Source organism: Pagrus pagrus (assembly GCF_965226575.1).
Source record: "Pagrus pagrus genome assembly, chromosome: 1".
NCBI lineage: Eukaryota > Metazoa > Chordata > Actinopteri > Spariformes > Sparidae > Pagrus > Pagrus pagrus.
This window is the reverse complement of record NC_140185.1, coordinates 14,693,503-14,837,681: the sequence shown is the minus strand read 5'-3', so window position 1 is coordinate 14,837,681 and position 144,179 is coordinate 14,693,503. Positions and strand designations below refer to the sequence as shown.

At 41.1% G+C, this 144,179-nt stretch overlaps 5 protein-coding genes and 2 long non-coding RNA genes across 9 annotated transcripts; 2 read left to right on the top strand and 5 right to left on the bottom strand.

The window, feature by feature from the left end:
* Positions 1-40,453: 40,453 nt before the first annotated feature.
* LOC311268409 (N-acetyllactosaminide alpha-1,3-galactosyltransferase-like) lies at positions 40,454-41,904 on the bottom strand (the record flags this gene model as incomplete). Its single annotated transcript, XM_084372054.1, is given in 4 exon segments — positions 40,454-40,485; positions 40,776-41,112; positions 41,114-41,387; positions 41,825-41,904. Coding segments are annotated over 4 exon segments (723 nt in total).
* Positions 41,905-47,487: 5,583 nt separating this feature from the next.
* Positions 47,488-50,045, top strand: LOC311262066. Its single transcript, XR_014623205.1, has 2 exons — positions 47,488-47,967; positions 48,061-50,045. It is a non-coding gene; the product is annotated as an uncharacterized lncRNA (long non-coding RNA).
* On the bottom strand, positions 48,318-101,430 carry mapk8ip1b (mitogen-activated protein kinase 8 interacting protein 1b). Of its 2 annotated transcripts, none has more exons than XM_084361188.1 (12): positions 101,286-101,430; positions 84,821-84,932; positions 71,049-71,306; positions 64,093-64,174; positions 61,210-62,349; positions 57,818-57,893; positions 56,150-56,322; positions 55,076-55,179; positions 54,503-54,619; positions 53,990-54,060; positions 53,258-53,356; positions 48,318-51,838 (listed from the first exon to the last, which is right to left on the bottom strand). In XM_084361188.1, the coding sequence occupies exons 1-12, from the start codon at positions 101,360-101,362 to the stop codon at positions 51,766-51,768; spliced, it is 2,382 nt and encodes a 793-aa protein (XP_084217314.1). In that variant the 5' UTR covers positions 101,363-101,430; the 3' UTR covers positions 48,318-51,765. The 2 variants fall into 2 exon arrangements, with proteins under 2 accessions (XP_084217314.1, XP_084217315.1); XM_084361189.1 differs by lacking the exon at positions 101,286-101,430 and adding an exon at positions 93,178-93,432.
* Positions 95,870-99,329, top strand: LOC311254350. Of its 2 annotated transcripts, none has more exons than XR_014622239.1 (4): positions 95,870-95,929; positions 97,018-97,256; positions 98,045-98,215; positions 98,766-99,329. It is a non-coding gene; the product is annotated as an uncharacterized lncRNA (long non-coding RNA). The 2 variants fall into 2 exon arrangements; XR_014622240.1 differs by having other exon boundaries at positions 95,871-95,954.
* Positions 101,431-103,020: 1,590 nt separating the features above from the next.
* LOC311256891 (malignant fibrous histiocytoma-amplified sequence 1 homolog) lies at positions 103,021-110,083 on the bottom strand. Its single transcript, XM_084352302.1, has 10 exons — positions 110,026-110,083; positions 108,198-109,062; positions 106,578-106,875; positions 106,080-106,266; positions 105,785-105,978; positions 105,141-105,646; positions 104,857-105,008; positions 104,595-104,769; positions 104,051-104,142; positions 103,021-103,797 (listed from the first exon to the last, which is right to left on the bottom strand). The coding sequence occupies exons 1-9, from the start codon at positions 110,063-110,065 to the stop codon at positions 104,067-104,069; spliced, it is 2,493 nt and encodes an 830-aa protein (XP_084208428.1). The 5' UTR covers positions 110,066-110,083; the 3' UTR covers positions 103,021-103,797; positions 104,051-104,066.
* A 2,422-nt stretch (positions 110,084-112,505) lies between these two features.
* Positions 112,506-114,847, bottom strand: LOC311268336 (guanylyl cyclase-activating protein 2-like; the record flags this gene model as incomplete). The annotated part of the gene is made up of 4 exons (XM_084371931.1): positions 112,506-112,648; positions 112,766-112,877; positions 114,316-114,465; positions 114,647-114,847. 4 exons carry the CDS (start codon positions 114,845-114,847, stop codon positions 112,506-112,508), a joined length of 606 nt encoding a protein of 201 aa, XP_084228057.1.
* Positions 114,848-121,256: 6,409 nt separating this feature from the next.
* Positions 121,257-122,805, bottom strand: LOC311271733 (guanylyl cyclase-activating protein 2-like; the record flags this gene model as incomplete). Its single annotated transcript, XM_084377528.1, has 4 exons — positions 121,257-121,384; positions 121,498-121,606; positions 122,361-122,510; positions 122,608-122,805. The coding sequence occupies 4 exons, from the start codon at positions 122,803-122,805 to the stop codon at positions 121,257-121,259; spliced, it is 585 nt and encodes a 194-aa protein (XP_084233654.1).
* Between the last annotated feature and the right edge of the window lie 21,374 nt (positions 122,806-144,179).

Sequence of the window (144,179 nt, the reverse complement as noted above, 5' to 3'; positions counted from 1 at the left end):
TATGTGCTTTTATTTAGACAGTTGTAGCCACAGTTACAGTATGGTTGGGACTTTTTTCCAGTGAGGAAGAACTAACAAAGTGCCAAACTGGGCTTGAAACGCTGTACTTAAAAGGAATCACATGGCATTGCCATGAGTCCTTTGGGAGACAGATATTGTTAGTGCTGGCTGTAACGTCAACTATCTTTTACCAAAGACAACTGATAAGAGTGACAACAAACTGCAGGGCAAGATTTTTTCTTTGGATCAAATCCTGGAATAGGCCTGTGGAGATCCATGTTACTAACAGAAGCTGAGCAAACGTACAAGGGGTGGAACAAAACCAGCAGGGGCGTCTGGTTATACAACAAAATCCCAGAAAATAATTTGACTTTGTGAAGCTTCTACTGATTCTTTTTTTTTTCTTATCTCAGAGGTGTTGATTTAAGTCTATTCTCAGCCTGTACTTTGGTGTATTGATAGGTTTGGATTACATTACATAGGAAAATGTTCCAAATGATTCTGTCCTCACTCTGTAATTGGACTGAAACGAAAGTGCTTATGAAGGAAGGATAAACAGAGAGAGATTTGCCGTGTTTACTGTGCTTGATTATCTCGCACTGTGGATGTTGTTTTTCATCAAGAGTAAAAATAGATTTTTCCGAAAGAGGGGGAAAAAACAGCCCTGATATCTGTTACTATGCCGACTCAGGAGAGGTGAACCTGAACCGTTGACACTAAGTTGAAAAAACACCAGCACTCTCCTTTAAAAAGAGTCAGCGCTTTAAGCTCAGTGATCCGTGGCATGATGTGACATGACATTCTCTCTCCCTCCCAAATAAAAGCTCCTCAGTGTTTTGTTACAGGTCAGTCCACACTTAAATAATCCACTTCCAGAGGAGATCCACCTTCTCCCTCCTTCAACCCTCCCCGTTCCTACCGAGCAAAGAAAAACTACTAACTAAGCTCAAGAGGCTCTTTGACAGCAACCGCAGCCACTTCTCTTCAAATCGAGCGTCCTAATTAGCGCCTTTAAGTGAATGCAGCTCCTTATGCACAGCGCCATATGCGGGACTGAATATTCATGTGGGCACCGAGCTGGCTGTCCCTGCTCCGGCCCAAATGCTGTGTTTCTCCTGCCCTCATTATTCTGACACGCTGACAAAGAGCAACAAGGCAAAGAACAAGGAGGAGAGAGCAAAGTCAGTCTTTGGCAAAAGTTCACTCGAAAACTTCATGACGCTGGAAAACCGAAAGGAACAGAATGGAAGGAAAGGAAGGAAATGAAACGCTTTTAGCCGGTGACATCTGATTTGCTGATGTTGAATCCCAAAATTGATGCTCTCACACTGTTTCTGTGACATGTGTCTTTGTATTCTGAAGGGCTTATTGGAGGTTTAAATCTTTCAGCTCAATATGCACTGCACAGTCGACATTGGTTGGATGGATTCCCTTTTATTTTCCCTTTCCCTTCAAGCAGTGGGAATTTGGGAAATGCAGCTTGCCATCTTTAAAATCTATTTAAGGAACACTGGAAGCTTATATAGTTAACAAAAACAAAAAAAAACCAAACAAAACAGTGACAGTGTTATTTACAGTATGTGTATGTGCTATAAATCACAAGAGTGCATCATTAACAAAAAGGAAAGGTAGAGGCAACTATGATTCATGCAGCAGTTAAGCTTACCACTCGAGCAGCCATTGATTTTAGTTATCCTCAGTATGCCATCAACTTGCAGAGACTCGCATGAGGTTGGTAATCCATCACAATGTATGTGTAGTTATGTCATCATGGTGTTTTTGTGCCAGTACAATTAGAGACTGATATTGGGTTCATTTCCAAAAGGTTTTGCAGTCACAAGCTGTGTTAACACACAATTACATGAAGAAGAAACAATGAGCAAACATACTGTTTCCTTCTTAAACACAATTGTGGATTTGGTTGTTTTCTGTTGCTGTTTGGCTGCTAGAGTCCAGTTTTTACGACTTGGATCTCATTTTTATAGTCCATTCGTATGAATTCCCATCAATTATGACATACATAATACGCACCAAGTTTATTGTTGCAATCTGGAAATGTGGTGGTATTTCTCTTTTGTGCATGTCACACAACTGTTCAGATTATATTCATTGTGCTTGTAAACACCAGACCCTATTAATCCCATGTCATGTAAACAGCTGACCTAAAATCTTGAAGTGGAATGAAGAAAAATTGTAAACATGGCTTATGTTTGACAATCTATACTGACATGGTCCTGTAATTCTGTCGCCTTTCACTGTGTTTTCTGGGTATTTGTTGCATCTTCCCTCCTGTGCTCCTCCCCTGCCTGCTTTTCCATCCACACCTGCCCTACATCAGCCTTGTTAGGCCAGCCCTGTTCCCAGCGTTTTCCCCAGCCTGTCAGCCTTCCTGTTCTCCTCTTTTTTCCTGCTCATTTCACCTCACCTGTGCCTCTCCACCTGCACCTCACCCTCTCGTCAGTTCAGTTTGTATTTAAGTCCAGTTGTCGGTTCAGTCTCAGTGTGCTCCATTTACCTGTTCCTCGTGTTAATTTTGAATAACAGTCCTGCCATTGATCCGCCTGTCTGCTGTCTCCTGCATTAGGTTCCACCTTCTATGCTCTCAGTATAACATGTACACTCTGCAGACTAGCTCTGTTCACACAGTTTTCCTTTGCAATGAGGGTTTTCAACATTTCTGGTGGGCTCACTTTGGGTTTGACCTCCAAATGACAAGAGTTTTCAATAATCTCTCTAAACTATTGTTACACGCTGCCTGATTGTTTGTGTTTCTTTTCCCATTAGACTTTGTTGAGCAATGTCGCAGGCGGCTGTAGTCCATTTGGTAGAGCGTGTCAACCACTAAAGGTCCAGTATGTAGGATTTAGGGAGATCCTTTGGCAGAAATGGAGTATAATGATCATGATTATTATTTTCAATACTGCTAAATTCTACACACTGGACCTTTACATGTAGGGTTGATGGTTCGATCTCAGCTCTTCCTGTCCCCGAGCAAGACACTGAACCTCAAATTGCTTCCCAAATCTCAGTCGCTTTGGATAAAAACGATCAGCCAAATAGATTTAATGTATTCAGAGTTCTCAGCCATTGATGTAAAAACAGTCCCTGCTGACAAACGTATCGAAGAACAATGGCGAGTAAAGAGATAAAGGTGGCTAACATTCACTGGAGTGTGCATATAAAATACAACCAAGGAGTACTGAGGTATTTTGCTGTCACACCAAAAGTTCTTCATCTCTAAGAACAAAACAACCCTGATTGCCACGCTGATAAACTATAATAACATCATCTTTATAAATGAATGCTTGTGTGTCACACCTCTCTTTATAATCGGCCAAATTCGATCCCCTCCTCCTATCTTGACACCATTATCACAAAAGAGGGCACAGTGTATGACAGGCATTTTAATTGGTGCTCAAGAAGTAAAGTGTGTTATTAAGCGAAATAGCTGTGGTTGGCACTTTCTCTCACAAACTGAGAGCGTTTGTTTTAGGAGTCAGAATGGCAGCGTCAACAGAACAGCGGTGTCACGGCAAGTCACGGAGCAGCAGCAGCAGCAGCGGTAACAAGCGGGGGTGTGTGTAACGGTGTGTGTGCATATATGTGTGGGTGAATGTAGAGTCAAAATAATTTGATGAGTGTCTCTACTGGAGGAGGAATGTGAGGTGAAGAATGAAGAGCGGAGCAGCTCTGGCGTTGTCAGTGCTGCCTGTCCTTCACCTTGCTGCTCCGCTCAGGCTTCAACACCTCCAGCAGCCTCTCGCTTGGACGAGCTCCAAGTGCCGCCAAGGTCAGGAGAGGTCATTCAACACCAGTGTCTGTGTGTGTGTGTGTGTGTGTGTGTATGTGTGTGTGTGTGTGTGATGCAGCGGAGGGGAGGGGTGAGGGCAGGGGGTACGGACATGTGTGCAAGAGCAAACACAAGCCTAGACGTGTGTGTTTGTGTATTAGTTGCTGTGGTAACTGCAACAGACAGTAACAAAGGCAACGACGCTGGAGTTTGTACAGTATTTCTCCCGGCTGTTCTTAACTGTGTGCCTGTGTGTGTGTGTGTGTGTGTGTGTGTGTGTATGTGTGTAACAGTCAAGTCTGAATATCCACCAGCTCTGACAGCCCCAGTGCAGATCTGGATCCTCAATATGTCCAACACCACCTGTGTTCTGACAAACAGCCTCCCCTCACAATTAATTTAAATAAAATAATCAGAGTCACATCAAGCATTCTGCTCTGATTTTTTTAAATTTGGAAAATAGGCTCTGTACAGTAGCACAATAAGACTTATAGTTGTGTAAAAGTTTGTGAGAAATACAGCAAGATCTCTGTAGACAACACACCACATTTGAGCTGTATAGAAAGCTACAAAGCTTTTACGAAATGTATCCTAGAAAGCCTATCCTATTTGAAACCAAAGTAAATTGAAAGTTGAAATATTAGGAGTGCAAGAATGATTTCAGTCTCTTGTGAAAAGGTTGGTAAGTAAAACAAAAAGGTTTTTATTGTCGCCTAAATTTTCTTGCAAATATAAGCCTGCAGATGACCTATACTGGGCCCAATTAGCTGGAAAACACGACAGGACCACAGCATGTAGCATTACCTACTCCAAGGTCAAATTTGATCCCAGGACGTGGCTAGCAGATTGAGATGAGGCTTTGTAGCATAAACTAAGTAAATAATTTTCCTTTTTATTGTACTGAGAAATCATTGTTATTCTAACTGGATCCAAACAAAGTCCATTGGGGAAATAGTTTCAGCCTTCTAACACCAGAAAAAAATCTACTTTAAAAAAAGTACAAGCTCAAAGGAGTATCAAGTACAGTATGTTGACAAATGGTACTGGTTGGAAGAGGGCCACAACCCTGCTGTCTATCAGTTTTATTGTCTATTTCTTCACTCAGAATAAACTGTGTGTGACTGCAGTATGCTGGTAGCTTCTTAGATTCAGATACAGAACAGTACATTCACTCAAGTACTGCACCATACACAGTTTTTATGCTTTTAGTTTATTTAAAGGGGCAACAGACAACTTGCCCCTGTGCGTTTCCAATTGGTATTACTGTTACAAAGGCAACTGGATCGCTTCCGTTCCCCTCAGAGTTGAAACAACACAGGACAAAACATGAATTTATTCAATCATTTTGGGTCTCCTGTCTATGAAATTACTAGTTGCCTACAGGCCACATGGCGGGCATAGAAGCGCCTAATTGCTTTGTCAAGCAAGAGGTCCAAGGTCGGCAACCATCTTCGGTAACTTTGTAGTTATATAGTTAAGAGTTTAATGGTGTTTTGCTTTCAAATAATGTAAGTAATATAAGTGGAATTTCTATTTTTCAATAGCTTCGGGGTCTTTCGAGCCATCGACTCAAAATCAATGCCAAAATGTCTTGTTATACTGGTAGAATGAGACACAGCAGTTTTTATTGGATTTTAGCGGAATTTGTATTTTTCATGAATATTTGAATGAAAAAACGCCATTTTTCGTGAAAACACCCGCCGATTTTTTCAATAGCTTCCAGGTCTTTCGAGCCATCGACTCAAAATCAATGCCAAAATGTCTTGTTATACTGGTAGAATGAGACACAGCAGTTTTTATTGGATTTTCATGGAATTTCTATTTTTCGTGAATATTTGAATGAAAAACCGTCATTTTTAGTGAAAACACCCGCCGATTTTTTCAATAGCTTCGGGGTCTTTCGAGCCATCGACTCAAAATCAATGCCAAAATGTCTTGTTATACTGGTAGAATGAGACACAGCAGTTTCTATTGGATTTTAGCGGAATTTGTATTTTTCGTTAATATTTGAATGAAAAACCGCCATTTTTTGCGAAAACACCCGCCATTTTTCGTGAAAACACCCGCCGATTTTTTCAATAGCTTCCAGGTCTTTCGAGCCATCGACTCAAAATCAATGCCAAAATGTCTTGTTATACTGGTAAAATGAGACACACCTGTTTCTTTTGGATTTTAGTGGAATTTGTATTTTTCATGAATATTTGAATGAAAAACCGCCATTTTTAGCGAAAACACCCACCATTTTTCGTGAAAACACCCGCCGATTTTTTCAATAGCTTCCAGGTCTTTCGAGCCATCGACTCAAAATCAATGCCAAAATGTCTTGTTAAACTAGTAGAATGAGACACACCTGTTTTATTGGATTTCAATAAAACACTGAAATACTTATATTTCAAATAGTTTGTTTACAAATTTAAGCATAAAAAAGCATCCATGATCGCAGTTTGTTGCTATTTCGTCACCATTTAGGCATGGGATATTTGTACCTGTCAAAATATTTTACTGAAATGGATGAACTGGACATTTAGGCACAAGAGAAGACAGCTTTTGTTGGATTTAGATACACTACTGAAACATCCAGACACATCATCAGTGAGTTGCCAAAAATTCGTACACACTCGATTGTCGGCTGGTACTATGATTATTGATTGCACCTGGCTGATGTGGTCTTGAATTTCTTTAAGAAATCTTGAAATTGTTTGCATTGAACTGAATCACAAGAAGCTTTCTTACGATGTAGGGCACCACTATACACTTAAATCGATGCACTGTGTTTGCATTATTTGGGGAACTAGCCTGGCCTGGGCTATCAGCTGGTAACAGGCTAAGTTGTCCCATTTGATGCTACTTTAACTATTGGACATTAGTCACAACATATGATCCATTTGATAAAATCTGATGTCATGCTAAAGGTTAAACTGCCAACAGTAGTACAGAAGTACTTCTATATTACAGTAATAGAAAAGGATCTGAGTTCTTCTATGGCTGGTATTAGAAGGCCTTAATGATAAAGGAATTTGTGTAGACTTTGTGTAGACAAGTTTGGAGCATGTATAACAAGCTTGTCATTATTTCTGCCTCATAACTATCTGCTAGCTTCACGTGGTTACCACCCTTACCCTAAAAGATGGAAAACAATATTTTGTTAACACAAAGGCCTGGGCCATTGGATTTACCCTTTGGTTAATGTATCAGTGTAGCTTTACAGGCTGAAGTGAACCATAACAAACACTGAAAACTCGAAAAAAGGAACGCGTGACTCAAATGTTTCCAGGTTTTGGGACAACATTCTGATATTTTATATCATCTGACAACAGTCCCGAAGTTCAAAGTGACGAGTTGTTTGCTGTTTGTCTACAGACCATGTAACCCTAGCACAAATCCTAACCCAGACATCAAATATTTAGTCTGTTTGCTCACAACTATTGTATCATCTGAAATGGAACACTACTCAATGGTCCAAAAAAAATGTCTGATCTATAAATTTAAATGCACTTTTAAAATGACTGAATCCAATCATAACTTTGAGTTAAACTGGAAGTCTTTCTGTTTATGAGTCGATCTGTCCCAGATAAGAAGCTTCCCACTGCCAGCTGAATGCCATGTTTCCTAACTCCGTCTCTGTTTCCGTCTCCACCATACATCGTCTGCCGTCTACAGTGAGAGTGTGCAGAGACAGTGGTTTGGCAGTGAAAAATAAAACTTCTGATGTTGGTCATCCTGCTCTCCCTTTCTCCTGTCATCACAGTGGAGGGTCTCCGGGTGAAGTTGAAGGAGTACTTGCCTCCCCTGTCCGTTCTCTTTGGATACTTCTCTCTTTCCATCTGACTTCATCACCTCTCTCTAATTGCCAATCATTCATGTCCGCTTCACTGCACTGAGTGCCACTAGCTGATCGCTTTACAAGGGACTCTGTTTAAATAGAGTGTTATCTGTATGCTGGTGTTTATTTCCTGCTTCGTAAGTGTCCTCTGAGCTTTTTATTCAGAGTGATGATGTGGATGCTGATCATCCAGCAGCCCATCACTCTTTTATTCCTCTCTCTCTCTCAAATTTCCTCTCCAATCTGCCTGCAAAGCCTGTCCAACCGCCCTCTCAGTCTTTCTCTTTCTCATTGTCTTGCTGTTTTATTCTTCCTGACCCTACAGGAAATGTCTGCCCCTGCGGTGGTTTTGACAATCTGATTGGGTAATGAGAGGAAATGAGAGTTTATCTGTTTCAGACACAGTCAAGGGAGAGAAGAGTCAAACTTCTGTAACCCCCGAACAGGAAAACAAAGAATTTTAACCATTTCTGCGGGCTGGGGAGAGATTACCACTAATGAACACATGGATTGGTCTACAATGAAGCTCTCCTTCTCCCACGCAGCAATAAAATAGAAAACTCTAATTAGTGTTGCCATCAGTCAGATAGTGAAAACAGAAAATCAGTACTTTGTGCTTTACTTTTGTTGAATACAGATCCACATGCAGGCTCTTGATCAGCATTGCATACTCACTTTACCCCCACACCCAGGTAGTCAGCCTGGTAAGACTAATTTTGGCTAATAGTCTGCACGATTAGTTGTGTTCTGGCCCAGAGTGGACCATATGTGACCCAGTTTTGGCCCATACATAGTTACCAAATCTGGCAAGATATTAAATGTTAGGACTCTGGCTGATTTGGGTGTAGAAGGAACTCATGTTAGCAGCACTAAGGGCATGTTTGGGTTGCTGTCAGATAATAAAGCTAATAAATGGGCTACCTGAGCCTAATCCAATTGCAAGAAAAATGCTAGCAATGTACATATTTGAAAAACCACTGATATGTTGCAGCTTTATCTGTCTTTAGGTTAAATTTTTTATATTATCTAGTCACATGCTGTGCTCATGCCTTGGTTAGGTTAAGGCACAGAAACACTTGGTTAGGTTCAGGAAAAGATCATGTTTTGGCTTAAAAAAAACTGTTTTGGTCACCAAAACACAGCTGGAGATGCCCAAAGGTTTTTTAAAAACACCTGGTTTTGTTGTCACAAATGCAGAGTCACAGGTATTGAAATGCCCACTCAAACTACAGTTACTGCCTTGGCAGCCTTGTCGCCTGTAACTCCCCCACCACCCCCTCTGCACATGAAAGTTCAGCTCATAAACGTTAGATCGTTGAACACAAGTCCTGTTAACTAGTGGCTAACGTTACATGCACATGCAGACTAATAGGCAGCCTGGGCACGTTAACGGTTTAACAGATCGTTTTTATTTGCAGTGTCGATTGCTTTTGCTCTCGAATCTATTCAGTTTGATTGCATAATAAAGACACGAAAATAGCTCAATGGCTGCTTGTGCCATCCACCATGACCTTTGTTTTTCAACAAAACTTTGCACCTGCCCCCCACCACACCATTTGAAATCAATCTTAGGTATCACAGTGTGGCTCAGGGAATATACATGACAAGTTCTTCATTTCATGATTGTAATGTATGACATGGAGGCCAAAAATCTTTTCTGTATTTCTGTTTTTATTTGCGCAGGGAGACACTCCCTAACCCGTAGACGTTTCAGTATTAATACTGTAAGTAGCTGTCAAGACAGGTAGCATGGTGGTAATGTGTGCTACTTAGTTTGGGATTGACTGTTTCTTTATAAGAATAGTATGAAAAAAAGAAAAGTAGAAGTACAATTATACTCCAGCAACCCAGTCACCAGGATAAAATGTTGCAATTTTATGTTCCTGCAAACCAGGGATACAAAGAAAATTGTATGTATCATATCAACATTTCTACAATTTGTTTGGAATACATGTATATGAGCTGACTTGTGGTGACCTGTTATTTTAAGGCCAAACATGATAATTTCCTAACCCCAAACAAATGTTTTTTGTGCCTAAGCTTGACCAGATCAAACTTAAAATTGAACATAAAGAAACATAAAGTTTACATTTCAAAGTTTAAACCTATCTGTGGTTTGCAGAAACGTACATTGCCAATTGTGGCGATTGGGTTGGCTCAGGGCCCGCCACCAATCTGTTCATTATATGGGCACCTTTTAATCTTAATAATCTTAATATAGTTTTTGCACTTAATATCATATTGGCTTGAGCATACACTCCCTCATGAAGTATTTAAAAGTAATTAAATAAGTAATTAAAATAATGGATAACACTAATAGAAGATATGCAGGATAAAATGTATATAATTAAAAGACTACCTAGTCCTGACTGTCACCTTTGTGTTTGAGTCATTTCTAGAGGATGTCCCCAGTCTGTAAATCAATTTCACGCTCTAAGAGTCACATATGTCACGTAAAAATCTATAATGAAGAACTGAAGTAAGGATTAAAAGGGCTTTTTAAATCTGATCCAGAAGAGTTTACATTTGCATCAATATTTATGAAAGCAGAGGTACAACCACTGACTGTGACCATTATTTACCTCCAGATATAGCTCGACTTATTTCATGTTTCGTGATTGATTCATATTTTCTCCCTGGAGTGTATTGCTTTTGTCATACGATCTTTCATGTGATCATTAAGAACTTTTCACCCGCACAGCAACCTTAAAAAACCCAGTGACCATAAACTAATTTGAACAATAATGACTAGTAACACACAAATACTTGTACAGAAATTCAGCTTTTGTCCCTTTACAAAAAGGGCCAATAAGGGACAAATGGAGGCATATCAGCACTGAATGGATGTTCAAATAATCTGCATCGGCCCCATGTGGTGGACTAATAGAATAAGTGACTCTGCTCTCATGCATAACAGGCCTAATGTCATTTCTGCTCTCACTTTGATTACACGAATAATTCAATTTATGTATTTACTTGCACAGCTAAAGCATGCTCTCTTAATATTCCCAATTTCATGCACTCTTGCATAATGTGATCATTGATTGAATGCGTACGCTTCCCCCCTAAGTGGCTACCCTCAAAGCCCCTGCTGTCATAAATTACGTATGCTAGTCCCATGATGTTTCTGTTCCCTGCCTACAACTCCCACATTATAATTCCAGAGAGGGAAACCACAAAGGCTGGATGTAAACAAAGTAATAGCTGTAGAAATTAACATCTTAGGGTTGGTTAAGCAAATGTAGTAACTTGTGAGAGCTCTCTGAGGGACAGGCTCACCGACTGCATGATGTTTAAACGTCCGAACAGTCAGTAAACGCAGCACAGTTTGCAGTGTGTTCAAATTCTAACCAGTCTGAAAATGTGGATATATATGGATTGCCCTTTTAACAATAGCCATTGTTTCAGCAAGACATTTGTTGGTGTTTCCAGGGATACAACCTGAGAAAGAGGTTAGGAAATCAATATATGAAATATGTCACAAGAGGCAGCAGGAACATGAAGCTTCAATATTGTGTTTGTATTTCCAAGATGATGACATTTCAGGACAATATGTGAATTCAATCAGTCCCTATCTCCTTCTGTTCCACTGAGTGCCGGAGTGTTCCTGCTGTCAACATGTAGAGAAATGTAATAATTAGTAGATGATATCCTGTTTTGATCACACATACTTTACCTTATTCAGTATTGAAATTTGTTTTGTGTGTTATTTAAGTTAATGTGCCTTTAACTATACAGGATGCTGCTTTTAGTACGCAAAAACTAAACGTACGTTTCCCAGCTAATGCTGCTTATTTGTTTCTTAATGTCATTCTTATGAATTTGTTTTTTGTGTATGTATGTAGTGGCACATATAGGGATCTTTAACTTTTTGCTTCAGCGAGCATGTTGCTGATACATTCAGTATGAACATTTTAAAACATGGCAGTAAGTTCATTAAAGCGTATCCTCATTACTATGAATGAAAAAGTTAATCTGGGCAGCTTTACATTTCAGTCCAATGTAGCTGCTGCAATTTAACCATATAGAACCTACATTTCTAGGATTTAATGTATTTATGTTATTTCTGACTCTGTACTCATGGCATCTATTTCACATCTGTTTGCCCTGGAAGATGGATTCCTCCTCTGTGTTTCTCTTGTGGTTTCTTGCTTTTTTCATTCCCGTTATAGGTCAGTTGGGGGAAGGTTTTTCCTCATTTGAACTAAGGATCTAAAGAAAGAGGGCGCTGTATGCTGCCAGATTGTAAAGCCTTTTGAAGCAAGTATGAGATTTATGATGTTGGCCTATATATATAAAATGGTGTCCATGTGAACTGAATGGTGTCCACTCACATATCTTTCTTGAGCATCTTTATTTACTGCACAATATATCCATTATTTCACTATACTGCAAAGAGTCTGACATTTATGTTGGGGGCCTGACACAAATATACATACAAAGGACATACATAAATGCAAAGCAGTAAAATTAGATATTAATGTGCTTGCAAATGTATTATAGATCACAGAGGAGAAAAATATCCACAGCCTCGGGACATATTCCAGCTCGCTGTCCTGTGATGACATGACACCTGTCCAGTTTCTGTCAGGTTCTGCATGCTTCACAGCTCTTTTTTCTTGTGTGTGTCTTCACCCCTTCTTCTTCTTCTTCTTCTTCTTCTTCTTCTTCTTCTTCTTCTGCCTTCCCCTCCACCCTTAATGTCATTCTTTTCCCAATTTTCAGTGTGAGAGGTAAGCCCAGTGGACTGCAGAGCAGTTCGTCACTGAATCAGCCCTAAACAACGATATCCTGTTCACTCAAAGTTCGATGCAACCCCCTGGCTGTCAACACATCATCCAGAAAGAATGAATAAATAAGTAATGGGGGGCGTGTTTGCACCGTAGGCTGAGATGTTTGCTGCCTTGACAAAGCCTTGGGGCATCAGAGCAAATCCAACCTGCTCTGGACTTTCCCTAATCAGCCGCTGTCCATCATGGCTGCCCCCGCTCTGCTGCTGCTGAGTCGGCCGATCCGTAGAGCAGGTACAGTGGCCGCCCACCCGCCTCCAAGCTGCTATCTCTAAATATACACAAATTAGCTGCGTTAGTGAGGCTTGCTTCGGGGCATCATTTAATTGGCAGACACTGAATGACATCCTCTGCTCTGTTTCTTGTCCGTATGGCAGATAGAGAGAGAGGGAGAGAAATGTACAGAGGCAGAGATGTTGGAAGTCACCTTGGCTCAAACTGACAAGCTTTAACCTCCTTGTTTCCATATCTTCCTGCATATTATTTTCATATATTTTGCATTCATACATTGCACTACATTCCCATGCTCTGTTCAGCATTTCTATTGTGTGCAACAGCCCCCGCAAGAAATGTATAATACAGAACTCTCACTCATACATTTCATGGTTCAGTGTTGGAGCTTCCTCCTGGCAATCCCTTGCTAACTTATTGATCGTCTTTGCTGTATTGTAATATTTAGCATGGCAGTGTCAGGTAGAAATCCTCAAAAGGCAGCACTAAAGACAATGCATAGACGCTCTAAGCTTGTAGTTGGCCTACTGACCGTGAGATGCTGGCTCAGAGAAAACCAAAGCCCTGGTGGCCATTAGAAAGAACCCAGGTTTGAGGCACTTCAGCAGAAAGTTCCATTCATGTTTTATTCAGTCAAAGCAAAAAAAACTAAATCAGTTAGTTGAAACCTATTCTCCAAGTATAATATATATTTTGATGAGATGTTAGTGCTTTCATTTCTCTTCCACGAAGCTTGGCATGTTACGCCTAAAAAACAAGTTTTTTTAGCATGTTTGCTTGATTGACAGGTATCCAATCCTAGTGGATAGTCAGCCACGATGTTTACCACTTTCTCTTCGTGCCTCAGGCATCAGTAACAAGCAAAAATGTCAGCATTGTGTTGAAAACCCCAAGAAATGATGATGTCACAGACACACACACACACACACACACACACACACACACACACACACACACACACATCCATGCTCTTGCTTCAGTGTATTGGTACTGTTTGACCTTTCCACTGCCTGTTTGTTGTTAATGCTTTATTGGCTGTCCAACTGTACCTTCAAAAACTGCGGTAAACTTCCAGTACTTTCATTGTAATGATACATTACAATATCAGCAATCTTGTCTCTGTAAAATAGGCAGAAATACTACTGTTACATTACTAGTTTCATCTTTAAGGGCTGAATTTAAAAGTTCTTCGGCAACTTCAAGCGACACAACAAACCAAAGAGGACAAACAATCTCTAGCCTCAAGTGAATGTGACTCATTGTCATCTGTGAGTGTTGTTTTCTTTTAAATTTCTTCACTTGAAGTTGACTCATGACATCATATGCTTCATGCTTATCCCATTTCAACAAATTATTATTGTTTTTACTGTAAGAAATGAATGTATCTGGTACACGGGTGGGCAGGACTTCTGGCTCCACTGTGAATGTGGGTGAGAAGCCTGCTGGGGATTATGTCGTTGTCACTTCACTGGCAACTCCTACTGGTTGAACAGGGCATCTGTATTTTGAGAGATATGGAACTGGATGGTATTAACTCCTGGCGAAGCTCCTCGATAGTACAGTAGGTGAGAAGAAGCAGCTGGTGAAATTGCATATCAGGGAGTTAGCACGTCTGTCAGCAGCTTTCACAGGAAAACAGTAGCAATTACAAAGGAAACAACAAAAGCCCACATAGAGTAACTGAGTGGAGAAACTGCAGATGTTCATAAAGTCCTCCAAGCTCTTTCTAAAGTCCCAGAGGGAAGCCCTGATCCTTAATTGTCACAGGAAGATGCTTATTTAATATGAGCCGGTTCCTGCTTATTACCGTCTGTGTAGGCTGGCCTGCCAACGTTTAAAGATAAGCCACTGGTATTGTGTGTGTTCTTTTGGTATATTTTTGTATCATGTATTTTTCATTATTTACCTTTGCAAGCTTTTAATTCAACTCAATGCCAAAATAAATATTGGCAATGTACAATTTTGCAAACCATGGATATGATGAAACTTCTTCTTTGGGTTAAATTTTCTATTATGGTGTGACAAAGCTGTGCTTATGGTCCAGTCAGAATAAGGCAAAACAAAAAAAAGAAACAAAAAAACTCCAGCAGCCTTGTTGCCTTCATGTAACTCCACCACAATTCCCTCCACCTATGAACATGAAAATACGTAAATAAACATGTACATTTAACGTGATGAAACACATATTGTGGAAATGTCAAAATGGTACATAAGACGCGTACAAATTTGCGTGTATGCCTTATTTGCAGAAACAACAACTGTTGACATTTTATCCTGGCTACTGAAGACTGTTGATTTTCAATAGATTGGCTTTCAAAATAACAGCCTGGGTGAAACAACTCTTAAGTAGTCATGGTTATATTTTGGCTCCAGCTCCGATCGGCAGTGATGGAAACATTACAACTGAATGCACACTTTGTCCCTTTTCCAGTGTCTGTCTCCGTTCGAGCATCATTCAGTCAGCGCAGAGTTTGAAGGAGAGACTAAAAGATGGCCTTCGTTTTGCTTTCTGCTGTTCCCCTTTCTCCGGTGCGTCTGTGACATTGAACGTAACACACCAGAGGAAGAAAAAAACTGAGAGGCAAACTCGTCTACTGTCACCACATACACACTAATTTTGGTGTAACAAAATGATAAATGGCAACTGCAATGTGGGACGACTATGGGAATTCCAGACGACGTCAGACTGTCTTCAAGCCATTGGGAAGGAAAAGGATTAAAAAAGAGAAAAACGATGAATGAAAGTGAACTGTTAACCACTTGAAAATTGCACCTGGTCCATAATGACCGTGATTCAGACTTTCTCATTCATAGACATGCCTGGACGTAAGCTGTAATTTTCTCTTGCTAAAGTGTAACCACCTGTCAAGCTTTGATGAGCTAATTAAGAGGCAGTTAGCTGATTTGTGAGGGCCGCAGAGTTGATGTGCCGCCACATCAGGGATTGTGTGCGCCCTGCTATTAGCCATTAAGGGTTCACGGTGGGCTGACTTCACACAATGTGAACGGCGATGGAGCTGTCCTTTATAAAGAGAGAGGAAACATTAATGGAGGTGGAGGATTCTCATTCGCTCTGTCCTTCCATCACTCTATCCCTCACTCATTACCCGTCTGTGGAGTCCTCTCGTTTGTTTCACATGCTCTTCATGAGAAACAATAAACTGACCCCCTTCCCCTCACCCTGAGGTGCTTCCTTTGGGGAGACAGAGGGGGCTCTGAAAGAAGGAGAGTGCAAGTGTGTGTCTCGCATTGTGTGAGAGTGTATTAGAGTGAGGGTCTGAGTAATTAAGTGTGTGATAGTGCGTGTGTGTCTGTGTGTGTGTAACGGCCTGCATGCGGGTTCACCCGTCTGTGTGCGTGATTGCACGTGTAAATGTGATCACAAGTGTGAGTGTGTGTGATCTGTTTCCAATTAGCCCTCTTGTGTCCCCGGTAGCCGGGAGGCATGACTAATGTCCTGGTGGACAGAAGCCCCAGCTGATGTAGCTGAAAGGGCCCCCATCTGCTGCGAGAACATCACAATGAGGAGCTGGGCAGTCGCAGACAGAGGAGCGCAAAAAGGGGACTAAAGGCGACGAGCATCATGGGAACGACGGCGAGGGGGGAATAAGCTATTAGGGACAAATTGCGCTTGGGGGGCCACCTTCAGATACAGGGTGAAGAATGCCATTAGCACTGTCCAGCACGCAACAGCTAGAGCACAACACACACTCACACACAAGCAGACATAAACACATATGTGCCAGTTATCATGGTTGTTCTGAATCATGTCAAGGTTTTCCTGCATTGTCAAACGAGTGAAAAAATCCATCAGAAAAATAAAGGTTTACCGTCATTCTTGCTTCATTTTACCAGGTTGTGTGTTGTTTTGTTTTTTAATTTTGACATGTTTTATGCACTGATCTGTCACAGTCACCGAACAAACAAACTCCCCTACAAATTCCTTAAACACATCCTTGTCTGATTGATTTCTTAAATCTGACTCTTCAAATGTAGATTAATTTTTTTTAGTATAACACAGTGAAAAACGTCAAACATACTTTTATAGAGCATTTTGCTTTTTTAAAATAAATTCTTTGGCATCATCTGTCAAATGTGACCTGTCAAACGCAATTAAATAAATCAATCACACCACACAGGCAGGTAGAGACACGTCTGCAAAGTAGTGGCGGCTCGGGAGAGAACACCTCCAAAAGAAATCCTGGTCGTCATGTACAATAAGTGCCGTGACATTTATCAGCAATTGCTTTGGCCTTTGAGACATCTTTAGAAAACTACCTGCAGTTAGCGCCACTTACTGTATTGGGGAAATTATCGGCTATACTTTAATTATCTATGAATAATAATTACAATTTCCAGCTCGAATCTCATTTATAGAGGAGACCTTTTTCCTCCTCTTTCCTATAATGTTCAAGAAGCATTTTTGTCTTTGCCAAGGAATGTCTTTTGTTGATTAGGTTGGAATTTTTCACCGAGGAAGACCAAAAATCCACGGCTTTTGATCCAGCTTCAAGAATCTGATGAGCTCCTGCACATACTTGTAGTTGAAATACAAATCCAAATGTCCAAATCCAGAAGCAGATGAAAAATATCTAAAAATAAGATTTGTTTTTCAGTTATTAAACTGAACTGAAGTGTGACTCAGACTTGCTCATCTTTAGGCCTGTTTATATCAAGGATTTATGCTTTTTCCTGGACGAAAACAAACAGCCTTACCTATTCATGCAGAAGAAAGACCTAGTCTGATAAAAGATTTGCAAAAGAAAACCTAATGGATAATTAAAGGCTGTACAGCAAAACGTTGTTTCCAAGCAACTATTCAACGACCGCAGAATCAAGACACTGCATTTTCTAACACCTCGTCAATGCCTGTTACTTTGGAGGATTGTGTTTGAAAAGAATGAAAAAGGTTTGCTCGGCAGAGTCTGCCTGTTTTACATGGTACATTGAGATGTACTCACTGAGTCATCTCACACACACACACACACACACACACACACACACACACACACACACACACACACACACACACACACACACACATAACCAAACAAAGACACACACACATACACATACGGTGTAATCTAATCAGTGATCTGTTATTGTGACTGTTGATGAATTACTCAGACCCTCGGGAACAGCCTCAGACACAATCTGAATGTACGGGCCGTACACGGTCAGAACCATTCAGATGGAATAAACCCCTTTGTCTTCACAGCATGATGGCAATGTGAGGTGGGGGTGGGGGAGGATGTGGGTGACCGGGGGATATCCAGGATCTGAAATGTCCATTTAAAGCCCTCTTTGGTGTGTCATCCAGAACACTGGGCGTCTGTTTTTTACACTTTCAACACAAAGTAGCAAGAACGTTCAATCTTTATGATTCTAGCTCAATACAACAAAGCTTTATTAGCTTGGTAAAAACTTGTATTAATGCCAAACCATTAGATAAAATGATTTCACAGCTTTTCACGGATTGGTTAAAGGTACACTCTAAATGGGTTTCCTAAAAAGAAAGACTGTAAAGATTCATACATTAATAATCCCTCTCAATCATCACTAATCATCTGACAAATCCTGCATAGCTTGCCTTTAACTCATATTTAAACTCAGACCTTCGTAGCCTTTAGCCTCTAATGTTTAAAAAGAATGTTACTGAAGCATGTTACTCCCGTTTGGCTCAAGGAATAGAGTGACGTATTTTTGTAGGCCAACCCAGAAGTTAGCATCGCCCTGGTTCCCTCGACAGAAAGCCTATTGGAATTTTGAATTGGATTTTGGTTTATTGCCACGAAAAATCTCTGTGACAAAAACACAAGTTTATGATACTTACAGGTTTTGTTCAGCAAGATAATCTTCAAAGATGATCACCACTTTTGGGATTTTCGAAGCGTAAATTAAGTCGCTAGAACTAAGACTACACTGTGGTCGCATGACTTAGATATTAGCGTCTAACTTCACAATTACTATACTTGTTTTCTATAAATTGATCAATCTACAAGTTGTAAAGTCAGAGTTATAATAGTTTGGAACTGAAGTCGGCCTAAGGACGGACTAATGAGTAGATGAGTCTCTGTGTTTTGTGTGATGACGTTTAATGTCCATGACGACCTCTATAGTCTCATTTAGCCACTTGTTAGCAACCGCTGTTTAACACACACAGACACATAAGCACATTATAATGAAATTGTGTGACATTCAATGATGTATTTTATGTCGTAGAACAAAATGTGTTAAAGATATTTTACATATTTTGTGGTAACCACAGACCTTATTTCAGACATTTAACCAATCCAATTAAAAAAACGAAATGACTTTGAGACGAGGGAACAGGATGTGCAAAAATGCGAACAGGTTTCCACATTTTAGAACTCATTACTACACAACTCTGTACTTACCCACAAGTCTGTGTTTTCTTCTACAACCTGTCTCTTATTTTTTAGGGTTTATTTGTCCATCATTCTAATCAGCTATAATAATATTTACTTGCCAACAATACAGGGCATTTCTGGAAGGGAGTCTTGGGTAAACATACAGGATGTTAATCGATTTAAAGTTTAATTACAACCAAACTATTTGAAAGTTGAAAGAAAAGTGAAAATTATGTTTGTATTGTGTTGTCATGTAAGTTAGAGGTGTTCGCAGCAGACAACTTGAACATCACCTTCACTTCCAAGTAAGTGTTTCTGGAGAACTGGTTTAAAATGTAGAATTGTTTACAATCTGCAATGTTGCTGCTTTCTCAGATCCCAACACTGTATGTTGATGAGTAAACAAATGTCATACCTGGAAAATAAATAAACGTAGACTATAGGCTGTAAAAAAAAAACAAACAAAAAAAACAGCGGTGTTCCTCTGAAGCAGGACTCCTGAGGACAGTCTGCTGAATCACTCCATGAACAAAGTGTGTGTGCCGTGAATCAGCGCATCTGAGGTGTGCTCGTTTTACCTGTCTGCAGTGTGTGTGTATGTGTGTGCTTTTGTCAGTGAGAAGGCTAGCAGCTCACTGACAGTGATAGATGGATGCCCTCGAAAGCTGCTGATTGTTAGTGATAAGGGATCCTTGAAAATCAACAACAAACACAGACCACACCAGACACACACACAGCAAGCATGTATGTGCATGTGCGTATTATATATTGGTATGTGTAGACCATATGGGTAAATACAAATGGATGACAAATTAAAGGAAACACAATGTAAAGTGTCTCAGTCACAGTTATTTCAGGAATGAACATCATTCTTTCTAAAAGAGATTGTGTTGTGATGGAGTTATCAATCACGTAATCAACATTACAGGTGAGAGGGCTGCTGAGCCAGCCTCTCCAGGGACTGCAGTTTGAGACTCCGCTTCAGCCTTTGTAGGTGTGAACCCACGGGATGTTTTTAAGAAGACCTTGGGAGTCGGGACATCTCCATCTGTGTTTCCAGGGTTGGGAGGGTTACTTTAAAATTGATAATTACCTGCAGTCAGTAACATAACCCAAGTATCACAATTTGAAAGTAATGTAACTTGATTACTCTCTGTTTCTCTGGGATTAGCTCTATACCAAACATATGCAAGAAAAGACTAGAGAAAAGAAATATCAATCAGATGACTTTTATTTAACCTCGATAAAGTGTATTCAGTTTCACTCTACGCCAGAGTGATGTTGTGAAGTGTTGTCATGTGGGCACACATGCATGGTTACAGGCTGGTATATCATTCTTTATTTTAAAATTGCAATCCTTTTTCACTGAATGTATGTGTAATCTAATTACACCTTTATTTCTGTAACCTTAGCGGAATACAGTTACTTTTTTTGTATCCTAATTATGTAATCCCATTACATGTTCCGTTACTTCCCAAGCCTGCATTTTTTTGGCAATGAAACCCGGTGCAGACCTCTGGACATCTCCATCTCCAAAAACATAATTTAAGCTGAAACATGATGTTTTCCTAACCCTTACCGCATTGTTTTTGTGCCTGAACCTAACCAGGGCATAAGCAAAATGTGAAAACAGAAAAATTAACCTAAAGAATTGTAAAGTTGCAACGTATTAATGTGTTGCAGAAATGTACATAACCAACATTTATTCTGGCGATTGTGTTGGTAATCTTTAGGTGTTACAGTCGCTGTGGCTTGTACACTGTGGAGGTTAAACACCTGTGACGGCTGTTGTTGACTTCTAGCTCCTTGTATCCAGGGCACAAACCCTCCCCCTGGACTGTACTGTAGGTATATGCTATTTCATGTATTATACCATGCCTTGCTGTAAATCTGAATGAACTCTGGTGAAAATCAGACTTTGTCTTCAACTTTCAACATTATTGTGTCACCAGTCATATGTATTACATAATGACTAAAATTGAGGTTTTTACCGACAAACATTTTGAGTTGTAATTTGGGCCACAACTACATTTTCAGGTACGTTTTGCAAGGCTTGTTCTTACACTGTGTGCCTGCTTGACAAAGCATTTAGTTTACTTTCAGTTGTCATTTTCAATCTGCTTTCAGAAATAATCTTCCAGGTAATGATTGGTCATAAAAACCCGTCATCACACTGGCTTTTACCTGAATTAAAAAAAACAACAACAAAAAAAACAGTCTTTCTTTTGATATAATTTTTTTATTTAGATATTAAGCAAATGTGAGACAAATCACTGTTCATATAATTAATAAATGTGTTCATTTTATTTAGTGAGCTTGGTGATGTGAAGATGCTATTGGGTGCAACAACAACACCGGGGAGTTTATCTTTCATTAAAGTGGAGGATGAAATAAAAGGAAGATGAGCAGAGGAATGATAATAGAACTGGTTGGACCCCAGAGACACCTCTGGCCTTGAAACTCTGTTCGGGAAAGAGAAACAGGAGGTGAGAAAGGTAGCCTTTGTCTTTGCCAGAGTCTTTGTGTTTGTCCTGCGACTCAGGGGGCATCGTGTCTGTCTGTGTTTGAACTTCCAACAGCTTGAATCTGCCTCCCAGGTGTCGAGCTGCAGGACAAAACTACCCATCTTCATGCTGCAACCGCCTGCCATTGCAGCACAACACCCGCTGAGCTGAGAGACACACAAAGTATTCAAGAGAAAGAGAAAACAGTCACAAAACACGGAGGGAAAACAAGCCAGAAACAGAAAGAGAGGCAGTGAAAGAGGCTGCCCAAACACTTTTAGTGATTTTTATATTCTTTGTTGGTTTGTCCTTGTGGTTCACATGGGTACGCTCCTTTTGTTTCATGTTGCTATTGTGCTTCACTGTGTGTGTGTGTGTGTGTGTGTGTGTGTGTGTGTGTGGCAAAGTTGCTTTAAAGAAGGGAGTCCTTGGGACAACACCGTTTAGTGTCCACCACTGTGACTTTGTTTAAAGTCCTCCTCAGGTTGTGCTTCCACTGATTTCTGATTTCTTTCTCATCAGTTACATACATTTCTAATTAGTTTTCACTGCATGGACACAGCAAGTTGAAAAACTTCAAAAGACCTTGAGCTATACAATGAATCCCTGTGTATTGTGTGCACACACCTAGACGTTGCTGATTCTCTTTGCTTATGCAACAAACTGTAAATTGTTGAAACCGTGCAGAGGTATGAATGGATAGTCCAGCTGTAAAAGCAGATTTATGATGTGGAAAAGGCTTGTGGACACGTCTTAGACTCTACTAAACTCGATTATGAATGGATGGAAGGCTGAAGCGAGGGTTATTCATTCTCTAGAGGACAGAAATGGGGCTCGAGTGGACAGCTTTCCCAGTCGTGATACGGTGTGCACATCCTGCTGCTGGTTGCTTGAGAACCTTAAAAAACAGCCAAGACATATGTTGTTAGGGCTTTTTGTGGAGTCTAAGTTGTCAGCAGTGAACTGTGAAACCCATTCACCTCGGTGTAGCATTACAGTTTATGCAGTGCAGCCTCAAGTGACTCAGGCTAATATTGTCAAGGTTGTCTGTGTTTATTGATTGTGCTGGCACATCTGTTTTTGCATTTTTGTTATCTTGACAACCATCCACAGGAAGAAATCGATCTTAGAAGGCAGAGAGATGAATTTTCACACAAACAGGACTCAAAATACCATGACTCATTGCAGCCAAAGCAATACAGAAGGCTATCATTCAACTCAGCAATCCCCCCCAGCTCAAGAAAGCTCAACCCAATTGCCAGAATAAATGGTGGCAATGTACATATCTGAAAAAACACTGATATGCTAACAAGTTACAAATGTATTTTTGTTACAACTCGATTTCTTTTGGTCTGATTTTATTTTGTGATAATGCTGTGCTTATGATCTGGTTATGTTTAGGCACAAATACCAGTTGGTTAGAGTTAGGAAAAGATCATGTTTTTTTTGGTTGCCAAAAACATGGCTGGAGATGTCCCAACTTCCTGTCAAAAATATTATTTTTTTGTCACAATGCACATGGTGTCATGTTTACAATGCCATGGTTCCTCTTCAAAAATATTCAGTTGTTTGACACTTAAAAATGTTGAAACGCAACTGTGGTCACTGGCTTGCCAGCTTTCTCACCTGAAGCTTCACCACCATTCCCTCCACCTTCAGACATGCAAGTTAGATTTTAAGCACGTTATTTGAACATGATTGGACACATTTTGTGGAAATTTCAATATTGTACGTAGCCTATGACACATTCAAATGTGAATGTATCAATCATATTGAGAAACTTTTAGCTGCAACATTTTATCATTGCGACTAGGCTGGGAAAGAACCATGCTGGGCTACCTCCTGATTACCAAGAAAACCCAAATTCTTACATGTGGCTTTACTGAAAAAAATCAGTATTTTAATAGAGATGCATGAATGAGATTTTCATGGCTGTCTTCCCTCAATAATCGCTACCAAATTTTGAAACTTACAATAGAAAAAAACAAGCAGCCAAACAAAGTTTGTGCAGTCTTCAGTAGCTGCAGTAATCCCGATTTATATTTTAGAGGAGGTGCACAATGGCTTTGGCATTGCCACAGTGTTCAACCTTAATCCACAACTATAAATACCCATTTATACAGAATTGGATGGTGGAACTCCACTAAAGTAATTGTTTTCTTTAGTAATAACTTTGAAATGTGTCAATCAGCATTGTGAATGTGTGTCAAAGTTTACCAAGATTGTACATGAGCAAATTTATTTGACTGCAAATCCAGTTATCATGGCAATTTCATTCATTCATTCATTTTAAACACTGGTGTAAGTGAGCCCAAACATTGAAAACATTAAGAAAGAAGAGAAGAGATAAAATTGACACAGAAAAAAGTTTATTTTTTTTTAAACAACAGCTTGTGAGTTGTGAGACACTTTCAAGAGAACTCTTGACGCAAACTGTTTAAACAAGCACAAGTTTCATCATCAGACCTCTTTGTGAATGTATGGTACTAGAGCACGCTTTGGGGCACAAATACACTTGAATACACACATAACAAATCAAAAACGTACTCAAGTACACACACTCAAATGAACAAGCATACAAACATACATTCAAAAACAAATGAGAGGATGTTACTGAGTGTGATACAAAATGATCCATCTCTATCTCAACACACACACTCACACACACCCCTCACACAGCATAATCCTCTTCCACCTACCATCCGTCGGGTTGGGCCAATTATGGAGACCCCCCACTGCTGCACCATCTTTTATTCCTCTGAGGTGTCAGGACTGACAAAAAATTAATCACCCCCATATCAGGACTATGGAGATGTGGGAATGTTGTGTTTCATTCCACTTCAGAAACTTTCGAACCTGTACTAACTTCCACCAAAACTGGAGCACTACATCAACGAGAAAATATAAGGTAAAAAAAAAAATCTGTTTAAACACAAAATATTTCTGTAACACACAACAGTACACAGAATTGTGAGTAGTTATTAAGGAACAAGTGATGATGTACCGCTTGAGGGGGACATTAAAGGGTAAGTAATGGACAGGTAATGAGGGACTATGTTGTTACTTCTCAGTATGAGGTGTCACTTTACTTGGAGTTGCACAAAAAGAGTAATTAGTAAGTAAGTAATTAGTAATGAATGAGTGGTTTCTAGTTTGTGGCGACTGATTAACCAGGAACCACCCATTAAGAGGGTTAGGGTAGTGTGTTCTCTACATATCTGATCATTATATACCACGCCTCGATTATTCATAAATTACCCATGTTAACTTTATTTAATTATTTATTTAATTTCATTAATTTATTTTTCATCAACACTGCTGTCGTTCCTGATTAGCTCCTTAGAAACTACTCACATTTTTGTGTACCGTTTTGAGAAACATTTCCAATATTTCTTCAAGTTGAGGACTTGGTTTTTTCACAGGATGTCAGACCATCTCGTGAGCGTGGCAACCAAAACAGGTATTTTAAGCCAAAACCTAAACAAAGCATAAACAGAGCTTTGTGACAAAAGAGAAATAGGAAATTCAACCAAAGTTGCAACATAGTGAAACGTCCAGTTTTAACTTGTCTGGTTTCGCAGAAACATACTTGCAAACATTTATTCAGGGTTGGTTTAATTTTGTTTACTTACATTTACATTAAGATACCTCAGTCTAGTCCAGTCTAGAAATGAGACACCAGGCAAAGGTGGTAAAGTAATAAAGGTGCATTTACAAACATAAACAAAACCTAAAGCATATTTTTAAACTTCAGATCTTTCTTCTTCTTTTTACGTATCTAGCTACTCTGATTGTGTGTTGGGCTGCCAAAACAGACGCGACTTAAAGTTAATATTGTACCTGAATGCATCATGTGTGGAAACAGATGGAGAACTGATGCTGCTGCTTTGCTACCGTGCTGCTCATGATGGCTCCTGTGTAAACGTGATGTAATTTTAAAAGATAGCACTGAAAAGCACAGAAGAGTCAACAACTATAGTGTAGATTCAGTGTATTTGCAATATTTGTTATTTTTCATCTTCTGCTCATAGGGGTATGGACAGGCCTGGCATGTTCACTTGTACGTATTGGATTAGGAAAATAACCTTGCTTTTATACCCTTTAAGACTTCATGGCATCTTACTGAAACAAATTAATATATATATATATTATGAGGAGTGAAAATACAAATCATCACATGATGCATTTATAACTCATAGTTCTGTCACGGTTCAGGGATCTTACAACCTTAAAAGGTGGTAATTATAAATAAGAACATCTGTGGTTGCTCCATGATCCAAATATGTTTGTTTTTTTTCTTTTTAACAATAATAGCTATATATTTTAAATGTGCAGTGTGAGACCGTTGAGTTTGTGAAGACTTTAAAATCTCGAACAAAATTATCAAAAAACACAACTTAATGTAGGAACGTGGGTTGACCAAATGTAGGAGTTTCATTCGAAACATTTCTTTTCTGTAACTGTGAAAATGTTATACAATGTTGGGGAGCTCTTTTTTCACTAAGTGCATTTATCCATTGCTCAACATGGCAAAGCTGACAGTGTATTGACATTAAGCACACATCCAGCTACGCTTTTAACAATAATTGCTCGTATAAGGACGCCCTGATAAAAGGTCAAGATTTTAAACTCAAATGTCAGCTGTCAAACACTCCCGACACTGATTGCACATATGGGCACTGAGGCCATAACTGCTATACGTTGCAACACTGTTTCCTGTCATCACTGTGTGTTGAACAGTGCATGAAAAGACTTAACGTTATGTCAATTTAGTACGTTTCTGTTCTTTTATGCTACAATTTAACATCAATAGGGGATCAGAAATGCACTGGTACTCCTGAGAAAGAAAGGACAGGGAAAAAAATGGCAGAATGCACAACGGAGAACAAACAGGGGGTGAAGTAGTTCTTACACTTTCCTTCCTTCTTTACAGCAGAGTTGTTTCCATGTTCTTTGTAATGTACACAGATACAGATGTGTCAGCGCTAAAGTTGTGTATATTTGTGTGTACAGTTGCCCTGGCAGCTTTGTAAACACAGATGCAGCTCTGGTAAATATGGCAGAGAAAGGTCGATGTCATAGTAAGCAGGGTTGATTCAGCGGTCCAGCTCTGCTCCACTCTGATTCACAGCGACCCACATGAAGTCTAATGCTGTATACTAACACTAACATGCATCTCTGTGATGTGCGAACAGACAAAAATTAAATCTGCAACTTTGAAGAGTTGCTGTCATTTATGAATGGAAAACCAAAAAGCAAGGAAAAATGTTTTAAGATTTAATATTAGATATTTGTTGCCAGAGTGTAACAGAACACTGGGACCACAAACAAATCTGAGAATTAAGATTTTCTCCACGTAATCCTCCTGCCTTGGTGGTTTGAGCTCTTTTCTCAGATCATGCACATCATCTTTGAGAGTATGCATGTCAGTACAGCGGAACAAAATGGGAAGCAAGGGAATAATGGGGGAACTATCTGGGAATGTACAAAACAAATTTATGATTGGGAAGAATTACGATGTACATTGTGAGCCGTGATCTAAAGATGGATCTTTTCTTGCGCAAATAATGAATTCAAATTCATTAATTTAGTAAGAAAGTAAATGTTTGTGTGTGTGTGTGTGTGTGTGTGTGTGTGTGCGTGTGTGTGCTTGCGTGTCTGTGTACGTGTGTCATGACTTGTGGCTTGTGGACTTTCCGACTGTGGCCTTCTGAAGCCCAGCTGACTCTATAAATACTGTGTGGAGCTTTACATAAGTGTGGTTGTCATTAATGTGGCAGGCTGTCTTTCCTTCCTCCTCTGCTGCTTTAACACACACTGTGTTACTCACAAATAGCTGCTTCTCAAGTTACGGCCCATAGGCTGTCGCTGCTCATTGCTCACCAGTGAGATTTTATTTAAAGACGCACAATTATAGGAAATAAAATGTTCCAGTATTTACAGACGATGAATGCACACTTGTGGCTACATTTAAAGTTTAACATTTTATAAAATCCATTGGTTTTCCGGACAGTTTCACTGCCAGTCCAATGCATCAGAGCTGGAATTGGTTCTTGATTTAATCCCTGAAGGAAAAGTTGCTGAAATCTGTCCAATCAGACTGATTTACAGCATGTTAACAAAAAAGACTTCCCTCATCACGTATAGAAAAGACTCACCTGTGTACTTTCCTTAAATCTAACAGGTGCAGGTGTAACAGAGTTTTAATGTTGACTCCACTTACATAGTGACAGCCAATCACGTTTAATTTTACTCAGGCATCACGGACGCTCACTGGTCAAGCAGGGCTCTCCTCAGCATATAAATATGGGCTGTGACGTAAGCACAGTGCCAGTATGAGAGGATTGAGCCCATGGTAGGTTTGCTACATGAAGCATAGCATTATAGCATACTGAAACTGGGTAAATACTGAAATGTGACAATGCAGTTAGCATGATATTGTGTTCAAGAAGCTGTCGACAGTAGTACATGTAGCTAAATGCTTTACAGAGGGTTTATTTTGTTTCACGTATATAACTAGCGACCTTAGCTTGAAGGCTAAGCTAATTTGTTAATTTCCCTCCATGTAGCTGTGAACGAGTGCTGTGCTTGACCGTGAGCTGACCAGGCATTTTCGTGTTGTCATTCAGGTACATGTGTTTTTGTGTATTTATTTTTAATTAACGATGTACTTAAATATGGCCAGTATGAGAGGATTGAGCCCATGCTGTGAACGAGTGCTGTGCTTGACCGTGAGCTGACCAGGCATTTTCGTGTTGTCATTCAGGCAATAAAGTTGCGGGTCTGAAGTTGCGAGAGTGTCGGTCCTTCTGTTGCAATTCCACAACACAACGCAGACAACTGCTACACAGGTGCAAGGAAAAATAGGCAAAGAGGAACTGATGAAATGTGTATGCGGTGAAAGGGAAGTCCCTCTCTCTCAATTGTCGAAAGCAACATCAGTTTCTGTGACCTGCAGCACAAGGCCAGCTTTAAAAGGAAAAAGGAAATGGGTAGCATTCACTCAGAAATATAGATCGGCCCCCAACTGATTTTGTTTCTCATCAATCTGCAAACAAAACCCCAAAATTTTCACTTTAAAATTGTGTGTATACCAGTATATACCACAAAGTCCAATGTTGTGTGCAGGTGATATGTCTACTTTCTGGCCTCACTACTTACCTCACTGGCCGACCACAATACATGCGCTTGCGGAACTGTGTGTCAGATGCAGTGGTCAGCAACACCGGGGCCGGGGTTGGATGTATCAGCAAGGGTGAGGAGGCTGAATACAGGGCTGTGGTGGACAACTTTGTCACATGGTGTGAGCTGAACCACCTGCAGCTCAACACAACAAAGACTAAAGAGCTGGTGGTGGATCTGAGGAGAACCAGGACACCAGTGCACCCAGTTTCCATCCTGGGGCATAACGTGGACATTGTTGAACACTACAAATATCTGGGGGTGTTCATAGACAATAAACTGGACTGGACTAAGAACACCGATGCCCTTTATAAGAAGGGAAAGAGCTGCCTCTATTTTCTGAGGAGGCTCCACTCCTTTAACATCTGCCGGACTATGCTGAGGATGTTCTATGAGTCTGTGGTGGCCAGTGCTATTCTGTTTGCTGTTGTGTGCTGGGGCAGCAGGCTGAGAGTAGCAGACGCCAACAGACTCAACAAGCTGATCAGGAAGGCCAGTGACGTTGTGGGGGTGCAGCTGGATTCTGATTCTGATTCTGATTCTGATTCTTTCCATTAACTTCTGTGGGGAGCAGATCCATAGTCAGGTGAGCTATGTCATCATGGTAACAAAAATAAACATGTAACGGTTGGGTTTAGGCAACAAAACTATTCAGTTAGGTTAAGGAAAAGATGCCGTTATATACAACATTACGATTGTTTATAGTCTCAGATCAGACAAACTTTAAAATAGGTCAACATTGACTTTTGTTTTCCCAAGAGACACAAACACCAGTCTCCCGTGTAAAAGTCCTGTGTTTGTTGGACCCATCCATCCACACAGCCCCTGCGTCTAGATATAATGTTAGCAGTTAATGTTTCTGCAGACCACAGATACGTCCAAAGTTGACATTTGTACCGAATGTGGCAATCACATCCACATGATATGCTTATTAGCTGATTGTCACATTGGGAGGTAGAGGGTATAGTGGTGGTATTATTACAAGCCACAAGGCCACAAAGTAGGTGACCGAAGTTCAATATTGTGGGATGTTTCCCAAATTGTATGTATTTTAAGCCATACCATGATGTTTTCCTAACCCTAACCAAGTGCATTTTGTGCCTAAACCTAAGCAGACCAAAAGCACAGCGTTGTGGCGAGAGACATAAAGTAGCAACACAAAGAAACGTTAAGTCTTAACTTATCTGAGGTTTTGAAGAAACGTACTTAGCTAACATTTATTCTGGCGATTGGGTTGATCCACCCCAACCTTAATGGAAAGGACTGGTGTATTGCTTGTATGCAAAATTGGACATTGGCGTATGTACTGCACACAGTTTGAAAGTTGTGTAATTTGTACACAGATTGAAGTGACTAGGCTTGACCAGTTGAAGATTGTAATCATATTGATATTCCTTTAGTGTACGCTTGCGCTTTTATAGCGAGCCCTAAGTCGACACAACTTCACTGAAACTGTCACATACTAAAAAATGCTGAGTTGAATTTTCACCCAACAATATGGTTGCTTGAGGTCAATTATACAGGTTTTCCTCAAACAAAATCTTGTTGATCAGTTCCAACACTATGGTCTCCAGCTAGTCACTAACTGTGTCTGTCTTTCATTTGGTGCTGGACAAGAAGTATGTAGTGTATTTATCAGAGATTTTTTGCTGAAATAACAGCTGCCTGTGGCTTCTGGAAATGGCAGTGTTGAGAGCAGTGAACCAGAACAGTAAAACTGTTGACTATAAAAACAAAACAATGAGCTCAAAAATGCTAAAAAGGCCAGTAGAGCTGTTGGGGGCTGCAGAGTTGGGTGATAATTCTCTGTGGGTTTGTCACTGTGAGGAAGCTCTTTCACAGTATACATAGTAAAATATTCATTTAAAGAAAAAATCATTTCAGCCTAAAAATCAGTGATTTATTTACAAAGGAACAGTTCACATAAAAAAAATATTTAAAGAAATCCAGAGCATTGTATATACTGCACCTCCCACACCTTATCAGCTCTGACTTGGCGTGCACACACTCACTGTATGATCCATTTTACCGTGAAAACCAGAAAGAAGAAAAATAATAGGACACTGAGCACAGCAGGCGGCACGGAGAAAAGAGGTGGAAGAGAGGAAAGAAAAAGACGAAAAAGGGAAAACATCAAACAGGACATGATGGAGCAGGCCCGGGGGAGAGGCAATCAAACACCTCTCTCTCTCACACACACACACACACACACACACACACACACACACACACACACACAGAGTCTGCATGTCACTCATATGTCAGAGAGGAGGGCAAACCCCTGCTGGAGATTAATTACGCAGTGCCTTTCACAGGGGGAATTTGGGGATTTTTCTCTCTTGTCCCATTTCACGGACACACACCTCTGCCCTGGGGACGTTTGACTCTGTGGGTGCAGCGCTCCCTAAAAAACCTGCCCGCTCTTCACAATGACTGTGGGGCAGACGCTCACTATGTTAATGTGATGAGGAGAAAATGAGTTCTCTCTCTTTCACTTTGAACTTCAGCTTACGTGACATCCATGAAGAAAACTTGTTGTTGACTTGGACAAAACATTTGACTTCTTAAAGTCATTTTTATGTTTTGATTACTTAGTTTTTTTCCCCAATGATTGTCATGATCTTGCATGTCAAATGACCAATAAGATGAGGGAGGTGACCAGACTCGCAAACTACAACTTAATAAGCAAAATATGAAATAAGTAACTGTGCAAACTTTGAACTGAGGGTTTTATATCCACATCAGATGGACACTGAAGGGAATGTCCATTTTATACAGATCCCTCTAACATAAAACACCTACTACACTACAGACTACTGCTACTTTCTGACTGCGTGGTATAAACAATACAAGCAACCAGCCTAATTAATTCTGTTGCGCTGGCAGATATTGACTATTCACAGCAGCGAAACAATTCCAGTAGCGTAAAAATCACAAAATAGATGTTGCCGTCCCCGTGTGGCTGCAGATGGTGTCTATGAAAATCCACAAGACAGAGGTTAGTGTGCTTTACCTGCCAGTGGGGAAAAACCCGCTACAAGAGAGCCTCAGTGTGTATCTACATGGAAAAGAAAGTCACCATCACCGCAGCTGCAGTGTCCAGAGGGAGGAAGTAACTTATGTACTGCTGTACTTGAGTAGAGTTTTGAGGTTTTGTTACTTAAGTATTTCATTTTTGGAATTGTTGTTGAATCTTTTCTCTTCAATATTGTCTTATTGTCTGTTGGAGTTACACTGTGTTTCCTTCTATCTGTCTTTCATTCTTCTTCTCCTCTTTTTTTCTCTCTTTTAGTGAACCTAAAAGTCAACTTCCACCTCTGACATCCACTCTGATCTTCTCGATGCTTCTGATGTGTAAAGGACGGACAGGTATGAAGACTGCACACACACACACACTAACACACTGAGCATGCTGTGTCCCCTTCAACCACAGCTCACGTGACACTAGCAACACTATATCACGGCTCATCCATCCTCCTCCTCATCTCTTCTTTCCTTATCTTTTGAAGTTCACACCTCCTCTCTGTACAGTAGGGAATCATTTACAGGTGGTATTAAAACTGTCAGCCCATAACTCTGCACAATGGAGGTGGCTCAAGGCCAAACGAGTGTGTGTGGTGTGTGTGTGTGTGTGTGTGTGTATGTGGTCACAGCTTATAGGCTAAGTAGCAGCGAGGATATGATTCAGATCCAGTTCATTACAATGGTGCTTTGTGAGCGTGTCAGACAGGAATGTGTATGATGGGAAGGATGAGCCGTGCCAGATGCTGCTCTGTGTCAGTGGACTTTACGCTCATAACTCTGTTTTTCCTCTTTCTTGTCTTCCTTGTCCCTTGCAATTTTCTCTGCTTCTCTTCTTTTTCTTCTTCCACTTTCTTTAACTCTTCTCCCTTTCCTTCTCTCCCAACACAAGGTTGAATCCATTCACACGTCCTCCACCATCATGAAGGAATGTGACCCGTGGAGAGTCAAAGTGATACTTTGAAGTATGATGTTACAGCTTTGACATATATCCTCTCACAAGGGCACGCAAGGGTGGGGGGATCTATTGTGTTTAGGGCTCTGTGAAAGCAACTTTCTTCAAAGTCAGAGATCGGTGTGAGAGTCAGGGGAGGTAAAACCTCTGCACCTCTAAAATCTGCCCTTCATTTCACAAAACAAGGCTCAACTCTTATATTGCTGATTCTTATTCGCGTTTGAAAAAGAATAAATGAGGAAGGAATTTCCACAGGAATTTCTTTTTAGATCAGTTTTGGGTTTCTGTTAACTTCTAGGAAGACTCATTTGTGTTTTGTGTACAGTTGATGAGAACAAAACCGCTAAAGGAATACAGCAGCTGTTCATGCTTTATGTCCAGAGACCTCAACAATGTATTCCCACTGTATACTGTAACATCTCAGAAAAAGACCTGCTATCGCCTGACAAGAGAACATGCTGTTGTGTGGTACCTGGGATATGCTAATGGCTTAAAAAATGTCTACTTTAGCGATCCCTCAATATTGAAACAGGACAAATTTGAGATTTTGATGTTAGGTTTATAGTATTTATTGGTTTTGCTAGATAGAAAATATCTTGCAATTGAAATACATTGTTATGCAAATGTTTTGCACAACTGTCTTTCCTCACAAAAAAACAGCCGTGCTAGCAGTTCTATAAGGCTGTGATTTGGGCTAAAGGCTAATGCCAACATGTTAGATATACTCTTTACCATGCCAAACATCTTATTATGATATAGAATATAAGTGGTTTGAGAAATTGGTTCTCCAGCACATCAAAGATAGCATCTCAGTCAGCCCAGACCCGCACTAGTACTGTATGTTTTCAGAACCAACAGATCCACAGAGTATGCCATATCCACTGCCCTCCACTCAGTCTTCACGAACCTGGAGAATATAAGAAAAGCTACACCAGAATGCTGTTTGTTCATTCCAGCTCAGCATTCAATACAACCTCACCAATGAAGCTGATTTAAAAAGTAAACACTCTGGGCTTGAGTGCAACAATCTGTAATTAAATATTGGACCATCTCACAAACAGACCCCAGAGAGGTCAGATTGACAGTCACACATCCTCTACTTTATTGCTCAACACCGGAGCCCCCCAGGACTGTGTGTTCAGCCCCCTCCTGTTCACACTGTACACCCATGACTGCACTTCCAGAGTACGGAGCAGCACCTTTCCCTCCACAAAATAGTTTGTTTTTGTTTTGTATTCATTTTCTCCTATGCAGCACAAAGGAGCTTAACTTTGTACATTATATCTTATTAGCCTGTTAGCATACTTAAGTTTGCTAAGTCGTACTAAACACAAAGTGGAGGGGGTCGCTATGTCAACACTTTCGCGAGTTCTAAGACATAAATACTTTAAATAAAGTAAATTTTGATCTTGATGGTGGCACCCAGTCAAACCATCACCAAAGTCAGTCAGCTTCCTCCTCTGAGGACCATGAATGTCTGTCCTGAGTTAAAATCCATCCAGTTATTGTTGAGATATTTTAATCAAAATCAAAGTGGCATCCTGGTGACACAATGCCATCCATTAAACCATGCTGCTAACATGGCTTCAAATAATGCTAGTAGTTTACCAAGTTCGCCCTGAACCCCAAATGAAAGCCAACTTCACCTCATTCAGTCGATTCTCTTGCAGTCTTTGGAAAGCAAAGGCAAAAGGTTTGATTCAGACCTTCATTCACGTTGTTTCTGTGTTTGAGTGGGCTGCTCAGAAGTGCTTTTAAGAATGCACCTTTTCAAGGCGGAAAGGGCACAGGGAGGCCTGGCAGATCTACAAACATAGTGTCAGACTACCAGAGACGCATGCAGGTGTACATACACTTACTACTGACTTCATGTTTGCCATGATGTTTATGTGCCTCAAGTTCACCTCCATATTTTCATAGCTGGGTTTCAACACAGTTGTCACCTCTCGTAAAACACGAGTGCAGTATGATGTCAGCATGTCCCAACCTGAAACTGCTGCTTCAAAAAACATGGCCTGTTAGAGAAATGACCAACCTTTCTGTGTAAGAACACCTGACACTATTGATTCAGTGAGGGAGTTTGATCACTGCATAGCTTAGACAAACAGGTGACAGCTTTTGGTCTGTTAACCTGTGAGTGACCTCTACATCAGATGGCTTTTTTTTTTCTTCTGCTGCTTAAAGGTATACAACTACTAGACAGTTATTAGATATTTTGTTGAGCTGTGTACTTACAGTATCCTGAATGTTTCCAACAATGTTCAACCCAGAGAAATCCACAAGTTTTCTCCAGGTATCGGTGCGTTTCCTTTGGTTGCCTGTCCTTATAACTTGAGGAAGGAGGTCACCGAACGTGACTGTGCATAACTTGAATAAAACTTAAAAACATTACCCCACCCATTAACATTTCTGCCAGAGTCACGTCAGATAGACTTTCATTGGCAATGGTGGTATTTAGCAATGAAGACAATGACCCCATGCTACTTCATGATGTCATCAAACTTCTTTTGTTTGCATATTTTGATTCATATGGTACGTATGTGAATTAACCTGTTTTGTACAGGATGTAAGTTAACTGCACCAGTAAGTTAAAATAACTGTTGACTTTTGGTTGCACATGGGATACAAACAGCGGTATTCTGGGTCCATTTCTGTCATTCTTTATAATACTTCACCCGACTTCCTCCTTTGCTGTCGTAATAATTACTAAGGCTACTAAAGGTCACTGCCTAACAAGAAATGTAAATATGGGTCGTAATAAGCTGCTAGATGGTCAACCTATATGATCATTTTTCTGACGAGGACAGGCTGTTAATTAGTTTATTAGTACCAAAAGACGGGAAGAATTAATGACTGCCTATTGCACCAGACTTACCACACAGTGTGAACACAGCTGTGTGTGTTCAGTTAGTGCCATGCATGCCCAGACTGCTGCCTCATTCAAATGGAAACAGCAGCTGTGTGTGAGACACCTGACATATCAATGGAGATGACTTGAAGGGCACCTGGACGCGAGGTGATTTGACCTGCTTTACACCTCAGGTGAAATGAAGTTGATATAGGTGAGTTTGAATTCGAAGTACAACACACACCTCCAGAGGGGGAAGAAGTACTTAAATACTTAAATACTAAACATTGACCCCAGCTGTACAAAAGGGACAATGGTGAGGTTACCTCCAAACCTTGCTCCCTACCATACCTACAGTATATGAAACTCTTTACATAAAAGTCAAGTTCATTAGAGTGTTGTCTCATTCCCAACTTGTCAAATACTTTTGGGGTTGTAGGTCGGGTCGGCCGCCATCCCAACAGCTAATTTTTTGACGAGTTGGGGAAATCCAAAAATCCACTTTCTTACACATTGTACCTTCAAAGCTCCGGCTGGTAAGATAGATGATTTTTGAGTCTCATTTCCAACTCATCAAACACTGATGCTTGCTAGGAGATCAGTATTTGACGAGTTGGGAATGAGACTCAAAACTCAACCATCTTACCAACAGGAGCTGTGATCGTATTGTCAGCAGCCATATCTATGATCTCACTTCATACTAAAAGTAACTTCTGAAACTGCAAAATAACATTTAAACCCTGCCATCAGTGAAGTTAAAAAGTACAATATTTCCATTTTATTATGCTTACTATGGTGCTTAAACCCAGAGTGCAGGACTTTTCACATTTAAAATGAACATCTGTTGCTCAATATGTTGCCAAACAAGTTCAAACAATGCTGATTAAGCCAATCACCGGCAGTTAAATCTCTCCATATTTTGCATTATACTTCACTTATTAAATCTGTGGCGAGTGTCCTGCGCTTGGAGGACAGGTACCAATGTGTTTGACGTCATCCAGCAAAGATCTGTTGCTTGACTGAAAGGGGGAGTAACCGTAGCGACAGAGCAGGCTCAGTGGCAGCTACATTGGTGGAGCCTGGAAAGTGGGCAATTAGTCTTACTGCCAGAAGGGGGAGACAAAAGTTCTGCACTGCATGTTTAATTCCAGCACTTGCATACATGCACAGCTACATACCCCCTCCTCCCTCTATCACTTCAATGGAGAGTTGTTGTCACAGAACAGCATCCAAGAATACTCTGCCTAGCTTGATATGTTGACCTCACTTCTTTTATTTTTGATTCTTGAAGAACAGACACCACATGCTGACTGTGCGCCCTCACCAGCCCCCTACTGTTTCTATTTCCACACAAATGAGGGCACAGACAAGTTGAGCTGGCAGCTGGTTGTTCTTCTTGAGCTCTACTTTGGCACAGTCACATTTCTTTCTGTCATTAAGACAGCAGATATTGAGAGCAACCATACCCAAACTTGTTTTCTTTTGTCTGCACAGCCATGGGTGCTATTAATAGAGAAAAGTCCACAGGGTATCTTTTTTTACAACCTTGTTGTGTGTGTTGAGCTTTATTTGAAACAGTTTGCACAGGCACAGCTGGTCTGGAGGCAGAGTCAGTTGTCAACAATGTTGGATTAAAACTAAGTGAAGAAGACTTAGAAAAAAGGGACTCTTTGCTGTATAGTGAGGCTCCTCTTGCTATTGCATAGTTATAGTTGAATGATGATCTTAGGATAGACACAGATTATCAGTCTGCAGACAGTTTTTTTTTTTTTGTCAGGTTGGTGTATTGTTGGTCCTCATAACCACAAGCCCAGTAGCAGACCAAACCTTTTAGAAATACTTTTTGGGAGCCATCTTGATGTTTGTAAACTGTGATTAACTGTGTTAGTTGAGCATTTTGAAGCAATGTGCTTTCTGTCATAGGACAAAGAATAAAACCAAACTTTATAAATACATCAATTGCTGTTTTATTCTTTTATTTGCAAATCTCATTCAGTTAAATCATCATACTGTTTTTTAACTTGACCCTGGTGTTTTCAAAGTATTCCTGTAATTGCATTTCCCTTTGTCTGGAAAGTACTTTGTGCTTCTTCCCTGTATAACTGTGCTGTGGGCTCAGTAAGCTATGAGCACCACCGTGTGGTGTGCGGAGAGTTTGTAAAGAGGAATATATTCCCTTTCTGATTGAAAATCTCTTTTACAAGAGAGTCCTAGCCAAGACAGCAACATAAAAAGTTTCACATAAAAGAAACAAGCGATTGACTTAATACAATCAGCAAATAACATCATGACAGTGACTTTACCAGTAGCAAGGTCACTGTTCAGTAGCAGGGCGTGCATTCAGTGCCCGAATAGCCCTTAATCCTAATGTTATAATCTTCCATACATATCAAGTAATCAAGTTAAAAGTGTCTCTGTAACTCACACCAGGATAAAGGTGCAAAAACATTCAAAGCACTTTCACTAAAGACCGTGTGGGTTCGAGGAATGACGTACATAACTTGTCAACATGAGCGAAGGTTGCAGCTGCTGATATAGCTGCTGAGTTTTAGGAGATGTACCAATGTTCCAATCTACGACTGGACAAAGCTGAACAACCAAGCTGCAGTGACGTGTATGAAAACCTGGGCCAGAGACAACTCGCAATGCGGCATGATACACTGAATCCAACATTTTCAAAGAAGATAAGCTTGCATGCATGCATAAAATGTCACCATAAACAATTACTGGTAAAAAATGTTGCTTTAATAATGTTTTTCCTTTCATTAAAAAACAAACAAACAAAAAAAACAGCATTTGTTTTTTAAACAGAAACCCAACTTCACACTTAACTTTTACAGGTTTATAGTTGGTACAGCCATACAGTGCATCTTATCAAGTCATTTATGTTTATTATTGATCCCTAAAAGTCTAATTTTCTTAAGACATTAGAAAGTCTGCCAGTGTGGTGAAATTATGTCAACATGTTTCCAACGCAAATCAACCTGTTTTAGACATTTTTGGAAGAGACTTATAGGCAGAGAGGTAGAGGAGACCACAAAGCTGCAAGCTGGTGTTGAACAAGCGACACTAGCACCCTCAAGTGGTACACGGCCAAACTGCACTTCATTATATATTTTTTTTCTTCTTTACTTGCATTAACTCTTTGATCTTTAAACTAGAAAGCAGTGCTGCACTGTGTATTTTTACTACAGATTACCTTTTCTTTCAGGAAAGTGGTGTTCTGTGGCTCAGTTTGTTCAGACAAATAATGTACACTGCCTCAGACTGGGATGTGTTGCACATAATCCAGACACAAGCTCACATTTTCTCAGAAACCTATCAAATAAAGACATATTAGGCAAATAAATAATCTAACAGACCCTTAAACTGACCTAGTTCATCATTTGGCCTGTACACTCTGGTGATATACTGCCCTTTTCTTCTACTGTATGCCTTTGACAGGGTGAGTGCTCAGGTGGCAGAGTGCGCCGATGTGCCAGATGGTGGCAGTCTATGAATAATGCATCACTGGCTTCAGTCAGACAGGTCCAAGCTGAATCTGAGGTTAGCTGAATGACACAGGTGGCTGCCGTGTGGTTCCTGCTGAGCAGTAGGGTGGGCCACCCAGGGGTGAGCTGGGCAGTCTTAAATTCTTGACAAGCAGTATGCATGTCTGTCTGTTCAGATTCTGCAGATATGAGTCCAAGGCACACACAAAATGTGTTTGTTTTTCTGCAGAAACTGAAATGAAAAGGTGGTACAGAAGGAAAAAAACCAAAAACATTTCAATTGTACATTAAAATTCTGCATTTCCTATAGTGCTCTCTGCTATACTACTACGAATACCACCCAGTATAATATTTCCTTACAACCGTAAATATCAGTATCTCTGCAACACAAACATTGTGTGCTGGTGAGCACTTAAACTTATATAAACAGACAATAAACCAAAGAATATATGTAAAATTGCACCCAACATGTGTAGCTGGCCAATTTGCAAAACCTGTTAGGTCTTACCTCGTATGACACCAGCACAGTATTCATTCATATTAACATTAGGTTACGAAAATTTGATATCATGCCTTTTTTAACCATAATCCCTCTAAAACAGGGCTGTTCAAAGTAGGGCCCATCCTGTGTGCTCATATCAATCAACAATTATTTTTCATAATTTGGCTAAGGTGGGCAGAGCAACACTTTGCTGAGGAAGTCAGTCAATTAAGGGAACCTGGGGCCATTTCTCTTAAAGCAACCTTATGTAGAAATCAACCCCCCCCCCCACACACACAGTTTCTGAGTGCAACACCACTGTCGTAAATACAAATCCCAGGTCTGTAACAATTTGTCAGAAGTAATGTAGGTGCTAACTAAAAAAAAAACTCATTATGTTATGACAATGTTTTGAGTTGAAAACTTTATTGTTGAAGTAAACATGTATGTAACGCTGTGATTTTACCCTCTAAATGAAGTTACATTGTGTAGTAACAAGTGATAGCTGAGACAGAGACACCATTCACCCTATTACAAGACACTGTACCATCAAAATGATTCTGAAGCTGTTATGTTAAGGTACAAAAAAAATCGATACAATACAATAGGTATAGTATCCCTTTATACCAAGGCGACCAAGGCGGTTCAGGTGCTGGTTTGGAGCCAGTGCCTACTCAAGGACCAGTTCTTTGCATTTCGACAGCCAAAGAACTGGCTCTCAGCCGAAAAAAACAGTTCCACCAACACCAGGCACCAACACTTTGCCGGTCTAGAACAAAGAACCACTTACGTCAGGGGCTGGGGGCGGGGTTATTGCAACCATTGCAATGAGTTAATGTCCTCACATTTGTTCCGTGTTCCACAGTTCCACAGCTGTTCCTCGCAATGCTGGAACATTAGAGATGTATACAAAATAACCCAAATGATGTAACTCTACGGTGGCTCTCATGCAAATTTTAACCAGCACTAGCACCAGGCCAGAACCAGCACTCGGTTCCCTTTGATTGAAAAGGGGTATAAGGGAAAAAGTTTTGACTCCCCTACTCTAAAAGATATACCTGACACAGGGACAAACACAACCATTTACAGTAGATTTACCCGAGTTATAGATTTACCAGAAGTTTATTCTGCCATACCACTTTTGAATGCAAAGCTTACAGTAAACATTTTTGCGTTTTTCTCCCAAATTATTCCAGTTTGTGTCTCTACTAGCCACTCTATTTAGTGCGAAGTATCTCATAATGTTTTTTTGCCCATATTAGTCGAGTGACTTTAATGTTAGTGTCACCAATACGCTCGGCCCAGCAGTACTCTGGGGAGAGAAGCCTGCTTGGCTTGTAAGACCAAAAGTACTTGTTTAGATGACTCTCATCCTGCCACAGAGGCTCCACGCCATTTTTTTTGTCCTCCATGATGTTCAAATAGCAGGTATCTGTCAAATTCTTCACATTTTCCCACAGGCCTCCAAAGATAGCAGCGTGGTAGTAGAAATCCCCGGTTTCCATGAAAGCTTTGGTTTTGGGGTGTCTGTCATAGGTGAACTTCTCCTGTGGAGATTTGTAAAAGTCAGTGTGCAGCAAAGCCACAGAATCCCCCCGAGCTTCTGAGCCAAATCTCCCCTTGAAACTCCTGATCCACATCAAAGCAGAAGACATAATTACAGTGGTGACGAATCTCTGATTCGATGGTTTCTGATATTGATTTCATGCGCATCATAGAGATGTCCTGCCAATCGGCTTGTTTTGACACATGGATGACCTTCAGGCTTCGCTGAGGAGCAAGCTGGATGTTTGGAACCATATCCGGTAGATCCGTGAACACGTAATATGTCACTGGTAACCCCAACATAAAATGTTGTTCTGCAGACGTAAGGAAAGTGTCGAGGTAGAAATCCAGGTACCTTAGGTAGAGATCATAAATCATTGTGATAATGAGAAAAACATTATAAAAATGACAATATTATTATGTTTGCATGATACATAGGTATTGCCCTCTTGTCTGTTTTAGCACTGAGGTCATTTCTTTGAGTCTGAACCAAACCTCAGTCATCTCTTAACGTGATGTTTATCACAAAGAGGTGCAGGTGTTCACCAACATTGCTAGAAAACAATGACTTTGCAGACTTCTTTATGGGCAGGAAAAAAGAGGGACTATATGTGGCTGGATGGAGCCATGTGAACTAAACTGAAGGCAGAGTGAAGTGTGTGTGGCATTGTTTAGGCTTAAGTGTTACTCAGCTGTAACTGACCTGCAGGGAGGGCATCTTGATCTACAGCAAAGATTGTAAAGTGTAGACAAATGTGTTCTCACGGTCATAATTTTAATGGAGAAACCAACCTGCCCACAGCAAACACGGTGAGGGCCACAGATGACTGGCCTTCGATGTGCTTTTGGTCGTAGAGATTGGGGTCAAACATCCCCTCCCAGATGATAGGAGCTCTCCAATATGTCTGTGTTTGAACCCCTGGTCTGGCCCTGAAATGAAGGATGAATATAAACTGCATTTGAATCAGCCAGAAAATACTTTATTATCCCCGAGGGGAAATTGTTTAAGACACCTTAAGTTGTCAGGCTGTGGTCTGCCAATTGGTAGAGACCGGTTCGACTGGTAAAGACGATATACCTTAGCTCGCAGGAAAGGTTGGAACATCATGAAATGAAAAGCATATCTGTTGACCTCTGTAACTGGATTAACCTGGTTGTGGAATTGTAAATGAAGACACAGTACCTCACTGTGTTCCCTGCATATGTAGCAGGAATCTATCAACTCATGCTGTGCCTTTGCCCTGTTTCATAGCCAAACAAAGTGACACTTGTTTTGAGACAAATGTAAAGCTAAAGCTAAGTTAAGTAAGTGGGGTTTCACAGGAATAACCGGTCAGATGCATGACAGATGTATGTAGTATAAAGTAACATTTCTCCTCCTGTGGAGAAGGTGCAGACGTCTAGTTTTCTCTCCACTTCAATTACATTATTCTGAAAGGTTATTATAGAAATGTGCACCAAAAAATGCTGTGTAAACCAGTTGTTGACTTCTAGGCATTTGCAGCCAAAGCTAAAGGTCAGATTTCTTACCCGTGTCATCATTTCTAAGCGTGTCATCTAAATTGATCTTCTGTTTTTCTTTAGTGAACACTGATCACAGGCCTGAGAAGTTTCAGTTTGGATAGGTGTTGTGTCTTGTGTGTGTTGACACAGGCACAACACACACAAGTGTTGTGACACAGGCATTTGCTAGTCAATGTTTTCATTCTACCATATTCCTACACGTCGTACATGGGGGACAGAGGAGGGTGAAAAGATGGAGATCGTAATGAAGACATGCATCTTTCAAAAGTTCCACATCAGGGATTCAAATGAATCTGAGGCACACTAATGTTGCCCTATGTGTGAATGAGAAGTACATTTTTTGCCTCATGTGAGCTTGACTGCAGAATCATTTGTGTTTATTCACATTGCTCATTCACACACGAGGCTGTGCTCAGGTATTCATTTTGATCATCTGCTGATTGTAATGCAATACACAGAAAGGAAGTCCCAACATAAACAGAGGGAGAGGACAGATATTGATATGCTATTGTCCACTGAATCACTGATTTTTTTTAAAAGAACAACACTCAAAGCCAACATGTGCACTCTGAGGTAAAGTGGTTTGAGAAGTGGGTGAGGTCAAAAAAAGGGCTTTTTTGCTTGAGCCTCGGTCCCCTCAAATATCTGTGCACGTCCCTGGTAGGGAGAGTGGCCTTGTGGCAACATAGAGTGTAACACAGATACTTACTGCTCTACCGTATACGAAATAGACTTCAAGCTTTTGACTGTTTTGGAGAGGCCAGAGAATTTTTTTTAATCAAAACTTCAGATCCAAGCAGATGGATCCAAGCTAATTTTGAGCAGAAAAGGCCAGTTTTTACACATGAGATGTATATTGCTGAATAATCGCCTGTAATAACATCATTATGCCAACAAGAATCTACCTGTTTGTGCTTACAGTGCAAAAATAATTCAGTGCGTCACTCCTTTTTAAAAAAAACAATTTTTTTGAAGACTAACAAATGCAACAATCAATTCTAGAATGAGATGACTTTTGTAATGATTCGATGCAGACGTTTGAGCAAGGCGTTTTAGCAGACAGGATCACTAAAGACATGTTGGCTCTCCTCATTGTTATCTCTCTTGTGATTGGTGGAGATCGCACTGCACCTGCACCAAGCAGGTAGGTCGTCTTTATATTATTCCTGGTCGTCAGTGTGCTGCTTGACTCCATTCCACCATTGTTGTTGTTCAGTAAACAAATATAAGTAGCTCAGCTTGAATTGCAAAGCAGTTCATGTGAACACCCATTTGCTCATCACGCTTGCCTTACTTTATGTTTGTTCTCAGTTTAACATAGATTGTAAACCGTGTATATCACTAGCTTGAACTGCTGATGTGTTCATCAGTTTTGAGTGATAGCAAATGCAGTTTTTTTTCAAGTCTCGACTGTTGCAACCTGTCACAGTATGTTGGGTGTGGCCAAAGTCATGGCAACAGTCTGTAGTTACTCCAATTTAAAACTCCAGCTTTTAACTTAGCGATTTTTGCCAAGCTCAGAACTGCCATTTAAATCAACTTCATTCATTCATTCTGAAATTGTATTCATCTAAGGTGATTTCTGTTTTTATGATCAGTAAAATCTACCAATCAACAGAAGGCAGCTGTGGACAACAAACAACTGGATTTATTTTCTATCTCTAAATAGGGCCACTGTAAACAACACAACAACTCCTGGGGAAGATAGCATGGCCTTAGTCCCACAGCTAACAGTTCGACATCTGACTTGCACGTTATTGCCTTCGTGGTAACATGTCCCGGGTTGCACCATTTGGAGTTAACAAGGACAGCAAGTCCACCACCCAACTTCTTACCGCTTTGTTTCTCCCTGTCCGCCCGAACTAGCGAGAAGCCGGCTAGTTCCATTGAACAGTTAGTTGCGAGTTGTTGTTAAGGAGTAGTCTACAGCCATAAGGAGCAGACATACGTTTTGCACTGCAGGTTAACTTTTTATGTCTTTGACAACAAGTAGAGCTGCTGTCCATGTTGTTGTCGTTATTGCTGACTTCCTGTCTGTTTTGCAGTTAGCGATCCCCTCCCTCCTCTCACCACACTTGCACTACTCTTACACTTCTGTTTTTTTCTCGACGCAACTGTCTTTGCCTCTTTCTTTTCTTCAAACACTTTTCTTCACTTGGCCTGTTCGATAGTATTCAAGCCGTCACCAAGAGCGCATGAATTGGTATACCAGGGATACAAGAATATTCCTTTTCTCTTGCATGAGCAGAGAGAGGAGAGACATGGGTTACTTGCCAAACACTCTATAACAGTGATTACTGTTGGAATTTAGAGCTATATAATACTTAACGAGAAAAGAACTCCTACAGCAGCTTTAAAGAAAGCTAATGTAATATAATTACACGCATGTCTTCACTCACATGGCCGCTCAGCTCAGGCCTTTACTTACATTTTATCTGGCAGATGCTTCTGTTCAATGCAATTACAGAGTGCATTCGAATTTAAAAGGAACCACAGTTTGATGTCAAGTGCAACCTCCCAAAATAAACTTGAACTGGAATGAACGTGTTTGAAGAAAAGGCATCTTTTTCTTTTGGATGCCTGTCACAAATGAATTCAGAAAGGCTGATTTATGGTAGGGTGCTCGACACGTTGATGAATGTCACTTGTCACCTGAAACTAAAGAGTCACGCAACCATAAATCAGGCTTTTCTTTTCTTTTTTGAGTATGACGTTGCCCACACTAAAGCAGAATTTATGGGAGGTTACAATACACTTTCAAAGAGTGTTGACCAATCGAAGGGTCATTGGTGCAATCCCTGGCCCCTGCAGTCTACATGTCCAAGTGTCCTTGAGCAAAATACTGAACCCCAAATTGCTCCCGGTGGCTCTTCCATTGGTGTGTGAAGGTGCATATTAATGGTAATCACTCCTGACGAGCAAGTGGCGCCTTGCATGGTAGCTGCTGCCACCAGTGTATCAATGTGTGGGTGAATTGCTGATTTTGAGTGGTCACTACAACTGGAAAAGCGCTATATAAGCACAGTCCTTATTACAAATCACATCACACCGATATGCCCAGGCTAGTATGGTAGTATTAAGGATAGTAACATGTTACCATGGAGACAACTGAAACCTTTCACCAAAGCATGTCGTGAATATTAAAAGTGTTGAAAATTAAAAGTGTTGAGCGCCGTACTAATGTTGTAGTACACAAGATTGCTCTTGAGGTTCTCGGTCTTGTCTTGGAATCGAGGGCATTTTTCCTCGGTCTTGTCTCGGTCTCGGACTGGGCAGACTCGTTTTTTTTGAATGAGACCGGTCAAGACCACCGTTGAAAGGCTTTTTGTCCATATCTTACTGATAAGAGTGAAAAAGAACCCTCACAAAATAAGCTAATAACTTCTAATCATTAGTAGTGTAAAGATTTCCCCCAGCAAAAAAAAAAGAAAACTCACATTTTGATGTTTTGTTATGATTTTCCTTTGATATACATGGTCTTGGTCTTGTCTCGGTCTCGACCTCCACATGTCTTGGCCTTGTCTCGGTCTCGGTACTCTCTGGTCTCGGTATCGTCTTGGTCTCGGTTGGTGCGGTCTAGACTTCATTAAGGAACAACCTGACAGTTCCACTTTCTGAAAGGAGTCCTTGAGCTGTTTCTTTGTAAACAGCCTCTGCAGTGTGATGGCGATACGGTCACCCTTGTTTTCATCTAGTGTTTTGTCTTCTTCCAGCAAAGCTGACGACCATACAGCAGAGTTAGAGCAACTATTTGACCCCGGCATCCAGCACGCTGGCCTTACAGATGGTAAGACTGCCACATACAGCAGCACTTTATTGAGGGTGCTTTTTCTAACAGGCAGTGCTTTGGATCCAAGACAAACACTGAACCAAGAACCAACTGAACCAACACTGATAATCCACAACGCCTTTTGTTCATAAGCCGAAGTCTTTGATGTACTGTACTGATGGACTAATGTTCCCACCCATCTGATGTTGTTTGTGTTGGTGCAGATTATGGTGAAAGGCCCTTTCCTCCTCCTCCTCCGCCACCCGACACTGAATATCCTTACCAACCTGACCTGGAGGATGAATACTACTAACAGAATTCACAACAGATCCTGATGTAAAACAGTTAAGGTGATATGTCAGGTGTGGTTGATCACCTCCAGCAAAAAAAACATGTTGAACAAAAACAGGAATTAACCATCTTGTTGTTTGCGTACGTTTTTTAACATCATTTTGATGAAATGCAAAGATGTGTGATCAGAATGTGATCTGACACCCAACATACTGGTGTGTGTGTTTCTTTTCTTTTTTAAAATACATTAAATTAGTAAAGGAACAAATAAATGCTAATCCATTTCCATATAAGGTATGACTTATTTTAAGTCTGAAAAGTTAGACACCCTACACACAAGCTAATTGGAACTCTAAGCCATGTTTCCATGATATCGATGAGCAACAATGTTTTGGGTGGAAATGAGAATTATGCAGATCATCATCAGTCATTTTCTTTTGTCCAAGGAAACTATTCTGAGATAATTAAAGAGATAGCAGAAATACTGAATCCTACCACACATACATTTTAATCTCGGAAGGATTTGGGGGATACAGAAACATTTTTCCTAACTATTGAAAGGCTACTGTTGGAGAAGCTAACACCAGTGTTAGTCTGTTGAAGTAGTTAATTCTGACATGAGGCTGTTGGAAAGGCTAACATTGATGCTAGCCTGCTAGCTTTGAATTTCTCAGAACACGTATTGAAGGTGCACTGTGAAGTCTGCGGAAAAACATTTTAATCAGAGGAGAAAGATCTCCCTTGATTGTTATACCTAAACAAACAAACAAACAAACAAACAAACAGTCTTTGTTTACATGACTGAATCAACTGAAAACAACTGATTTCATACTGTTTTACTTTGTTTACAGTTGGCGGACCCTGCCACCTTTCTAGCTTCAAACAGTGTTCTGGGGACCTTATTTTCCTCTGAGAACAGTTTGTTTATTGAAATAATAATAATACCTCATTGCAAATAGAGTTCTTCACCAAAACTACATAGTGCTCCTTTAATGGGTATATATTAGCACTAGCTAGTTAGCCATTGAAAATATATGTTTGACAGCTGTTGTCATGGATACAGGCATTTGCATGTACATTTTAAACACAAAGGCATGACAGGACGAATGCTAGTTTTAGAATCAAGTTCTAGTTCAGTACAGCTCATTTCACAAGTCACATCAAACATATTCCTACATCACTATTTGCATTCAAACTCTTGAACTCATCACACACTCAATGGTAATCCCTTAAAATGTTGTGATAATGTCCACTGAGGAAGGTCATAACAGTTCTAGTTAGGAGATCTTAGATAATAATTGCTTTTGTAATTGGATGACATGGTTTTTCCTGTCAGCAAAACTTAAGGTAGGTCAAGCAGTTGTGATATTCTTCTGTACTGAGGAACCACAAAAACAGCCTGCTTATGGATTTTCACACGCACACAAAACAAACAATCCTCAAGGTTGTACTACTGACTTACTATTTTAGTAACCCTACTCAGGAGCAAGTCAGCAATGACTGTACATTGTACTTACGTACTTCCCTGCTGAGATCCATGGATGCTGCATCGTCACTGGAGTTGGAGTCGGGCAGCCTCATCAGATGATCTGATGAGAATCAACACCCGGACCTCACAACTACAGTGATATAAATGTCTTTGTGTAAATGAAATGAATGTCCAAGTGATGCCAAACTTAATAACGACAGGACACAATGAGATCTGCATTAAAATTTTAAATAAAGAATAATTCACACCTAAAAAAAATTCCAAAATAAAGAAAAATTTCACATACTACATGTTCAATCAATACAGTGTCATATTTATAATTACAGATATTAAATTATTTATTTATATATGGCATATCTATACACCCTTTGTATAGCCTCCATTACTTTACATTTGCTCCTGTCTGCCTGATTGGCTCTTGAGAAGGGAACTCATATAAAAGTCAGTGTTGATCTCTTGATGCGAACACGATGGCTTTGATCAGCAACAGCAGACGACTGTTTCGTGAGAGATTTTTTTTTTTTTCTTTTCTTCTTTTCAAAGGAACAAACCATGGGGACTGGTGAGATGCCTGAATTGACAATTTCCACATCCTTATAATAATCTTTCATTTACAGACATATTATTTTCTGTTGAATATAATCACATAAAATAGTCTGTTATAAATCAGTGTTAGTGATAAATGATGTAGGAAGCACACTTTCTGTTTGTCTTTCACTGCAGAACAACTGTGTTGTACCTGTGCTGGACTCAGGATGGTTAAAAGAAAGATATGGCAATCCTGTGGTTTTGTGTAATGATCAGTGAACATATCTTGGGTTGGTTTGGGGTGATTTGTTGCACCACTTGGGGTGACTGGTGGTCCCATTAGCTTCATTTTACTAATGCAGATTCTCAGGTCCTGTTTAGAGAAAATGTGTGATAATAAGGGGATAGCACAACCCAAACTAGATAAATGTTAGCTATGAATGTTTCTGCAAACCACAGATATGATGTAACTTTACATATCTTTAATGTATCTTTAACTTCATGTTTCTGTAGGTTCAGTTTTATGTTGCCGAAATGCTGAGCTTATCGTCTGATTGGGTTTAGGCACAAAACCACTTGGTTAGGGTTAGGAAAAGATCCTGTTGTGGCTCAAAGTACCTGTTTTGGTCGCCACAAAGAGGTCTGGAAATGTACCGAGGTCTCCTGAGGTCTCATTAAAAACACCCAGTTTGGTGGCACAAACACGATTAGAAATTGTCCGATTTCTCCATAAAATTTCCAGTGCTCTCACACCGTCTAGTAACAATTGAGACAGTTGAGAAGCTTGGTAGCCGTCTCGCCTTTAAGTCCACCACCACCCCTTAAACCCTCAAGATATGACACGTTCTGTAGAAATGTCAATTTGGTACGTACCTATGACACGCACAAATGTGAATGTATCAGTGGTTTGCAGTCAAAACATTGCTGGTCAAAATGACAATTTAGTCTTGGTTGACTTTTTAAAATCTTTTAGGTATCTGAATGCTGACCAATTAAATAATAAATAATAAAATATTCAAGGCTTGTGGCTTTGCTACGGCTGTTGCCGTCTTTGTCTTAGTCCAGATGTAGCCACATGTATAAACAATATGTATGCATTCAGCACGTCACTGTTTATCAGCCAATGAAGCCTTAAAAACTACATATCAGTATGAATCGGAATTTGTCCAGTGAACGTGTAGGCCTACATTTTGAAAGATTACTGTATGTCTGCATCTGCAAGTGGGCCATTGTATTAATGAATCAATTCCACAACAGTAGAGATTTAATATTCTCTGCAATTAGATGGAAAATACTGTATGTGCCTTAATCAGTATTGGCAGTTCCAATCGGCCATAATGAGTAGGAAAATACAGACATTGTGCATCCCTGGTTTATACTCGGGTAACAGACATAAAGCTGTGCTGAAACAAGTATTGACAGCACAGGTACAGTACAGCACATTTCGCAAGTCACATCAAACATATTCCTACATCGCTATTTTCATTCAAACTCTTCAACTCAACACACACTCAATGGTAATCCCTTAAAATGTCGTGATAATGTCCACTGAGGAAGGTCACAATGATCTGATGAAAAAGAGGCACTACTAGTGAAGATATGAAGACACCAGAGTTTCACTTTAGCTCCCCTGTCAGCACCTGTACCTACTGTGTACCGAGGATCAGCCTTATTATCTTATCATTGCCACACTGAGAGCATTTTATATATTTCTGATGTGGAAACCACAAGGAGCAAGTTTCTAGAACACCACACGAAGGAGATTTTGTATGTTGGACCTCGTCTTGAACCATCAAAGAGCCAGAGCCAGATGTTTTTTTTCATTCTTCCTGGTATTAAACGTCTCAGTCACTGATTTGATACCTAGTTAGATCACACAGTAAAGAAGCGCAGTGTGTCTCACATTAGACTAGGAGTTAAGGACTAAGGGTTTGCTGGGCAAAGGGTGGAGGCTGTTTAGCTGAGCGCTACAGGACCAGTAGAAGCTGCTAAAATGTCTAAAAGTAAAAATCCACGCTTGTACACTCTCATACTGTTTTTCTGTCATGGACAAGTGATGTTGAGTGCATTCCAGGAGTTATTTGTGATTTACTGTTGACAATATTTAGCACACCGCACTTTGTCGACTCCAATTCTAGTCTACTTCCTGCTCTCATGGCTCTATGACTCTAAGGACCTCTACGCAAGACCAGTAGCAGAATTGTTTTGCATCTGCGTTAACTATTGTTTGGTAATAGGTGAGGATGCCAGACATTGCAGCTGAGACTGTCACAGCTGAGCCTGTGTACTGCACTCTGAGCCCCACCTTGAAGTGCCCACAGTTCAGACTGCAGATCATGTGTAGAGAGCTTTAGAGACACAAAAACCTGCCCTTTTTCTGTTGATGTTTCAGATGGCTTCAATATTGTCTGCTGTCAAACAGCTGATGAAATTGTCGAGAATCGACATACATCTAACAGGGACCCCAAAATGCAAAGAACATCACGTGTAGCTGTTTTAGGCTGGATTTTTTTTGTTACTGCTGAACAATGTGGATGTCACCTTCCTATCAGGTGTGCTAAAAGGGTGAAATTCACTGTTCCTATGTGGATTTGGTTTACTTGTGTACATTTTCAATGTGAGGATGTTTTTTAGTAAATATACAGTACACGTGCCTCATGATCAGACCCAAAATGTTTAAAGTCATAGCAGACTCATCATGTGTTTTCCAAATCCCAGCCACTGGTTTACTTTTGATAGGTGCAAGTACACGCTGGTGCAGTCCAGTACGGCTCCTGGGCTTTCAGTGTTGCACCTGTCGAGATGACGCTACAGGCTAACTAGCGCTGCCAAGGCTGCGGTGATACAATGTTTGTGCTTTCCACGGACAGCCTGTGAGTCCAACCGCTTCACTGACTCCATTTTGCATATTTTCTTTGCTCAAGGCGCTCCTACTTTGGCTCATTTTCATCTCTTCTTGCTGCACCACAGTTCCAGTACCTGATCCTTCTTTTCACGCTTGTCTGTCAGATGTGTTAATTTTTAAATTTTTCTTTTTTTTTTTATTATTATTTTAGATACGTCTGTCCTTCATGCAACATTATGTTATGATACAGTGTACTGTACAGGGCTGTGGTGGAAGGCAGGGCAGGGTCATTCCAGGTAGATGTCCTCTGTAGGGCACGAGACCTCCACAAACTCTTTATAGTACAACTGGAAGGCTTTCCTGTAAAAAAAAAAAAAAAAAAAAAAAGACGCATCCTTCAGTCAGTTCTTTCGCTTAATTGAGGGGTAAAGACAGTTTCATAGGTTATAGAGTAGGTATTATACACAGAGGAAGATTCAAGGTACTGTACAGAGAAGTCAATCCAACGTCAAAACAGCACAAATCAAGTTCCAGAGCTGTAAATTAACAGCTAAATTAGATAAATCTATACAGAAATTAAGTAAGATAAAATAATACAAATAAATGTAAGATAATGATGAAAATACAGCAATAATGGTGGTTGGGGCATTCCTAAGGGTTATACCCCATGTGGAGGTTAGCTTCCGTCCCACTAGCTTACAATTCTCAATGTATTTTCACATGGATGGTTTCTTTCATTTCTCTTTCTTAAAAATAAACTGAAATAAAAGCCTCTCTGTTGATGTTCTAAGAGATCAAGTTGCACTGCTTTATGCGACCGTCGAACTATACTATGCTATGCTATTATAAAGAGTGGTAGAAGGACACAGGCTCTTTATAGTTGGGGCACGATTAGGCGCTATAATGACATGGGATCTTTGTCATTCAAATAAGGAATGCTCCAATTGATTGGACGCAACTCATAATTGGCCAATAGTTTTTACAAATAACTTGAGCAGATGCTTGCATTTGTGTTTGAGAAAAATAATCGAATCAGAAAGTAAAAAACATAATTTGTTCATTGTTTTCACAACCTGATCCATCATGGTCTGCAGAGCACAGGGAGTATTAGCATTTCTACAAGCCGGCTAACTTCCAGTTTAGCGCCTCGCTAACGTGAAGGGGGATAAAACAATTTAATTGTTGGGTTATGACACTTAAAAGAATTTATCCATCATTTTACAGACGCTTCTTTCACAATGTTGTTTTCTTTTCTGTTACAACTGTTTCCGGCTCACTCGTGACGTGAAACGTGACGTCAGTGACGTACAACGTAACGATTCAGATAAAAATCACAGATGGGCTGCCTTGGCTGCGGGAAGTGGGAATAGGCATTTTTTAGCTGGTGTACCCCTGTTTAAAAACCTGTGTAGACCTGCTAATGTTGGTGGAGAAGCGTCAGGGGAGAGGTTGGTACTGGATTGGATCTTATTTATTTTGGAGGATCAAATTCAATATGCAGTATTATAATTTAGTACCTCTGCCAAGACTGCACAACTCTGCGGAAAGTGTTTTAGAAAGAATTTAGAAATCTGCAAATGGATTTATTCTGTATTAAAAGAGAAACAATCATAAGATACATGAATTTAAAAACATCTGGAAAATGGAAGTAGTTCACGAGATATTTAATAATAGCCTCCTTGTCAGAGTAATGAATCACTTATCCCAGTAATTATGAGGAGTGGGAAATGAGGAGTATAGAGTCTTACATGGGACAAAAGAAAAGAAAGTCACACTCACCCTACTGACTCTGCAAGAGGTTTTGTGGAGTTTTCAGAAACAAACACATGGCAGGCAAATCTGTGGTCTGCTGGGTGCTTTGTAATGAAACCAAAATACCTGCAGGGAACAGACAGGGGAAACAGGTAAGGCACGGTTTTTCCAAACACATACTAATTCACTGTGACATGCCTCACACTACTGACTACACCCATATCTTCACACCATTCACTTATTTTCTTATTAATTAAAGAGACTGCAGTCCAAGCTCAAACAAACCACTGCTTTTCTCTAAGATACAGCAAGATTGAACTAATATAGAACAGACATTCAAAAATTCTGGTTACTGTGTTTCTGGCTTTGTAGGGCAGAGTTGACTGTTTCACCTTCGATCAATTAGCAATTAGTCTTCCAGTCTCTGACTTAAGTCTAGTACAGTTGTTGATTTCTAGCGACACCTTGTGGTAGATTACTGTTTGGTCTCTGCATGTGTACAGAAAAGAAATGCACACCAAGGGTTCATGTGAGGTGCTGATCACTGGGAGTAGTGTTGCACACTCCGGCTCCATGTGCCTTTCTCTTTTTTATACTGATGAAGCTTCAGCACTCAGGCCTTCTTCAGTGAAACAGCTGAATGCCAGCAGAGAGGCAAACAGATGTTGAAAGTTTCCTTTCGAGTCAGAGAGTACAAAAAATGTGACATGCTACTTTAGTCAGAACAACCATTAAGTCGCGTTTTCTGCCTTTACTTACTTGCTGTTTTTGGGGTGATAGCCGCAGAAGGAGACGTTCTTTAACTGGAAGAAGTGATTGCACTCGTTACTCTGTCAACAGGACACAGGGAAGAGGCAGGATTAATCTCTATTAGCATCGAGAAGGTGCAAATGCACAATGCACACAAGTATCACAACGATTCATTACGCAAGAGTAGTTCTTGTTTGAGTGTTACGTTACTATTTTATGACTACTATAGTATACCAATGATATACTTCTGGGAAGTGTGATGAATAGCCACACATATTATCTGAACAGTGACTCATTAGAAAGATCTTTATTTGAGACATTTTGCATTGAATTTCACGTTACATTGCAATATTTTTCTCCCCATAACATATCTGCCTGCAGTCTCTATTGGCAGCCACATGGGGGCAACATGCCTCAATTGTTCAGCTTAAATGCTGATCTGTTATTTGACCAAACCTCATGCAGCTGCACTTAATTAGTTTTACATTAATTAGACAGACAAAGGGACAGCAGGAGTCTTACTCTGTCGCAGGCATAATAATCCTCCTGAACTGAGAGCTTGATGCCTTTCACGCTGATCTCCAGGAGGCAGGAGGAAGGCGGGTTGTACTTGACTGTCATCCTTCTGTTGGTGGCAATCTGGGAAACAAACATAAAAGAAGATGTCAGTTCAGAGTTTTAAATATCAACATTATAATACTGTTTATCCTATGAGATAATACATTCATTCTTTCTTTGACATGTTGCCAACTGCAAGAACCTCCTTTATCTTGTTGTGTGTTGCACCGTGAGAAAATGACACATACATGTACTTAAAGTGCTGTAAACATCTTACTGCGTTTTTAAGCGCAAAGGATTGATATATTTTGATATAATGATCACACTAATTTAGAAGTTGTTCATAAGATACAAATGGGATACATACTACGCTGCAGTTTTCTGCATCATGCTACATGTCTTCTACCAAAGTTTTCTGGGATAATAGCTCATGTACACATTTGTGGCATTTATTTCTCTGTAATGTTGCTTTAGTGCAGCAGCGAAATGCTTTACACACTCAATCGCGCACAAATGTGCACAACATGGGCCTTTTACCTTCTGCATTGCTGCACACAGAACATCGTTTCCTTTGTGGTAGGGCACCTGAACTGAGCCCAGGAACTTCAGCCGGTATCTGTCCATCCACTCACTGCTCTTCACTGCACAGGAGAGGAAGAAAAACAAATCCTCATAAATGACAAAACTGGAAGTAGATTTTTTTTATTCTTTGTTTGCAAAACGACTTTAGTTGCTGATTAATTGTCCGTCATTTTACTAATCGATTAATCAACTGTTTCAGCCCCACCTGATATCAACTTTAGACAACCAGCTTGACAGTGAGGAAGTGCTTCCTTCCCCTGTGACTTGTTGACTTGTTTCAGCATGTGGATATCTAAATACAAATGGATGAAGAAACACTCTCTTCCCTCTCCTTTTTTAAAATGTTTTCAATATAAATAACTTCTAAATCTATAAGTTGACAGCCAAAATGTATAATTATTAAACAAAAATATTGAACATTTAGTGTTCACCAATGTTTCCACTGGTTCTTTTTCAGTCAGCTAGCTTACTTTTGTAACTGTAACTCATACAGTTAATTTGACTGTAGCAGTGAATTAACACCCACAGTCCTGCCACAGATAAAACAGACTGAGATAAAACATCATTTTAATGCATAAGAATGCATAAGGAACAAATGCTAGCTTAAATGGAGTAGGAATTTAGCTAAAAAAATAGTCACTTCTGTTAGTTCTGGCTGCTAAATTGGAAAACAGTTCCTGATTGGTCGATACTGAAATACTGATAAGCTTCTGGACAAGTGGCACTGCTCTCTATTTATGTAATATTAATTAATTCTTACATAGTACTCATACTCTAGCTTGCATTGTTCACATTTCTGATGGGATTTGCCAAACTAAACGTGCAACCTTGTCGAGTCAACGTAATGCTGTTATCGTCGCTATCATGTCTGTAGTGATCAGTTCAGGACGCAGTTAGCCCAGATATTAAGCATTTTAAAATGATGTTCCTAATTCATCTCATAGACCAAGCCAGACCAAAGAAGGCATTTTAGCAACTTTATTACCACATTCACGGTCAGTTCTTCTATAATGGTGGCGGTGTCTGTACCTTTGTAGCTCTCGGGGTCCTTGGTCACCTCTATAGCGTAGTAGGCTGGGAAGATTCCACGGGCGCCAGTTCGCATGTTGTAGCCCTCGTACCAGTAATCCTCTGACTGGACCTCCACCAGCAGCGGATCATCCACCTCCAGCTCCAACTCATCGTCGTGTCGAGGGACAAACCTGTCGAGACAGACGTAGTAATGTGGACGATCGGAGGGACCTCACAGGCTTTCGATACAGTGGATGGCCAGTTCATGTCTGCAGCACAAACGTGTTTCAGGTTGTCCGTTTGCTTTGATATTTGGTTCATTTCAAAGGAATAGCCTGAGGCTGGCTGGTCAGATGTGATGCTAATGGCTACAGAGACACTAGAAAAATGCAGAATATTACACACAAGCTAGAAGACCATTAAATTAAAGGAACACTGTAACAACCTGCTGCTTTCAGCCATGCATGTATAATGTCTCGCACCATCACATGATATGTCAGTGCACAGAGATGCTGCTGTTCACATGACTGCATTCATCGCTGTTATTTTTGTCCCCCTTCCCTTTGCATCCATCCGCCTGAGGTCTTCAACAGCAGCTGTAACTGCACACTGCCAGCTGGAGTGCGACCGTTACTGCGGAAACATGAAGAAATTGAGCATGTTATGCTCCAACTAAAAAAAAAAGAAAAAGAAAAATGATTGACGGAGATAAGTAACTACATCCTCAAATTCTGCTCACGTGTGATTCAGGGGGTGAGGATAAGGGGACAAGGAAGATGCTGACTGTCTGATCGCTGCTCAGTGTGGCATGGACAGCGTCGTAGAGCTCGGAGCTAACTGAGGAGCTACCACCAGACTCTAATAGTCGGAAAGACCGTGAGTCTGGTGGAGCTTTAACAGCCACTCGAAGCACACTCGTGGCCCTTGGAGATAGTCACTGCGTGGGCGTGAGTGTTGCAGCCCGGCTAGCTGCTCTACTACAAGAGGCTCTCCAGTGTGGGTGTTTGTGGGCGAGTGCCAGTGCACAGCCCGAGACATGCTGTTTATTGTGGTTGACGTTACTGTTCGTTGGCCCTAGATATCTTTTTAAGCTCTGAATTCTGCAGTTATTGGTTGACTCATTTGTCCTTAGTTGAGGATTGAATCTCATTCATGCATGTAGTTTTTATGCCGGCGGTTGCTAATGCTAACGCAACTAGCACCTGTGCGTGAGAGGCACAAACTGGGGCTATGGTTAACCAGTAAATGTGACTTTTACCTGGTGTGGCAGCAGCTACCACAGTCAGACAGATACAAATTGGCAGAGCAGAAAAAGCTGTTTAAACACACAATATGTATTTAACTCTGATGCCAACAAGCATCTATACGATTACATATGTTTAGAGCACAAAAAAGCAGTGCATGGTTCCTCTTGGTTTTTGTTGCTTACACAGCTGTCATTACTGTATTTCCTCTGGTCATTCCTGTCAGTTATTGGTCGGGTTTGTTTACTGATTTTTCCTCCGATCCAGGAAGTTTTGACATCAGCTGTCAGATGATCAGACAGGTAAACAGTTTCACTCCACTAAATTCCGTCACAGCCAGCGACTTGGTGAAAACCTAATTATTAATATTGTGTTGATGGTGGAGTGTTTTTTCTCTGGTAGTTAAGAATCAGTGCCGTGTGGTGCCGTAGTTCTTCCTCACCTGTAGACAGCCCTGTGGCTCTGATCCTTCTCCTCTCCATTTATGATGCAAGAGTAAAGGCCAAAGGACTCTGCACCTTGAAAACCAGAGAGTAAAAGAGACAGAATGTGAGAGAGGCAGTAATAAGGTGTGAAGAGTCAGCCTGTGTATTCAGCTGGCAAGAAGATGAATGTCCATCATACACAAACAGAAACCACAATTAGGACACATCGTGTGTACTTCTAAGCACACGTGCATTCTCACGACCTGTGAATCACACTTTAATTAGGCGTGTAGCAGATGAGCATTGAGCATTTCTACCTATGTTCCCCTGAGAAATCTATCAGCCCCTCTTGCACTACTCAGATAAACTGCTGCAGTGTTTCTAATGATCCATCTGTAAAACACATGGACGGCATCCAAGAGGACAGCAGAGACTATTAGAGGAAATGACCGCACATATATTATAGACAACTCTTTCACTCTCTGTCTGTCTCTTTCATATTAATCCTTCCGTCTGTCCATTACACACCCGGTTGTGGGTCAGTGTATGACTGATGATATTTCCCAAGGTGAGAATCAGCCTAATGAAAGTTGATCCTCTATCAAAGGGCCGCCTTCTTGCTCCTCAGTCTTGTTCTTTCTTTTCCAATAGGAGACCGCAGAGATTCAGGCCGGGAAAGCAGCACATCTGAGCTTCTGTCATTAGGCCATCATCTCAAGGATTTTTGATGAAAGATTCATACCTGGCTGATGACTACTTTCCATTTTGTACACATTTTTAGACCCACAGTTGTAAGGCTTTTAGGCAATGTTCAGAGCGGCATTTACACCGCGTCCAAAAGCTCAGCCCCCTCATGAATGGCATATTTCTGCGGATTCCCAAGCAAGCGTAAAGACGGAGGATTAAATGATTTTCCCTGAGAGCTATAAAATCCCATCTCTTAGTGTTACAAACTGCTGTGCAGCATTTAGCCTCTGAACTCATTATTAAAACTGGTCTTCTTGGATCAAATTTGATCGTCTTACCTACATCTTTAACAAAGCTGCTTGCATATTTTAACAACAATTTCACGTGTGAACGCCTGTCTAGACTTAAAGGTTGAGTTTATCCAAAAATGAAACTTCATACATTATCTTCTCACCCCCATGATGATGTGAAGTTGGGTGAAGTTCCATCGTCCACAAAACATTTCTGGAGCTTCACGGCAAAAACAGTATTGCAGATTTCTCTTTAACAACTAAAGTAGATGGGGACTTGTTTTGAATCGTTAACAAACAACTGATATAAAAACATAAAATGGCTTCATTTAGCTCGTCCGGTATGATCCTAGTCTCTGAGAGCCCCGAGATCTTAAATGGATTTGAAAAGACGTTATTTATATCTCCTTTTTAAAGATGAAATCTTCACTGTAGCTCCTAAGCTAAAAATGTTAGCTCAGACCCTGTCTAAAGCTGTGCAGGAGCTCTAATGCCAATCCGAGGTGTATCTATAATTTTTCTCAACTCAACGTAGGATCTCGGGGCTACTCTGGAAGCCCCGAGGTCCCTTGGATTATGCTGGACACACTGTATGGAGTCATTGTTATTATACGTTTTAAACCAAGTCCCCATCTACTTCAGTTTTTTGAGAGAATGCTGCAACACTGTTTTTCTGCGAAGCTCCAGAAATGTTTAGTGGACTTCACTCAACTTTCCACCAGCATTAGGCTGAGTAGATAAAGATTGCATTCAGCATACAATATTCAATTCAATTCATTCAATACAGCATATGTGGAAAAAGTTGTATACAGCCTTTTGTGACTCTAGAGGGAGCTGTGCAAAATCTCTACTCTGCCTCAAATGATCCCAGCCACTACTCGTATACCATGCCTGTATTTCAGACCAAACTGTTGGTGGTTGAGTTGCATTATGGGCAATAGAGGCGCCAGGTTTTGATAAAAGGAAAGAAAATGTGTAGAATACAAAAACATTCGATCTTTGGTTCTGCTGTCTTGATTTAGATCCTTATACTTAGAAGACCACAATGCTAAATTGGTGGATTACTCTTTTAATAATGATCTTCCCAGAGTCCTGTTTGAAAAGACTTGTGTATCAAACACTGGGGGAAGCAAACACACCTTGAGTTGGTGCAAACAATGAAACGTGTTTGTCAGTTTACACTGCAGCTTTTGAGGATTCATGGGGTCACATTGTTTTATTGCAAAAGAAAAAGACAGTTAACAGTGTCGTCAAACACAACGGGGTCTGAAAATCTTCAGGATTTTAACTGGAAGCAGCCAAAACACATGAGAAAACATTGTTCCCCAGTCCTTGTAAACACCATCTCTAAGACCGCCATTGTTTGAATGCCTAAAGAAAGACTGTTTCTGAATGTGATTGGTCAGGACAACAGAGGGGAATAAAAGAATCTGGAGGCAAATCCAGGAAAACTGCAAGCTGCTTTTGGCTCAAGGTCCCTCCACCCAGCAGGCCAAGGAAATGTCCAGCTGGGTTTGTGCCCTGAACGTGCTGCTGTCAGAATGCTGCTAACGATATCAACAAAGCAGCAAAAACTGCACATTAGGATCATTTTAATGTAAATAATATGTTCCTTTATCTAAAATAATACGTTTCAGATGTGATTCAATTATTGCTTTATGTCTTTCTTACTAAATCTTTAGTCACAATCACAAAGTTAAATCTAACTCAGTCACATATTTGCAAAGAGTTACGTGTCCGGTGGATGATGATCTGTGCTGTACAGGAATATTCCAGCACCTGAATATACCTGCGGCTTTGCTTCATCAGCCATCATCGCTTTTAGCTTTTATCGCCCCGCTGCCAATTCTGCTAGACAGCATTCACTGCTGTGAAACTGTGTGACTAAAGGGAATCACACAGAACAACAGCCTGCTGTGCTGATGTGCTTCCTGGTAGTTCACACATAATTCTACGGGGTGAATGTAATGTCTTGTGTTAAGATGTATCGCTATTCTCACAAATAAAAAATCAATTCTCTTTGACAGAGAGGAGGGTGACGTGTTGCTGTGACCGATCTGGTAAATGGATGAAGATTAAAATAGTGATGTTATAAGAAGATGTGGCTTCACATTGTGACGTATTGAGAGGCTACATTCATCCTCATCCATTCATTATAATGAACAAATCGATATTCAATGCTTTTTCCTCTCTCTTTTTGTATAAAAGATATATTATGCGCACCTTCTGCCATCGGAAAAGGCTAAAGTGTGTTTTCTGATAATATACCTATAAGTTTGAATTCGGCCTTCAACAGAGCATTGACCTTTCAAATGAGATTGAGACTTCCAGCTGTTAGACACTGGGATTAGATTAAAAACCCCCAGCACACTTGATAAAATAAAAAAAAAACAAATAAATCACTACATGCACTAATCATGGCTGTGACTTACTGGAGGAGCGAGAGCGTCCATTCATGAAGACGTTGAGGAACTTCTTGGAGAAGTGCAGGTCGACCTCTGGAGTGGAGTCTTCGGACAGACAGGCGGTGGCCTCTCTCCTCACTCCTCCTATCCGAGCGCCGTCCTCGTCCTCCTCCTCCTCGTCTTCCTCCTCGTACTCCTCCCCGATGGCCGACTCGTAGGGAGAAGAGACGCAGTTGTCGTAGACGGTGGCCGAGTCGCTGTCGTCACTGTAGCCTTGGTAACACTGCCGCAGACTGACCAGCTCTAGCTGAGCGTGTTCATCCACCACTAGTGTGTATTTGACTGAGTCATATGAGAGGCCGCTGGCCTCCGAGCTCATGGAAGTCCTTGGTGGAACTCTGCTGCCACCGCCATCCCCCTTTCCTCCCCCCTTCCTCATCCTTCCATCCATTATTATCCTGTCCACATCCTCATCCTCCCCACAGTAGCTTTCATCTGTGGCGTCCACGTACTCAACCGATGACCCGGCTCTCAGCATGACCCCAGCCCCCGTACCCTCACCCTTCAGGCTAAGATCCAACGCAAGGGAAGAGCGAGCTGAGAGAGCCATGCTGGGCGGTGTTATGAGGGACTCTACACAGGAAGCATATGAAGGTGGGGGGACATAAACCTCGTCCTCCTCGTAGATGGATGGGTTTGTCCGGTCTGGGAGGGGCTGGTAAGGAGGCGGGCCCTCTGTGTCGGAGCTGATGGACATGCGGCCCTGCTCAGTCTGCTGCGAGAGGAAAGGCCGGTCCTGTACGTTTGGGGCTTCAAGGGGGTCGGCTGAACGCAGCACCGGAGTCAGGTAGATCTCCTCTGTGGGCTCTAGATGAACGTCCGTGTGGTAGCGGATCCTTTCCCGGTGGTTTCCGCCTCCATCCGCCTTCCCTGCCGGGTAAAGAGGAGCTGGTGTGTAGTTCTGCGGTGGTGGCGGGGCAGGCGGCTTCTCCTGAAGCTTAGAGCGCGTCGCAGCCGCTGTAGACGAGCCGTGCGAGTGTCCAGAGGTGTGGCTGTGTCTGCAGGGGGCGTCAGTGGAGGTCCCGCGGTCTTTGGTCTGCGCTCCCCCACCGTGCACCTTGTCCTCGTCACTCAGACAGCTGTGCTCACGTGGAGGGGTGAGCTCACCTGGAGGAAGAGCAGACGCAAGCAACAACACGCAGACAGTCGCACAAACACACATGCAGACAGACAAGGCCGCACAAAGGCCAGACGCACAGAGCAAATGATGCAGAAATGCAGACATGGCGGACAAACAGACACGAAGGCGGACATGGCAGCGAATGGACAGACAGAAAGCACAAACGGGAAGAGAGAAACGTAAAAATGGTTAGGTAACGGATGCCAGGATTACGCAGCTTAATCCCCATTACTCATCAAATTCAGAGTGCAGCAGGGAAAAGGTGATTGATGTGTTATGTCATAATCCATCGGCAGGGAATCCAACCATGATATTTATTCACTGTGGATGATGCAGCATGGCGTCTGAAAGCTCAGGACTGCAAACTACATGTGAGACAAAATTCAGCATTTACGGAGCAGGGTGGCCAATCCTGAGACTCCGCTCGAGAGGAATTAAAGTCTGTATTTTGCATCATCATCAGAGAGTCCATTCGATTCAAATTTTAATTTAGCTGAATTTTTCTCAGACAGCTCCTTAAAACCAACTCTCAACTCAAAATGAGTCTATGGTGCTTGTGGAGCCATTTGATGTCACTTACTAGTTTGCGTATGAATCGCACCAGTTGTGTCCATTTAAAAAATCTGCAGGTTTTATTACGCAATGTCTAAGAAATCTAAATGCGAGTAAAAACAATGGTACAATATCTGTATGTGACTTAAATAGTTCAGGTTTATGGCGATGGAACTGTGTATGGTTTGAACAGACTGAATGCATCAAAAATGTTTAACCTGATGGAGATCAAATGATTATAAATCCTGTTTGTGATTTACTGTCAAAGCATTTTTAATCGAATTGTTAACTTTTTCTCTGTTGTCTTATAAATGGAAAAGTTCCTTTGGGTTTGATTTTACTGAGCAACGCTGGACATCAATGCCATTCGGCTGCACGGGTCACTCCAGTGCAGCCTCCACGTCACACTGCACAGAATGTATCACGAGCGCCCAAATGGACAAGATCAGCCTCGTAGTTTCGCAATATAGAGTGGCAAAATGGCTGCAACGCCCCCATCGCTGACGGTAAAATCCCAAATCAAGTCTATAATAAATTTAGCTAAAGTCAAACATTAAGGCAAAGTCAAAATAGCCAATTTAAATTCAGCATTTGTCTTCATTTCAATTCATCTGGTGTGAACACAAGGCTAGAAACGGGGTTACCATCTCAGAGTATTGAGTGATTGCTCCCATTCTGGCTGAAGTGAAGCATGAAAGGCAGGTTGATGTATCCTGATTTTCAAAGCTTTCTCTCGAGGTGTGTTTTAAAATGATCGACATAATGAGTGCTACACTTTCCCCGACAGTGGCGACTTGTTGGCTGTGAGTTTGGTTAGTCTCGCCTCACATGCCGCCCTGAAAAGAGTTGTAGCAATGAGCAATGACAGCTCCAAGCTAACTAAGCCCTGAGCTGGCTAACACACACACACACACACACATAGTGTGTAGCACTGCCGCAGCTAGCTAGACTTAGCTCAGCATAGCTAATCCAAGCCTTTACACTGTCCCCTGAGGATCAGAGAGACACAGCCTGCCAGACTCACTGCAAATCACATGCTCATTCAGCTGCTGTGTTCGCAGCACACGGGTGAGTAATGTCAGAGACGGCATTCTGATCTGCACGCTCAAAAAGAAAGTTGAGCTTAAATACTTGAAGAGCTTCATGGTGTGAAGATCCGGTAGGAGAGAGGAGCTCACCTGTTTTCAGAGGCGATGAGGAGCCTGAAACCTTCTCCTGCCAACTGTATTTCTTCCCAAAGGAGTTGTTGTTTAACGTGTCCTGAGGAAATGCAGAAAAAGAAGAAGGAGAAAAAGAAGAAGGAAGTGGAGAGAAAGAAAAATAGATGGAGAGACCGGAGAGAGAGAGAGAGAGAGAGGGAGAGAGAGAAAGAGTTTTAGTCACCGAGTTCTGGATCCTCACACTCAATGTACACAACTTTTTGTTTCCCTGTCTCCCTCTCTCTCTCTCTCTCTCTAAACTACACTGTTAGACACTGCACTGCAAACTACACACACACTCACACACACACACACACACACACACACACACACACACACACACACACACACACACAAAGCTTTTATTCTGTTGAATGAGCAGGGATTCTTTTGTCTGTGCTCCGTGGTGTGCATTTAAAGGGACCAGACCTTTCACCACAGCCACTGGACACACACACACACACACACACACACACACACACACACACACACACACACACACACACACTGAGAGTCTTTAGGCTGGTTTGGGGAGTTGCTGATAGATGACAGCCTATGAGAGCCTTTTCTAGAAAACATGATACTTCTCAACAGCCCTTCTTTCAAATTCTGCCTCAAGGAAGAGAGACAAAAAATGCAAGTGTTTTCCAGTAAAAAGAAAATTGGCCCCATAGCAGCGTGACTGAAGAGGAATCTGTGATTAATGTTATTTAAGAGGAAATTAGCTGAAAATCCTTTTTGACCTTTGTCAGTTTAACCTTTCACTTTGCTGCAGTGATGTACAGGAGAACCATCGGGCGCGGTCAACACGCAGTGACATCACGTCACATGCTGAGTGTGGTTATCTCTGCAACTCACTACACTCCTGACCACACCCACACAGAGGTGCAGCACACTTGAAACTGTCAACCAGGAGAAGGCAGTGAAATGTATTTATTTTCTACTCGACACACTGAAATGTAAAAGGACCAACATGCTCCAAAAAGTCACACCCTGGGGGCAAGAGAAAGACAGGTGAAGACTATGGCTGGGAAACATCTGAAGTGACTCAGTACTAGTGGCGAAACGATAAATGAGTTTGTGTAATCACTTTTTTTCCACTGGCCATTTAAATGGCCCACCACCAGAGACCACCAGAGACCACCAGAGGAATTGTTGGCATCTGTGACATGTGAGAGAGAAAATGAAACGACGTTTGTTGCTGCTTCATGCCGACGTTACATCTCCATGTACCATTTATTATTTCCTCCTTTAGCCTGCCCAATTACTTACCAAAGAGGCTCAGATACATTGGTGGGATTGTGGACTCTTTTCTGTCTGCTTCTCTCAGTCATGGCGTAGTTATGTTTTTTTTTATCTAGCTTCCTCAGTATAGCTAGGCTAACTTTGTTTCAGGCTTCAGGCTGAACACAGCAAAGTTACAGACATGTGTTGAGGGGACGAGGACCCTTTAAAACCCGGCACGAGGACGTATGTGAGGACTCTGGATCTGACTCCCTTCCCTGGTGACGGGAGACGGTTTTCCCGGCTGGGCGAGGACCAATCGGAGGTTGCCGTCAGAGCGAGAGTGGGAAACAGCGGTGACTACAGTGATGAGCTAATGATCAACTCTGAGGAAACACGGTCCCTCAAATTCAGAAACGCAGAGTTACAGCCCGGCCAACAATGATGTCGGGCTGGACATGCAGTTACAGTTTTGTGTCACTCTCACTGCTCTCATAGTGCTGCTTTTGGCCACGGCAGGCAACTGTCTTCAGTTACAAAGACTAGATGGTGAACACAGTGGAGCATTTAGCAGCTAGAGGGAAGATTGTTATCAACACGACCCTAAATTAATCAAAATACTATCGGTACCAGAAGAGTGTTGAGGTTGACACCCAAAGACAAGAGAAGGAGAGACACAGAGATGGTAAAGGCAGATATTAACGGATGGAAGAGGAACTGGAAACTCCTGTGACGACGATGTGTGGTCAAAAATAACATTGCGTCCTCCTCCTCTGTCCACCCAGCACCACGCATGAGTCACTTCCCATCTACGTGTACCAGGCGGAGACAGAGCTGTTGCCCTGGTAACAGTGAATCAGCAGGTGGGAGACTGCAGTATTGATCTGAGGATTCACCGTGGTGACAAAAAGATCATCACTCAGGGAAGTAACTCTGATGTAGTGTGTATTATTAATATCGAGATGGAAGTGACTGTGATAGCGCACAACAGTCTGATGTTCAGCCGTGGGCAACGCACGCACACACACACACACACACACACACACACACACACACACACACACACACACACACACACACACACACACACCACACTGCATGTACTTAAAGAAGCAATTTAAACTGTGATGATGTTGATGAAATGGTAACTTTAACATTATTCTTATCATCATTTTTCTTCTGAATAAGTTTGGCTAACATGAGACCTTATGAGATGTCTGACTGCAAGATCAAACGTGATAAATTTAAATGATATTTCAGGGTGTTTGCAGCGATTGACAGACTGACTAAAAACTAAAAACCCCTTTCACTTATCTCAGTTTTATATATACTTTTAAAGAAATATGAAAATGTTTCTTTCTTCATCATTTCCTTGATGTTGTATTTGCCCTTGTGCGTTCCTGTATTTGAGTACAACTTAGAGTGCAGTATGTAGGTTAACCCTCTAAATCACGTACTCGTATATACACACACACACAAATACACACATCTAGCCTACTTCAACATAAGGAGGCTGTCGTACCCAGATGAGAGATTAGAGTGTGACTTGGATTAGGAAGGAGGACTCCCTCCTGAGATGGACGTCTGTCTTACTGTCTGTTGGATCATTTGACTCACTATCTGTGAAATAAAACCTTCCCCCATTTTTGCAAATACCTCCGCAAATACTGTACATGTTTGTCTACTTCATTTTTAAAGACTGCAGCTGATCTTCCCTTTGATACAAATCCCACTAGCCTTAACTCTGCCTCAAAAGTGTTTAAGGGTCTCATGATACCTTCGTAGGTTTTTTCACCTTGTAATTCTCTGGCACTAGCCAAGTTATTGGATATTAAAAATATTGCTTTTCAAAAAGCCTCAGTGCTCTGACTGTGATCAGTGTGCAGAGCTGCTCTTGTTCAACCACAGAACTCACTCGCTGCCAAACGATGCAGAGCTAAATGTATATTTTGCATTTTTACCAATCCACTGACCTGGAAACAGTCACACAGCTCGCTCTCTCTCTCTCTCTTCTTACAGTACTCTCTCTGAGAAGAAAAAAAAAAAAAAAAACTGCCCGGAGATCATCAGCACTCATCTGTCTCATCTCATTTGAGTTTCGCCTGCACCGCCTGACTAAACCTCAGCTTCCACTGTCAGCTGGAGCTGTAGAGCTGTTGCAGTGTCTCAGTTAAAGGTGTGCTGGGGAAGCAAATCCACCACAGCACTTTATCTTTATTATAAAGCCATTCTGGTGATGTGCTTTCAAGCTCAGGCTCTAAATGAAAAAAAAATTGATTCACTCATGTGTTCATTTTATATTGCCATGAGGTCTTCCAAATCTGTGCATTTTGTCTTGGTTTTTGTAACAAAGCAGGTGAAAGAATGTGACTGAAAGAAAAAAAATCACTTCCTTTGCTTAAGTGAGAAATCCATGAAAGACCGATTTCTACACCCACAGGAGCAAGACATTTACCAGAATGCAGCGCAGACGTACGGCGCAGATCTGTCATCAGCACAAATGCCTTGTCAACAGCTTTTCGTAGCGTTTTTCTTCTCATCTTTTCTTGGATCAAAAGGTTTTCTGTACTTCATCCACAGCAGAGCCATTTTATGCCCCAGCCTTTGGGCTTGTCAGAGGGCTTTCTGGGAAATGTAGGAAACTGCAAGCTGAATCACTGACTGAAGAAGTCGAGTCTAGATGAGGCGGCGCGGCTTAGAAAAAAAAACTACGCTCCTCCTAGAATGTGCTGAACGATGAATATCTTTACTGACCTACCTCACCTAATGAGATGAAAAGAGGCAAAACATGAGGAACTGTCTCTAATTAAGACCTTCCTCATTTTATATTCTAACGTACAGTACCCGACCACATTCTTTAATGTCAGCCAGTCAAGATTCCTGAATGAAATGCCAAATGTCCATACACACTTTGAAGCACAGAGCCCTGTGGAGTTCAATTAGCTCGATCGTTTGAATCTGTGAGCAGAAATTAAAGCGAATAATTAATATAAAAAGGTTGTAACAGATAGATCTAGATCATCTGCAAATATGGCCAAGCTACATTAGAGTCCAAAAGCCAAAATGACTACAAGATCTGCTGCTGATGGATGCTCGGTCTGTTGCATCATATCTTCAAAGTTCATGCAAAGGCCACTTTCAGAAAAACCCACGCTCAATTAACATTAAATTATTTTAAATATTTTTTTTGGCTGCTGTATGAAGATGGTTAACAATATCCCAGGAGACAGGAAGACTTCCCAAGTAGAGAAACGTTTCAGAGCAATTACTTGCTTTATACTTGGCTGTTCTGACAGGTCAAACACACACACACACACACACACACACACACACACACACACACACACACACACACACACACGAACAAAGGCATATCAGCGGGAACAGTAGGCATGCTTCCACCGCACAGAGACTGGGCAGAGAACAAAGCGCACACAAATATAGAGCTGCTTGGTTGATCATGTTGACAGCCTGCACTGTGGAGAGTGTGTATGTTAAAGTCAATGGCAAACTAACATACAAAATACTCTATAGGTTGCATAACATAGTGACCAGAGAGGCGTTTACATTTCTATTGAGTCTGGCAGGCATCAAAGAGTGCATGTTTTGAAAACTAAAGTGGAAGAATGAATATGAAATTTAGAATACATTTACTATTATATTATTATACTTACTATACTTTATTATTATTGCTATAAATGCATGAGTTACTAAACCATGCCCTCAAATAACTATATTCCCTCAGGTTTAAGAGAATAAACCTGACATTACAGCAGTAACAAGTGAAGTCACACATTGTTGTGGCAGCTGCAGGCTAGCAGCTTTGTTTTAAAGTCGAGTTGTCTGTAAAAATGACTACATTCATTCTCTTCAATTATTTTTTATGGTTTGAATTACAGTAATAATGAGTCAAATGGCAACATGTAATGTGAAAGGGTTCACTCAAAGTGATGAATTCTCACCAAGCTTTTTAGCCTCTTTCAGCGTACAGTTTTGGTTTAACGGCAAATTTACTGTATGGCATAAAAATCTGGTGTGTTGCTGTCACATTTCTGTCGTAAGCCAATCAAATCATTTCAATCAGCCTGAACGGAAATGACTGGACTGTCTACCTGCCTGTCCTGCTTTGCCTGTGCTCAAATTGTGCCTGACTGGAGTCTTCCACAAGTCTAAGTGAGTTAATTGCTAAAGCTAATAGCCAGTTAGTTTCACAAGAACGGCAGAGAAAGTTTATATTTGTTACTATATGGTTAAGGTTTTTGTAATGTGTGAATGGGATATGAGGTTGTTGAATATGTTCAGCAAAGACAACGATGCACTTGGGAAGAACGAATCACTGCAGCGGCTAACCCCAGTACTGTTAAAACAAAGCACGCACCCCATCAGCCGAAGAACAAGTTAGTTAGTGATCGTTATTTACTTTTGTTCATCATGTAAAAGAGTTGCTTATATGCGTATTTACTAGACTAGAAAAAGCTAAAAGAACTTGTGGAATGTAGTGAACTATCCGCTCACACATATCTCCAGAGCTACGGGGCAGTTGGTGTAGAAATCTGGATACGGCGTGGGAAGTGGAGCCCTGTTCATTCAAAGCTGCTCAGTGATGCATGGAGCCAAGAAAGCTCAACTTCCTGCGTTTAAAAATATTCCAGATCCCACACTGTTGGGCCTATAATGCATGTGCAGTAGAGACTTCAGCTGGCTGACTTCAGGGTTAATCCTCAGCTAACTTGAATGATGAAAAGACTTATCGGTGCGTCTCTTCTAGACTTTCAAAATGTTATTGGACCAAACGGATCAAATTCTGATAGTGAAACAGGTCCTTTTGCGGGGGTTGTGATGCTCTAAAATATCCACCATTCTACAGTTGCTTCTTTTACAATGTAAGCTTATGGGAAAAAGGCTTTTGGGGCCAGTTTGGCCAATATGTCGCATTGGCTTTAAAGCTCGGCGCTGTTCCTGGGGGCTTGGCTGAAGCCATTCTGCTACCAAGGCGCTCCAAGTCTGTCCTTTGAGTGAAGGAAAACAAGAGCTCTGCTTTATGAACAGAAGGTGGACGGACACACATGAGATCAACAGACATGCGTACCTACACTCACACACACGCACGCGCAAACACGCACATAGCCTCACCCAAACACACATCGTCATTTTGTATGTCTACACTTGTGAGGACCCTCATTGATACTGTATATTCTGCTGCTCCTAAACTAACCATACTTAAACCTTAAAGTAACCCTCATACAGCCCTTTAAAGACAAAATCATCCCCCTTGAGGTTCAACACTGACATTGGTCCTCACAAAGACTGAAATCCAAGAACACGCACACACAGTCACGAGCTCGAGCTGCATTCAAACACAAACAGAGACGGGCACCAAGGAGAAAAAATCTCAGTGTCTCTGTGTCTTGACAATTGAGGCTATTGTTCAGTCGAGCAAACACATCCTGTCAGAGAAACAATTGTATTAATCCAGTGGTGATGTCACGCAGGTCAACTATTTATATTTCCATTTTTAACTGTCATATCTGTGTGTGAGGAGGAACCCAGACAGGCAGACACACTGATGGACAGGAAAACAAATCTTCCTTACTGAAGCTCTACTCCTCCTGCTGATCACTGATCAATATTCTGTCATCTGCCATGAACTGTGTGTATGCGTGAGTGTGTGTGTGTGTGTGTATGTGTGTGTGTGTTCATGCAGGCTCTACCTGTGTGCGCGGCACAATCGGGAAGAGGTTAAGGGTCGTGGGTCTCTTGGGCCGGTAGGTATCCATGGTACTAGGTGCCGCGGGGTCCTTGATGACTGGCGGTGGTGCGATGGCAGACGCCTTCGAGGACTCTTTGTCACCACGGTAACCGTCAGCACCGTCGATGAGTTCCAAATGCAGCATCTCTGCCTGGAGCTGGCCGACGGCGCCCAGCTCTGCCCTCCCCGACATGCTATTGGTTCCTCGCCTCACATGGCCCTGCAGAGATTGGAGGGAACGCACTGTCAGTCAAGGCAGAGAGAGGTAGAGGGAGACAGGCGAAAGGAAGGAGAGAGAGGGTGCGTGTGGATGGGATGAGGAGACCGAGCTGGCCAATAAGAGGCTGCTCTGTCTCCAGCCTGTAACACTGTCACTGCCAACGCTGAGCTGCTTAAAGCACAGAGACAAGAGACTGAGACTATTCCCAGCATCTGCTTCTCCACATGACAGTGTTCACCTACAGTGATGAAGTGAGGGTGAAAACTCCCTCTGCTCTGCTAATCAGTGTTCAGCTTCACAGCTTGTTTTTTTCATTTCAGTCTCTAATATGAAGGTCGCTGTTAATATCCGCTTTGCTTGAGTTCTCACCTTGCCTGATGATCACACTGAACTATCATTTCATTTTCACTTCATTGTTTATTCTGACATCGTGTTCATGTCAGACATCTTTTTTGTCTGCCTTTGTGACTGACGTATCTGGCCCATTGACGTCATTTGACAGCTGCGGTAGCAGTTTGTTGCCAGGAGCAGTTATCCAGATGTTTGTCATGTTGGTAAAGAAATGTTAAAGAATTGGTTGGAGCTGTGTTTTCCTGTAAGTTAACTCATGACAATCTGCAGATCTGTGTCGATGTTAAGCAAACCTAATGACATTTTTGGGGGGGCAATTATAGCCATCTTAGCCGCATGGTTCTAGGGATGGTGATGTTGATCTGTTGGTCCGCCATTTTGACCCAGACAGAAATATCTCAACAACTATAAAAGGATTTCCATGAAATTTTGTACAGACCTTCAAATTAGATGAAGGATCCTACTAACTTTGGTGTTTTTTTTTATGTCATCATGAGGTAGATTCTCGTAACTATTAGATGATGACATTTGCGACATACAGTCACAGTCTCTTGAGGGTTATTTCAAAATAACTGATCCTCTGAGTTCTCCTCTAGGATCCCACATACTTGATGTCCCCTGACCTTTCCTCTAGTGCCACCAAACGGTTTAATTTGGTTGAAATATCTTGACAACTTAAGATTGCAGAGAAATTGATTGTACAGACATCCATGGTTCCCAAAGGATCAATTGTTTTTTATCGCGCCCCACCATCAGGTCATAATTGCAATTTGTCAAACACTTAAATGGCCAAATACCTTCAAAACTATCAAAAGTATGACATTTCCACCAGCCTCAGCTAAACTTTGAGTTCAGTACTTATTAGCAAATGTTAGCATGCTAACAAGCTAAACTACGTTACTGAACATGCTAAACACTATTCCTGCAAACATCTGCATGTACGTATTGTGATTTTGAGCATGTTGGTGTGAGCATTCAGCATAAAGCACAGCTGTACAGCCTCAATCGCTGTCTCCATTCTCAATGCTATCCAAAAGCTCTGCTTTGCTCAAACAGCCATCACAACACCAGAAAACTGAAAAAAGCAGGGTTTTAGAACTAGAACACTAGGCACCAACAATCGCCTCACAAATGTAGACCAGCCAGGTCTCAGACATAAAGAGACGATTTTTATGACAATCCTCTCAATCCTCCTCTCACATATTCCACAAGTCGACATATTGGCCAAAAATCCAAACAAATCTGAGCAGTTGTTTCATTTTGTGATGAGATTAATTTTGTCTCCTGCATCACTGCTGCAATCGAAGCCAACACAAGCGTCATCTGAGAGGCAGTAAGTCAAAGGGCACTGGGACAGTACAGTCACTTCCCATTACTATCCCTGCAGCTACACACACAGCACATGGTCAATCCTAGACGCTTTGACATGGACACCAGAGTCATTGCTAAGCCTATTACTGTCTTTATCTCTCTATTGCAATACACATGCACACATGCACAACACAAAAGACTTAAGCTCTAAATCTATTAAGAATGAAAACTGATGTAAAATTAAATAACATCTGACATAATTAGAGTCAATCTGATGCAAAAATGATCAAGTATAATCCAAATATGTCAACATTTCAAAACCTCTAACGCCGTATCTAAAACCCAGTACAATTGGGTTTCATACAATGAATAAATTACACATTAAGTATTTTCTCCATATATGCCATGTTAGTCAGTATTGAGAATGATATAGTAAACTCATGTATCTGTTTTTTAATTTTCTTTTATTGAACAAGATGTCATCTTTTCTATAATCGAATTAACCAAAAAATATGAAGAAATAATGTATCACAATAAAAAAAATAAAATTATTAATTGATAATATAAATGTTCTTGGGCCATTTCAATTCTCACACTGGGATATTGGAGCCAAATTTAGCTTGTTATCAAACATTTTGAAATGCGAACTGTGAGCCACAATTTCTAATTTCTTTTTACCATGCAACTAACAAGGAGAAATGAACAATGATGACATTGATTTATCACTCGGCACTACATATCAGTCAAATCCTAATTGGGAAACTACTCAGCCATGACGATGCTCAGCAAAAATCCCTCTGAATCAGCGATGATAAGGGATCAAACTAACGTGGACGAATGAAATCGAACAGAAAACGTTCTTTAGGAGCTGGAGGAGGATCCAGAGAGAGACCAGCATCAACAATGGAACAACTGTGTTAACACTCAGCCGCCACAATAACAACATTCACCACAGTCTGTACTATTTCAGGAAAGGTCAGTGATAGAAGAGTCGTGTGGTGAACTAACATTAACCATTGACATTAACCCACATTATTATGCAGACACTGAACATATCCTGAGCAATGATTATGCTCACAGTATTTAAACCTTCATCGACAGCATGTGTGTTTATTTTTATATGCAAACACCTCCATTCTGGCTGTATGTTGGTGAATGGCAGTATTATGAAGGTTATTATATGTGTTATCCTTTGTAAATGAGGCAGAGTGGGTGTTGACGTGTGTGTGCGCAGCTGCAGAAAGTAAGCTAACTCACAGTTGGTGAATAGAATGGAGGTTAATCCAATTCCATCGGCTAAGTGTTGCCTTCCAGCACATTTGTATGCAGAGACACACCGATCACAGATATCCAGAGGTCTCTCTCTCAAGAGAGAAAGAGGCTTGTGTGTATTTGAGAGTGGGCTGCTATAATGGTTTGCTAAAAGCCCAGAAAGCATTGAATTGGGACAACAATGGGAGGTGTTTGTGTTGCTGCATTCTTATTCAGGAACTGCATCCATTAAAGTCTGAATTTAGACTAACTACTGATGCAAACATTTTAAAAATGTGGCAGAGAGAAGCTCTCTCAAAGATAGGCAGAAGTCAGTAATTGTCAGGGCACAGGAATGATTTGGAAATTGAGTTCATAGCCACTGCTGTTTGTCTGGTTTCATCCCTATTCAGATTTGTTTTTTTCTGCTTATAGGCCTGGTTTGAGAGTCTTTGATGTTACATTGAAAGTAATATCTAAACTTGTTTCTTCAAACGGGATAATTCTAAATGACCAGGAAGGATTTACACCAAATGCCATCATTGAGCTCCAACATGATGTCTGATGTGGGAAATATCACATCCTTGTGCAAAGCATCGACATAATATCACGGTATCATGATGAAACTTGCGATTTACACCCCTACTTATTTATAAAGCAGTTGCCATCCACAGATATTGTAGGAATAATACATGTAAAGAAGAAATAACTGACAATAATTTTGGATTTTGTAAAATCATACAATAGCTATCCTCTGGTGAGGGAGTTCATAACGGGACTGCTATTAAAGTAGTTGTAATTGCTTCCCCCATCCATCCATCCATCCATCCATCCATCCATCCAATAAATACTCATCATTCACTCCCCTATCTGATGAGCTGTCATAAGATGCTCCTACCCCTCCTCCTTCACCTGTACTTTCAGTTCATTTACATCATTCGCATCACACCACTTTCTGTCTCAGCACCTGTAATCACACCATCACCACTCTCCCCCCATCGTTTATTTTTCCTTTTCCTCTCCCCTCTCTCCTCCAGTTCACCTTTTCACCTGCTGAAGATCGATACCTGCTAATGCGGCGGTCTTCTACCCCTCCTCTCATGTTTTATGACCTCAATTATGACTGGCCCCTTTAAGGAAGCTCCGGCCCCTGTTGCTAGGAGACAAGGGGCTCGCTGACGATGAGGAGGCAGACGAGATGCTGCTGCCCTGTAGATGTGATGCTCGGCTCTCGTCCAATCAGAGCAGCCTGAGCGAGGCAATCACACAGCAAACAGGTCAGATACAACAGCACAGGATTGAAAATGCAGAATCACTCAAAACCTGCTACGGAGCTCTGTTTAGTGGTAAAAATCAAACAATACAATAAAATATAGACAAATTAATGAGAAAAGTCCAAAAAGACAATAGTTAAGATCTGATTGCACAACAGATTCCTTCATCAGAGGGGCAATTATCTGAGTCATTAACACGTTAACACTTTGCAAGGATCTGAAGGTAAACATGATAAATCAAATAAATCTCACTATCATTTAAAGTTTTGGTCTTGTTCTGTTGTAAAGTAAATCATTGGACTTGTTGCTCCAGTATTATTAAATATCACAAAAATCAAGACATTAACATCTTTGCTTTTGGGGGCTAGCGGGTTAGCATGCTAACTTCAGCAGATATCTTTGCAATATTATACATAGACATCATATAGTCAGAACTGCTGACTGCTAAACTGCTGCTTTAAATATTGCCCCATTAAACATTTAGATGTATCATATTAAAAAATATATAATTTGCAGTACCAATATTCTGTAGTTTTAATAGATAAAGTCCCATTTGAACCCCTAAAAATGACCACCATTACAGCAGTTCCCCTCAGCTCTACAGAGTATTTAGCCTGTTTCAGCTCATTATTTTGGTTTCCTAAATCACAAACGCCTATCTTTACAAGATTGTATCTGGCAGCAGGTAGCTTGATGAACCTTCTGTATGCCCATCTGACATCAAAAGGTGGACAGACAAAGTTAGCTGGAGAAGACGTGAAATCTAGCTGCTATAGATCTAGATGTTTTTCTTCAGTTAGTGAAAACCAAAACAAAGCTGAAAGGAGAACAACTGTACTCAGAAACATGACATCAAATTACATCTGTACATTTGTACATTTGATTTACATTACTGATACATGTATCAGTAATATCAGTAAACAACAACACACACAGGATGCTGTAAAAAGGACCAGAGAGACAATAGACACACACTGCTCCTCTTGTTTGTGTTTGTGTTTGTGTTGATGATGCAGCTCCCTCTCAGCTGTTGTTACCATGTGTGGATGAGGTGACGTGAGCAGTATCCATGGGGGCAGTGTGTGTGTGTGTGTGCTTGCGTGTGTGAGCGTCAACACTGCATTGCATGTATTTTCAGCTCTGACATGTGCACTAGGTGAGAGAAACACTGTTGCCATGGCAATAGGTCTCCTTCTCCTCTTGTAAGTGTTTTCCTGGACCCCCTCCCTCCAACTCTCTCTGTAAATCTCCTCCTCTTTCCTCTCTGGGTTATTGAGATCCTATTTTGCTGATGAGTATTAATGGAGTGTGAGGACTTTAATTCAAATCAATCATCTTTATTGGAACTAAGGTTTTAAAACAATATTCCTAAAGCTATGAAGTCGTAATATCAATTATTCAAGTTAGATAAAAATCTAATGATTTAATATACATAAAACCCTGAATTCAATTTTTGCACCTTTTTCAGAATCAGAAAATAACAAAAAAAGAAACTGAAATGTCTTCAAATGTTTACAAAAAGGAAGAGATGCACAATAAATGTAATGGGAAATTTATATTATTGGTTACTTATTGGCTATCAGCTCGAATTATCAACTACAATGAAAAAAATGAAGCGGATAAAACAAAGCCAAATTGCTGTCATTAACTTTAAAAGTGCAGCATCTCCACACCGTGATACAATAAGTGGTGATATGCACCTTAAAGAGATATATAGGAGATATATAATGCCCGTTTTCAGGTTAAAACTTTTATTTTGGGTTCTACTAGATGAGGTTTACATGCTCCTCTATGTTCAGAAAATGCATCGGCTTGCAATCCACTAATAAACACATAGGAATAAAAGGAGATGAAGCAGAAGAAATGTGGAGGACACTGCTGTCGCGTTCATGAGATCAAACTGCAGCACCTCGGTAGAAAGGCCAACTGATGTGGACGTTGTGTTTACAGTTCCAGAGGAAGACAAGACGCATGTTACAAAAAGTCTATGAGGTAGAACACAAAAGCTCTTGTTAGAGCTGTGAAATATTAAATCATTCATCTTTGTTCACTACAGGGCCCTACACACCAAACTGACATCAAGTAACTAGATGCGACAAAGGCCGACTGTTGCATCGCCTCATGTGTCTTTTATCTCCACCAAAGCTACAGTATACTTGAACACACTGTGGAGACAAAATTGTCACACCACTCTCACTTATATAGCTGCTCCTAATTGAGAATATGTCTGATAAAAAGTTGCAAATGGCACTGGCAAAGAGGCAGAGGAGGAAAAATATGGACAAACCGCACTAAATGGGTGAAATCATGGATACTACAGTGACTCTTTTCCCATTTCTTTTTTCTGCACTGATTCGCTTACCTGAATAGCCAATCAGAGTGATTTGTGTCAATGACGAGCTGCTGCCGATTCTACATGCTGACAAAATGCCTCAGACAAGGGCTGTCCAGTGCCAATGGTGTGGGACACACTGCACTGACTAGAACCCCAGACACCCACCGACTCCCCTGACAATGCTGGTGTGTAGGGCCTTTAGCCTTTCTTACCCTCAGGTGTGCATAAACTACAGGTTATAAACTTTAAATACAGACATTTTAGATCATCAGTCATGTTGTCAGTATCGGCTGTGAGAAGCAGATTATCAGATGATAAAAGTCCATATGGTGCATCCCTAATAATAAGTATGTACTGTACCGGACACACTCATGAGACAAAGCCTGGTATGTTGGAGAAGAATTGTGTGAGGTCTTTGATTTCTGAGACCGCACTGTCGATGTAAAGTCATGCTTTTTTAAAAATGTTTAGTAAAAGTGAGAACAATAACTTACTTATGATTTGTTTAAGTGGATCAAACATGTGATTTCTTCATTGCTTTTTGTGTCTCTCTGTCTAACACAATGTGACAACAGAGGGCAGTCGAGACAGAATAACAAGCCTTGAATCTTCTGGATTTGTATGTGTAGATACAGTGTAGGGGTTACGTGTGTTTCACTACAGTCACATACTGTTATTTTCCATTCTATCTGACCCCTACGCCCTCCTCAACCTCAACACATCCGCATATGACAAAATGACTGCTAATCAAATCCACTCACCCCCGTCTGCATTCATAGCAGCACTCACACACACACACACACACACACACACACACGCACACACAGACTCACAGTCGTTGTGATAATGCATGTTGTCAGTTCATGTCTCTGAGGAACATCAAATCTCTTTATGTTTCATTCTGGACTTGAGCTGCTCCACATTAAACCTTCATAACTCCGGCCATGCGCACACTAGTTCAGACACATACACAACCAATGAGCCTGTTCAACCAGGAGCCAGACTCGGGTCATTTTAGCACGTTCATGTTTGTGTTTTCACCAAGGAGCTGCAAAGATTATGTCAATTATGCGGATACCAGATCAAAAAGCAACAGCTTTGTTTAAGAACCAAGGTTAAAGACAGTAACACATATATCCAAATAGATGTTCGACATGGGGTTTAAATAGCGAAGGAAAATGCCAAAAAGACAAGACGCATGTCTGCATAAGCGGTGCTGATCAGCTGAGTGTTTTCAGGTTATTTCACTGCTCAAATCTGTAGAACACATCCTGAACAAATGCTGTTGCATCATTGAGGATTGCGTCAGTTTGACATGTGGCAGTGTTTCCAAATGTCTGCATCAGTCCGGACACGCCCTCTGACCCTCTGAACCCCCTTCCTGTTGAGGTAGACACCACGCCCGTCTGGGGTGACTGATGCTCGATCCCGGTCCATTATTGATGAGACCTGATGCATCCTAAAACTCCCCTGGGATGATGAGCTCACTGATGAGGTCAGCACTCTGTGTGTGTACAGTGAGGGCAACCCCAACCCCCCAGCCCCCCACCCACTTGATGTCCTGCAGCTGCACCGCATCCTCATATATTTTTAAACAGACCTGGCCTCAATCAAACACTGTGCACTTTTAAACAGAAAGCAAAGACAAAGCTGTGGCTCTAAGGTCTGCGATGACAGCTGAAATATGACAGAGAAGCAGAAAAACTGTCTCAAACTCACTGGTCCTCACCTCTGTTTTACATTTCTAAATGTGACAGTTTTCATGCACAACTTGAATTTTCAAGAAAAAATCTGAAACAATGAGAAAAGAGAAGGAAACGTAAAGAAACACAGACTGAAGAACTGGCTAATTAACTCGGCGCATGTGTTAGCAAACAGCTGTCTAGCCAGCAGATATAGAGGAAGGCCGTCATTTCATTGGAGCTGTGTGTTTCTCCACCTGATGAATCATCTTTGAGCTTTGGTTTGGTCTCAATCAACTCCTGACCAAAATATCTGACTCTTAGCGGCACAAGTTCCATGGGTTAACAGTGGGTTCATCAGAGATCGTTTCTCACGTGGCAGGGTTTGACGAGAGCCAAAAGACTGAACCAACTATGAGTTAAAGAGGTGCGTACAACTGCAGAATGGGTATGGGTGAGGAGGGATTATTTGGTTGAATGTTAATATATAAAACATTGCTTAGTTTACTGGATGTTAAAGTCCACGAATGAAAAGAGCAGCATTTAAAGACTAAACACTGTGATGTAACTTGTTGTGGCTTCTGACTCTTTTTCTACAAGCTCCTCCATCTGCTGAGGATTAAACCCTAATGAAAGAAGAAGTCCCCCAGTCATTGTGAGAAGCCTGTTATGGGATTTGCTTTTAACGTAATGTTACACAGACTCAGACAACGTAGTGTACTTGCAAATTAAGTGCTAACAGCACATGTCAATTTTATTTTATTTTTTTAAGAGATGATGTAATTTATTACTGACAAGAACAACAGATTATCTGAACCTTAAATCTGTAATTACGTGTTGAAAGAAGCTCCTCTTGGCATTTGTACAATCAGCTGAAGCTGCGGCATCCACGGGAGACAGGCTGCCAACGACGGTAAAATATGGACAACTGAATTAATTTATTATACAAAAATGTAATTTCTTCTATAGAAACAACACCACTGTCAACTATCACACACACCGCTGCACAACACCACATGTGTTTTTTGGGCGATTTTCTTAAAAAAAAATGACTGCTGACGAAGAAAGCACTTAACATTGCTGGGAGAGAGAAAATGCAATGTGTAAGGAAGATATCTCATGTTAATGGACAGAGGCTAACTTGATAATGATCAAATAATAACTGTACTGTAGTGCTGCAGAGATGGCCTGCATGGTGTCACGGTCTGACCGTGGCAGTCGGGGTTGTTGTGTTTTTTATGTTCTCCCCCTGTCTGTCTGCCCCCTCCCTTTTCCCTCACCTGCTCCTTTTTGCCCGTGTGTCTGGACCTGTGGGCGTGGCAGCTGCAGAGAGGCGCACCTGCAGATCATCCACTCATCTCCCCCTGCTATATAACCCTGGTCTCATCTCCACTCCGGCGCCAGATTGTTCTGCTAGTTATGGTGATTATTATTAACGGCCTCTAACCATTGTGTTAGCTTTGTATATCTCCTAGAACTAATATTCTACGTCCCATGGACGTCCTTGTGTTTTTTTTCTCTGTGAGCCCCGTCTCATATGATTTTGTTTGTCCTCCCTCGTGGCAGAAAACTCCAGCGCCTCTTCGCCCCGGCTTCCAGAGTTCCACCTGAGCTGCCCCCAGACGACCTTGCCTGCCTGCCGGCCTGCCTGCCAACCAGCCAGACTCACTCCACTACGTCCCCCTCAAAGAACCCTCCGAGTTCTGATAAATTCTGTTACACCTCAACTACTGCCTCCGCTCTCTCTGCATTTGGGTCCAAACAGAAACTCGACAAAACACATGGCCTACAAAAACCTTCTTCTCCAGATGAAAGAACACATTCAGACCCCAACAAATGTCACATCATTATAGTTTTGATTTTTAATTTCACAGTTTTTTCAGTGAAATTAAAAATTGTAATTAAAAAATCATCATCCCCACTAACCGTAACCCTGTTAACCATATTGTGCAGCTCTAGAGAGGGCTATTAATGTAAGTAACTATACAAGGGACGGTAAGACGAGGGGTGTTCAGTTGGTTGCCATCTGCTAAATGCCTCTAAATCCTACACACTGGACCTTTTAATGTTTGTTCTTATTTCTTTCTGCCAAAGCAACTAACTGAACTAAGTTAAAGTTAAGGATTTTCATGAATTCTATTTTTCTTGTCTCTATACCAGTTTCTTTTACAGGTTGATTATCGACCCTGGCTGATTATTGGGGTGCATATTCAGCATTTTCCTATTATCGTTAAGCTTCATCGTTACCGGTGATTTTTCTGTCATATTGCGATAAAATAATAAAGGCAAAAATTTACTACTTCTACCTATTACAACTACTACTACTACTACCTCTCATATAACGTCCCACCCACAACAATATCTGATTGGTAACAAGTCACAATTAATAGCATATCAATATTGAATAATCTGAATCTGCAAAGTAACTAGTAACTAAATATAGCAAATAACTGGAGTGGAGAGGAAGTATAAAGTAGCAGATAATGGAAATACTCAAAGTACCTCAAAACTCTACTCAAGAACAATACTTGAGTAAATTGTATTTAGGTTTATTTCATCACAGGTTATTTGAAATTTGACACAAAGAGTTTCATTTTTACTGCAAATGCCGTCCCAAATATCGTTTGTCAGTCTCCTTGATTTATGATAATTGGTATTGTTAAGCCACATCGGTCGACCCCCAGCTTCTTTTTATGCTACCTTCCAAATCTTGTTTACGGTACTGTATCTCATATCCTTGGTTAAGCAACTGCTGTCTTCAACCTTTACTGGAGGTGTGGTTAGCTTGCCTGTGCACCTTCACACATACTCAGGGCAGAGGGTCTTATCCATTTCTGACAGGCAACAAAACTAACAGAGGGAGACAATCAACAAACAGGCAAAGTGACATGACACTGAGCAAACACATTATGAGAGAAACCAGCAGAGCCTGCTCTTTCCCTACAAAACAATGCTAACAAAAACCCTTCAGCTGTAACATCCCCTACCCCCAGTTAGTTTCCTGTCCTGAGAGTGACAGCGCTCGATGACACGTGTGGTTTGTTGTTGTTGTTGTTGATGTCAGAACCCTTTACCGTTTGCCAGTCAAGGAAGCCATTTTGGATTGTGATCTCTGTGAGGCCCCTGCAAGGGGATGAGTCATCACTGTCCACACATGCACACCTCCTGCAGAGAGCTCCCGCAGTCAATAATTTTGGGCTATAATTAGCTCCCTGGATAGGAAGACAAGAAAAAGCAGAAGGGGAGAAAACTGTTTTTTGTTTTTTTTTAACCTAAAAATAACCCAGGTACTCCGTAATGTCAGAGCGATTTTCTCATCTGTCAGGTCAGTGGCGCACTAAAACAATCAAATACAAAGCAAAGAAGAAAAAAAACCTCTCATCTGCTTATTTAAAATACACTGAAACAACCCCCGACCCTCCTGTTGCCTTGGTTACGGTAGCTGAATGGAGGAGGTGATGATGGTTTCACTGGGAACAGAGCTGGAGAGATCTGAGAGAATAATAAATTTACCTCTGCTTATTTTTCCCCCTCTGTACCACTCCACATTCATCTCCCTCTCACTCTCTCCCTCTAGTAGCAGTGCCTCACACCAGCTCCAGTTATCATTAATGACCCACTCATTTCTATGCCAATAAAACTTGAGAAAACCAGGGTGCTAGTGGGCCCGCGGCGGCCACAAAAAAGTCTACAACTCAGCAAAGTTTTCAGAGGAAACAGTAAACAGCTCAAAGTGAATTATTTAGACAACCAGGAAGCAGTAGGGCAATCATACGTGATCAAACTCAAGGTTTTTAAAGAGCATCTCTGTCGCCGTCTGCCAGGCCTCCCAGCCTCTGGCCTCTTTCCTCAGCTGGCAGGAAGCTGAGTGCAGCAGCTGTTCAGGACAAAATGCCACAGAGAGGAGAGTCTGACCCCTCGCTGAGCTCCGACTTCGTCAGAGTGTCACTGAGCGGTGGCAAGGCAGCCAAACACGATTAATGGAGATTGAGCAAGAATGGAGATTATGCATACAACTCATTTTCTTTTTAAATCTGGTTAATCTCATGAACTTTAAACTGCAGTGGACAGTGTCCTCCTGCTGCTAAAAACTATTGTGTTAAGGGACTTAAAATCTAAGTGAACATTTGTCAAAAGCGTAGCATTTCACTGATAAAACGAGTAAGAACATGGTGATGGGTTGAAGTTGTGCGTGAGGAATTTACATTTTAGCTTAAATATTGTGTACATTTTGTGTCATTTATATTTAAAAGCCCACCAAGAGCCATATCAAGACACAATATTATATTTTTTTTTTTCATTCATGTGGGGCAGAAGTCCGGCCGGCAGAGAAAGACACAATGTATGTTGCCAAGCCAGTGACCGCAGTTAGAGACTGCGTTTCAAGATCTGTAAGTGTGACAATGGGACATAACCAGCCGTGTTTGTGCTGACCAAAACAGGTATTTTAAACCCCAAAAAAGAGCTTTTCCAATCCCTAACTGAGTGGTTTTTGTGCCTTAAACTAACCAGAGGATAGGCACAGCATTGTCAAGGGATAACATTAAAAACTGAACCTAAAGAAATGCAAAGTTGCAACAAATAGAAATACAAAGTTGCAACATTTCTTTGGTTTGCAGAAGCATACGCCTGCCAACATTTATTCTGGCTTTGTTCTGCCATCAAACATTGTTTTCCTATGAGTAGAGTGAAGAAGCTAAACCTTTGCTCCAGTACGACTCGACACCTCTTTGACTCGAAACCTCTGATGTAACCTGAAAGCAACCCACAAAACTATACACCGCCTCAAAACCTTGCTCCAGTCTTGGCAAACTACAGCATGATTGAATGTCGGCAGTCAGTAGATTTGAGTGAATAGGCAGATTGTAAATAAACTCTGCTTGGCGCACTTTGATGACAGAAACCTGTGTTTCACCTCTGTGTTTGCACATGCAGCAAGAAGGAAACTTGAAAAGACTGACTGCCTTGTTTGATACCTTCATTGTTTAATAGATCTAAGGACACAATTCTTTCCTGATAAAGGAATACATCTGCTCTCAATGTGAAAGCTGACCATCGATGCTGTACTTGCTTGAGTGAAATCTACCGATCTAAGTAAGTAATCTAACTGACCTCTCTAGAATTGCTCCCAATCAGAGCAGCGGTGATTAATGAGAGCCGACAACTAAATTTATCCTTGAAAGAACCTTCCCAGTTACACACTCAGGTCATTAGTAAGTGTTCATGAAAGTTCTTGAAAAGTGGAAGACTTCATTGAAAGCTTATTTCATGAAATCCTGTGAGAACCAGCCCTTTGTGGAGGCAGCTTACCTTTATATCTGGGCCATTGCAGTTGAGGCTCATCCCGCACTCGTCTGTGATCTCTGTAATCTCCGACAGGTCGTCATCTTCAAACTCATCCAGGCTAATGTCATGGGTCAACCTGGGTGAAGGGAAGGATTTTGGAAAAGGAGACGTGGGAAAGATGAGGGAAAAAAAAAAATCAATGTTAATCCTTTACCGCTCATCTGTAGCCAGAGTACATCTCAAAATCTCATGTTGACCGAATTATCTATCTGAGACAGGGTCGCAGCTCAGAGCCAAAATCTGAACACAGTGACACATCACACACGGGTCACAGGCTCTAGTCATAACCAGCTGACATAAAACTGTTACTAACAAAAGTGCATTCCACATTTGTTGTGGATTTAATTAGAAATAAGGTAAAGGCAGCGTTTTTAGCCTTGTCAAAAACATTGATTTTTCAATACATATCGATTGTGAATAAGGTTTCAACACTCATTTTCAAACACATGTAACAGCTGTGCTTTCATTGTGCTCTGTTCTCTGAGACAGCAAGTTTAAACACATACATCGCAATGTTTCCATAGTGCAAGATCAGTGGTGCGCCAAGCCTGAGTGACTCTCCACCAAGTCTAAGCATCGGGGAGTACAATGTTTTTTTTTTAAAACTAAATGTGTCAGACAAGTAGCAAACTCCTTTCAGGTAAAAGTCAGTGTGGAGTGCGTAGCCGAGAGACAGAGAGAGAAAATGAGAGTGCTTGTGTGAAGGAGTATGAGGTTTAGAGTGGCGTCATAGCTGTGAATCTAACAGTGCCGTGCACAGTTTAGGCTGTTTGTCAGTGCTACAACTCCAGAAGATCCAAGCCCAGCTCCTGTGTCTTGCTTGCTACCTGCTGATTACATTGAAGATGGTTCGCCATGGAGATAGCCACAACTCCGACCCTGGCTCATTAAGGTGGACTGACCTTTTAAAGTGGACTAGTTATTCTCATCTGAGTGACAAGTCGCTCCTTCTGCTCCCTAATGTGGCCGCTGGGCCTACATGTAACTACTTTTTTTAGCAGAAACCCTGCACGTTATTTAAAAAAAACAAAAAACAAATATTTCATAAAAGTGTGATATTTAATGTTTACTACAGTCATTTTGGTGTTCTCTGCTACTAGCCAAGATAAGAAAAGTCGTACCACAAGTTACATTATTGTCTAAAATCTAAAATCTTATGCCTTCAACAATTTGTCTCTATGGAAATATCAATGTTTTTTGAAAAGGTATTGAGGTATTGTAGTCGCAGTCTGTAGAGGCCAAAATATTTCATCAGAATACAATGCATGGAATAAATCAGTAAGCATATTGTCAATTTTGCTGCTTTTGGAGATCTGCAAAATGGGCATAGGAGAGATAATGGGGTGATTAACATGAGTTGTCCATCCCATGAAGAGTTTCAATCTTTGTAGCATTCCATGTGAAATACTGAATCTCGAGGAAAAGGTGAAATTTGGCATGAATGTGCTCAGTCATTTCCAGGGCATTTCAGTATGTATTGTACAAAATTGGAAAGATGTTGACATGGTAGTGGTGCTGGACAATGGGTCATACATAAGGATTCATCATGTGGGGACCAGGACTGTCCACTGTAAATGTAATGGCGATCAGGCCTCTTGATGTTTCAGTCAACAAACCTCTGTCTAAAGCCGCTGCATCTATTTCCTACAGTGTGGTTCTGGCTGTCAAAGGAAGAAACCAGTTGTGTTTTGCAGGGAAGAACACAAGGTCTTGATGGCTCTTGCAGCAACCGTGGACATCCCTCCGGTGTCAGGCGGGGAAATGAACTGATTCAATTAGCTTCCAGTAAACAATGCTTCAGTTTTCCTCATCTGTAATTATATCCGCCTTTTATCTCTTTATCCAGCAGCCTCCCAGGGCATAACAGACAGCGGGAAAATGTTATTAGAGGTAGCAAAGAGAAGATGACAAGGATCACACAGCATGCTGTCAGAGAGACCTGGTGAATATGGAGCGGTAACATCCCTTTGCACAACGCTAGTGTCATTTCTAGCTACATCCACTCTGTAGCTGTCTCCTCTTGCACAAGTACACACAGCTGTGGCCGTCTTCAGCCGTCACGTGTCGTAGGATGGGTATGGGAGTTAAATAGCCTGGAGTAGAAGCATCTGTTTACCTCCATAATGAGGCCCTGAAGGAGCGAGAAGGGCTGAAGGATGGACAGAGAGTGAGAGAAGAAAGAGAAGAAGACAGCTAGAGAGTCTGTGAGTTCAGCGACCTATTGTTAGGGAGTAAAGGATCTCAGATGGGAATATATGAACACCTGGGTGAGACAAAGGAACAGAGGGAGACAGAGACATTTCCCAGTGGAATCATCCGTCTTTACTGAACAATTCTCCAACTAGGTGAGCTGCAGCAAAATGGTACAAAAGTGCAAATTTGTGTGGCAGCCGACGTTGCGAGGTGGAAAGTTCGGATTATGTTTTAGGACAAGCTAAGCCCGACAATATTGTATTTTTCTTATTACAGTGTTTCCCACACATTGACTTGACTTGAGTGGGCCGCCCAGGTATATTCATGGCCACCGAAGTATATTTGGTAACCCATTTTAGCAGATTTTTTAATTATTATCCGTCTGAGAGAACTATGCCGTCCGCGCTCAATTAACTAGTGGTTAATCTGCCCTTGCTCTACCCCCTAAATTTACTGAAAATCGCACATGCTCTGCAGAGAAACAGCCGGTGAGAGAGATGTTCTCAGGTATTACAACTCGTCCAACATGGCCTGAAGCTTCAAAAAATGACGCTCTACCTGCACCTTTAGTATCAGTTTTGGATGTGAATAGCTCTGTGGTTAAGTTAGCAATAATCCGTAATATGGACACCTGGTTAGACGTTAAGAATAAAGCTCTCTGACAAACAGTTCACTTATTATGACAAATTATGCTTTGGCACTGTTGTTAACGTTGTCAAACAGTCGTGATATGGTCCGGTTAAGGCACAAAAACTACCCAGTTAGGTGTAGGAAAAAAGTCATACTTTGGGTTAAAATACCTACTTTCAGTCTCGTAACTAAGTGACGTAACTCATGTCACATAACATAAGTTTATGTTTAGTTCTTAAAAACAAATCCCTCTTTACTGTTGTTCACAAATGGGATGTGAACTTCAACAAGTGACACTAGAGTGTCTACCCATAGAAAACAAGCTCACAGAAACCTACCATACCATCAACTTATGTTAAAAAAAATGTTGGGGTTGGTGAGAGCCTGAAGACTCAACCATCCAGTCCGTAGGGCTGCAAAGTTGGTTTGAATTCTCTGATTTCAATTACCTTGGAAGGCAGCTGGATTCATAAGATCATGTGATCATGTTACATATCTTTCCAGGCTTTAAATATGCACTTTAAGTCTAACTACAGTGGTCTGGACCAAGCATCCTGTGAGCAAGTAGGCCTACTGGTTCAGGTGTGACAAAAAGCGAGAGAAGCGACTTTTGTGTTGCAAACAACAAAGGCGGCCCATAAAGAGGTTAGTGCAGGTGCTGCTATAGAATCAGTTATATCAGAGTATTTCAGTGAAAGATCGCTGAAGGTATTTCTCGATATAAAAGATGTTTTTCGGTCTTCTGTCTTTGGCTTCTGCAAGAGTTTGATTCACCAACAGCCTCCGCTGGTAGCGCTCTCCAGCTATGTCACATGGTTCATTGATCTGACTGGTTGATGTTAGCCTGCGATAGATGATGATAGACAGATGGTATATCAATCACCTGTCAAGTATTTTTTTTAAGTGTCCACCCTTTTCCAAACAGTATCCAAGGACGACTATTTCAAGCCTTCAAAATATCACTTGCTGCATGTGGTACAGTTTAAATACAGTTGATTACTTTGCAATAACATAATAAATGGTGTTATCTCGACATAAATATCATTCTGAAGCATTCTCAAACGATTCATCTGGGTTATTTTTTTTAGAAAATGTACATTTTTGTGACTTCTACAGAAAATATTTGCAAAGTGAGCAGTATTTTAATGGTGAGATCCGAGATTTATACAGCAGGACAAGTGCCTCACATTGACTGAAAGCATGGTTATTGTCTCCAGCTATTCTTGTCTTCTTCCCACCGCACATGACCAGCACTGCACAACAGCACCGGACTCAAGGCGCCACCTGAACCTTTTTTTTTTTTTTTTGCCCCAAGCAAATTGCATCGTCAGTCTTTGGACTGGAGACACAGCTTTGCTTTTGAGAAACAAAAAAAAACTGTAAGCTTATCAGTTCTCTACAAATGCAATCTAGTACAATACAGACAGCTGCCTGAGAAAGGAACAAAATCAATATGCTCCTGAGTGTCCCTCTGATATCAGCATCACTTACAGGAAGGAGGAGTAAGGTGGAGGAGAGGAGAGAAAGGGAAATGAAATGAAAGGAGGAGAAATACTACAAACAAGATGCGTGAATGCCAATCAGAACCAATCTGCCATAAATATGTCATGTTATTGTTACCCTGAATTGCAGGTTTTGACCTATAATTGGGGCTTTACAAGGACAAAAAGAGGAGTGGAGTCTAATGACGAGTCAACAAGAGGCGAGAGGAAATTATGCCGTGACCGTAGATCAAACCCTGAGGAAAGCGCAAATAGAGTCGGCGGACAGTGAGAGGATGGAGAGAGTCATGGGGACAAAAATGAATGGAGGGAGGGCGGAGAAAATTAAGTGCTGGGAGATAAACCACCTGGACGGGACAGGGTGACCCCTTTGCTGCAGTGAATTGTGGGTAAGTAGGGATGCAGACAGCCGAGAAAACCAACAGAGTGTATAATAAAGAGCAAATTACGCTGTCACACATCAAGGCTCAGACTTAAAGGGCAGCATGCAGGGCGGACAATGTCGAGCACGCTCACATCAAACGGGCTAAACACTCACGTCACAGTTACAGAAGGAAAAGATCCTATTATAAACTTTGGTGATATTTTTTACTCTGTTTATATTAAGGATTACACAGTTCCTCTGTTAGTCCAATCTCTCAGGTGCAAATAAATACATCAGTAAAAAGATCCCACAAAAGTGGACACATTTCAATCCTGCCAGCATCACTGTAGAAGTAATAATAACACCTGTTAAAATATATATTGCCTGTATTTTTGATTAAAGAAATCAAGGCTGCACAATATGGTTAAAAAATCACATTGTGATTATTTTGACTGTGATATGATTCACACAGTGATTTACCGGCAATGTCGATTATAGTTCAATTAACTGTGCAGCCCTGAAAATAAAGGTGGACAGACAGAAAGAAAAACAAGTCACAAACCTTTCAGATAAACTCACACAGTCGCAAAATCGGCATGTCGAGTTGTATGAATCTGAATCATGCAAACTCAATATTGTGAACGCAGCCTTTTTTTTCACTCTGTACATCCAGCCTTCCTCCACACACTGACCAGCCAACAGTGCAGCCACAAGGACATGATCCCTCACCTGCCACCCACCCGTATCACTGCTGCTTCGGACGTGGTACAGAGATGCTTTAACGTAACGTCCATGCCTCCCTGAAAGTTCCAAACACTCAGGAAAAACCGCCTCAAGTATATTTTTCCAAAGTGCGAAGAGTTTGAGATTTTACAGCTGCAAGGTTGTCCTCCAAAAAACCTCTCACTCTTAAAGTTTGGACTAGTTTTTGGCTGTTCTGCCTTTATTTCAGATAGTACACTATAGAACTATGGACAGGAAATATGTGAGAGGAGAGAGAGGGAGGAAATCCAGCAAATGTCCATTGAAATTGTATGAAATACCTGACCCCGAGGCCATGGAAATACCCCCCCCCCCCCAAAAAAAAACATACCCGTCCAACAATTCAACAATTTCTCCTGAATGATCACGAAATGGGCCTATAGAAACCCTAAAAAGTTTAGAACCCCAAACATGCTCATCACTCTCCCCTGGGATTGTATTCCTGTGCGATGTTATACGCATCATCTCAGTCAGACACTCACTACACCCTCAGTGATCAATCCAGGCTGACTCAGCAGACTGGCCGGGCTCTCCAGGTCAGAGATCTCTGTGACACATCTACTGTGTCATCGTCACCAAAAGTGAGACGCAGCAAATCAGTCGGAGCGTAGTAACAACAGGCTGACCCCGACATCATATCTCTGTGACACCGTTACCTCCCATGACCCTAAATAGCTATCACATCAGCATCCTGATATCATTTTTGCCTCTGCCAGAGGAGTTGATTGTAGTTTATATTTTCAAGTGTTATGGTTATGGCTCGTTGAAAAGATGCCAATAATTGTGAAATCTTCTGGACTAGCTCCGTCTCCAACAAAATACATCTTTGTGCTGGCCAAATAAGAGGAATCTTGATTATGTTCAGGTTAGAGTGGATGTTTGGACACATGAAACTCAGGTTAAGGGTTAGGGTTGTAAAAATCTAAGCTCAGTGCTGAAGCCACTGCAGACGCAACATAAGGTAAAGCCTACATGTAGCTAATAGACTCTCAATACCAATTCCAAGAAATTTAAGTCCAAACGTATCTTACAGTATACATTCTTTTCCACAAGATGTCAGAGTCTCATTAGTTATTTTGACTTCTAATGTGTCTAAAGCTGTAAGTTCACCTCTCCAGTGGCAATTTTAGTATTTTAACTGTCAACTCCTCTTTGGAGAGACACCTTATGTTTTAAGGTGTTTTGTTGACTTACACTCAGCAGTTTATAGAATGCAAACAATGATGGATTAAAGGCTTAAAGAAGGTAAGATTGGGTGTTGTTTGCCTCGACTGACACGTCTTGGGTGTGTGGTCATTGTTACTTGGTCATGCCTCAGCTGCAAATTGCACAAAGTCAGATTTTCTGGGATTCACACAACTGACAAAAAAGCAGCTGGTCGATACAGTCCAGGTTTCAAAACATCCCTGAAGAATCATTAAAACCACAGACACTGTGTCCACAGTTTATGTTGTTAAAAGACATCAGAGGGCAACAGCACTGCACGATGGCTGTTTCAGTTTGCTTCACGGAGGATTTGGGATAAACTCCTGCATTATTCTGACAGCGGGGGGTGACAGGGCATCCTACTGGCCTGTTTGTGTCTCCTCAGCCTGCCTCTCTGCTTGTGTAAATGAAGGACAGCGTGACCTCACGCTCAGGCCACGACGGGCCCGGCCAGCAGCTCATTAGTCTTTATCTGAATCCAGCGATGACCCTGATGAGAACATATTTACCTACTGCTTGCTTGTAAATGTTGACTGCAGTTTTTAGTTCACAAGAAGCACGCAAGGTCAAATAGATAAGGGTCACCTTTTTTTTTTTTCTTCACTGAAGAGATGTTTTTTAAAGAATAAAATAGATTTCCACAGGCCCACATGTTGTTATGTTCCCTGCTGCAAAAACAGTTTTTTCAGTTTACAGTAGAAAAGGTAATGTTGTGGTGAGGACGGATAAAAAGAAATGCTTTCGGCATCAGAAAGTGAAGAGAAAAATTGGAAGAAATCTACATACAGTATGAGCTGCTAATAATGCACCAGAATCCCCCTTAACATAAATACAATTGTGAAAAACTAAATCTGATTTCCTCCTTAATGTTTGCAATAGCTGCTTTTGCATCAGTGGAAGCAGGAAAGTCGTGTCACCCACAAGACAACCGATGTTTTACACTTGCCCACATCTTTCCATGTTACAGTCTCACAGGACCAGCATCTGCGTTGTGCTGTTATGATTCAATCAACTCGCACTCCCATAAACATTAAGCCCAGCGTTTAGTCGTCAGAGCAGACGCATGTAGACCCTCGCCTATGTCTTTTCCCCCCTATCTCTCCCCAATAATTAACACTTTTATGCTTCCACTGAGAGATTCGACGGCTGCAGGCTGTCTGTCATCAGCTTCGTCCTCCTGCAAGGACAGGACCAGGACAAGGATCAGGACCGTCCTGTCAGATTCACCACATCCAGATAAAACACCCCCTCCCTCCATCATCTGCTGTATGAAAACAAACTCTGAAGAAATTCAGCCCCACACTGTTTTGGTAAAATCTTAAACACACAATCTCCTACATCGGCATCACTGCCGTAATGCACACACGCCAACATAAAGTGTGTTTTGTTTCTCCTCTGGTCCTATTTTTGGTCAACATAAAACAGCAACCTCTGCTGCACGCTCTACATCTCCTCTTTAGACTCGAACGTGCACACAGCCATATGCATCGGCTCTCCTTCAAGGGCATGCCTGCCCTGAGCGTTGAGGTGCAAGGAGACGATAGTAGCATGAAGAAACGGGCATGTTAGCAGTTACACACTCACAAGGTCACACACAGCCATGTTGCTGCATGCCGGTAAAAAAAAACAGAAACACAGAGAGATGAACGAGAGAGATGCCCTACCATTTCTCCCACTGGTCCTCCATCCAACCCTCTTCTCCTTCCCCTCCCGAGTCCATACTGTAAGTGAGGAGGGCATCCACAGCTGAGAGGAGAGGAGAGGAGGAGGAGAAGGAGCAAGAGGGTTAGAAAGTGAAGGAGGGAGGGTGGGCGAGAGAGGGAGGAGCGAGCAGGAAGAGAGCCGGGGGAAAGAGGGAGGAGGGGTGCAGCTCGTCCGGGTCGATGGGAGAGGCGTCCGATTCGGAGCCCGGCTGCTGCTACCGCTCAGGAGGAGAGAGAGATGGAAGGGGGAATTATTTAAAGCGGAGGAGCTGAACCTGCCACAGAGGAGTAGTGTTATATAATCTACTCCCCTCTCTCTCTTTCTCTCGGATGTTTACCCTGCTCTATGTGCATCAGATTTACTACGCCACTGCAGGAAAGTGCTGGTGTTAGCAGAACATCCGACGCCGCGGAAAGCCCAAACAGGAGAAACATCAGCACGGGAGGACACTCCTCTCTCTTTCTCTCTGGCTCTCTCTCTGCAAAACACTGTCGCGCTCAATTATTCATGAGGCCCATTGATCATTAGACTCCTAATTTTTCCTCATGTCTTTCTCTCTGTTCATCCTCTTAAAGGAAAATTCCATTTTACAAGAACATGGATCTCGTTCTTGCACTTTTGGCCATCGTCTCTATCAGTTAGGGCAGCAGTGCACTCTCCCGAGGTAATTGCTGAGGTCTGGCGGCATTGATAAAGAAAAGACAACTGACAGGGCTTAAAGCAGAAGCAGTCAGAAGACCAGACAGATTGTAAACAAGCCAGATGTTTATCCAGATTACCCAGACTCATTTTGTTTTCTCTTTATTCTATCTCCACTAAAAACTGAAAATAAGTCTATCCAGATAGTAATAATCCCTCATTATGTAGGACAATTTAAATCTCACATTGATGGAAGTGTGGTGAGCCAAGTTGAACCAGGAAGTGATGGATCAGTAATATTTTTCCTGTTGCCTCTTTTTTTTAAATACGTATTTCTTACCTAGGATTTCTTTACAACCTGCCTCTGATCCTCTGAGCTCTGCCTTGCCCTGGTGTATGTCCACTATGTGTTAGCAGATTTCAGCCATCCACTTGATGAATACAACACTATTATTGCCGCCAGAGATGGTGTCCAAACCTACAGAAATAACGTAAACGTTCAAATAAACCAGACTTATCCTTGGACATGTGCTTGTCTTTGCTTTTTTTGGCAGGTGGTTAAGCTTCCTCTCAAAATCCGTGTGTGTGTGGGATTGTGCACACACCTACGTGCAGTGAACTACAGTCCATTAGCTGTGTCAACCCTGCAGACGTTAATACCCCCTGTCAGCATCTCATAGGCCAAAGCATATTCACTGTATGTATCCAAGCACATATAGGTATATAGGAGCATAGCGTTCATTTTTCATATGTTAATAATACAAGAGCCATTGGACTTTAAAGGGTAACTCCAACTATTTTACACATTAAAGTGTGTTTGCAGGTTTACATAGGGTACTACAGCCTTTGTGAGAAAAGTAGTATAAAGCCATTTGTGGCTCCAGAGGAAGCTGCATGTAATTTAACTTAATGACAGGCTAATACATCAGCTTTTTGTCTTTTTGTTGTACTATTTCTCTGCACCCCAGTGGCCAGTAGTAAAATAATGTAGCTCTGAATGACAGCCAACGCGTTTGTCCCTGCATTCATACTTGCAACATTCATTTCAAAAAGGAAAGGTTTTGGAAATCCAAACCCCAGGCTTCGAACATTCCTTCAGAACGGTCAAAGAAAAGAAAACCCTAAGCTACCAACACACAGCCATATGGCCATACAGCACGTCCTTGGCAACTGACCAGAACCTATGGAGCTCACACACACACACACACACACACACACACACACACACACACACACACACACACACACACACACACATACACACACACACATAGCAGAAGAGCTTCCAACACCTCTTCCTACACGTGACATCGCAGTATAGAATTAAAACAGAGAATATCTCAGAGAAAAAGTGTTAAAATATGTGTGTCTTTAGCTACGGAGAGAAAGAGAGAGAGGGATCTTCCAGGTGTGTGAGTGTGTGATATTGAATCTCTGTTCAACCAGTCAGCTGAAGGCAAATTAACCCTGTGATGGCCAGAATGTTTGTAACAGAAGTGCTGAAACAATGTGTTCATTTGACATTTGTCAGAATATAACATGAAGTTGGAAGGTGACATGTGGGACACTTTGATCATTTGTTCACACATTGTGACACTCTGACATGATTTATTGGTATTTATAAGTATCTCAACCGCAGGGTGAAAGAGCTCCATATTTTTTTAACAGACTTCTTTTAGAGACAGGCCTGTATTTCTATTGGCCCCTATTCTATTTTTCAATCACATTTCAGTATGTAGTCTCCCTTTTATCTGATCTTTTTCCGTTTTCCAGCTGTTGATGCTGTTACAGTATGTGGCCAGCAGGGGCAGAGGGTTTTGTTTTCTTTCTCCCTCTCTCCTCTCTGTCTCTCCCTCCCCTAGTTTTCCTTCAGGTGCTGACAGGGTGATGAGCTGCACCTGAGAGGCCATGAAGCCACCGCCCACTGATGCAATGACTTCTGGAGTGGCCAATCCCCTGTCTGGAGGCCCAATAAAAGGAGAGCCTGGCTGAGGTGCTCATTCTCTCTCTCTCATTTTGCCCTCACACGATACAGATACTCTGGAAGAATTAGTTTTGTGGTGGCTTTTGAAGGTACGTGGTGGGAGAAAGGTGTTAGGTAAGTTGGGGTGCCCTATCCTTTTCGTCACGTAGGTTTTGTGTTTCGGATAAGAATTAGTTGGATAGTATAGGCCTTGTTTTGTTTTATTGATTTCATTGCTTTGGCACTCCACCTCCCTCCTTTCCTCCCTCACATTAGTAAACCTCGACAAGTTGTGTGTTAAGTTCACCATTGATAAATCATTTTCTTTAACCGTTTTCATTGTTTTATTTGTCGTGTTGCCGTTCCCTGTCCCCCCCGGATGTAACAAATGGACGTAACAATGCCATTTGCTGTTTGCACAGATCCAATGCTTTCCCTACAGTATGTTCACATTTTGCTGTTCATTCAGCACAAGACATTTCCACAACATTAATTTGAGTTGGTCCAGCTTTACCCATGTTTCATTTGACGGTAAGGTACTGACAATATAAGCCAATACTTCTTGTACAGATCACATTAAATGTTTTCTAGCAGTTTGTAGGGAGTAATACCTCCCTTCCCTGGTTGTCTTTTAACAGTGAAATATCTGCCAGAAGTGTGTGTGAGTGTAACTTACAGCATCAGTTTAGTGTTTTATTGGTGCAAACGATTTCAAACCTGGCTATAGTCTACAGGGCCTTCCACAACTGAGAAAAAGATTGCAATTTAGATTGTGGACCCTAATTGTAATTAAATAGATTGTGATATTATTTTTGGGCCGGATCACTCACCCCTACTGCCCATGGATCTTAAACTCTTTGTCTAAAATGTATGAGAGGGGGAGAGAGAGAAAGAGACAGGCAGACAGAGAGAGAGATGCACTGTATAAGCAGAGGGGAGCAGCCATCAGGTGAAACTTGCCATATCAGCAGAACTGAGCGACAGCAATAAATAATCAGCATGGGGGGGAACTGCAACCAGAGCAATAGCTGCCCACTCTGTCAGCTGCTTCGTTGGGTGAACTTCAAATTAGCTCAATTTAAATTCTCCCTCTCTATGTCTTTCTGTCCATCTCTCTCTCAGGATAACAGACAGGTGAAAAGCTACGAGCTCATCCGGCTGAAAAACCCTGAAATCTTTTTCTTTCTTTTTTTTCAAGAAAACATCAAAGTCCATGAAAGACGGATGCAGTGAATCGGGGAAATTGACACTTCAAAAATCCGCCTAACCTCCCTGGTCTCCCCCTCTCTCTCGCTCTCACATCCCTCTCACATCCCTCTCACATCCCATGCCCTGTGAATCCATCTGCCTGGGCAGATCTTGTCAGCAGAGTCACATCAAGTGTGGAAGCTGCAGCGAGAAGATGAAAGAAAAGAAAGGGGGTACGCCACTGAATTGGTGAGTGCAAGAGAGGGAGCAACCATGGGAACGTAATGCTTTCAGTTTGATTAATCAGTAATATGTATACTGTACATTTTAAAACATAGGCTCAAAAACTCTCATCTGTTTTCATTATCTATTTGCCATATATAATGTCATCACATGCAGAGTATGTTCAAAATAACATCTGATCCTCCCACATAAAAACTGCAGGAGAAATGAATCTTTTAAGAGGTCTTCATCAGTTTTTTTGCTAGGAGGCTGTTTAGAAAGTACTCACGGGCAATTAAATGTAGCATGAAGCATGAAGTTGTGGAAGAGTGAGAGGATCATAGAGACACACTGCTGCCTGTAGTGTTCCTGTAATGTTCATATAATATTTCTACCAACAAACCAACACAATATATCCTTCTATCACGAAGAATGGGTTACTCCAAGTGCTGCTATTGACACATTACATTTCAGTTCAAACGGCAAGCTGTGAACAACTCACATTGCACAATCACACCAACATGATGACTTAAAACACTGCAATCAAATCCCTCACAACAACAATATTACCATCCAGTCAAGGGTTTTGAAGAAAAAACATAAAAATGAATGTTCTCATAAATTCGCAAATCAACTAATTTGTTGTTGTTCATGTTTACCTGGTTATAAACACAGGCTTTCCCATAATTGTCGTTTAAAATCTGACACATATTAAATTGCATATGAGAGGGATTAGCTCTGCCTCAAGAGGGCTCTCTGGTTTCATGTCACTGATGTCATCATGAGTTCCCTTTTTCCCCCGTTGTGCATTACAGAGTGGACTGCAATCCTACACTGTCTCACTGCTCCTCACATGCTGCATTACACACAGATATAAACACTGTGCTAATGGGAAGAGTCTCCTGCGACGCCCTCTCGTGCCACAGATGATCAATGCAGTGCAGGAGAATTTAAAGGGACAGTTCACATGATATGAAATATGAAAGGTAAGTCTTCATTTGTCAAGCTCAGCTCCGATTAAATTTGCAAAAGCTCCCAAAAACACGGCTCATAGATTCTGAATTACTGAACACTTGCACAGAGAAGCAGACGGCAGGGATGTCCTTATTTGGTTGTGACCTCAATTCCTGATGAGTCCTTTAATAGTGAATATCTGCTGATACAATGTGTTTAGTAAAAAATGTGAAGCGAATCAAACCTTTCATGATTTTGTGTATATTAAGTGACATCCTGTGGTGTTTAGTTTAATATCTGTGAGGAAATGACTGTCAGTGTGGATCTGTTCTTTATCACCAGCATGAACAAAATACCGCTGTTCAATTACAGCACATCAAACGTGTGATGAACCTGAGGAACGTCATTTAAACAGTATTTTTAACTCGGCTGTTGCATTCACCGTCAATGTGAATATCATTAACTGCTGCTGTTTGTGCTGCTGTGTGATTTTAGGAGCCTCAAAATGGGGTCACGGGCTTGAAAGGCAAAAGAAACCGTGGACTGAATCTAGATTTGAACTGCTCCTGTATCTCCTCACAGGGAGCTGCACATACGGCAGCAGATCGACGGCCTGTTCTCTAACAGCAGCAGATTGGGGAGAGGTGACGGAGTCGAGTGTGTGAAGGCAGGGAGGGTGATGGAGGAAAACATGCCAACATATGGCTGCTCTGGGACTGGGCCAACCCTGAGGTTGTGGATTATCCGGCTCCTTTCTCTGGTCAACTATCACTCTGAAATATCAATCAATACAGTTCAGTGTCAGATGACATGTCATGGGGAAAAAACAAACACAGTTTTATTGTTTTAAAAGATTTTGATGGCTAAATCTGTGTTGTTTTTTTTTCAGTTTGACTCACAGCTAGCTTTACAATATGAATTACTCTGATTAAGTACTGTTTAGTTTCTCTTTTGAATTTTGGTACAACACTTTACATTCACATCAGATACTCCTTTAATTCATCACACTGCTGAAACTGCTGCTGTATTGCGTCTACTGCTCGTTGGCCCCCGACGGTTTGATATTTGTTCTGTGTAACTCTGAGGCTGTTATTGATTTTATTTATATATTTTCATGCCACACAAATCAAAGACTGCTGGAACGGCTCTGAAGTCGCTGTGATGAAAATCTGAAGAGAGATGGTTGTGGAGCCGCCTGTTCTCAGCTCAGTTAATGAGACAGGGACAGGCTGAGCCCGAGGGTGTGTGTTTCTATGGGTGTGTGTGTGTGTGACAGTCTCACTGGGGAATATTGATCACAGCCCTTCATCCACCCAGTAATGCTACTGAAAAACCACTGCTTCTCCCCATGCAACATTGCAAGGATCTCAGAGTGTGTGTATTTGTGTATGTGTGCATGCGCGCGTGTGTGTGTGTGTGTGTGTGTGTGTATAGTATAGAGTATAAAAGCCTGCCGACAGCATGCAGCTAATCCCTCACCCTGCTCAGCTCTCTACATGTTGAGCTGCTCTGCAGGTTGAAATAGCTCTGACTGATCACCTGATGAACTCTGGCCTGGGTTATCTGTAGTGCAGCCTGTCTGTGACGCTATCTTCAATAAGGACCAACCTATCAATTATGCTTTTAATGCTGCTGATTACTTATTAATTCTACACAATGAAATGCCCACCACAAGTTCTCACTGCACAAAGTGATTCTTCAGCCTGAACAACAGCCCAAGAACCAAAAGAGACCGAGCAGAAAGTACTCAACTATAATCAGCATCAGCATTAATTACTTCCCAGAAACTGACTGCAACTGATTGAAGTTAATTCTGTGACTGTAGCTCTAAATTATACATTCAAAACCAGCCATTACTTATTCAAATATGCAGTTTCTATTCAATAACAACATAAAACTATAAAACAGAAGCTAAGACAGTTTTGTTTGTCTGGTTTCCAAACCTCAGGCTTAGGTTGCTTTTTTAAAACAGAACTAAAGGAATGGCTATGATGTAGGTCTATTAAAGGTGCACTGTGTAGTTTTGGGGAAGAAGAGAAAGATCTTCAATGACTTGTTTATGTCTAAACAAACATAACAAACAAACTCTCTTCCTTTTCATAACTGAATTAGCTGAACGACACAATTTCATACTGTATTACTTTGTTTATATTTGGCGGACCCTGCCACCTCTCTAGCTTTAAAAGGTTTTATTTTCCTCTGAGAACAGCTCGTGTGTGTGTATATATATATATATATATATATATATATATATATATATATATATATATATATATATATATAGTTACATGAGAATGTCATTACCTCACAAATATTGTAAATATTAAAATTCTGAGTTTGAATTACTTCTCCAAAACTACATAGTGCCCCTTCAATAAAAATATATGTTTGTGCTTAACTTCAAAGTTTCCTGCTAAAAGGAAAAATTCAAACAACAGCCTTTATCAGAAAACAAAAAAAATATAAAAATATAACTACAGCTGTGATGATGTTGTGAGTCCTGCACACATAATGTGGGTCTATTATAGTGATAGGAGATGAATATGCTGTCAGGGTACTGTTAATAAAACCATTCATGTGCAGCACAAACACATTAAGTCACTGGTTGGACTAACTACAGGATATCACAACAGTGTTCTTGAAGCAAATCAACTTCATAATTAAGCAACCGAAGAGGAAGAGGAAAAGCATATTTCTGTTAGGAAAGAAAAAAAGCAGGCAACGAGGCCAAGATAGTCAATCCTCGAAGCTGGAACTCTGCAACACAGCTGGACAGTTATTACAGGTTTATATGGTTGGAGCAGATTAACCAAAAAAAAAGTATGCGACATATTTAAAAATGCATGATTGGAGCAGATGCAGGGAGCACGCAGCCCGTCCCGGTCCTCTGGGAGCAGACACGCCCAAACACGAAACATGCGACTCAACAACACATTGCGACTTCGATCAGCAAATGTTGATCGGATCCCGGAGGCAGCTGCAGCGGCTCCGGCATCAGCAGCCTCGGCTCTGCAGAGCCGCGCTGATCATCACTCATTCACAGCCTCCAGCAGGGCAGCACGACCCCCTCCCTCCCTCCCTCCCTCCGGCCGAGGCTCTCACCTGAAGCTGGCCGGGGACTTCACTTGGATGTTGCGGCCAGACGGCGTGCTGGCTTTCCGCTTCTCTCTGTCCGCCATGCCGCCGCGTTATATCTCCTCCATTGGCTCCGCTGTGCGGCCGCCCAGCAGACACCTGAGGTCCGCCGATGCTGCGATAGGGTGTTGCCTTCATCGACCGTGGGACAAATGAGAACTCATTTTAACTGTGCAAAAATGCTTAAATGATATTGGTAACTTTGCAGAATTTGGGAAAATGTGTTTTATTCTTAAAATTGTAATGTATTGGTCATCCCAAACAACAAAGCTAATATAATATGTTGCATTTTTTTTTTATAGCCTAGAATAAAAGAGCCCCAAAGCATTTTAATTTATTGGAAAAATATGTTAAACATGGCAAAGAAGTCATGTATGTGTATAAATGGTTCATTGGCAAGGCATTAGATTATTTACACTGATTGAGTGTGAAGACCAGCACACGTTAGTACGGAAGCCCTAAAGGGCCATGCATTCATACATGTTATATCCTCCGTTTTCCCGTGATAACGAGTTAATTTCATTTGTTTTCTCGAGATCTTGAGTTATTATCTCGAAAATAACAACTGCCGTTTTCCCGAAATAACGGGATAATTTTCTCGAGATCTCGAGATAACGAAACTTTGTTTTCCCGAGATAACGATATAATTAATTCAAGATCTTGAGAAAACAAAACGATAGTGTAGTATATTAAATCATTGCAGGAAACATCATTCAGTTTGGCAATGTCAGAGGAGCAGGAGCATATCGATTACCACGTCACATATCTGTTCAATCAAGGCCTGACACTGGCTGAAATAGCATTATGCCTTGCTATTACAGATAATATACACATCAGTGTGCGTAATCTAAAAAGACTGTTAGCAAGGCCTCAGCTATATCAGTGGCGCAATCTAAGTTAGCCTGATGTCGTTGTTAACTACATAGCTGACCAGCTATGAGGTCCCATGCGTCTCCATAATCTCAGGCCTATCATATCACAGTCATTATATCGAGATCTCGAGAAAATTATATCGTTATCTCAGGAAAACAGCAGTTGTTATTTCGAGATAATAACTCGAGATCTCGAGAAAACAAATGAAATTAACTCGTTATCACGGGAAAACGGAGGAAATAAAATGTATGAATGCATGGCCCTTTAGGGCTTCCGTAGTTAGCACATTGGCTAACACTTTTTAATAACCATCATTGATAAATAGTAAATTTCACAGGAGCAAATGGAAGTCGTCCCAGCTGTTACTGTAGTATAACATTGTTCTTACTCATTGTAACAGCTCCTGGTCAAAACGGGGCCCAACCATGTAGACATTTCTATTCTGAGCACAATCCATTGGATAGAAAATATTTTAAATATCCTTCAAACGAGAATCTCACACTTTACTGGGGCACAAATTAAATATTTTACAACACTGGACATTATGTTGACCCACCACATTTTAAGATAACTTTTGAGCTGCTCAGTTTAGTAGTGATTTCTTTCTATTAAATTAGATTTTTAGGCCAAAACAACCCAAATCCTATGGGCTGAGGGTGAAAGTTAGACTTATTTGTAGCAAACTCACATCATCTAAAAAGATTGGAAATGTTAAAGTTGAACTGAAGAAATTAAATAAAGAAATCAATATAACACATCATATTATCTCAAAAATGCATAAACACAAAACTAAAAACAAGGCTCTGTCTGTTAATTCACGATAAGCTAACATTTTGACAAAAGGTTTTTAGCTTTTACAGGACAGCAACAAATTGTAAAATAAACCATCCTCCACCATGGAAACTGCTTAGTTACTGTCTACTGTTTTTGTTTTTTCTTAACTAAAAACATTCAAAAATGCAACACATTGCAAACTTGACTTCTTCTTCCAAAACATGTAGTTTACAAGGAGACCATGAAGGCAGCAGGAGCTCACACAGAGATTAGAGGAGCTGAGAACTGAATAAAAAATACAGCTGAAATAGCCTGAGGTGGATACCAGCTGGATGTCAGTGGTGAGCATCAGACTGGACTCAGTTGAAATATCCGACCCAATATATTTAACAAATGTGTGTGACTGGTCTGCATGTAACAGGTTTATTGTCTTTATCTATCTACAAAGCCTACTTAAAGGTAGTTTATTATTCCAGAAGGAAAATCCATTATGGTATTAAAAAATACATGCAGTTAGATTTGATGTTACACTGTGAAACTAGAAAACAAACAAGCAAAACAGTTACATTAGTTACATGTTAGTTAACAAACACTGAAACCATTGAGGAGTAATGTCAGAGAGAAACCAGCAGAGGACGATACTGCGCACAGAAAGAAACACAGGAAGTCTGTGAGCAGCAGTCGGCAAGTATCACCGAAGACCTTTTTCTTCAGTTTCCTCTTTTTTCTTCCATTCCACATCCGTCATCTTTCTTCTCCTCTTTAACCATTATGTATTTGTCCTCTTTCTTCCATACTTTCTTACAGCTTCACTCCCAGACCACCAGAGCACCTAAGAGATATACCAACGATTAAAAAAAGAAACATCAAATGTTTTCCTCCATATAAATTCAGTTACATGTAAACTGTCGACCTTGATTTCTTCAGGCATCTAGGCGTGTATCACTCACCTCTATTCACACTGTGAAAGTGTCACACCTACTGTGACTGCTGCAAATGCAGCTGATGCTCACAGTGCCTCCTTCAGGCCCAGCAGTAACATGTTTGAAGACAGTTTCAGAATCTATCACTTCAAATTAACTTACATATTGACGCAGGCATTTATTTATCTTGTGGAAAAATCAGCTCAGTCCGTCGTGTATGGCCTCCATTGCAAACTAATTTCTCCTCCTTCACACTAAAAAGGCAAAAAACAAAAGACAGGGTATTAAAGGTGGGGTCACGTCATATTTGCTTGAGACGCAAATCAATCTGTGGATCTCTGTACCGCCACGATTGCAGCTCCTGTGATTTGGATACTGCACCTGGCCATATTGCAATTTTGATCATATTCCAATTAATTGTTCAGCCCTTGTATGTTTTTATATTATCATGTTTATTATTTTGTGAATCACATGGCCAGACATGTTTAAGAGGGATTCTGGAATTTCCTTCAAAACATCAGTGTTGTCAAAGTTCTGGCACTGCATTAAAAACAAGGGATATTCGGCCTCGTACATGCCTGGGGGAGGTGAAGGGCAGATGAATGAAAGCAATGAAACCTGGCCTGGCTAGAACCCTCTAACCCTGAGTTTTTGTCTTAAAAAAACAGCTACATAAAAGGGCCCAAGCCCTGACTTTAACACTTGCAGGTTGTAGAGGTCCGTGCTGTCGAGCTCCTGCCAGTCCCTCCAGGTGAAATAGTGTGAACAGCCTCTCTCTGGACAGGGTGTGTGCACCTGCTGGGTCAGTCCTGGCCACTGTCTGGACAGCACAAACAGCTTGGACATCACCGCTAAGATCAGGTCCCACAACTTCTGAAACTCTGAGGACAGAAATCATTTGTCTGTACTGTAGGTGTGCAAAACGTTTAATCTCAGTATGAAGAGCGATCATAGATCTCCACTCTTACCCTTCTCAGGTTTCCTGCAGCGTATCTCTATGAACAGATCTCCATCATTACTCTTCTGTCTCACCAGAGCCAGTCTGTTTCCACAGCAGAGGAGACACTGCTCTCTCCCCACCCAGTGAGTCGGGTACAGGGAGCAGGTCGTGATGATCACTCTGATGGTTTCATGGCAGTGTGAAACAAATTTAAGTTAAGTTCAAGTAGTTTAAACTAGGTTAATTTAACTTTCATTTATATATCTATAATTCAAGGTTTTATGCTTGTTTTGGGATTGCAAGCTATGCTACCTGTGGAAGAAGCCATGAGGAATCTCAGGAAGGAAGTACACATGAACACGGAGGTCATCCTGCTTGTCCTCACCCCACTTGTGGCAGACGGTGAGGTCGTCCTTCAGGAAGATGGGGAAGAGACAGGCTCCATCTGGATCTCTCCTGGTCTTCCTGGCCAGCGCCCACTGTTTCTCACCGGGGATGAACTCTGGTGCTTGAGGGTTCAAAGGGCTCCCGTCAAGAGTAGGGAGGCAGACCTCAAAATACTGCAGCAGGGTGAGTATTATGCCCTCCTCTTTTTTAGTTCCCACCACCTCTTCGACCAAATCGTCATCGTCATCGTCCACGACCAGCTTCTCTAACTCTCTGCGGACCAAGATGCGCATTGCCGCATTGTGCAGGATGCCTCTGCTCCTCAAGTCGTCCAACCAGGTGAACTTCTGTTTCACCAGAGCCCCCTCCCGCATGAGAAGGTCTCTGGAGACCCCCTCCAGCTGCTGCACCAGGTCATGTCTAACAATGGTCTGCATTTACAGAAAGAGTGTGGAGAGTGAGAATAAGGCTTCCAAATCATGAAAAAATTACGTGGGACATAAGAGTTTAGATGCTCTTTTGAAAGCTGACTGAGCTAATTTATGATCGAATAAAAAGCAGCTGCTGACCTTGAACATTGAGATGAGGAATGAAGGCTGGATAAACACTCTGTCACTCAGTATACTGATGTCTTCGTACCAAAGGATCACCCCGATCCGATGCAGATATCGCAGGAGGAATCTCAGGATGGAGTGGAGACTCTCTCTGCTCATTTTAACGTGGTTTAGGATTAAATCAGTCAGTTCTTCAAGTAGAATTATACCTGATATAAAAAACAAAGCAATTTCAATGAAGGTGTAAAATCAAAAAACATTTTTTCTTTATAATATTTTCAACTATCCTTGGAGTTAAATATTGGCTTACCATGCTGGGGAATTTCCTCCTGTGCAACAAGTGTATGAATGGCTTGCTCCACCGCTTCGTAACTTTTTGGTAAGATGCTCTCAGAACACAGAAGCACACGCTCTGATTGAATGCTCATCAAAATATGACTTTTGAGTTTCGCAATATCCTCGGTGCTTGTGCTGTCAATGGTTACAAGATCCAGGACCTAATAGGAAGGTAAAGGATAGCTGTGAATGGCTGTATAGACAGGGAAACTTCAACTTAAACAGCACAGTAGCACAATTCACAAAGAAGGTTACACAGTGCTTTTCTAGAAATTAAAATAGTTTTTGAATTAAAATGTAAGATCATTAGTTTACACCAGCTTAATGTACGTGTAGGAAAAGTTGTGCTACAATAAAATACATGCTTCACACAAATTATCTAAAAACATTTTTCAGAGGGAACTTGACTGGTTGAAAAAAATAGCAACCTATAAAAAACCCTCCAAAATAAAACAGTACATACAATCAGTACCTTCAAATTGTATTCCAAAAGACAATCCAGCTCGTCTAGCTGGTCCACGAACATAGAGACATCTTTGTTTTCTTCCAGATTCTTCTTTTGGTGTTGTAAAACCATCCTCCTGTTTGCCAACATGGCTTTGACCTTCTCCTCTATGTCTTTCTTCTTCTCCATCACCTCCTCCTGGCCTCTGCACTGGTCGCAGTGTGTTCCCACCAGCAAGACTACTGAGTCTGGCACACGCAGCTGTATGTTGTTTATCCAGAACCACAGTTGGTCTTTGAAAGAATCTGGATCTACAGTGCTGTATCTGGTTGAAAATCAAAATCAAAAGTAAATGTATTACGGGCTCACTCCATAATCTCGAAAAAGATAAACTTGCGTGAAAGATATTGTTTGTTACTCATGCAAGTAAAAATCTTGCAAAGAACACAGAAAAAAAACAACAATGTGATGCTGTTCAGGTCGGCACCAAGGGTCCATTTAAACTAAATGTTAACATCAGAATGCTAAAGTGCTGTAAATAGCAATGCTAACATGTTATGCTAACATTTGCTAATTAGCATGAAACACAATGTAGACATAAGGCTAATGGGGATGACATTAGATTTGCAGGTGGCAAACCAAATAAAAATGACCTGATAATGGCGCCAAATGAAAAGTTATTACAATTCATCTTGAGGGGGACATGAATGTATTCCAAAATTTAATGGCAATCCATTTAATTGTTGAGATATTTCAGTCTGGACCAAAGTAGTCCAACCATGAGACAAACCAACATCACCATCCCTCAAGCAATGCTGCTAAAATATTACTGCAACATGAGTCATACATTATTTATTCTTTTTATTCCAGTCTTTGACATGTTTGTTTGACTAAAATAACAGCTCTTTATACCCCTTTATAAATATAGAATAATGTGAGAAAGAAATAGTCTTTGGTTAAACTGCTCAAAGGCCCCTGACAAACAGGGCCTGTGGCACTGTTGCAAGCAGATATTGCTTTGCTTTAAGTCAAGAGAAGAAAAAGCCAGGTGTGGCCTGGCCCAACAGGCACAACAGGTATCCTGTGCTGACGGGATGAGCTCGTGTTAAACAGATCAGATATGATCTGTGAGGGTTCGACATGAGTTTCTCTTGGCCAAGTCATGGCAGGAATTTAGGATCCTCTGTTATGTAATTTGACATTGTTGCCATTTGAAAAGAAATAAATATCAGGTAGTCTCAGCTAGTGCTCATAGCATTAAAGGATAAGTCCGCCAAAAAATCAAAGCTCAGACATCTTGTCGGGCGTAATTCAAGTCTATGGAAGCCCCAAGATCCCAAATTGATTTGAGAAGATGTTACACCCTTTTCAAAGCTGAAATCTTTGCTGTACTGCGAAGCTAAAGGCTTGGGTGCACAAGTCTGACAGTGTGTTGAGAGTGTGAAATAATCATCTTTTTTCTTTTTTTTTTTCAAATTAAATTTTGGATTTCAGGCTTCAGGAGGCTTTGATCATATCAGACAAGCTGTAGTTAACCATTTTAGATTATGACTGAATTTTCATTTCTGGGCAAACTTATCTTTTAAGGACTCAAAAGCCAGAAACACTGAGAACCACTGTCTTAAAAGATGAATATCACTTACTCACCTGGCCAGATCAACAGTGAGGATAACCAGGGCTCGTGGGGTGATGAAGACATGGTGTGTCAGGTAGTACTCCTCCTGCCCTGCAAAGTCCCATAAAAGGAAACGGACTCCCTGAGTGTAGAGTTGACTGATCTCTATTCCCACAGTCCGGTCCTCCACTGCCACAGCCACGGGCTTCCCTTCCCTCAGACTGCGGCAGAGAGTGGACTTCCCTGCCATGGAGGAGCCCAGGAACATGGTCTTGACTGTCCAGGCACTGTGTGTGTTTGGGTTCTCCTCCATTTGACAGAAGTAGCTCTGGATGTCCACGACCCCTCCGGCACAGACCTCCTCTGGTGGGCACCTCAGCGGATTCCCTGTGGCCTTGCACACAGTCAGCTCACAGCTGCTGCTCTGGAAGAGCTCGGACGGGAGCTCGGTCAGTTGGTTCTTCCCAACGAAAAGCTCCTTCAGTTTTGGGAGGCCAACTAGTGGTTGGATGTTTTGCAGGCAGTTCTTGGAAAGGTCCAGGTAAGTGATACTGGTGCACTGGTTTATATCTGACGGAAGCTTGGTCAAGCGATTGCCACTGAGTTTTATGAACTTTAACTCCCTAAGATGTGGGAAGATTCCCTCTGGAATGGATCTGATGTTGTTCTGGTTCATGTAGAGTGTCTCTAGTGAGTGCAGTTTGTGTATTTCCTGAGAAAACTCTATGATCTTGTTCCTGGAGAGATTAAGCTCTACCAGGTGGGTGAATCTAGAGATGCCAGTCACCCTCTTCAGTTTGTTCCTCTGCAAATCCACTTTTATAGCATGTGGTTGAGGATCCAGAGGAAGGGACTTCATTTTCCGTCCTGATAGGTCCAATTCCTCCAAACTGAATCCTGTGTTATGAATGAGAAGGTTTACTGTATGATTAAGATCTTGGTAAAAGCAGGTTTACCAAGTTTTCTGGGAAACAACTATCTCTACATCAGTCCATGCTGGAGGTTTAAGGGGTCTGAGACAAGTTATCCAAAAAACTCAGTAAACCTGCTTCTTAGGAATATCCGTTGATGTGCACTTATTTTGCTTTGACAAACTGTAATATGGCAGTTGGCTTGTTCTGAATGAAACAAGATATTGTGGTACATCTGATTCAAGTTTCTGATTGCTGTCTGTTATCTGCAGACTAGCAGCGTTAGTGCTAGCTCACCCCAGAAAGAGGTACAGCTCTCTCCTCTGCTGGAGCGTTTTATACTCAGAGCATGGTTATATAACATTGAATGGTATGACACACTTAATAATATAGCTTCCTCATTTATGGAGTTCCCTGAAGGGTCAGCACTGTCAAAGCGGGCAGTTCACCACAAGATGAACGCAAAAACCTTGATGCACAGTTTTGTTGTTCTTTCATTAGTTATACACAAATAACAATGATTCCATATGAATAAAGTCATTTGGGTTTGAAATTAGTGTTGTAATAAATGCTTGGACGGCTGTCTGGACTGGACTGTATGATTTATGAAAGCCTGTAAATAAAGTCAGTGACAGCTCTCACAGAGTCGTTACACTCCATGTCCTCATTGAGTCCTTATCATGATGCAGGCTGAGTTCACCGTAACCACACTTCAATAAATAAATAGTGTTCACCTATCAAACTTCCATTTTCAAACGATATCCCAGGCTGAGGGATACCACTGATTGTAATAATTGCATAATTTGGGCAGGTGGAGCAGTCAGTCTGAAATCCGTAAAATTCAGTTACTTGTATAGTTCAGTAATTTCTTTCTGATTTAATTCAAGCATCAGGAAACACTGCCCCATTAAAAAAATGCTCGATATACTGCAGACAGATGATTACAGACCTTTGGTGATGCTCCGGTGCCGTCCATATCCAGTGGCCATTTTCTTCTGAGGGACAGTCTAGGCAGTGTTCTTGTTGAGTTCGTTAGGAAGTGTGCAGAGGATGTTACACACAGGGCTGCTATCTCATATCTGACGCAAACCACCACCCGCCACAGAAATAGGGAAGTGGAAAACAGCAAGTCTGATTTCTTCCCAACATTGTGACGGCAGCAGTGTTGCTCAACAGGTTTGACGCTGTCAGTTGTCTGGGATGGCAAGGTGCCATCCAGGGCCCCGGTATTGCGCATTTTGGCTCATTGACGTGCTGGGACATTCTAATGGTATAATGCCTTTATTTATATTGTCATGTGGCATCATTTAAAAGATAACCTATGATGAATAAAAGTTTAGTTGGCCTTTTTCACAGAAGAAACTTTGACATGGCACAGTTTGAAAAGCATATCAAATCTGATGTTGTCCCATACATACATGTAAATATATTCACTGTTGATGATTAGTTATTCTTGACACTTAAAGCTGCTGTTTGTAACATGAGATTTTTGAATTTCATTCCCAAATATAGACGCTTTCTGATGGCTGCTGACCATAAATAATAATACAGTGTCAGTATTTGATAAGTTGGGGAAGGCATCGGTATTATTATCTTACAAACAGGACCTGTAAGTACAATTACTATGAGATACTTTTGATTTTCACTCAAGAACTATTCGTATGGATGACTTTAACCTGGTATTTCTACTTTTACTATGACTTTTGGCTGCTTTTCACAACACTTTAAGGACAGTAAAAAGTCTAATCACATGGCAATTTTTTTTCCTTTAAAATATCTGAATCAGGCATTGCTGTCTACCAAACCTCCTGTCTAAACGTATATTTTTCTAATCTGTTAACTGAGGACTATAACCAAATATTTTTTCATTGGTTTCATTTTTTAAAAATTGAGATAGCGACTTATTGTTTTAAGGAATTCTTACATTACCGCTTGCCACAGTGTCATTCTTGATACTACCACCAGATGGTGCCAGAGAGCAGAATTAGGAGTCCCAGACATTGCAGCTTTTAATGTCCCTGTAGAAATTCACATTCACTTTGCCAAATATTTACTTAATCTGTCTTTTAAGTTGTGGCTCTTAACCGTCTTGTTGCTAAACCACATCCATAACTGATTTTCTATTCTGAACATGCATAGCTCAATTATGTTTGGCAGGCAAAAATTGGTTTTCATTCAACTACTAAAAATAAAAAATAAATAAAAATCAGTCCACCTATGACGTGAGGTTCCTCAGTTGAGGGTTTGATGTGAAAATAACATTGTAAATTCCCAGACAGTAAATAACTCTTAGAATGAGGACAAGAGACTTCAGTTGTATTACATTTATTAGTGGCATTAAATCCATGGTAATAGACACAGGATGTTGTGTTTGTTCAATAATTCAAGGCAAACACTATGCGAACGCCAATGCAGAGCTTAATTTAAAAAAAAAAAAATGCATCCATTTGAAATAAATCCCATCGCAAACACCATGTACCATCATATCATCATCGGATTTGCAGCAACAAAAGAAACACAATTTAATGATTGGAAACTAGTTGATTACAATTAACCAGAATCCTTTGTTTGGTATATGTCTCAGTCTTTTTGGGAAAGGAAACATTTATGTACAAACTGCATTCAAGAACATTGTGAATGTTTTGTGAAGATATGTAACATGCAAACAAGAGACACAGCTCACATTCAACAAAGTCTGAATATAGCACACAGTCTAGCATAATCGTGAATTATGTACTTATGCAAACTGTATGTTGACTAGCTTAAATCTGATAATTCAAAGGGAAACAGCACCCTTTCTTTTACCTTTTGTTTTCCTTCTCTCTTTTCACCTGATCACATTCACACAGTTACACATTCACACCTGGAAGCTGCTCAGTACAACCACATTATGATCTGCTGGCCACTGAGCAGCTCTACTGAAGCAGTTGGGGCTCTTTCCCCACTCAGATTTATCCTGCCGGTCCAGGTTTGAACCACCAACCTACCTCTGGGCCACCACTGCCCCACTTCTACACAACAGACGGTGTAGTCATGGAGGTAACACCCAGTCTATGAAATAAGTTGCGTAATTTCTTCTGTGGTTTGGGAGCAGCTTTGTCAAGTCTGGGAAAATGGCCCTGATGACGTCATCAGGGTGACATGGGCTTAGTCTTGAAGTCTGATTGCCCCTGTGAAACAGTTGTTTCTGTTTCTAGGTTCCATATGAGACATACAAATCAAACACAATAACATTTTTTTTCCAGTTCAGCCCTGAGAAGATCACATACCAGCTGTCATTTCCATTGGTATTTATAGATAAAAAAAAACAAAAAACGAACAAACAATGACATGAAGGCAAGAGGAGTCTTTTCACACACTGTTGTGTTCACAAGTTCACAATCGGGTCCCTTTCCATTTGGCAGGCTGGTCCGAATACCTCGAACTCCCTCAGGAATCTTTGGAGCTCATCAGTTTCCTATCACACATGTACTGCTGGACCCACGCGCTGGGATTGACATCAAGTCGCAGGAAGCTCTGAAGCCACGGACTCCTCTGAGCCCCCTCAACAAACTCCTCCAGTGTAATCTCACCTGCAGCACAGACAAAACAACTGTGACTTAATTATTTATGGCTAAATAGCAAGTTTACTTATTTCTTAAGGAATTTGTTTAAGGGTTTTGATGGGTTTGAGTATGCAGTCAACATACCATCACTGTTGACGTCGACCTCTCGAAAGATCCGCTCACACACTTCCTCAGAAGTGAGGTTCCCTAGTCCTGATCCATCAGATACAGAGTCTTTCTTTATCTTGTAGATTATCTGAAAGACAAATCCAGCAATTAGAACAACACGTTCTCAAACCTACACGACTGAACTCGATGAAACTCTTGAGACCATTGCCACAAGTATGACTGATGGCGAGTAACAGCAACAGACCTTCTTTGACATTTGGTTGTCAAACGGTTGCAGTTTTCTTAGGTTTAGACACAAAAACTAGTTGGTTAGGTTTTTGCAAACAAAACCAATTGGTTTAGATAAGGAAAAGATCATGGTTTGGGGTAAATTTGTCAGCTTAAAGATGCGTCACGATTGCACAGAACATGAACAGAACTCTTGAGTGAAAGTTCTGTGCTTGTTTGTCCCAGCCACCCACTTCATCCTCCTTGTGCAGACATTGTCACCCATAAACTACAACAGCTGATATCCTCCTTTGCTCTCCTTTAAACTACTATGGCCACCAGAGGTCGCCACCTACTGTAACAATGCACATAAATATGGGTTGCATTGAGTTGCTTGCACACATGACCAATACAGCCTTTTAATGGTGAGGACAGGATGAATTACATTGATTCTCATGTCGTACTGATAATGTTGTCGACGATCTGTGTGGTTTCTTAGCCAGAGTAGCATCATATTTTTTATATGTTATCATTCAGCATCCCTAAATTTTGGACTGTAGATATAATCAATATGTTGCCCAAAACCAAGATGACCATGAACAAGACAAAGTAAAGCCTGTGTTCAAAGTTTATCCTGAATGTTTGACTGCACCATTCAGCATCACTTATTGATAAAAAGATAAAGTAAACACACACACGTGCAATGTTGGTGTGAGGGTTTGTCAGTCAGTCAATCGGTTGATCGATCCACCACTTGATTCCAGACTATGCCTTCAAAACTACTGGACTGATTACCATAAAATGGTGTTTAGACAATCATGGTCCCAAGAGGACTGATAAATAAAACTTTTGATGTAGTGCCATCATCAGGTAAATATTTTAGTTTGTCCATTACATGCTAAACTTGGATGGTGAACATTAACAATATACCTGCTAGATAGCAGCACATTAGCATTGTAATTAAAAGTGAGAAACGTCTGAATTTACACTGGATTTGGACTTAATTCAGCATCAGAAAAATCTGAATATCCGACAGTTGTATGAAATATCTATCTACATGTTTTCAGTGATTATTATGAACAACTCTACGCCTCCAGGTTGCTGGAATTCAAAGAAGCGTTAAAAACACCGACATGTTCTTGAGATCAAAATGGATCTTAAAAAAAATCATCTCCTAACAATACACAAGACATGACATAACTGTGGGATTGCTACTTAAAAATACAGTTGATACAATGATGATTAACATCATAAAGCTGGTGTTCTAAAAAAAGCACATGAAAAGTTAAGCTATATCTCAAGGCGAACACTTCATGTCACACATGACATTGTGCTTTTATAAAATCAAAACTTTTTACCTTAACAATCTTCCGTAGTTCACTTCTGTCCAGACGACCGTTGTCATCGCCGTCAAACACCTTGAAAGACCACCGCAGCTTGTCTTCAAGTTTTCCACGAAGAATGAGATTAATTGCAGCTACATATTCTAAAAAATCCATTGTGTTGTCCTGAATAAAGATGGAAAGATGAATATTAAGATGGCAACAAGGAAGATACAGCATGCTTGGGTATATTAAGAGAGGAGTTTTGTGTTCACAGTTATAAAAACATTTCAAAATGTTCTCAAGGGCAGAAATCTGGTATAAAATTGGACTGAACATTTGACTTAAAAGTGGCATTTTAACTCACATGATTCATGTCAAATGCTCGGAAGATGCTGTCCATGTAGTCTGATTCAGGTGTACCATTCTGTACTCCAAACATCCTCTTAAACTCGTGCAGGTACAAAGATCCACTGGGGCACTCCATGATGAATGACTTGTAGAGGTCCTGGATGCCTTCTAACTCCAGTTCTTCTTCCTGTGACTGTATTTGCTGATTTTGACCCATACTGAAATCCAAACCCTACCACTGCAGTAAAAACTAAGATTTTCTCCTTTTATATGAGAAATAAATCAATACAGATGCCTTCAAAAAGTAATATTCTTAAGACTGCCAGGAACGAATTGTTGAGCGTCCACCTCATGGCTGCCGCTGACGGTTCCTTCAGCAGCTCAAGGGTCGTGAAGTAAGTCGAGTATAATAACTGATTCATGTGACCCCAACCCCAACTTATTTTTAGCCAAAGTCTTTGACAAGCTGAGGTTAAACAGTAATCCACACACCTGATCCCATCTTGAACCTTAAGTGACCCGAGGGCACTAGTAAACGTAACACTATATTTACATTAAAACGGCAACTTAGCAATTGGAGACCCTTTTCTTGTGTGTGGATATACTATGTACAGTATGAATTAGTGTTGTCACAATAATGGAATTTACAACTCAGATACAGTGGTTGGAAAAATATCTTTATTCAGCACTATTTTAGATACTACAGCTAAATATTGACATTGAGGGCATTACATTTTAGATTTTCAACAAAAGATAAATATAACAAGGCTTGGGTTCTCTGTGTAAAGAACAACAGCATCTAATCTAATTTACCCTGACTGAACGTATTTTCCTATCAACTGAAACTCGACTGTCAGAGATTCCTCAGTCCTAATAGCTCTGAGAGGGATTAGTTTAGCTTTAAGAATTGCAATTAGCTGTTGGGCCAACAGCAGGAAAACACACTTACCAACAGTGAGGCTGTTTATGGGGCATCTTGTTAAATGCTACAGTGATGCTGAAATGGGAGCTGTAATCAACCTCTCAAAATTCTTTATAATTTTGTTGTGTTAGCACCTTTTGTAAGAGCTGGTCTTTGGCATCGTTTGCAATTGGACATTCTTGTATCCTTTGCCTTTAGTTGTTGATTGTGGAGAATAGGCATCAGCATTAGAAGTGACAACACTGTGTAATGCCAGACCGATTCTGAAAACCACAGCCCTAACCAGTCAAACTAGTTAGGGGAGCTGAACTAGCTCCAGAAGAGACTGGAACATTTTCCCTTTAACCTAAAGAAGGAAACTTATTTTACACAAATGTCATAACAAAACGGAACGAATGAGAGAAGTGATGAGCGGACAGCTCCTTTACCAAAATCAGATGCTGAAATCCATACATGCCTTCATCACCTTATGGATAGATACTTTAATGCCCTCTCCTCTGGCCGACTTAAGATAGCAACAAAAAGTCCTCACATGAGCAAAGAAATTTGACCATTAAACACCAACACTTATATCTCTCTACATTGGTTACGGCTCACAGAAGAGCTGATTTTAAAATCCTCCTTCCTTCCCTTTTCTAGTAATGTGGGAATTGGTGGAATATGGTCTAGTTCAGTGTGCGAAATACCGATTGACCCATGAGACCCCCTGAAAGCCTAAAAAGCAAAATTTGAAGGGGGTCTCAAATTTTGACAAAAAAAAAAAAATATTATAATAAAATATAATAAAATGTCACTAATAGTCATTAAAATGTGTTTAAGCTCACAATGTCCAGTATTCAGAATTCAGAACATTTATTCACAAATATGTTGTTTTTGTTGCCAAGTGGAGCAGCCAGTCCTGCGCAAGAATGCAAATTAGCCATGTGCACCAAACAGAAAAAAGACCTAACTTTGAGAAGTCATACTGAAAATGGCTAGCAAGCGAAAGCTAAACCAGAGTGTATCACTCACACGCTTTGGGTTCACATCTAAAAAGGAGGCACTCAGAGATGAAGAGGCACCGAAAGACGATGCTGGTGCAGCTAGCACAGTGGGCCCACTCGCTACCAGAACAGAGGATCCTTGCCCACCCAGTGACTCCCCAGAAGAACAACGTGAAGTTGAGGCCGAGTGCTCCAAAAACGCAGCAGGTGCTCAGGTCACGTTAGCTGCTACTGCTGCTAGCACAAGAGACTTGCCGGCTGGTTGGAAAATGAAGCAGGTCATGTCTGCATTGTAGCTAATGCACAACTTTGCCTCTCCTTGTTATAAAACAACGTGCATCCAAACAACTTTAGCCAATGCAACCTCCTATGTCAGTGTTGCTTTACAAATACTATAGCATATCGGATTGTCAAAAATTGTTTGCGTGTATGTTGTCATGTAGGCTATAGACTAATGGTCTTGGCTTGCATCCATGAAAATTGTAATGTTATAGGCCTACTGCTTTTTGAGAAAATATAGATCGGTATTGCGCAACAATCGGGAGATGGGGACCCCTCCGAATATTGACGTCCCATCTGTTAAATTTACAATGACAGTTACATCTCATCTGCTGTCATATTGTCTCGATAGCTAGTTAGCTTTTACATTATGTTAGCTAGCTAATGTTAGCTCTCTTTTCTCTTAGTGCTATAAAATAAAATAAATGATCTGTGATATCTTGAATCGTAAGGATCACACATGTTGACCGTGGTCTTTCTGGTGAAACAGCATCCATTAACTAACTGCATAACTGGATCATTTTGATAGTAGGATTCTAAACCAATGAGCATTTCTTCTACTGGATTGTTGCAGGAAATGCTTAAACTGTAGATCACCGATATCAGCTGAACAGACAGGACACCCTGCACGTAATGGGAGAGAACTGAGCTGTCAAGGCCTAGCAGTAGCATACAAGACAGTACACGAGTCAGACTTTGAAAGTGTTACACCTGAGAGAGAGAGGGGTAGAGACCTTAAAACCAACTGTTGAGAGCAGCAGATGACCAGGCTTTAGATACAACACCTGACACAGAAGCTGTAGATGATCAAGCAATCATGGTTAACGAGAGGAAGAGGAGAGGAAGAGGCTGCATGAAGAGAAACAATGGATAATGTTAAGTTGAGATGGCCATAGAGGAGGGTGAGTCTGGGGACACTGCGAGCCTTGTTGAAACTTTAGCAGTGCCAGCTTTGTCTAATCCATGTTGGTAAAGGACCATGTACACTTGCTCTTAGATGTCCCAGAAATGCAGATGGCTGATTGTTTTAAAGGAAGTGATCTGGAAATAAGCCATGGTTGGAGTATTCACAGGATACACGCACTTTATACTGCTAAGCTGCTAAGCTAACAATTGGAAAGAAGCGCCCAATTAAAATGCATGCTGCAACAGCAAGGATACAAAAAGAGTGCTATACAAGAAGCTTTTGATGTATCAGATGTTCAAGACAAAGTGATAAGAGAAACAAAGAAACTGAGACATTTCAACCATATTACTTAACGTAACTTCGTTAACGAGTCTTCCACAGGATCAAACCAGAGCCACTTTCTTGAACTTGTGAAAATGTTTAGCAAGTTCGACATCGTACTACAGCTAGAATTAGATACGTCAAAGAGATGGAAATGGATAAGATAAGGTGCTAGGATTCACTCATGTGAAAACATGTAAAAGCCCTGCCCACATATGTGAATTATGTTAAACTAAATTGTTGGCACATAATATATGATGGTGTTATGGTGCATTGTATAATAAAATAAAATAAAATAAAATGAAATAAATAATCCAGCCCACATTTAAAGGATAACTACCGTTTTTTACAACCTGGACCTTATTTCTAGCAAAATATATGATCATTTACTCACCCAGATAACTTTGGTGTCATTTGGCGTCTTTCGGACGAAATTAGATCCAGTGTAGCGCCGCGTATATCCATATAATGCGAGTGACGGGGCACCGACACACAGCCTCTATATAACGCATTATCTGCCTCGAAACTAGTTAATTCCACATCAACATCCGGGGTCTGTAGGTTGACCTACTACCTCTGACCTGGAAGATGTCATCTCTGAGCTGCACGAGCACCCGCGACAGCCGGCTTGTTTACCTGTAGCTGCTACTGCTAGTTTGACCCCGGATGTTAATAACAGACGAGCCCGGACTCAGAGGGGAATAGCACTAGCGTATCATGACAAAATATTGGTGGAATGAACTAGTTTCGTGGCAGATAATGCGTTATATAGAGGCTGTGTGTCGGTGCCCCGTCACTCGCATTATATGGATATACGGCGCTACACTGGATCTAATTTCGTCCGAACGACTTCAAATGACACCAAAGTTATCTGGGTGAGTAAATGACCATATATTTTGCTAGAAATAAGGTCCAGGTTGTAAAAAACGGTAGTTATCCTTCAAGGGCGGTTGGCTGAGATTGCGCCCTCTCCATCAGACAAAGCATCTCCAACCCTTTTCTCTTCTGTTGTCGTTTTCATCAGTTGGTGTTTTTTTTATTTTTGAGGATGGGGGCGTGGTAGTTTAGGGAGGGGAGTTGTGGGTCCTACGGGACACTGTGTGGCCGGCCCAGACCTGGCCAGGTCTCCAGACTCGCATACTGTAGTTCTGGTTGATTTTGGTATTATTTGGAATTAAAACTCACTTCTTTATGCAAACTTGTACTTGAGTATGGCATCGTTTTAATATGTTACTGATGGTAGAGCCATCAGTAACATATTAATATATTTGTTGTTTCATGTAGACATTCATTTTCTATTATAAAGTAGAATAAGCCAATTCTATAAAAGTGGCATTGCTTACCTTCAAATAGATATTTCATAAAAGACCAGGGAAGACCAGGGAATCCTATGTATTTTTCTACTATTATGTATATCTTTATCTTAATCTGTTCATATCTCAGTGTATAAAAAACACACCTGTTGTCTCATCCTGGATCTGAGGAACAACTATCCTGTTGTCTGGATCTCCATGAGCAGGGTCTCTCTGAGCTGGATCTGTCTGTATTGGAGCTCTCTGAACTGGATGTCCCTGACTGTCTGTATCCTCTGCTTCCCAATAATCAGTGTATAAAATCACACCTATGATTAACAATCAGACAAATGTTTACTACTGATATCAAACTCAAAAGTTGGATTAACAGTGTGCAGTACTACCAGTCACAGAATACAGCTAATGATAGCAACACGTTCAAAAGCAGACAGGTTGTAAGTCCTGAGCAATAAAACAGGCTATAGATGCAGTATACCTTAGACCTCACCGAGCTGTGGCTGGAAAAAGTGCTTAATCTCTGTGTCTTTGTCTTGTGTGCTCCTGCTAGTGCTGGCTTTACTCGCATCCTAGTCGTCTGCACAAGTTTCAAGATATGTGCTACCACTGTACTGCTAACACTGTTCTACAGAGCTTACAAACAGCCTGCTTTTTGTCTAACTTTCCGTCCTCCTTAGAAAATCCAAATCTCTTCCAAACTTCTTAGATGTTAGATTTGACGGTGCATTGTAAATCTTGCAATCTCTGGTCTTGTTGGACATGTTGCTTTTGTTTTTACCTGGCAGGCAGGGGGCAGGCAACGCTACCCTAACATTACTGTGACACATGTCACGAGAGTCTCGCACTGACCTTTGAACTTTAACGAGAGTTGGAAGACGCTGTGAGGACTTAGCAGCACAGCAGTTGATTCATAACTTTAAAATCGGGCCATTGACCAGTTCACAGTATATTTAGATCGATACAGAGGTCTGCATATCGGTGTAGTCATATCTTTAACTTTAAAACTGATTTGCGATTCATATGGGTTTGTTACACCCCTAATATATTTTTTTATTTGCAGAAATTGCTTTGAATGGGTGTGGTCCTCCTGTTGCCACTGACCGAGAGCAGGTGGTTTCTGTAACACATGTAGTCCGAGGGAACCACCTCATGGTTCTGAGAACATGACAGAGTTGAGCCTGTATTTCAGATATTTGTTAGAGGAAAAGGGTAAAAGATATCAGCACACATTTGTACAGCTGGAAAGAAGGACATGACAATGACTTTTCATGTTTTTTACTGAATTGGATTCATGAGTGTTCAAACATGCCTTTAACAACAGTTAAATAATCAGATAAAACAATACTGCTTTACAGTATGTACTTAAATTCAGTATGTACAATTAGGATTTTATCCTTATTAATTGCTGAAAAAGAAAATTAAAAATAATAAAAATTGTGAAAAAAGCAAAAATAGAAAAGCAGATAATCATTTACTATTTACATATAAATAAAATAAATAAAATGACACTTTATTATAAGAAGGCTTTGACTTGAGTAAGCAAGCATGGTATTGAATTATATACATGCGCTATGCAAATTGTTACTTAATAATAGTATCCAAATATGACACATTTTTAGTTTAATCATTATTATAGTTGTGAAAAAACAGAAAAAACTAATAAGTAGTAATTATATATTTATCTGTGCTTTCATACTGTTCACTGTCAGATGTTAAGTGTTATTGTTCCTTCACCGAAAGCCAAATTATGTCCAGTTCTGAACATCTTTCAGTCTGTTAACACTGACAAAGATGTCATAATGAATCCTGATTTAGCTGTAAGTGAGCTTGTGATTTTAGCTGGATTTTCAGCCGTGGTTGTTTTCCATTTGTCCACATAGGAAAGGCATATGTGCTTTAACATTTCAGAAGTGTGCGCTCCTCCTCCTCTGCTCCATGACCCATCCAGCAGGATTCATGTCCAGCTTCACCATGCTGAGCACCCAGGGGTCCTGCTGTGCACCCCTAATGAACTCTTCCAAGTTAATATGACCTGTGGGACAGAAAATGTTCTCTGCTGATAAAAAACAATATTCCTTTCTAGCTATTTTCGCTCCACAAGCGGTTTCACTGCATTGTAAAAGTAATATGTGACTGAACACTTACCGTCTCTATCACTATCTACGGCCTGAAATATTCGATCCACAACCTCGTCTACTGTAAGTTGTGAATCAAAGTCTTCCTTCTTTGCGCTTCTCTTTAGCCGATAGATGCTCTAGATGGAAAAAAGAAAAAAGAAATATCAGGAAAAATATTTTCGTATTGACCAACGTCACACAATAATAGACCAAGACTAAAATTATGTAGCGCAGTCTTCAAAACCGCATTATGTTCACTTTGGCTTTACATCTATTAATGCTGATAAATCCAGAATTGTTTTTAACTATCCCAGTATATTACCACATCTATTTAAAAAAAAAACTAATTTTGTTTTATTTAACTGATAAAACTGTATGATTTTATAGATTGCAAACAATGTACTTGCAGTCTCACAGAGAACAGGGAAAAAAATATATATACTGTATATATATATATGGTCAAATGAGGATTTGGAATCCAGCACAGAAAGAGTGGTCACAAGGTAACAGCATTACCTTTCACACTTTCTTTGAATTTCAAAAGAATAGGGCTGAGAATAAATCAATTCAACATACATTTTGGCGTATATGATAAAATTAAAGATGGCTACAATAGATATGGTTGCCTCTGTTTAAGGGTCTTAGTATTGTGCAAGCTGGCTCGCTGTCACTGTCAAACCAAAAGTACTTTAAGCATTTTAGAGACAGACAAAGTCCACAGCATCTTCTGCACAGCCAAACAGTAGGACACAACCTATCCTAGATGAAGATGTTAAAACAATACTATTGATACACTGGGCTGCTGTATTTTCCTGCAAGGGGAATCCTCTTTTCCATTTTCAGTAGATTAGTTGCATGCAACACCCTCAAGACATTTTGTCATAGACTTACATCAATTATTGATCGTAGTTCTTTTCTGTCCACAAAGCCATTGTTGTCTTTGTCATACACCTTGAATGACCAGCGCAGTTTATGCTCCAGGTCTCCGCGGAAAACAAGATTCAGTGCTGCCACAAACTCGAGGAAATCAATTGTATTGTCCTGAAAGGTAGGTTGAATGAAAACAACTGGGTCACATTTTCACATTTTGATAAAAATAGCACAATATGCCAGGCTGCAACAGCTTTTACCCTCTCACCCCATTTGTGTCAAAGGCTCGAAACATGTTCTCCGCATAATCAGACGCTTCACCTGTCGGCTCCACTCCAAAGAAACGCTTGAACTCGTGCATAAAAAGTAGTCCACTTGGGCATTCCATGACAAACTTTTTATACATGTCCTGAAGCACTTTGACATCAATCTCTTGATTGTTCTCTGTCTGCTGTGCTTGCCCCATGGTTAGCTTGTCATTTAACAGTCCTTAGGTCTGTTGCCATGTAGGAGTATGTAATCCCCGATGGAGTCGCCAGACTTGAAATGGGATCTCATACTCTTAGGTGTTTTTTATAACCCGGTGGAATCCCAAAGCTCCAGTTTGCATATGACACAAGTGATTAGTGTGGCCTCAGGATTACTACAGTATTAGCTTGGTGGGGTTTCCTCTCTCTAAGTTAATAAGATCTGCAACTAAATGTGAGTCTAGGCCAAACTTGTGGAGGTGGCAGGCCTTATTCCTACATGCAAATGAAAGGTATCTGTATCCCAACAGTGTAGCATACGGTACAATGCCACTGCTGATGCAATGCCAGTTAGGGCAGAGTGTGAATCAAGTTGAGACTCAGATGTTATAAATGTCAACATAAATGTTCTTGAATGCAACATTAGCATTCATCTGGAGTCATGTTTCTGCACATCTGATGAATATACGTCCAAACCTGAGAAATATCTTGCTCTTTGAATTGTTATCTCTCTCAACCAACTAGCTTCAAAATTGGAATGTCTGTCGTTGAAAGCAGACCAGGAAGCTTAGGTTATCAGAGGTCCTCCTCTCAAACCGACTTTGCCTGAAATTAGCCTAATAAAAACTGGTTTTGCAGATTAGAAATCCAGGAGAATCAAAAAAGGCTAAGGCTCTGGAGAGCTGCTTATTTTCGGGGGGGGGGGGGGGTCTGTAAGAGCGAACCATTTCACATTAAATATTGTTCAAAAACGAGTGCAGCTTTAGAAGTTAGCCAGGCCATGTTCAAACATGTCATTAATATGTTAATATATCATTAATACAGGCCACGCTCCGGGTCCAGATAGGATGGTGGACCAATAAACTGAGATATAGAAACTTGAAGCCACCAGTGCACAACACTAAGAATGGACTCGTGAAATGTCAAAAAGAAATTGCGCCAAGTAGGCAATTTGTATTTGTGTCTTAATCTTTAAGTAAAGGATCTTATGTACCTGCTCTACTGAATTTATCTGCCAAATGGCTGATGTCCAAGTCTACTGCTGTCCTAATCAGCTGTAGTGTTGTTTTTCAGTGCAGAAAAAAAGAGGCTAAGAGACTTAGAAGCTCTAGGTCATGCTAATTTGGAATTGGTATCAATCTCTCTTAATTAGATTGCATTAACTCAGTGGATAGGGGAGTGAGAGAGATCCTATTGAGGGTATGGACAGTGGATCCCTGTTGGGGTTGGATTGGCACGCTATAATTTTATTGTGTTCAAACAATTCTCCCACACATTTCATGCGTGTTGGTTTAAAACTCAGTGTAGTTACAAATGATTGAAATTGAGCCTTCAAGCTTAATTTTATGAGATAGTTGAGTTGCAATACAGGTAACAGTGTTTAATTGCTGACTTCTTGCTGACAAGACCATTGAGCCCTGCCAGTCAGAATAAGCTGGTACAAAAAATCCCTTTAATAATCTCAGATCTAAAGTTTGGGATTTATTTCATACTGATGTCTCATCAGTTAGTGGGCGCTGTATAAACAGTGTGATCCACAATTAAGTCCCTGTTAGTTGATTAGAGGTGGTTAAGATTAACACTCAACAGGAGGTCTGCTAGAATGATGTATTTAACATTTTGAACAAGCTGTGATTAAATGCACCTTATTTCTGGCTTTTTGTGCACATATATTTGATATTCACAATGTAAATTCTGGATGGATGAATGGCAGGATAGGGTTGATGGTAGGTATCCATCAAAACTATTAGTGGATCATACTGTAGCAACATCCTGCGGTTCCTCCTTATACCCACTCAGAGTTCATAGTTTACTTTCATTGGTGCTGTAATCTTAAAATATTTGTTGATCTGATTATGTGGCTCCTTCAGGCTTGATCCATATTGAGATGACAATGGTAACAGGGTGCAAGGACATTTAAGGATCCTCATCTACCCAAGGGTGGCTCCTTTACACCAAAATACCCATGTCAAAACACAGTACCTCTTTTTAAAATAAAGTCCAAAAATACAGCCTCAAGTATCCATCAACAAGCATGCAAATACAGATTGGATGTAAAGTATACTTAGGGTGAGCAAAGAGTAACTTTTAAGACCCATGTGGAACACCTGATAAGCAAATTTAAGATCAAAATTATATTTTCTTCTCAGAAGACCATTATTTCATCTACCATTCTGTCTGTGATATTACAGTAGTATTGCGTATATACATATGTCAAACATGTGTTTTTCACCTTTTCTTTTCGGTGCTGTTTTTAGGTTGCAAGTCCTAAAAATGTAAGGAATCTGAGAAATAGTAACAATTTTATGGCTTCCTGATTGATCAGCAGCAGAAAGGACAACAGAAATTTGTTGTCCAAAAATCTGGACGGACATCAGGCCATACTGAAGGTAAAACAACATAATTGATAACGCTGGACATCAAACAATGTCAAACGTTAGGAAAGCCATAAATACATTCTAAAATATCACACACATCTTAGACATTTATTTAAGCTTGGAAGGGAAAGACACTGGATGGAGCTGTAATGTTGGCTAGGTAATAGCTAACTGCTAACGATTTATCAAATATATTGTTTTATCTTTGAATATGGTCCAGTGTCCCTCCACATTTTCACCGTCCATCATCTTTTCAGTTACTGATCTATCAGGCAGCAGTGAAATGACAACAATTTGTCAAGTTACATATGTTTATATGACTTACAACGTGGAAAACAATAGTACTACTTCTTCATAGCATTCGAGCCACACGCCTTAGTGTGACGTTAGAGGGAAAAGTCCAGTGTGTGAATATCCTCTATTACTGAAAGTGTACATTCTCTCTGTGCTCATTGGAAATCTGACTCTAGGAGATGGGCCTGCATGATTTGTGACAACGCAAGTAGTTTGGAAGCCAATCCAAGTCAGCATACACAAGCCTCCAATGCACATACACTGACAGTTGAATACAGTGAGGTCGCGACACCTTATGTCCAGCAGTTAAACTTGTGAAATGTTAAATATTTGCACATTCATACATTCTGGAATTTTTAATACGAGATAAGGAGTATTTTTTTCTTGAGCTATTTTAAGGCTTTTAATGCAGTTCTTACTCATCATACTGATGTCATACAAAAATATATTTAGCGCAAACATTTCTCATCCATGTCCTTTGGTGAATGAATATAGCTTTTACAGTTATACAAATAAATATTTGTTCTATATAGTATGGGGTGTTATTAATTAAAATTAAAATGAGAGTCACTGGAAGAAATATGGGAATTTCTCTACATATAATTGTTGTTTTTGTCCATTCTCTGGTAAGTGATGTCATTTATTACTCATAATATTATGCACATTACAGCCTGTCCAAAAACACAGCAAAAAGAAAGACAAACTACCTGTTTGGAGGCCATCCTTTGAGATTAATCTAAATTTAGCAGCTGCATCATGGCCAACTGTAGAGGTTTTACTCTTACCTACTGGTGCAACTCTAAGAGGATTTAATGAATGGCACCAGGGTTTATTCTAAGCATGTCTTTATTTGATTGCCAAGAGAAATGAAGTAGAAAAAAACAAGATATTTTTTTCGTGAGCCTTGTTGATTGCAATGTTGTATGGTATTATAATGCACATTTCCACATTCCTGAATCATTTCATTCAGTGTTTATTTATGGCACGTAGCACAAACTGATGTAGCAATGCCTGTCCACAGATGGACATTTGAAATACAGTTTTGAGGGTCAGATTTGTAAAAGACAACTCATTTACAATTCTAGAATACAAAGTGTCCATTCAAATTTAATTTAATTCGTTTAGAAGGAAAAAAAATAAGAGAAGAAAACAAAACTCTGGTCACACTCATCAATAGTAATTACTGTAGGTCTGTGTTCAGGTCTATGACTTGTTGGTACTCTTCCTTCATTATGTTTAACCTGACAGGGTCACAAAGCCTAACAAGATTAGGTTCTTGACGGAGGGATTCTCCTCTCAGGGGTCTGACCTCCACTTCCACTCCAAATGAACTCTTCCGTCTGTTCATTGATACATTATCCATTGTCAGATATTTCCTTTACATAACGTGAAGTCTAGCTTCTGGTGCTTCACAGGGGGCTCAACTAGACTTTTTGTCAAAGTGCGTTAGCGATAATGTCTAAGCTTGTGGCTTCTGACATGTCAGACAAGCCTCTGAACAGTGGCTTGGTAACCTGACAGTGACATAGACTGGCAGATGTGAAGTGAGTCCCTCCTGAGTGAGAAAGGTACCAGCAGGTTTGCCACAGTTTTCACTTTTGTCAGCCAAAGAGTGTAGATCAGGCTCAGTTTGCAGCACAGTAGTTACTGAAAGACTGTGTTTTGTTTGCTGCCACGAAGGAAAAGTCCCTGTTAAGAGGAAAATTCCCTGTTAATGCAATGTTACTATGGTATTTTCCTGCATTCTTCACATCAGAGCTGTTCCGAAAATGTAAAGCAAGTTACCAGCTACAAGCCAGGCAGCATAAAACCAGAAGTCTCCCAACTATGGTTCATATCCCTGGCTCTGGAAAGGCAACAGTCTTATTAATGAGTGGATCAGAAGATGCTTGCTAACACTACAGCTCAGTCAAGGTGGACACGAGGGATGTCAGTTTTCGCTTAATTCTGCTTTCAATCGCCCAACACTGATTAGCCTGTAACTAACCAATCAATGCTCTTAAATGTACAGTGTGTAATTTCTGCTGCTAGGGGCCTCCCTATCAAAACAGAACGTAAGTGATCTGTGCTGCTGCTCAGCTGCTGGCTGAGAACTAAACCTGACCTGAGGAGTAAACAGTCACATCAGTATCTGCTCTGATCCGAAGCTGTTTACTGACAGGAGGAGAGCTCAGATAATTTTTTAATTTTTGGGATTTAAAAAGTGGATTTATCTTCGCTCCTGTTCATCAGCCGGACAGCAGCAGCTATCTACTGAGGAGAGATCCGTCGTTGGTGATCATGTCATGTTCCTGTAACGTTACAGGGAGGAGAGGGAAAAAGGAGAAAGAGAATTGCAGTTTCTGTTGAGTGACTGAATGAGTCGATGGACTGATCAAGAATATTCTTGCCATTTAACCGGTTGAAAACCCTAGTGGAGACCATTGATGGTCACATCCCATGCTGTCACAAGCACATATCTCTCATTCATGAGTAGACTCACGATTCTTTCTGCGCACCGATTAGGGGTGGGCGGGTTGTATATCGATACTGATAATATTGGCCTTGTATTACTTGGTATCGGATCAAAATTTTGTGGTATTGACACATGGATAAAAAGCCCTACAGGTTAAAGAAAAAATAATATGTATTATTATTATTTTTGTTCACATTGGTGTTGCTGGATTTCATTAAATTGAGAGTTTGTTTCTATTGCTTTTGTCCTTCCTATTTACACACGACGTGGGCAAACAACTCAATACTATGCATACAACACCAACACTTATTGAGCTCAGTGTTAAAACATGTAATTTGATTTAAACCTCTATGACAGTGTCAACAAAAACTGAATGTTATAGGCACCACATTGCAGAACAGTTGTATTAGGCTGTACAGGTGTAGCTATTAAAGTCCCACTGAGTGTCACAGTAATGTGATTAGTCCTTTTCTATCAACCAGTTCAAGGGATTACAATTAGCCGACAGTAGATCAGAGTGCAGGTCAAACTAAAGATTTTTAAAGTGCTCCTTTTGATTTCTTCTGTTTTGATCATTATTTCTGACATCATCAGTGCCTCTCATTAAAGCTTTACATGTACGGTTAACCAGGTCAAACACTGTGGTGACATAAAGATGAACCTCATATAATGTCCACTAGATGGCGACATTAGTTAAGTGTTGGAGCTTTGGGCTGCAAGCTGTGGATATAGTATGCTTTTGTATTATACATGTTATAGGGGAATTATTTGAATCCAGAAATGAATGCATCACAATTATTAGTCGCCAAATGTATTAATGTCTATTACATGATCAGTGTCGCTCTGGTTTTACTCACCAGCATCAGGTACACATAATAAAGTATATATTTTTCGCTTTCACACAAAATTCAACTTAAATTACTTCTCATGGATTTCGTTACCCTACTCGCAGAGAAGGTGGACCCAAATGTAGCGGATGGCAGGCAGGAGGATCAATGGACAAAAAGTTTTATTCAGGATGAGGGCAACACAAGAACAGGCAAACACGACAGCAGGATCAGCGAAAGTCAACAGGATCAGGGGAACAGAACAGACAAGCTGACAGCGAGTATGGAGTGATAACCAGCTGAACACAGGTAAGCAGGGAAAATGGCAGGAAAACAGGCAAAGAGAGGAAAAAAAACACATAAATAAATACACAAGAGGCCAATCAGGGATAGGTGAAACCAATCATGACAGTCACATTCTGTAGTCAGTGCAACCTATCATGACATGTTTAGTTTACAAGGTGCATTTACAGAGGTTCAGTAAAGGTTGTCATGTCTCAATTGTTTTAGACATTGGACTAAATAAAGGACCGAGGTGTGTAAATGATGTGTGTATCGCGCCCTCATTGCACCAAAGTTATTTGTGTAAGATAATACAGATCAAATAATGATAGGTGTGAATCACACGGCACGTTTAAATCATACAGTATATTGATTGTCCTTCAGGTGTTGCATCAGTGGCGAAGCCCGTTTTTTTTTTTTTTTTTTGCATTTTAAACCTACGATGTCCTTTATACTTACTCTATTGGAAATATTTAAAACCACTGAAACAAAGAAGTAACCTCGAGGTCCAATAACTGTTTTTTTCCACATCTCATGGCCTTGCTTAGCAGCTGAACATTGATTGGTTGTCATCTGACATTAAAACTTAATTAATGTAATGAAATTAATATTTTATAGATGTTGAATATTATAATTTTCTTGTAAAGGTACAACGTGTTAATAAGTAATTGTTATAAAATAAATATAACGACCAATGTCATAAAGCTGAAACCATGCCCACGTATATGAAGACTCATTAGAAATCTTAGTTTTCTGTATTTGCTAGTTCTTCCTCCATCTGTTACCATCTGTCAATAAAGGAGGATGCTCTTTTCTTTTTTTAGATTACAAATCGTGAGCTGTATTTATTTACTTAATTACTTGTTTATTTATTTTGTTAAAGTAAGCATTCGATGTCCAGAGAAGATATTATTATTATTGTTATTATTATTATATATATCTTAGACATTAGATGATGCTTAATTCCAAGTATATTTTAATATGCACATAAGTACACACAGTAATGTGAGTCGAACTTGTTCTTCTCTTGTGTAACAGAGCTACATGAGTAAAAAACAATCGTTAGAGGTTTTCCATTTGTGGGGATACGCTGATAAAACTTATTAAAACTGTTATTGGGGAAAATATCTTTCTTGGCAGGCATGCTGTGCAGTTGTAAATTATGTCTTGAAGACACCTTTTATTCACCTCTGAACTGGAGCATCTGATTCCTATTTTTATTTAAGGAAAGATCTTGCCCTCCCTGAGGAGTAAAGATCATTTTATTTATTTATTAAGGCTACTTTATTTATTTTTTCATTTCAAGGAGCGCTGCAGGGAGGCTGGAGAGTGGTCAGGGTCACTGCTTCTTTGGGAGGTTTGTTTGTACATTTTAAGAGGCTATTCATACTTTCGAAAGCTCATATCCCTCACAGTGTGAGAGGCAGCATTCACAGAATGCAATCATCCTCTTCAGATGTACTATGAAAGCCCTGCATTTCTTATATCAGTAAATAGCCATTGAGGCACTGTATACAGCGTGTAGACACTCTTCCACTTGGACACATTCAGCAACACTCTCTGTCATCCTTTCACTATTTTTCTCAAAACAAAATAGTGACTGTATCTCAAAGTAATTGACAAGAAAAGCAACAGGTAAAGTCTAAGTAGTTCAACATGATAGCATGAAGATGTAACAAAGTTCAATGAACTGGAAGAAGAACATAAGAAACAAGACAATTATACATAAATGCATGGCTGGGTTTCCTTAATTGGACAAAGGAGAGTCATTTGGCGACTACATTATAGAAAAGAGTGCTTCCACAAGATGCAATTGAAAGTCGGGAGGTTATTGCCCACTATGACCAATACTGCCCCGCAAAGGCAGACAGCAGTAACTACAGAGAAAAGTTGAGAACAAAGGGGTTTGAAATGTTGAAGGCTGTTTAGCCAAAGTGTGTAACAGTATATGTTGTATATATTATATATATAACAATCTACTTTCACTAAAAGGACTTGTTTTTAGCAGGGGTAGTTTATCTGTTACTTGTCTTTAATTATGATTTGACAACGTCTTTATTAATGTGGTATGATAAATGTTATTATTAAGATGTTGGAACATCAAAATTCATTTTCAATCACAGCAAGAAAAAAAATTGAAAATTTCTTCATGCATGTCTTTGGCATGATACTTTTTATTGGGAGGAAGTCAGATTCAGATCCCCACATATATAAGACCAGAGTTCCTGAATTGTGGCCTTGTAGAGCACAATAATCTCACATTGCTAAAACATGTCCACCAGTCTCCCAGTCAAGTCCACTATAAGAGCTATGTAAACTATTGGAGCTACTTAAACAGTATATAGCCTACTCCAGTTTTAACATTACTGTGTCATCTGAGGCACGGTAGACTTTTTGGTGACTGATAAAATTAAAAAGTTTGTTCAGCTTTTTTACCAAGCTTGTTTTGGACAAAAGGTCATGAACCTGAACATAACCACTATAAAGCCAGAAAACAGAGATAAAAAGAGAATATATTGGTCGTCAGGAGGCCAGAAAGTGGAGTTCAAAAGTCACGTAGCTTCAGGTCTGCTTGATGTGTGAATATCACATGAGATGTGTGACTTTTTGGTCGATGTCAGTCACAAAAACTTTGTCTAGCCATATTGTATTGGATCTTAGAGTTTGAGAAAGTTTCCATTGTTCTACTGGACAATCCCAAATCCTCTTCTGTAACTTCATAGGAGAGAGTTTTAATCCCCTTACACTAATCGTCCTTGAAATGGACATCCTGAACTTACAAGGAACAGGTGTTTAAATGTCCCTTTTTAAAAGGAAAGGATGAGACTGTTGGTTATTTTTACGGTTTGGTTTCATAGAGATTAATGTTGATTTCTCAGCTACTGGCCAGTTTCATCAATCACTTAACAAAAAAAAATATCAAGGTCGCTGCAGTGTTTCTTGGGCCTTTTTTTTAACCCCTCTGGCTTCTCATGATGAACAGTCGGTGGAGGTCAATGGTCACCACTGCTTGTGATAAAAGAGAGGAATAACACGGATGATAGGAGGACACATTGATTTTTAATTTCTCTCTGCACAACGTTCTGTCAACATATGGTCCTAATGCTCCCTTATTCTGATTAATTTTCTTAGTGACACACACACACACACACACACACACACACACACACACACACACACACACACACACACACACACACCAAACTTAAGTATCCCAAGGACATGGCAGATGGATTCTCTTGCTGGTTTCACAACAGAGTTGCCTTGGCCCTTGGTATAACTAGTAATAACAATAATAATAATTATAATTATAACTGTATTTATATAGCACTTATTTAAACAAGGTGACAAAGTGCTTCACATAAAACACAGGTTAAAATATGCTACACAGAAAACATAGGAATAAAATAAAGTGAAGAACACTGGGCCACCATAGTTAGAGATAAGAACAAATTAAAGGTAAAACACACTAGTGTAGAATTTACAGATCAGCCATCAGAAAGGCTTTCCTATAATGATATGTTTTAAGCAATGACTTAAAAACAGGGACTATGTTTGCAAGCCCAATCTCTTCAGGCAGGGAATTCCAGGGCCTTGGAGCCCTGATGGCAAATGCCTGGTTTCCCTTGTCCTAGGTACCTCCAGCAATGGTAGGTTGGATCATCATAGGTTGCGATTTGGAGCATTGGGGATCAATATTCAGTAATGTAACTGGGGACCAGACCATGTCGGGCTTTAAAAGTTGTTAAAAGAATGTTAAAATCACTCCTAAATTCATCAGGAAGTATGTCATATACCCAGACAAATGTCATACTGTGGAAGAAAAGGCTTAAAAAATCAATGTCAAAATTATGTAACATACTTAAAGTACACGCAGGGCTGCCAACAGGGGTCCCAGGGCCATGGTCATCAGAGGGCCAAAATGGGTCTTGATACCCTCAAAATATTCTGCTTAGACTATCGGCATCCCTGTGCCAAACCAAACTGTGACTGTGATGACGTTAATCATGTGACGATGAAGGTCCAGTCTGGTTCGTCAGTTAGTAGCAGTCCAATTGTTTGAGACTTGCCATTTTTCTTTGTTTTAGGCTGATTTTCCAGAATCACTCATGACTAATTGCAGGGGATTCAGATCACCTGTGCACAGGGTGTGGAGACTGTCTCCTCATTAAGGAGTGGAAGCAGCTTGGGGCATTTGTCCCCTTAAAACCCCTTAAAACCCAAGCCCCTATACACCTTCAGTTTACCATTTTATTTCCCTGGGGCTTGTAGGAGACATACACCCAGAAGAGGCATTTGTTTATAGGTTCATTGTCCTAGTAGCGGACAATGGGCATTCCCCTAGTTTTACACGTTTTTTGTTTATATTTTTATGTAGGTTGGCCTGGCCTGTAAGCAATTTACAGCCAGTACCGCCACAAGTTGCTGCTACTCTCCATGTTCATATGCCATAGTTTTAGTGTCATTTTGGGAAAGATCATATATGTTGTTTGAGAAGTAATTGGAAATCTACCTCGTCAGTCATTAAGGTATGAGGACATGCTGGAGGGTTTTGAGATATTTGCCTCTGAAACTTCTGATTCCTCACAGAACAATGAATAAGAATGAAAGTGGCTTTTTGCTTAACTTTACCCCCAAACAGCGATCAATTATAATTGATCAACAGTAACTAGGCACAGCAGGCTTGTCATGCTTTGTATTTTTCCACATGGTGAAGTGGTGTGCATGGAGCTCTAATGAGGGTGATACTCAGTAGGTTCCCAGAACAAGAACAGCAAAAACAATAAGAATAGATCATGACGATAAAGTTTCCTGGACATTCTTGCTTGACAGCTACGTCCATTTTGGGACAGTGTTTCACTTTCTACAAAAGGCGAGTGAGCACCATTGATGCCTTGTAAATAGTGAATGCAGTTATTTTGGGGTGGTGTTGTGTGTTTTTAAGTGCCCAAGAGAGTGGTCTTTCTTTGTGCCGTGGGGATAAGAGGAATGGTTGGGTTTGAGAGCTATAGGAAATTGTGAAACATTTATAGTTTGATCTCAGCAGCACTGCTGAGCTAAAGCAGGAAAAACACCCAAAGGTACATAGAGGAGGATACAAAAAGAAAAATCAAACCAAAGAGCACTAAAGCAAAAGCACCTGGTAGTTCTGAACAATATCCTAATATGGTGTTTTGCTCAAAGACAACACTTCAATCTCTCTCATTGAGTTGATTTGATTTAATCTCCTCAAACGCCTCCTAGGGAGATGGAATCATGTCTTTATCTGTGTTAGTCACTCATAGTCATATATACTTCTGTCTAATGGCAGAAATCCTAGATTAGCACCAAATTTTAATGAGTCGTTTCTCAGCCCAAGGCCTGTAGGTTTGCCAAATTTCACTGAAATACAGTCAAATGGTTTGGAGATATTATACTGACAGATGGAGACTAATTAAATGGGTAGAAACATAATCTCCTCGCCTGAGGTAAATCTTAGATCCGGAAATGTCAGATTGTGCTCAAACCCTCAAGATAATTCTCTGGGAGTTCAAAAGTTTACTTCAGAAACAACAAATCAATGTGGAAATGTTCTGAAGTTCTGAAGTATTGGAAAGTGAAGACGCCTGTGATTGTTTCCTGTATATCCTCTCAGTGTCTGTCAGTGTGTATGACAAAATGGTTTCATTATTCTCTCCAAGAAAAGTGAAAGCCTCGGGGCTGTCATTTATATCCCATTTATACTTGCAAAATATGCACACCAAAAGCAGTTGATTTTATTTTTAGTTATCTGACTTTTTCTACTCCATAACAGTCCAGTTTTATCTTCCCTTGTCCACTGGAAATGTGTTTTTGTTCGTCACTGACAACGTCTGATAGGACAGACAGACACAGGCTTCAGTCGATATTCAATTTAATAGCAGTTCAGTTTTTGCAAAACTTCGAAAAGTTTTGTGTCAAACACTACAGGCAAGTGCTAATTTATGGTCAACAGAGGCAACTTGACTGGCTCCAACTATGCTCAAGTTATCCCCACACCTTACACTAAATAATGCTGGAAAACTGATGTGCCGGTATGAATTTATGAAATGTAGAACTTGTGTTATGTTTTTGCATATTTGTGCTCCGTTGTGTTTACGTATTTTAGACTGTGCTAAAACAAAAATGCCCCCTCTAACGTTCATTAACCACCCAATTCGACTGTGATCAGTCCATTGAATGGGGCGCTATCAGTGATTATTAGCCAAAAGATATGGTAGGAGCATTCTTCAAGTAGATTTGGAATACTGTTATCATCTATTTTAGATGGCTTGTCAACGATATGCAAAGAAGAAGTCTCGACTTCAGGTCCAAGAGGAATCCAGCTCACCTCTCAAGCTGATATCAGCTGATCAGTCAGGTAGAAATCGTGGTCTTTCAGGTAAGACGGTTTAAAACAAGAGTATTTAAACCGATACTATGAAGCCGGTACGCAAAAAAACATTGATAACATTAACGTACCTGGATATTAACATTTCATGCCTTAGCAATTGTTTTGTGGATTAGCATGTTTGTACTTGTCTTTGAGTTAGTTAGGTTGATGTGATTATAGGAATATTAGCTTTTGACACGGCTAATTGGTAAACCAAGTAATTACCGTCACAGGTTAAGTGATAAAATTATTATTTGCAAGAGTTTCCCCTTACATTTCGTCATTAGCTTCAAAGTTAGCCTGTGAAACTACTTTTTCCACACTGTAAGACAATGATAAATATACATATATTTTGTATCTGCGCTTCCAATGCATCATTGAAGCTGTATCAGACTCATATTATTCCGGCCTTAAAATATTTTTTTATTTATATAGCCCAAAATCACATTGCCTCAGTGGGCTTTACAAAACTGTACAGTGAAAGACATCCTCTGTCCTTAGACCCTTGATTAGAGTGAGGAAAAACTTAGATGTCGCATGTACAGAACAGAACAACAATATCACAGTTTACAAATTGCATTGAATATAATATAACTGGATCAACTTGTAGGTTTTAGCTGGCGGCTCACAGACCAGCTGTAAGATTAAATATTGATTAGAATCAGGGCTGCCCACTCCGTATGATGAGCTCACGCTGACAAATCTCACGCCACATAAGAGGAAGCAACAAAAGCCACTCCTTAATGAAAAATACTATTAAAGCTATATAGGCTTCCTCTGCACACACATGTACAGTAGTCCAGCGTTTTTCAGACACACGTTGACCGCGGGATGCTCTATTTGTTGCCCACATTGTGTTTATAGGATTCCATCTTTTGAGTTTATTACTTATAGCCAGAGATGCACATTATTCTTAAACATCCTAGTGTAAATCATGCGTCTATTTACAGTAAGTAACATTTAGTACGTTTCTAAACACCAGACCAGTACACTCAGACTTGAATTTTAACAGTGATAACATCTGGAATATTGCGGCAGTCAGGATTCTTGAGTCTTGAGCTCCATCAAAGATGGGCAGAGTGTTTTTGCTACCTCAAGGTACTGAAATCTTCAGAGGAACTGTTGTCCTCTCACATAAAGTAATCTGATAAGGAAAACCAACAGAAAATGTTTCTATAAACATAATTCTATAACCAATGAGCCACCAAATGCAGATTTAATCTATAGTGAATAATCCTAGGAAGAGGGCGATTTCCTTCCGGGAACAATTTAAAAATCACTTGAATTGTCATGTTCCCCGGATTTGTATTTTATTTTCTTATTTCATGTCTTGTCTTCCTGTGTTTTGTGATCACTCACCTCTGTCTCTGTTTCAGGTTCCTGTCTGCCCTGCCCCCTCCTTGTCTGTGTGCACCTGATCCCTGATTGTGCCTCCCTCACCTGTGTCTCATCACTCCCAATCAACCCTGCATATATTCCCCCTTTGTGTCTTGTCTCGTCGCCAGTTCGTTGATTCTCTTCAGATCGCGTCCCAGCCTTTTTACTCACAGTTAAATCATAGCTTTCTAGTGTTTTGGACCTTGCTTGTTTTTGACCTTGCCTTTTGCCTGACGTTCTCTGGATACCTCTGCCTGTCTGACTGCTTGCCTGTGTACCGAACCCTGCCCGTAATAAACCCTGCTTTTTGAACATTTAACCGTGCCGAGTCGTGCAATTGGGTCCTTGCCTTCACTGTGTCTAGTTCATGACAGAACGAACTGGCCAGAATGGACTCAGCCGACTCGAACCCGGTTCAACAAGCCCTCCATGCACAGGGACAAAGGTTGGCTCAACAGCAAGAGCAGCTAGCCTCCCTGAGTGCTGGTCTGAGAGAACTGGCGGCCCGCCAGGACTCAATGATGACAACGCTGGGCTCACAGTTTAATGAATTGCTCGCTCACCTACCACGAGAAGCGCCAGCGGAGACGGCTACCAATCCGGCCATTCCTCCGGGTTCGTCTGCAGTCACGCAGCCTCCGATCGGCGCCGCGCTGCCCTGCCTTCAGCTCTCCCGTCCGGAGAGGTTTTCCGGGGAGTCAGGTGATGTGAAACCCTTTTTGACTCAATGCGAACTGCATTTTGAATTACAAGCCGCTGCTTTCCCTACGGACCGGGCCAAGGTGGCGTTCATTGTTTCCCACCTCACGGGGCGAGCAGAGGCATGGGCCACGGCTGAGTGGAGCCGCGGATCTGCAACCTGCTCCACCCTCGCTGGATTCACTCGAGCCCTCGAGCAGGTTTTTCAACACACATCGACGGGCAGGGAAGCTGCCAGGTCACTGCTGAAGCTTAGGCAAGGTAAACGCAAGGTTTCAGACTATGCCATTGACTTCCGCACCCTCGCTGCTGAGAGCGAGTGGAACCCGGCGGCTTTGACTGACGCGTTTTTTCAGGGACTCTCGGAGGCGGTTAAGGACCAGCTGGTTTCCATAGATCTCCCTGTGGACCTGGATTCACTCATCGCCCTAGCCATTAGGATCGACAAGAGGCTCGCCGAGCGGGACCAGGAGCGGGGACGGCTTCGGGCTCGTTCATCACCACACCGCGGGTGGAGGAGCGGCTCTCAGGACCGTCCGCCCACCTACCGACAGCCTGCTTCCCAGTAACCATCCTGTGGAGGAGCCTATGCAGCTGGGTCGAACCCGTCTCTCCCTGGAGGAACGCCTGCGCCGACAACGAGAGGGACGATGCTTTTACTGTGGACAGTTGGGACATTCAGTGAGTGCCTGTCATGTCAAGGGCGCCGGCACACAGACTATGAGACCGCTCAGGGTGAGTAGAAGTTTAGTTTTTAGTAACCCTGCACGATTTCAGCCCCAGGTGGAAATCACCTCAGATTATGATTCATTGCGGGCTTCTGCTTTCATTGACTCTGGTGCTGACGCTAACATTATGAACTCCTCTCTTGTTAGAAGACTGAGGCTGAGGAGGTTCGCCCTCCAACGACCACTTGAGGTAAAAGCCGTTGATGGCACCGCCCTGGGTTTGATTACTCATCGGGCACAATCAGTGAAGCTAACTTTCCCTGACTCCCATGCTGAAAGGCTAAGCTTCCATGTGTTTGACTCAGAGGATCATCAGGTGATTTTAGGCCACCATTGGCTTAAAAACCACAACCCTAACTTTGACTGGGTTAGTGGGAGGATTACATCCTGGGGACCTAGATGTGCTGCAACCTGTCTTCCCAGGTCCAGCGGTTCGGTTGCCGCCTCAGCCCCCACAAACCCTGATCTGGTTAATGTGCCGCCATGCTACCAGGACTTAGCTGAGGTGTTTAGCAAGGCTAAAGCCACGTCACTACTGCCACACCGTCCTTATGATTGTGCCATTGACCTGTTTCCAGGTAGTACCCCACCCAGGGGCAGATTATTCTCTCTCTCTGCTCCAGAACGCAAGGCTATGGAAAACTATGTTAAGGACTCTCTCGCCGCTGGAATCATCCGTCCATCCTCCTCCCCTGCTGGTGCAGGATTTTTCTTCGTGGACAAGAAAGATAAAACCCTCAGGCCCTGTATTGATTATCGGGGACTCAATGACATCACCATTAAGAACAGGTACCCCCTCCCCCTCATCTCTACTGCTTTTGAGCTGCTAGAAGGAGCCACCATTTTCACCAAACTCGATCTCCGTAATGCCTACCATTTGGTGAGGATCAGGGAGGGGGACGAATGGAAAACTGCTTTTAACACTCCCACCGGTCACTATGAGTATCGGGTCATGCCTTTTGGTCTCACAAATGCTCCTGCTGTTTTCCAAAATTTGGTCAATGATGTACTCCGTGACATGCTTAATGTGTTTGTTTTTGTCTATTTAGATGACATCCTGATCTTTTCCCCCGATGAGGAGACCCACACTCTCCATGTCCGCTCTGTTCTTCAGCGCTTGCTTCAAAATCAGCTTTTTGTCAAAGCAGAGAAATGCGAGTTTCACAAACCCTCGGTTTCATTCCTTGGGTTTGTGTTGGCTGAGGGGGAGATCAGGATGGATCCCGAAAAGGTCTCCGCAGTTGCGGATTGGGCCACCCCCAGCTCACGCAGGGAAGTCCAAAGATTTCTGGGTTTTGCTAATTTCTATCGTAAATTCATTCGCAATTACAGCTCCATTGCCTCACCTTTGCATGACCTCACTTCCCTTCACAGACCCTTTGTCTGGAGCCCTGCATGTGACGCTGCATTCAAGGGCCTCAAAAGGAGCTTTACCTCCGCCCCTGTTCTCATCCTCCCGGACCCCAGCCAGCAGTTCGTGGTGGAGGTTGACGCCTCTGACATTGGTGTTGGAGCGGTCCTCTCTCAATTCTGTTCCACGGATGGTAAGTTGCACCCCTGCGCCTACCTATCCAAGAAACTCTCTCCTTCAGAGCAAAACTATGATATTGGTGACCGCGAGCTGCTGGCTGTTAAGGTGGCCCTGGAGGAGTGGAGGCACTGGCTGGAGGGAGCTTCCCACCCATTTCAGGTTTGGACTGATCACAAGAACCTGGAATATTTAAAAACTGCTAAGAGGTTAAATGCTAGACAGGCTAGATGGTGTTTTTTTTTTTTTTAGCTGCTTCAACTTTACCCTCTCATACAGACCTGGTTCCAAGAATGTTAAGCCTGATTCTTTGTCCGGTTTGTTTTATCGTGACCTTGTCGACCCCGAACCCAAGACCATCCTGCCCGAGACCTGTTTTGTTGCCATGCTGTCATGGGAAGTCGAGGGTAAGGTTGAGGCGGCGGCCGAAGGAGTTATCATTCCCCCTGAGTGTCCTGAGGGCATGCTCTTTGTTGTTCAGGCTCTCAGGGGGGAAGTAATTCATTGGGCTCACACCAACAAGACTGTCTGTCACCCTGGTATTAATAAAACATTGTTTGTGCTGCAGCAAAGGTTTTGGTGGCCGAAAATGGCTCAAGATGTTAAAGACTATATCAATGCTTGTTCTGTGTGTGCCAGTAACAAAGTTTCCCACCAGAAACCCACAGGAGAACTCAGGCCTCTGCCCATTCCTCAACGCCCCTGGTCTCACATCTCCATGGACTTCATCACCGGGTTGCCCCCCTCTAATGGTAAAACGGTGGTACTGACCGTGGTTGACAGACTTTCCAAAATGGCACATTTCATTGCCCTGCCCAAGCTTCCCTCAGCCAAGGAAACGGCTGAGGTCATGATGACTAACATTTTTCGTATTCATGGTTTTCCCAAGGATATTGTCTCGGACCGTGGCCCTCAGTTCATTTCACGTTTCTGGAAGGAGTTCTGTAGCCTGCTGGGTGCCACGGTCAGCCTCTCTTCCGGGTTTCATCCCCAGACCAATGGGCAGTCTGAGCGCCTCAACCAGGAACTGGAGACCGGACTCCGTATCACCGCCTCCCAGAACCCGGACACCTGGTCACAGAAACTGGTTTGGGTCGAATTTGCCCACAACAATCTCCCGTCCACTTCCACTGGTTTGTCTCCATTCCATATTGTTCATGGTCATCAACCTTCCCTTTTCCCTACCATAGACTCGGAGTCTTCGGTGCCCTCCGCATTGGCCTTGGTGAGACGCTGTAAGAGAACTTGGGAGCGAGCCCGCCAGAATCTTCTGCGACAGTCCAAGATCTACAAGGCAGCCGCAGATCGCAAGAGGACACCGGTCCCCCACTACAGGAATGGTCAGAGGGTGTGGCTATCCACCAAGAACCTGCCTCTCCGGGTGGAATCCAAGAAGCTCGCTCCCAGGTTTGTTGGTCCATTCCCCATCACTAAGGTCATCAACCCCGTCACAGTCCAGCTGAAACTCCCAAGGTCAATGCGGGTCCACCCCACATTTCATGTCAGACACGTTAAACCAGTCAGATCCAGTCCTCTGGTCCCTCCGGCCAGACCCCCTCCACCCGCCCGGTTCATTGATGGTGATCCGGTGTTCACGGTGCGGAAACTCCTGTCTGCTCGCCGTCGGGGCCGGGGGATCCAGTATCTGGTCGACTGGGACGGCTATGGGCCAGAGGAGCGCTCGTGGATCCCATCAAGATTCGTCATGGACCCCTCCCTCATCCAGGACTTCCATGCCACCCACCCTGATGCGCCTGGGCCTTCAGGGGCCGGCCCTTGAGGGGGGGGTACTGTCATGTTCCCCGGATTTGTATTTTATTTTCTTATTTCATGTCTTGTCTTCCTGTGTTTTGTGATCACTCACCTCTGTCTCTGTTTCAGGTTCCTGTCTGCCCTGCCCCCTCCTTGTCTGTGTGCACCTGATTGTGCCTCCCTCACCTGTGTCTCATCACTCCCAATCAACCCTGCATATATTCCCCCTTTGTGTCTTGTCTCGTCGCCAGTTCGTTGATTCTCTTCAGATCGCGTCCCAGCCTTTTTACTCACAGTTAAATCATAGCTTTCTAGTGTTTTGGACCTTGCCTTTTGCCTGACGTTCTCTGGATACCTCTGTGTCTAGTTCATGACATGAATACCTTCAACCCCATTAGGCATCACTTCCCACAGCAGGCTGAACTGTTTCACCCCCTTTGGCTCTGTTCTGATCGATATTAGTGCTGTGTGGAAACAAAAAAAGCGACCCCCACGTTCATTTCAATGAAACAAACCACTGTGTGGACGCAGCAGAGCGCCAACTCCAGCTAAACAAAACCATTGAACCCAGCTCAGTTTTTGCCACAACAAAATCTTATCAGTTCCATCTTATCAGGCAGCGCCAAAACAAAACAAACACACAAAATAATTAAGGGCATAATGACTGGATAAACTGTGCAAATGGTGTGGATTTATTGTTTTAAAAAGTCATAGCCTGGAAGGGTCAGGTGAATTTTGACCTTTGTTGAGATCTGTCTCACAGTTGGTCACTTGAGGTTTAAGAAAACAGTCACACAGAAAAATTAGTATTATTGATGTGAAGTCTGGTCATTACCCCCTGTTTTTGTTGACCAGCTGTTGATGTGTTATTTTCTCTCTCTCCCTCTCTGTCTTTCTATCTCACTAATTCACGCTCTCCATGAGTAAATTGTGCAAAGCCCTAAGCCAAATGTAAGCCTTTGTTGATGGGCTGCGGAGTAGAAAAATGATTTTCTGCCGCTAGTTTCTCTTTGGTGAGAGAAGCAGGGTGCAGTTAAAGAGGATTAAAGGCAACAGGGCTTCATACTGGAGTCTGCTTTCACTGCAGCCCTGAAGTCATTAACGTAGAACAGAGATATCCCAGAAAACTGTACGAGGTTGTTTCTTTACACCTACCTCTCCAATACTTACACTGCAAGCGACATAATAAACAACTCATAGTTTGACAGTGTGTAAATGCCCGACAACGTGTTATCCATCACAACTTTATCTTCACTGTGTCAACAATCCTGTTTTGTTTCCATACCAATGTGTGATTTATAGTTAAATTACATCAATTCTGCATGGCAAGGAGATTAAAGATTGCATAAATGTCTCAAAATTATGCTAATTAGCTAATGTGCTACGATTAAAAATAAATTATGAAAGTACTTTTTCTTTAGTTCAAGTTGGTTTGACTGAAAATCCTTCGATATAACCAGCAGGGCTGCTCAACAGTCGACTTAACTTTTGAGTCAGTGGGTTACATGACATGGAACCTATTGTTTAAAATGATGATTTTTCATAAAAATATTGATATATAATATTGATATGAGGTGTGTCTCATACAACCAGTGTAGGAAGACATATTGGCATTTTGAGTCAATGGGTCACATGACCTGGAAGCTATTGAAAAAATGCCGGTTACACATGTAACTTATTGATAAAAATATGGATTTTCCATTTTATTCAATCAAAAAAGCACTAAAATCCAATTTAAAAGAGATATGTCTCATGCAACCAGCATAAGAAGAGTCAGTGGGTCATATGACATGGGATATATTAAAACATGCTGGTTATACATGGAACCTATAGAAATAGATAGACTTACAAATAAACATTAGCTTGGAGCATCATTAGCTAAATCTTACCCGTAGCTTCCTGACTAGTGCCTAAGGTCCCAGCAATTACCTTGGTAAGCACATCGTTATTAGCACAGAGAAATGACTGGAAAAACCTCCAAAAAGACTCAAAGAATTACCCTGTAACACATCATTTAGACTGACTTCTGCAGATTTGATCCTTGAACGAGCTGTGTGTTCAAATTTCTGTCATTAACAATTTTTAAAGCACAATGCAAACTTTACAGCAGCATGAAAACAAAAACAAACCAGGTATTGAACTGTGTAATGTGCTTCACAGTTTAATGCAGACAAGACAGGACAATCCAGACACTGTTTGTCTAAAGAGAAATTATATGGTCCAAGCTGCAGTTTATCACAGACATTTTAGGGTAACACATCTCTCTCTCTCTCTCTCTCTCTCTCTGTACATCAGTTATTTTCCCTGTTTAGCTCTCTGTGGTGTGTTTCCTGTTTCCTCCTTCAGTCAAAATGGGTACAAACTGCACGCAGGGGAGGGAGGTTTTGCCCTTTACCCCGTCATTAACCTTTGTCTCCCTTCCCCAGACACAATGACACGCACCAGTGAATATCGACCACATGGCTAAGCAGACAGTGTGAGTGTGTGCATGTGTGTGTCCAGGGTGGATCTGTAAATCATGTCCTTTGTCTCTAGAAACAGACTCTGGGTCAGTGATCAATGTTACAGAACTAGTTCTGCGTCAGTTTCCTGGAAATACTGACCATCATCCACAGTGATTTTATGTAAAAACAGTGTGGGGGGTAACAGGGAAGAATAAGTC

Excerpts from the sequence above, each read along its gene's own strand:
- mapk8ip1b (XM_084361188.1), bottom strand. The coding sequence starts at position 101,362 with ATGGCGGACAGAGAGAAGCGGAAAGCCAGCACGCCGTCTGGCCGCAAC. Across the intron at positions 84,933-101,285 it reads AAGTCCCCGGCCAGCTTCAG|GTTGACCCATGACATTAGCC; the intron begins GTGAGAGCCTCG and ends CCCTTCACCCAG. Across the intron at positions 55,180-56,149 it reads GGACCCCGAGAGCTACAAAG|TGAAGAGCAGTGAGTGGATG; the intron begins GTACAGACACCG and ends TCTCCTGTGCAG.
- LOC311256891 (XM_084352302.1), bottom strand. The coding sequence starts at position 110,065 with ATGGCCACTGGATATGGACGGCACCGGAGCATCACCAAAG. Across the intron at positions 105,647-105,784 it reads TCCTCATCTCAATGTTCAAG|ACCATTGTTAGACATGACCT; the intron begins GTCAGCAGCTGC and ends CTGTAAATGCAG. Across the intron at positions 104,143-104,594 it reads AGCACGGACCTCTACAACCT|TGTGAAGGAGGAGAAATTAG; the intron begins GCAAGTGTTAAA and ends TTGCCTTTTTAG.